At 42.9% G+C, this 144,179-nt stretch overlaps 1 protein-coding gene across 1 annotated transcript; it reads right to left on the bottom strand.

Moving 5' to 3' along the window:
- Positions 1-56,908: 56,908 nt before the first annotated feature.
- Positions 56,909-143,163, bottom strand: nox5 (NADPH oxidase, EF-hand calcium binding domain 5). The gene is made up of 16 exons (XM_072277872.1): positions 143,060-143,163; positions 130,907-131,030; positions 127,141-127,291; positions 124,547-124,757; positions 122,114-122,351; positions 116,174-116,327; positions 114,865-115,040; positions 108,146-108,328; positions 100,617-100,749; positions 98,634-98,776; positions 87,649-87,693; positions 83,907-84,031; positions 82,183-82,267; positions 69,692-69,791; positions 67,529-67,695; positions 56,909-57,043 (listed from the first exon to the last, which is right to left on the bottom strand). The coding sequence occupies exons 1-16, from the start codon at positions 143,161-143,163 to the stop codon at positions 56,909-56,911; spliced, it is 2,274 nt and encodes a 757-aa protein (XP_072133973.1).
- Between the last annotated feature and the right edge of the window lie 1,016 nt (positions 143,164-144,179).

Here is a 144,179-nt window from a genome sequence, read left to right as displayed (position 1 = left end):
CCTTTTAAATCTCTTGCCTCTGTTCTTAAATCCGTATGCTCTTGTTTTTCAGTACCCCTTCCCTGGGAAAAAGACTAAGGAACAGGGGGGCATGGGAGATCAAGAGAAAGTGGCGTCACAGGTAGATAGGGTAGTGAAGAAGGCATTTTGAATGCTGCTTTCATCGGTGACAGCACCGAGTACAGACGTTAGGAAGTTTTCCTTCAGTTATATAAAATGTTATCAAACACACACCAGAGTATTGTGCATAGCATGTTATAGGAAAGATGTTGTTGAACTAGAAGAGTGCAGAAAAGATTTTCCACATGTTGCCTGAACTTGGGGGCCTGAGTTACAAGGAAAGTTTGCATAGAGTAAGACTTTATTCCCTGGAATATAGAGATTGAGGGATGACGTAAGAGAAACATTTTTAGAACAGGAATTTTATTTCCAAAACTGCAATACCTCAAACTAAATGATGTGTAAATGTCAAGGTTGTACTGGAATGATCTGTATACGCCAATATTGGCAGGTGTGATTTGCCCGCCAGTGGGGTCGGCTGGAAGAATGGACTGACAGCCAGAGCCCCATTGCAGTTACTGTCACAAAGATGGAGCATCAACAACATTGTTAGTGGGTGACATTCATCCAGCCAGCCATTACCCAGTTTGAACCGTATTGGATCGATGGTGAGAATGTGTCTGATTGATCACGCAGTGAATCAATTGGGCCTCTTATGAGCGTAAGACCCTCACTTTTTGTGGAGGCTCTTATGAGCGTAAGACCCTCGCTTTTTGTGGAGGCTCTTATGAGCGTAAGACCCTCGCTTTTTGCGGAGGCTCTTAAGTGTGATTGTTTTTCATGTTGACAGGCCCAGTTCCTCATTCCCACACTGTAAATTGCTCCATGTGTACAGTGTCTGACATACTAACTGCCCGTTACACAGCTGGTGTTTAGGGCTGCAACGAAGGTCCTCCATCTCTGTCTGTCCTTGGCCATATACAGACATTTTATACTTTATACTTTATTGTTGCCAAACAATTGATACTAGAACGTACAATCATCACAGCGATATTTGATTCTGCGCTTCCTGCTCCCTGGATTACAAACTGATAGTAAAATATTAAAAATTTAAATTATAAATCATAAATAGAAAATAGAAAAATGGAAAGTAAGGTAGTGCAAAAAAACCGAGAGGCAGGTCTGGATATTTGGAGGGTACGGCCCAGATCCGGGTCAGGATCCGTTCAGCAGTCTATCACAGTTGGAAAGATGCTGTTCCCAAATCTGGCCGTATGAGTCTTCAAGCTCCTGAGCCTTCTCCCCGAGGGAAGAGGGATGAAAAGTGTGTTGACTGGGTGGGTCGTGTCCTTGATTATCCTGGCAGCACTGCTCCAACAGCGTGCGGTGTAAAGTGAGTCCAAGGACGGATGATTGGTTTGTGTGATGTGCTGCGCCGTGTTCACAATCTTCTGCAGATTCTTTCGGTCTTGGACAGGACAACTTCTAATATTTGTTTGACCAGTCAGGGTAGTTAGCCCTGCTGAACCTCCAAACCTGGAGAAGCAGTGGAGCAGTCAGTCTGGCCCCTACCCTTTGACCTGCTTGGCATGGGTAATCCTATCAACAGCCAAAGCATAAAGCCCTGACTTTAGCCAGCATAGACCTCCAGGTCACTGAAGCATGCAAGCCTCCAAACCATGACAAGGTCATGGTCCTCTTGGAGATGCAGCTAACATGACTGAATAAAAATGTTTAATCCTACTACTCCGTTCAAGGTCTTACTCCACGTACACTTAACACAATTGACCTATTATTTACTGTGATCTACAGTGATATGACAACATTAAAAGGATTGTCACCCTCCTTTTCAAAGCTCTCCATTCCCTTACACTCCTCTATCCTGTAACTCTGCCAGTCTAAAGTTGCCTGACAAGAGCGTAGGGATGTCATCTCAAGGACTGTAACCCCACATTGAAGCAGCAGATCAGATTATTGTGCTTGGGACTTGAACACACAGGTAGAATGATTCTTGGAAAGGAGGTTTGAAACTTGAAGAGGTGCTCAGCAAACTGGGCCTACACTGTCAAGAGACACCAAATGCTGGAAATTCTTCACTTGGGAGGGCTGTGAAGACTCGTTCGCTGAGTAACATTCAAGACAGATCAATAGACTTTTAGATATTAAGAGAATAAAACTGGGTTAGCATAGGAAAGAAACACGGAGTCATAGAGTCACAGAGCACCATGGCAACAGAAATGTGCCCTTTCACCCATCTAGTCCATGCTGATCTGTTATTCAGCCGAGTCCCATCGGCCTACACCTGGACAATAGCCCTCCATATATGTCCTGTCCATGTAAGGAAAGGAAAGGTACATCGCATCCGGAGTTTCTCCGGTTAGCGGACGATTTCCCTCCACGCCTCTCTGACGTAGTGGGGAACCGCGTACGAGGCAAGTTACAGCAGTGGTTTCCCATTGCCTTCTGCCGGGTGAGTTTCCAAAGAGATCACCAGCTCATAACCCAGCACGGATGGAAAGCATGCAGGGGAGCCGGCTGGATTCGAACTCGGGACCTTTCATCCCGAAGTCCGACACTGATGCCGCTACGCCACCACGTGTACTTCTCTAAAATGTTGCAATCAAACCCACATCCATCACTTGCACTGGCAGCTCGTTCCACACCCTCACCACCCTCTGAATAAAGAAGTTCCCCCTCCGATTCCCCTTAAATATTTCACCATTTACCCTTAACCTATGACCTCTCATTGTAGTCTCGCCCACCCTCAGTGGAAAAAGCCAGCTTGCACTTCCCCTGTGTATACCTCTACTAAATCTCTCCACATTCTCCTACACTCCAGGGAGTAAAGTCCTAATGTATTCAACGTAAACCAGGATCTTATTGATGGACAGGACAGAAATGAAGGGATGAATGGTCTCCGCCCAGTTCTTATGTTCACCTGTCCTCGGCCTTCAGATCCAACCGTAAAAATCCCATCAGCCAAACCTATGTTGGCTGTGAGATCACACAAGTAATTTCTATGTCCCAATATGCTCCTTAAATGACTTTAATGCTTCTGCTGAATTAGTGGCGATATTGAGTCGTAACTCAGGGATTTACCACTGCCGAAGCCTCCACACTTGAAAGGTAGAGAAGCTGCTGTTGTTAAGCTGGTGTGAAAATTGTCTCTGCTGTAGTTCAAAAATGATTAATTAGCCAATGTAAGGAAAAACAAACTCAGCCAGAAAAATTCCTTTCAGATCAATTTTTGGGACTGTGGATTCAGACACCAGTTCAGCTTTCAATGCACCCAGAGAAAGGCTAATAGTTCCTTTGTCGCTCTGAATGGAAATCCATCACTATCCAAGGACACAGACTTACATAAGCAGAGTCCTTAACATGCAGCATTTTTGTATTCTCAGTGTTTTCGAACGGTACGACTATGAATCTCAGAACGTGCCCTTACAGCAACAAGATGAGAGTAGCGATCTGCGTGTGTCTGAGAGAACACGACACTGTTAGTGGGAGATGAAGCTGGTCACCATGTCCTCAATCATTGATTCCCCCCCCTCACCCCCCAGATCTGGAATTACCATACTTTCTCTATCCAACCCCCTCTACTTTAAAACCTGCATTCAATGTTCTTCATACAGCCTGGTGTGAAAGTGTTATTGGGCCATAGACTGATACAGCATGGAATCAGATCCTTTGACCCAATATGTCCATGCTGATCAAGGTGCCCAATTAAGCTAGTCCCACTCGCCTGAGCTTGGCCCATATCTCAATAAAACTTTGCTATCCATGTACTTGTCCAAATATCTTTTGGATGTTGTCATTGCACACATCTCCCACTGTGTGAATATTTTTTTCTATTTATTTATAGAGGTACTGTGTGGAATAGGCCCTTCCTGCTCTTCAAGCGGCACTGCCCAGCAACCCCTCGAGTTAACCATACCCTAATCATGGGACAACGTACAATCAACTGGTTCGTCTTTGGACTGAGGGAGGAAACTGGAGCACCCGGAGGAAACCCACACAATCACGGGGAGGACATACAAGCTCCTTACAGGCAGCGGTGGGAATTGAACCCTGGTTGCCTGCACTGTAAAGCGTTGTGTTAACCAATATGCTATCATGCTGCTGTCAGTTTCCTTTTAAGTTTTTCTCCTCTTACCCTAACCTGTGCCTCTAGTTCCTGATTGCCCGACCCTGGGAAAAAGAACGTGGGCATTCACTTTATGTATGTCTCTCATGACTTTAAATCAGATCGCCCTTCATTGTCCTCCAATAAATCAAGTCCTAGCCTGCTCAACCTCTCAGCATAACTCCTCAAGCCCTGGCCCATCCTCACAAACCTCTGCACTCTTTCCAGCTCTCTATTGTCAGGTGAGTTAACCTGAATGCAATAGTACAGTTGATGTATCTGTGGGCAGGCTGGACAGATCAAATCCTTTCCTCCTCACCATTTAGTGTGCTAGAATTGGAACTGGTTTATTATTGGCACGTGTACCGAGACAGAGTAAAAAGTTTGTCTTGCGTACTGTTTACACAGGTATCATTGCACAGGGCATTGAGCTAGAATAAGGTAAAATAATAACAATGTAGAATAAAGTGTGAAAGCTATCAGGAAAAAATCAGTATAGGTCAATAATAAAGTGCAAGTTCAGAATGAGATAGATTGGGAGGCCAGGAGCCCATTGTATCATGCAAGAAACCCGTTCAATCGTCTGATAACAGTGGGATAGAAGCTGTCCTTCAGCCAGGTGCTGGTGTTTTCAAGCTTTTGTATCTTTTGCCTGTCCGGAAAGGAGAGAAGAGAATATCCCTTGCGGGTGGGGTCTTTAATCATAATAAAAATATATATTTATGAGAATAAACTGTGCAATGCCTTTTCATTCTTGGGGTATGCTGGCTGCTTTACTGAGGCAGCGAGAGGTATAGACAGAGTCCAGAGAGGGGAGGCTGGTTCTTACTTCTCTGGACTGGGGAGTGAGTGTGAAAAGTGTCAGAGTTGTCACTCTCAAACCTAATCATGCTTCGAGTCCCGTGGTAGGACTGTCATTACAAGGGCGGAGAGCAGAGTCCCACTAAGTCAAATAGTCTGTCTCCAAGCCCCGTCTAGGTTTGTATGTTGAGGGAAGTACTGGAGACCGGAGGGTGCACATGGAATTATCCCCTTAACAGCAAAAGCTTCAGCAACATTACCTGGTTCAAAGCATTAATGAAATCTTACAGCACAGCACTGGTCTAGTTAAAAACTAACAGTTAGAGAAAGCTGCCTTACTTTGATTCTAGACCTAGGACATCAATCTCTTTTCCATTACAGGGGCAAACCATCAAAGTTATTCATAGGACCAGTTTTAATTGGTGTAATTAGGATAGAAGAATGATTGGCTGCTGTGCAGTGATTATGACTGCAACAAGATGGAACTGAAAGGTTAGGTCAGCCTTGCAGTCAAAAGCAGAGAATATAAATGTTCGGATTCAGCTGACTGCTGAGATTCGATTAGCGTGTCATTCCAACTGAGGCTAAAATTGGACTGCAGGTCAGTGAGAGGATGATACCCAGCTGTGTGACAATCCCAGGCTGAAATCGTCTTTGCTCAGAGATAGTTTGTTTTGTTTTACTTTAGGTCCAAGTCTTACCTTATTTTTTGATATGTCAGTTAGTGTCTCTGAGTCTGAGGGTGTGCGGACAAGCCCCACTCTGGAGATTTTCAAACAAAATCCGCTCTGAAATTCCCAGTATAGTGTGGAGACAGTGTTCCGCTATTCTCACCACTAAGCACAACTTTCCATCCCCGCCTCTCTCTGCTTTCCACAGGGATCGCTCCCTACGCGACTCCCTTGTCCATTCGTCCCCCCCATCCCTTCACACCGATCTCCCTCCCAGCACTTATCCTTGTAAGCAGAACAAGTGCTACACATGCCCTTACACTTACTCCCTTACCACCATTCAGGGCCCCAGACAGTCCTTCCAGGTGAGGCGACACTTCACCTGTGAGTCGACTGGGGTGATATACTGCGTCCGGTGTTCCCGATGTGGCCTTTTATATATTGGCGAGATCCGACACAGGCTGGGAGACCGTTTCGCTGAACACCTACGCTCTGTCCGCCAGAGAAAGCAGGATCTCCCAGTGGCCACACATTTTAATTCCACACCCCATTCCCATTCTGACATGTCCATCCACGGCCTCCTCTACTGTAAAGATGAAGCCACACTCAGGTTGGAGGAACAACACCTTATAGTCCGTCTGGGTAGCCTCCAACCTGATGGCATGAACATTGACTTCTCTAACTTCCGCTAGGCCCCACCTCCCCCTCGTACCTCATCTGTTATTTATTTATTATTATTATTATTATTAATTTTTTTCTTTCTCTCCCTCTCCTTTTTCTCCCTCTGTCCCTCTCACTATACCCCTTGCCCATCCTCTGGCCTTCCCCCCTCCCCCTTTCTTTCTCCCTAGGCCTCCCGTCCCATGATCCTCTCATATCCCCTTTGCCAATCACCTGTCCAACTTTTGGCTCCATCCCTCCCCCTCCTGTCTTCTCCTGTCATTTCAGATCTCCCTCTCCCCCTCCCACTTTCAAATCTCTTACTAGCTCTTCCTTCAGTTAGTCCTGACGAAGGGTCTCTGCCCGAAACGTCGACTGCACTTCTTCCTAGAGATGCTGCCTGGCCTGCTGCGTTCACCAGCAACTTTGATGTGTGTTGCTTGAATTTCCAGCATCTGCAGAATTCCTTGTGTTTGCCAAAACATCAAGAATCCCTTTGCCTGCATAGAGATTTAACCATGAGGGCAACATTTTCACCCAGAGGGCAGTCTATATATGGAATGAACTGCCTGAGGAAATGGCTGAGGCAAAACTCAAATTTCAAAGTAAAATTTATTATTAAAGTACATATGGTATATGTTACCATATGCTACCTTGAGATTCATTTACAACTGTTCAATCCAACCTGTTTACACAGTCTGCACACAATGAGTGAGGTAATATGCCCCAGATCATTATGGAGAAGGAGACAAAGTTAACAAGTTATTTTGTCAGTCAGCAGTGCACTCTGGAGACCAGTGTGAAGCGAGACAAAAGCTACCCAGTTATATTTAACCCACACTAAAGTGGTGGCGCAGACTTGATGTGCCTAATTCTGCTCCATACTTACAGCCTCGTGACTGAAAAGGACAAACAGTATTAATAACAGGGAAAATATAATTATTTGTCGCAATTAGATTGTATAAATTATATAAGGTATTATATGCCTTAAGTGACACAAACAGAATCAAATTATAAGTACTGCATGACCCCGTGCTCAGCCAGGATCAGCTGCAGGGCTGGGTAGTTTCACCAGCAGTTGAGCCACATGGATTTGAGATAATGCAAGCTCCTAACACATAAATGTTCGTGCTTGTAAGGAGCCCTCACTCCCTATTCCCAATTTCACAGTTTCTAACACCAGATTCATTTCAATTGTTCTCTTTTCATACAGTCCTTGCTTTTATTGTTCCTCTCTCTCTGCTTCTTTTCCCTCGTCATTCCTTTCTGTTCTTCCCTACTTCCCTCTTTCTCCCAAATCGGATCACTGCTGTCTCATCTTTCTTCTGTTTCTCCCCATTGTCACCGCCCTTTCAGTGTCCTCTCTTAATCTGTTTTCCATCTATCCGTCTTCCTCTTTCATTGTCTGTAATCTCCCTTGCTCCTTTTATCCTTTATTGCTCCTCAGTCCTCGCGTCTCTCTCAGTTGGAAAGATCCCACCTACCCCAGACAATCTCTCTTCTCTTCCATCGGGCAGATGACACAAAAGCCTGAAAGCACATGTCACCAGGCTGAAGGATAGCTTATATGAAATGGTTCCTTGTCTGATAACAGGGAATTTTGACCTCACAATCTACTTCATTATGGTCTTGGTGGTGGGGTGAAGATACATCTCTACCAAAGGAGGTATAAGGTGCTCCTTCCCTCTGCTAGCCTGCAGGTCACCTTTGGGCAAGGTGTAGCACCTGCTTAGCCCCCAATCAGGGTCATGTAAAGCCATGGGAGCAGGTGGTGGATGGTCATATGAGCAACTGGTGCACATCACAAGTCCTGGTTATGCAAATACTGATATCAGACAGCCTCTGAAGAGTATTGATAATGGCTGGGGTCACTCATGTTGTAAAGACACTGGCAGAAGAAGGCAATGGCAAACCACTTCTGTAGAAAAATTTGCCAAGAACAATCATAGTCACGATTGCTCGTGGCACATAATGATGGCTATGAATATCTTGCACCTTATCGCTTATCTTCACTGCACTTTCTCTGTAGCTCTTGCACATTATTCTGCATTGTTATTGTTTTACCTTGTTTTACCTCAATGCACTCTGTAATGATTTGATTTGTATGCGCAGTATGCAGGACAAGCTTTTAAATGTACGTATGGCAGTAATAAGCCAACATAAATTCCAGTTCTAAATAAAAGGAGAACGTACGGAGGAACCACACACGGTCACGGGTAGAGCGTGCAAACTCCACACAGACAACAACAGACACCAAGGAAAAGGCAGGTCGGTGGAGCTGTGTCAGCTGTGAGCTTATTGAACAGCAGAGCAGGATTGATGGGCCAGATGGACAACTCCTGCTCCTATTTCTTATAGCCTGCCAGTAGCGCACTATACTGTAAAATATCAAGATGATCATGTGTCCCATAAGACCATAAGACATAGGAGCAGTATTTGGCCATTCGGCCCATCGTATGCTCAACCATTCCGTCATGATTGATTTATTATCCCTCTCAACCCCTTTCTTCCTGCTTTCTCCCCAAAACCTTTGACACCCTTACTAATACAGAACATGTCAACCACCACTTTAAGTATACCCAATGACTTAACCTCACAGCCACCTGCGGCAATGATGCCCACAGATTTACCGCTAAAGAAATTCCTCCTCATCTCTGTTCTAAAGGGACTCCTTCTATCCTGAGACTGTGCCCTCCGGTCCTAGGCTCCCTCACTATAGGTGACATCCTCTCCACATCCACCCTGTCTAAGCCTTTCAATACTCATTAGGTTTCAACGAGATTCCCCCTCATTCTTTTAAACTCCAGCAAGTACATGCCCAGAGTAATAAAATGCCTCCCTTACGATAATCCTTTCAATCCAGGGATCATTCTCAAGAGCCTCTGCAGGAGACACTTTCCTACGCCAGCACATCCTTTCTAAGATAAGTGGCTCAAAAACTGCTTACAGAACTCGAAGTGCAGTCTGATCAATACCTTATAATGAAGACGCCATGAGTTAACATGGCAGTGTGTACTATCTATGCTGCTGGGATACTAATGGAGGTAGAATCGCAAAACAATTATAAATTGTCTTAAGTTCAAAGTTCAAAAGTCCAAAGTCAAAGTTTATTATCAGAGTACATACAATCACCACATGCAATCCGGCGGTTCCTTTTGTACAGGCATACTTAGTAAACTTATAGAATGGTAACTGTAAACAAGATCTGTAAACTGTAAACATCAGGAACTGTAAACTATAAATAAACTGCGCAAATGCAGGTAATAAATAAATGGCAATAAATAATGTGCGTGAAATAACAAGATAAAAGAGTTCTTAAGTGAGTGTAGCTATCCCCTTTTGTTCAAGAGCCTGATGGTTGAGGGGTAGTAACTGTCCTTGAACCTAGTGGTGCGAGTCCTGAGGCTCTTGTACCTTCTACGTGATGGCAATAGTGAGAAAAGAGTGGTGAGGATCTTTGATGATGGTTGCTGCTTTTCTACGGATAGGTTTCATGTCGATGTGTTCAATGGTTGGGAGGGTTTTACCCATGATGTACTGTGCTGAATCCATTACATTTTTGTAGGATTTTCCGCTCAGAGGCATTGCTGTTGCCATACCAGGCCATAATGCAGCCAGTCAGCACACTTTACACCATGTATCTATAGACATTTGCCAAGGTTTTCGATGACATGTCAGATCTCCGCAGACTCCTGAGGAATTAGAGATGCTGGCATGCTTTCTCCACAACTATATTTATATGATGGGTCCAGGACAGGTCTTCTGAGATAGTGACACCCAGGAATTTAAAGTTACTGACCCTCGCCACCTCTGATGGTTACTGAGTTATGAACCTCTGGTTTCCCTCTCCTGAAGTCTACAATCAGTCCCTGGTCTTATTGACATTGTGTGAGAGGTTGTTGTTATGACATCACTCAGCCAAATTGTTAATCTCCCTCTCCTGTATGCTGAATCACTATCATCTTTGATACAGCCCACAACAGTGGTGTCATCAACAAACTTGTATATGGTAGTGGAGCCATCCTTAGCCATTCAGTCACAGGTGTAAAGTGAGTAGAGCAGGGGGCTAAGTACACGTCCCTGTGGTGTTCCTGTGCTGATGGAGATTGTGGAGGAGGTGTTGTTGCCAATCCGAACTGACTGCCGTCTACAAGTGAGGAAATCCAGGATCCAATTGCACAAGTGGGTATTGAGGCCCAGGTCTTGGAGTTTACTGATTAGTTTTGAGGGGATGATGGTGTTAAATGCCAAGCTGTAACGTTGTGGTCCTCCTTCATGTCCATAGTGTACCATATGTCTGCAATTCTTAAATCCCCTGATCGGTGTGTGCGGGTTGGGTGGTGCATCGTTCTCAGGTACAGAGACATCCATTCCCTGTGGCAATAATGTGACTCATACCATGGGCGGGTGGCTTCTGGGATAGTCCAGGAGCAGGAGGGAGAAGCAGTGATGGATGCTTCAATCTGTGCTTGATCCTAAAACTGAGTGACTAAATCGGGAAGTGTTTCATTCCCCAGCAGTTATGTCCTCACTAGAAGGCACACAAAATTAAAGAAGGTTAAAATCAACAATCTTACACATATTCTGCTCATTTGACTGGGGTAGAGTGTGGCTACCCATTATCAAGGATCAAGCATCATCTTCACTCACCATTTACATTTTCCATTTATAAAGAATTTACCGCGGCGTGTGAGCATGACGTGCAATAGAATCAATAACGTTCAATAATTATATAAAAATAAAATACAGATATGGAATAAACTGTGCATAAATATATAGATGTCAGCAAGTAATTACAATGCAATCAGCTAAATATTTACAATACAGTCAATGAGGTAACAGATAGAGGGGGTTGAGGAGGATATCTCAGATGGGTGATCAGATTAACTGCCTGGGGGAAGAAACTTTTAACACGGCATGACTTTTTGTTATAAGAGCCCCGGAGTACTTTCCAGATGGGAGCTTTTGGAAAAGGCCGTTTGCAGAATGCAGTGTCTGCAATGACTTTTTCCTGTCCACTTCTTAATTCTGGACAGAATAAAGTCCTGCAGTGATGGTAGACCACAGGGACTGATCTCTTCTGCTGACTTGACAGTTCACTGTATATTCCGAGGGGGTGCTGCACCAACCCAGACAGTAGTGGCCGATGTGAGGACGCAGTGCAGAATTGCTCCAGTATGTTCTGGGGAAAATGGAATTTTAAGCAACTGGCACAAGGAGAACACCCTTTAACCAAGCGATTTTGTTAATGAAAGAATATGGTTCTCCCTCATGAGGTCTTGCAAAATATTGGTGCCCAGGAACCTGAATCTTGAAAGAGTGCTAATTGGGGAGTTGTTGATGAGTGGGATATATTCCACACAATATTTAGTTCCATTGTCATTTGGAAATCAGAGTTTAACCTTATTATTTCAATGATGACTTGCATCATGACATGCTTTTCATGTAGGAGTCTGAAAACAAATTCTGGTACTGAGTTACTGAAGGATTAGAGTCCAAAAGCTTGATTGGTTTCAAGAAGGAAGGTAGCGGAATGGAGAAAGGCATGGAATTAAAGGAGAGAATTCCGGAGATCAGGGACAAGATGGCTACAATGTGAGTATGTGCAATTACACAGAGTTAGAGGGACCCAGATTTCACCTTCTTCTTCTTAGGCTCATCACCCCTGCTGGGGTATGGGTTACCAACAGCAGTCTGCTGGAGTTCTCTATCCTGGCAGTCTTTCAAATTGTCCCCTTCTTCAAAGATCCTTCCTCTCCCAGAGGTGGGGGCTTTGGAGCTTCTTTTGGCATTTCTGTCACACTGGGTTTTTAATGGGATGAGATTGCTATACCCATGCCCAAACTTTCGCGGCCGGGCTTGGGACTGTCCATGTGGAGTTAAAGATTCTACCAAGTTGCTATGTTTTTCTTATAATATCTCAGGAAGGTTTTGGAAAGCAAGGCTCGCAGAGTTAATATGGTATGGTGAAATATGAAGCAACGTTATTTATAGTGAGTAATGTAAGCAAACACTCACTGAACTTTTATAGAAGTCAGTGACTTTTCTAGGCTTAGCAACTTGGTGAGATGCAATAGGAAAGCAACTTCATTCTGCAGCACTGGCGTGACTCATGGCTATCCCACACTGAATAGAAAATAATCTTCACACTTCCTCTAATAATCAAACACAATTCATCACCTCTCAACTCTCTTACAGGCTTAGCTTTGTCTCTATAATATTACAGAATGTACGGCAAGCTTGCTGGTTTAATCTTCTTTTTCATTGAGAGCCTTCATCAAAAATACTATGAAATAAAGAAATAGCCTGCTTAAAGTGTATGATCTCCAACAGTTCAGCTTTTTGATTACAAACCTAGCCAGTTTTCTGTTCCCTTGCAAACACTGGGTTTGATTTTCTTTCTTCCCTTTGAATCTGAAGGTGCTGCATTCAAAGAACACTCCAGAGGGGTACAGATAAGGTCATTCCATGCAGGTTTTTTTCCCACTGAGGTTGGGTAAGACTAGAACTAGAGGTCATGGGTTAAGGGTGAAAGGTGAAATACTTAAGGGGAACAAGAGAAAAGGTCTTTACTCAGAAGGTGGAACAAGCTGTCAGCTGATACGGTTGATGTGGGTTTGATTTAAGAGAGGTTAGGATAAGTACATGGATGGCAGAAATCTGAGTGTGTTATGGGGGGAGAAGTGAGTATAGTTACTATTACCAAAGAGAAGGTGCTTGGGAAGCTAAAAGATCTGAAGGGTAAATAAGTTACCTGGACCAGATTGACTACACCTCAGAGTTCTAAAAGAAGTAGCTGAAGAGGTTGTGAAGGCATTAATAATGATTTTTCAAGAATTGCTCAATTCCAGAATGGTTCCAGGGGACTGGAAATCTGCAAATGTCACTCCATTCTTTAAGAAAGGAGGAAGACAGAAGAAAGAGAATTATAAGCCAATTAGCCTGACTTCAGTGGTAAGGAAGATGTTGGAGTCCATTACTAAGGATGAGATTTCGTGGTACCTGGAGTCACATAGTAAAATAGGCCAATGGCAGCATGGTTTCCTTAAGGGGAAATGTTGCCTGACAAATCTGCTGGAATTCTTTGAAGAGATACAGGCAGGAGAGACAAAGGGGATGTTTACTTGGATTTTCAGAAGGTCTTTGACAAGATGCCACACATGATACTGCTCAATAAGATAAGAGCCCATGGTATTACAGTAAGGATACTAGCATGGAGGGAAGATTGGCTGACTGGCAGGAGGCAAAGATTGGGAATAAAAGGGGCCTTTTCTGCTTGCTGCCGGTGACTAGTGGCGTTCTGCAAAGGTCGGTGTTGAGGACGATTCTTTCCACGTTATGTCAATGATTTGAACGATGGAACTGGTGGCTTTGTAGCCAGATTTGCCGACGATACAAAGAAAGGTAGAAGGGCAAGTAGCGTTGAGAAAGCAGGGAGTCTGCAGGAGGACATAGACAGTTGGTAGAGGGGGCAGAGAAGTGGCAGATGGAATATCGTGTCGGGAAATGTACGGTCATAAACTTTGTTTGGAGGAATAAAAGCATAGACTATCTCCAAAATGGGGATAAAATTCAAAAATGAGAGGTGCAAAGGGACCTAGGAGTCCTTGTGCAGGATTCCCTAAAAGCTAACTTGCAGGTTGAGTTGTTGGTAAGGAAGACAAATGCAATGTTACATTCACTTTGAGAGGAACTGGGCCTGTACTTGTGTTGGCGCGTGGCCAAGCGGTTAAGGTGTCGGTCTAGTGATCTGAGGGTAGCTGGTTCGAGCCTTGGCTGAGGCAGCGTGTTGTGTCCTTGAGCAAGGTACTTAACCACACATTACCCTGCAACGACACTGGTGCCAAGCTGTATCGGCCCTCGTGCCCTTCCCTTGGACAACATCAGTGTCATGGAGAGGGGAGACTTGCAGCATGGGCAACTGCCGGTCCTCCATACAACCTTGCCCAGGCCTGCGCCCTGGAAACCTTCCAAGATGCAAATCCATGGTCTCATGGGACCAATGGATACCTATATAAGGGCCTGTACTTGCTGGAGTTTAGAGGAATGAGGGGAATCTCAGTGATAACTATCAAATATAGAAAAACCTAGATAGAGTGGATGTGGAAATGATGAGTCCTATAGTGGGGAGTCTAGGCCCAAAGTGCACAGCCTCAGAATGGGGGGACATCCATGTAGAACAGAGATGAGGAGGATTTTTTATTTTAGCCAGTGGGACGTGAATTTGTGAAATTTATTGCTACAGATGGCTGCAGAGGCCAAATCATTGAATATATTTAAAGTGGAGGTTTATAGGTTCTTGATTAGTCAGGGTAATCAAAGGTTATGGTGAGATGGCAGGAGAATGGGGTTGAGAGGGGTAATAAATCTGCCATGAAAGAATGGTGGTGAAGACTCAATGGGCCGAATGGCTTAATTCTGCCCTCATGTCTTATGGTCTTATGGGAGTGTTATTGTGGGTTATGGTCCAGGTGCAGGTCAATGGGACTGGACAGAATAATAACTTGGCACAGATTAGTTGTGCCAAAGGACCTGTTTCTCTGCGGTAGTACTCTGCTCTGTGACTTTCAGACCTGCACAAATAATCTCGGCTGTTATTCTTGTATGAAATAATGCTATACTGTTGTAAGTCTCATTGAGGTGAGACTTTACAGTGAGGGCTTTTTAAATTTACTTAATGATAGAGATACAGCACAGTAACATGCCTTTCCTGATGAACAAGCCTCCACTGCACAAATACATCCATGTGAAATTAACCCCTTGACCGACACGTCTTTGGAATGTGGGAGGAAACCAGAGCACCTAGAGGAAACCCACACAGTCATGTGGAGAATGTGCAAATTCTTTACTGGCAGCGGTGGAATTGAACCCCATTTGCTGGCACTGTGATAGCATTAGACCAACTGCTACATTACTATACCACCCCCACCCAAGGTTGTATGTGCAATTCAACCCCATAAATTCAATTAAAGTTCAATTTCAATTCAATTCAAGTTTAATTGTCATTTAACTACACATAAATACTCATTAATACAACCAAACAAGACAGTGCTACTATGGGATCAAAATTATTTTGATACACAGAAAGGAAATTCTCGTTAATGTGATGGTGAATATTAGTCTTCTCCAAAATAAATGTTGCCCTTGGAATCTTGCTGTTAGTAAACATATTTACATATCACCTGTGGAACCAGAGGAGCCAACACACTTGATCACTGTTATACCACCATCAAGAACACTTACCGTGCCATCCCACGCCCACACTTTGGAAAGTCCGATCACCAGGCTCTACTTCTACTTCCAGCGTAAAGGCAGAGGCTAAAGACCGCAGCAGCAGTGGTGAGGATGAAGAAGTTTTGGCTAAGGGAGATAGAGGAGTGCTTACAGGGCTGCTTTGAGTCGTTGGACTAAACGATATTCAGGGATTCATCTTCGGATCTGAATGACTATGTGACAGTTGTCACTGACTTCATCACAATCGGTGTGAATGAGTGGGTGCCTTCGGGAAAATGCTGTACATGACCAAACCAAAAGCTGCGTATGAAGCAGGAGCTTCATAGTCTGCTGAGGGCTAGAGCTGTGGCACTCAAGACCAGTGATCCAGAACTATATAAGGAGCCCAGGTACAACCTACAGAAGGCGAATTTAAGATAGAAAAATCAATTCTGATTGAGGTTAGAGGCAGAATTGGATGCACGTGGGCTATGGCAGGTTTTACAGGCCATTACTTCCTACAAAGCAAAACCTAACATCATGAATGGTTGTGATGATTCACTCCCAGGTGAGCTCAACGCCTTTTATGCACGCTTTGAAAGGGAGAATAAAATTATACCTGTGCAGATCCCTGCAGCATCCAGTGACCTGTGACCTCTGTCTCAGAGACTGATATCAGAACACTTATCAAGAAGGTGAACCCTCACAAGGCGTCAATCACTGATGGTGTACGTGATAGGGCCCTGGAAACCTTTGTCAACTGGCTGGCGGGAGAGCTTAAAGGCACCTTCAACCTCTCACTGCCACAGTCAGAGGTTCCCACTTCAAATAGGCGACAATCATACCAGTGCCCAAGAAGAGCAGAGCGACTATCATACCAGTGCCCAAGAAGAGCAGAGCGAGCTGCCTCAATGACTGTCGCTGAGCGGCACTCACACCTACTGTGATGAAGTGCCTTGAGGGGTTGGTCAGGGCTAGAATCAACTCCTGCTTAAGCAAGAACCTAGAACTGCTGCAATCTGCCTATCACCACAATACATCTACAGTGGATGCAAACTCACTGGCTCTCCACTCGGCCTTGGGTCACCTGGACAATACTAACACTAACCTCAGGCTGGTGTTTATTGACTACAGCTCAGTGTTTAACACAATCATTCCTACAGTTCTGATCAAAAAGCTCCTAAACCTGGGCCTCTGTACCTCCCTCTGCAGCCAGATCCTTGACTTCCTCACCGGAAGACCACAATCTGTGAGGATTTGAAATAACAACTCCATCTCACTAATCAACACTGGTGCACCTCAAGGGTGTGTGCTTAGCCCACTGGACTACTCTCTCTATCCCCATGCCTGCGTGGCTAAGCACAGCTCAAATGCCATCTATAAATTTGCTGATGACACAAGTTTTGTTGGCAGAATTTCAGATGGTGATGAAGAGGCATTCAGGAGAGAGATAGATCAGTTAGTTGAGTGGTGTCACAGCAAAAACCTTGCAGTGAAACAGAGACACCTCATTCTCCCTTATTAGGGAGAGAAAGAGCCTGTGGTTTATCAAATTACCGGGTGAACAAGTAGTCTTTGGGGTACTGCAAGTCTGTGTCTTTGCAGTTGCTTTGCTGCACGCTTGAGTGCTCAGTGGTGGGTGCCAATGCTTTTTTGCTGCTGGGGGGAGGGGGGATTGGTGCTTTGCTGCTGCTTACACGCAGGAGGGAGGGGAGCTGAGGGGGATTTGGGTTCTAACATTTAACTGTCTTTCATTCTTTGGTAGGACTCCTCTGTTTTCGTGGATGTTTGCAAAGGAAAAGCATTTCAGGATGTACGTTTGTATATTGTATACATTTCTCTGAGATCAAATGCACCTTTGAAACTTTTGAATGTCAGTAAAACCTTTGATTGTGGACTTTAGGAAAGGGAAGTCAAAGGGACACTCAACAGTCAGATCAAAGGATCGGAAGTGGAACGGGTAAACAGTTTCAAGGTCCTGCGTGTCAATATCTCCGAGGACCTATCCTGGTTCCAACATATTGATGCAATTACAAATAAGGCATGACAGTGGCTGCACTTCGTTAGTGTCATCAAAGACACACACAAAATTCTACAGCTGTACCATGGAGAGCATTCTAACTGGTTGCATCCCCATCTGGTATGGAGGGGCCACTGCACAGGATCAGAAAGAAAGCAGCAGGAAGTTGTAAACTCAGCCAGCTCCATCGTGGGCACTAGTCTCCCCAGTATCCAGGACACCTTCAAAGGGCAATGCCTCCAGAAGCCAGCATCTATCATTAAGGACCCCCATCACCAAAGACATGCCCTCTTCTCATTGCTACCATCAAGGAGGAGGTACAGGAGCCTGAAGACACACACTTAATGTTTCAGGGACAGCTTCTTCCCCTCGACCATCAGATTTCTGAATGGACACTGAACCCATTAATGCTACTTCGCTACTTTTCCCTCTCTTTATGTTCTATTTATTTAATTTATTATTTTTGTATGTACCTATTGTAATTTAGTTTTCATTATTATTCAAAGATTCAAAGTATATTTATTATGAAAGACTATATAAATTACACAACCTTGAGATTTTTCTGCTTGCAGGCAACCACAAAGCAAGGAAACCGAAAGAACCCAATTGAAAAAAAAATCTAGACCAATACCCGACGTGTAGAGAAAGAGCAGGAAACACAAGTCATGCAAAGAATGGGAGCGAGCAACGGCATTTGAAATCAAATTGAGTAATAGACCCTGAGAGTCACAGAAAGAGGAGTGAACATCACAGGAGAGCCAGACCCTTGCCTCCAGTCCCCACACCCTGCCTTTCCAGTCTATCTGGACCGGCATCTAAATTGTCAAAACCAGTGGATTGTGCCTCGCATTAGGAGCTTTGCCCCACCATGTTGCAATGTACTGCTGCTGCAGGGCAACAAATTTCATAGCAAATGCCAGTGATATTACACCTAATTCTGATACGTCATAATAAAACACTTAAAGAGAGTATGCAGTTGTATAGGTTGTTGGTGAGGCCACACTTGGAGCACTGAGTAAGTTTTGGTTATCCTTTTATAGGGGAGAGGTGGTTAAATTGGAAAGAATGCTGAGAAGACTAATGAGAGTGTCACCTGCACTGGAGGACCTGAGTTAGAAAGATACGTCGGCCAGGCTAGGCCCTTAACCCTTGGAATGTTGGAGAACATAAGGTTGTTTAAAATATGAGAGGTATAAATAAGGTGGGTGTAATAGTCTTTTTTCCCCAGTGTTGGGGTCTCAAAAACAAAGTGGCACAGCAGGGGAAGAATTTAAAAAGGGGAATGAGAGATAACCTTTTCACACAGAGGATATGGGGTGAGCTGGCTGAAGCAGGTGCACAGATGATATCTAAGAAGCACTCAGATAGACAAGTGGAGGAGTGGAGGTTAGAGGGATACAGGCCGAATGCAAAAAACTGGGGCTATCGAGGTGGACACAATGGTCAGCACGAACTGGTGGGGCTGAAGGACCTGTATCTTGCTGTATTGTAGCTACACTCAGTGGCCACTTTATTAGGTACACCTGCTCATTAATGCAAATGTCTGCTCAGCCAATCATGTGGCAGCAACTCAATGACAAAAAAGCATGCGGACACGGTCAGTTATTGTCCAGACCAAACAACAGATTGGGAAAAAATGTGACCCAAGCCATGGAATCATTGTTGTTGCCAGATGGGGTGGTTTGAATATCCCAGAAACTGCCGCTATCCTGGGATTTTGCCGCGCAACAGTCCCTAAGAGTTTTCAGAGAATGGTGCGAAAAACAAATAAGATCCAGTGAGCAGCAGTTCTGTGGGCAAAAAAACACCTTGTTAATGAGAGAGGTCAGAGAAGAATGGCCGGACTGGTTCAAGCTGACTGGAAAGCAGCAGTGACTCAAATAACTGTTACAACTGTTGATCACAAAAGAGCATCTCCGAATGCACAGCATGTCGAAGAAGACCACACCAAGTTCCACTCCTGTACCTAATAAAGTGGCCACTGAGTGTATGTTATTAACCATAAAATGCCTCGATAATGATTTGATGGTGTGAAAACTCTATTGAAGTAAAATCTCTCAATCCAGTCTCTCTATAACACCTCAAGCTGCACGAAGTCCTGGAGATGTAGAAACTCATTGATGGGAATGCTGTACAAGTAGGCATGATGCTTGACTCTCCATCATCTTCGATGTTTGGCAGCCTTCCAAGTTTCTGCATATTGACAGATCCCAATACACTTATGGCCTTATGCAATATCATTATCAGCCAAAACAAGCCACTGTCTCAATGTCTTTAACTCACTATCAATTCAGGCAGCATTCTCTTCATGATTAGATAATGAAAGTGGCAGGAGTCTTTGTAGGAAAGCTCAGCCCATGCCAAGCAACTTTGTGAAGGACCGAAGACTCAGTGCGTCTGTCTGGCGTGTCACTGCAAGCAAAGTGGTCTGCCAGCCATGGCGTTGCAGATGGCTTGGCACAGCATGCAGAGGGCTCGACCTCCGGAGCAGAGCTTGGCTCTGCTCCTTTGGCACCAGGCCAACGCTGACAACAACAGTTGGGTAATGGGTGCAGGAAATATAAACCAGTTGCTTCAGCGTAGCATCGCTGCCTGTGAAGTAGCACTTGGAAAGCCTGTTATATAATGTGCCGTGAGTCTTCAGAACTAAGGGGGCACTTGAGAGGAATGTCAGCATTTCTCAATCTGGGCACGTTTAGGCTCTGACAACTGTTGTAGCTCTTCAGACAGATGCAGAGTTGAAGCAGGAAGCCAGGGATGAATTATCATCAGAAGCTGCAGCATACTCCTTTCTTTGTGGTCAGTACATACAGTGCGTTACATAATAAATTACTTAGTCTTCTGGGAGTCATGTACTAGAGGGCAGAGAGAGAGAGCATTCTTTCCATGGCTGTTGCCAGAGCTGAGGTCCAGTTTTAGTGATAGTTCAGACAACTTATCATGTGACTGCATGGCAGTGTGTCGGTTAGCATAATACTTTAGAGAGCCGGTGATCTGAGCTCAATTCTCGCCACTATCCGTAAGTAATTTGTACATTCTCCCCTGTCACCGCATTACTTTCCTCCAGGTCCTCCGGTTTCTCCCCACATTCCAAAAGACATTTAGTTAGTTCAAAATTCAAAGTAAATTTATTATCAAAGTATGTACATGTCACCATATACAAGCCTGAGATTCGTTTTCTTGTGGGCATTCCCAGCAGATTCACAAAGAAACACAACAAAATCAATGAAAAAGCTGCACACAAACAAAAACAATGGCAAAAGAATATAAACTGCAAATACTAAATAAAAATAATAATTTACTGAATTACCAAATAGTAATTATTAATTACAAATCACTCTCTAATTTACTAAATCATATGAAAATAGGTATTAAATCACAGACAATCAAATGAATTATACCTTGACACACCTTCTATACATAGACGATTGAAATTATACACTCCTTCATTACAAAAGCTAAAGGAGTGAATCAAACAGTAGAACTATATTTTAGAGATATAAACATGAACTTTGAACAAGGCAACTGCAGAATGTTAAACATAAAGGAAAGTGCAATAGAGTTGGTAGAATATAAAACAGAGCAGCAGGATACAACACAACCGATGAATGAATATGAAGCATACAAATATCTGGGATATCAACAAGCAAAGAAAGTAGATCATAGTGTGATAAAGAGAAACCTTTTGACAGAATTTATTTCAGGGCATAAGGAAATATGCCAAACGGAGCTTGACAGTAAAAATATAGCAAAGGCAATGAACACTTTTTCTATACCCATACTAACATATTCTTTTGGCATAATATCTTGGTCGAAAACTAATCTGGAAAATCTACAAAGAAAAATAGAATTGAACTGACAAATTTTAGGAAAGACTATGTATATTCAAACATACTTAGATGAGCACTACCTAGGATAGGAGGAGGAACAGCAATGATGGACATAAAACATTTGCACAACAGTCACATAAAACTTAGACCATAAGACAAGATGACATAGTGGCAGAATTGAGACAATTGGGCCATCAAGTCTTCTCTGTCACTTGACTGTGGCTGATCCATTTCCCTCTCAACTCCATTCTCCTGCCTTCTCCCTGTAACCTTTCACGCCCCGACTTAACAAGAACCTATTAACCTCCACGTTAAATACGCCCAATGACCTGGCATCTACAGACTGGCTAAAGAAATCCCTCCTCATCTTCATTCTAAATGGACATCCCTGTATTTTGAGTTTGTGCCCTCTGGTTCTAGACTCCCTGACTATAGGAAACCTTCTCTCCACATCCATGCTATCTAGGCCATTCAACATCCGATAAGTTTCAATGAGATCCCCTTCATTCCTCTGCATTCCAGTGAGTACAGGCCCAGAACCATCAAACATTCCTCATATGATAAGCCTTGCGTTCCTGGAATCACTTTTGTGAACCTCCCTGGAACCTTCTCTTAGGTCAGCACATCCTTTAGGATAAGGGGCCCAAAACTGATCACAATTCTCCAATTGAGGCCTCACCAGTGCCTTAGAAAGCCTCAGCATTACATTCCTGTTTTCATATTCTAGTCCTCACAAAATGAATGCAAACATCACATTTGACGCAACCTGCAAGTTAGCCTTTAGGGAATCCTGCACAAGAACTCCCAAGTCCCTTTGCACCTCAGACTTTTGAATGTTCTTCCCTTTTAGAAAATAGTATATGCTTTTATTCTTTCTACCAAAGTGCAAGACCATACACTTCCCAACATTGTATTCCATCTGCTACTTCTTTGCCCATTCTCCTAATCTGTATACATCCTTCTGCAGCCTCCCTGCTTCCTCAACACTATCTGCACCCACCCCGCCATCTATCTTTGTATCATCTGCAAACTTGGCCACAAAGCCATCAATTCCATCATCCAAATAACATCAAAAGAAGCAGTCCCAACACCGATCACCGTGGCACACCTCTGGTCGGTCACCAGCAGCCAATCAGAAAAGGCCGCTTTAATCCCACTCTGCCTCCTGCCAATCAGACAATGCTTTATCCATGCTAGAATCTCTCCTGTAATACTATGGGCTCTTAAGTTGTTTAGCAGCCTCATGTGCAGCACCATGTCAAAGGCCTTCTGAATATCTAAGTACACAACATCAGCCAATTCTCCTTTGTCTATCCAGCTTGTAATTTCCTCAAAGAATTCCAACAGACTTGTCAAGCAAGATTTTCCCTTAAGGAAACCATGCTGGTTTTGGTCTATTTTACCATGTGCCTCCAAGAACCCTGAAACCTCATCCTTAACAAGCAGCTCCAACATCTTCCCAACCATTGAGGTCAGGCTAACTGACCGATAATTTCCTCCCTTCTGCCTCTCCCTTCTTGAGGAGTAGAGTGACTTTGCAATTTTCCAGTCCTCCGGAACCATACCATAATCTAGTGATTATTGAAAGATCATTACTAATGCCTCCACAATCTCTTCATTTACCTCATTCAAAACCCTGGGGTGTAGTCCATCTTGTCCAGGTGACTCTCCTGCCTTCAGAACTTTCAGTTTCCCTAGCACCTTCTCCCTGTTAACAACAACTGTACTCACTTCCTCCCTCTGACACTTCAAACTTCTGGCACACGGCTGGTGTCTTCCACAGTAAAAACTGATACAAAATACGTATTCAGTTTGTCAGCCAATTCTTTGTTCCCCAATACTACCTCTCAAGCATCACTTTCCAGTGGTCTGATATCCCTCTGTCCCTCTGACTATACCCCTTGCCCATCCTCTGTTCCCCTCCTCCGTCTTTCTCCCCGGACCTCCTGTCCCATGATCCTCTCATATCCCCTTTGCCAATCACCTGTCCAGCTCTTGGCTCCATCCCTCCCCCTCCTGTCTTCTCCTATCATTTTGGATCACCCCCTCCCCCTCCCACTTTCAAATCTCTTACTAGCTCTTCCTTCAGTTAGTCCTGACGAAGGGTCTCGGCCTGAAACGTCGACTGCACCTCTTCCTAGAGATGCTGCCTGGCCTGCTGCGTTCACCAGCAACTTTGGTGTGTGTTGTCTGATATCTACTCTTGCTTCTCTTTTACTCTTCTAAGGATTTGATTTCATTTTTTCCCAAGAGAGCCACATCACCCCCTCTGTCTACCTGTCTGTTCTTTTGATACAAAGTGTATCCTTAGATGTTAAGGTCCCAACCATTATCTTCTTTCAGCCACAATTCAGTGATGCCAACCACCTCAGAGTTGCCAATCTCTCACTGTGCAACAAGATCATCTACTTTATTCCGTACACTGAGTGCATTCAAATATAATACCTGCAGTCCTTATTCATTACCCTTTTGATTTTGTCCCGCTGTTACTCTGCAAGTCAGCCCTATCATCTGTCCTTTCTGACAGTCTCACTACATGTTGCCTCTGCTTAGTTACCAACTGCCCCATCCTCAGCCAAGTTTCCAACCCTCTGCCAAGGTAGTTTAAGCCCTCCCCAAAGGTTCTAACAAACCAGCACACAAGAATATTGATTTCTCTTGAGTTCAGGTACAACCTATCGCTTTTGTACAGATCATACCTTCTCCAGAAGAGATCTCAATGGCCTAGAGATTTGAAACCCTGCCCTTGCAATTGTTCCTCAGCCACACGTTCATCTGCCAAATCATCCTATTCTTACCCTCATTGGCTCATGGCACAGGCAACAATCCAGATGTCATTGCCCTGGAAGTCCTGCTTTTCAGCTTTCTACCTAGCCCCCTAAATTCTCCCTTCAGCAGTTCCTCCCTTTTCGTACCTACGTTATTGGAGCCAATATGTGCCAAGACCTCTGGCTATTCACCCTCCCCCTTTAAAATGTTGTGAACCTGATCCGAGACATCCCTGACCCTGGCACCTGGGAGGCAACAGACCATCGAGGTGTCTCTATCTCTTCCACAGAATCTAGTACCTACTCGTCTGACTATGGAATCCTTATCGCTACCGCAGTCTTCTTCCCCCCTCACTCTTCCCCTCTGAGTCACACTGCTAGGCTCAATGCCAAATATGTAATTGCTGTGGCTTCTCACTGGTAGGTTGTTTCCCACCCCTCCGGTGGTAACCAACGTGGTCTACTTATTACTGAGGGGAATGGTCACAGGGGTACTCTGCACTGGCTGTCCATTTCTCTTTCCTCTCCTAACACTCACCCAGATACCTGCCTCCTGCATTTTAGGGGTGACCACCTCCCTGTAGCTCCTATCTACCCCCTCCTCAGATTCCCAGATGAACCAAAGATCAACAAGCTGCAGCTCCATTTCCTTTACACGTTATCCAAGGAGGTTCAGCTTGGCTCATCTGCTGCAGATGTGATTATTTGGTACACTGGAGGTCTCCCTGAAATCCGACATCTCACAGAAAGAATGGAACACAGTCCATGGACCCGTCCTCACTGCTCTGTGTACTAACAGATGAAGAATGAAGATGAAGAAACTTACCAGATACTTACCCCACCCAAGCCTGTTCTCACCAAAGCCAGATGAGCCAAAGCCTCCCCACTCTAACACTGGTCCACTCCAAAAATGGTTGCTCCACTTGTCCCTGTCTTATTTTGATTTGCCCTTGGTAATGAGTAATGAATCGCTAATTGATTGGGCCACAGAAAAACAACAAACTCTCCTTTTTAAAGTCTCACTCACACATCCATGAGTTGCCTCCTCTCTTTCTCCCGAGGTGATTGGGTCACCAGAAAATCTTCTGAGGATATGTTTTCATCAATGAAAACAGGTTTCAGCTCTCCACACAAAGATTTGCAATTCTGATAAGTACACGTACTAAACTTAAAAGAAAGCACAACCCAAAAAAAATGAAGAAATGATCACTACAGAAGGAAAAGCTAACTAATGGAAGAGCTCAGCCCTCCATGGAAGATATCCCCATGATCTGAGCAGACTAGATGTTGACAAGGAACTGTTAAAACTCCTACCTCAGGTTTGGAGACCTCTTTCTATGTGGTTAGCAAAGGGGTTCATTGAATGGGGGGCAGAGGAGAAGATGGCGACGCGATGCAGCGCGCGCGGCCTCTCCGGTGAATGATACCGGTATCAGTCAAGTAGGATGCCATGCACGATCCTGATTTGATGGAGACAGACGTGAGAAGCATGGAGGAACATCTGAAGAAACTTCTGAAATGCCCGCTTCGCTGCCGCTGCTACTGTGCGATCGAGAATCTCCGGAGGGAAGGCCCCAAATCCTCGGCCCTGCCTGTTGCTGGTGGCCGGGGCTGGGGTCAAAGCGCTCGGCAGAGATGGTGCTCGGTGCTCGGTGTCAGAGGGCTGGTTGGAGGCTCAAAGTTTTCGGATGGACTCAAGAGTCAGCTGTGGTTGGGTGCTTCCAGGGTGCTGCATCGGCAAGTTTGCGGCACTGGAGGTTCATGGCCGGGAGAGTTTTCTTCCTTCTTCTACCATCCACCTGAGATGATGGGACTTTCGAAACTTTGAGACTTTTTTTTTACCGTGCCCATGGTCTATTCTTTATCAAATTATGGTATTGTTTTGCACTGTTGTAATTATATGTTATAATTATGTGGTTTTTGTCAGTTTTTTAGTCTTGGTCTATCTTGTGTTTCTGTGATATCTACTGGAGGAACATTGTATCATTTCTTAATGCATGCATTACTAAATGACAATAAACGAGGACTGCATGTCCTCATAATCTAATCTAAATTGTGGCAATACAGGACCAGGTGGTTAACACAAAAAAAATTTTAAAAATACATAATAAAAGACCAACTAATTCAAGATGATAAATGCAGAAAAAGCCAACAGAAACCAGAAACAATCCAACACAATACAGGATCATGGAGCAGTTTTACTCAATCTGATTACTTACACAGGCACAATCAATGGTAAACATCATTCACCAAAATCTTGTTTTAAAATCATACTCTTAAAAGACAACAAGCCTTATTATAAGTGCAAGTCTGATCTAGTTTTAGAGTCAGAGTCCTACAAATTATATTACAACTGATTCATTATTACAAATAGGACAATCCATAACTGTCCGGATATATTACTACAGGATAAACAAGCAAGAACAACTTACTTAATAGATATTGTATAGCCATTCCAAACACACATATAGAAATTAATAAGTAAAAAACACCAGAAATTTACTGAATTAAAAGAGGAAATTGAAAGACTGTGGAACATGAACAGAGTATATATTGTCCCAAGAGTAATACCTACAACTAGTATCATCCCAAAGTCACTGTACAATAGCATTAAACAATTATACTGATACAGCAATATTGATGTAAATCTCCAGAAAGCTGTAGTACTAACCTACACTAGAATATTCCAAAACTTCCAAGCAATTGAGAAATGAGTGTGCTTGAATATGCCCTTAGCACAGGTTTTACCTGCTTGACTTCAGAAAATAATAAAATATATACAGGTGCACATTCATTTATCCGAAATTCTGAAATCCAAAAAAGCTCCGAAAACCAAAGTTTTTTTTGCCAACAGCTGGCGTCACTCAGGTGTGACGTGGCAGCACTAGCAGAGGCCGCCAGACGTCAGTTGTGGCTCAGCGCTCGTACTGGTTACACGTGCATTTGCTGTTTGCTGATATTTTGTGTTCACTGTTGACTTTGTGCTTAATTTCACTGTGAAAATGTCAAAAAGAGCTGCAGATACCCCTATGGGTAACAATGAGAAAAAGAGAAGGAAGCATCTATCATTATCAATAACGCAGAAAGTGGAGTTATTGCAGAAGCTTGATCGTGGTGTGTCTGTGCGGCATTTTACTGAAGAAAATAGTGTCGGAACTACCACTGTATATGATTTAAATAAACAGAAAGACAAGTTACTGAAGTTTTATAGTGACAGTGACAGTGACGTTCTACAATTATTCCAATAAGTCACTTACCATGTGTTTGATTTGGTTGTTTGAAGCTGTATATTTTTATGTTTTATTAAATGTTTTTGTCGAAAATAAATTTTTTTCTTGTCATTATTCCCTAAACAATACAGTATAACAACTACTTATATTGCACTTACATTATACTAAGTATTATAAGTAATCTAGAGATGATTTAAAGTATACAGGAGGATGTGCATAGGTTTGGTGTGCCGCCGGGTCCTAAAGTCCACTGCACTGCGCCAGATTAAATAAGGGACTTGAGCATACGTGTTTTTTGGTATCCGGGGGACGGGGGGGGTGGGGGTCTGAAATCCGAAAAATTCTGAATTTCGAAATGCAACTGGCCCCAAGGATTTCAGATAAGGGATTGTGGACCTGTAATAATAAGAAGAAGAAGAAATAAGTTAGGGTTGATGAGTTGTAGAGATGTTATACTGGAGTCGGAAGCACACAGCAATGCTGGCAGGCTGCTCCCAGCATGGTACCTTAGCAATCAGTGTGATGCTATTACAGTTCGGGGCATCCTGGAGTTCAATTCCAGTGCCATCTGTAAGGACTTTGTACCTGTTCCTGTGAAATGTGTGGATTTTCCTCGGGCGTTCTGGTTTCCTCCCAAAGTCTAAGGATATCGGGTTCATTGCTCATTGTAAATTGCCCCATGATTAGCTTGGGGTTAATAGCGTTTGTTGGGGGTTGTTGGATTGAAGGGGTGGGAGTGTCTACTTCACAGTGAATCGCTAAACACCTTAAATGCCTTAAATCCTTGGGTGTGTCGGTTCTAATGCAAACAATGTATTTCACTGTTTGTTTCCATGTGCAATGTGATAAGTAAATCTGAATCTGGATCTGAATTTCGAATAGCGGGTACCATACCTCTATTTGTCCCTTAGCCAACAGAATACAGGCTAGGCACAGTCAGGATCTTACCCTGTTTAACTCAGCTGCTATATTACACAACGATTGTAAAGGAAATAACTGGTGTCATACAAATGCAAGTTTTTGTTTTCAATAACAAACGTGTTCTTGCCCCAGGCTCCTGCTCCTAAAGGTTTTGATTTCTTGATGTTTCACTATAAATGTTAGAGTTACATGCCATTACGAACCTTCAATAACTCCTGTGGTGCTAACACCGTCTGCCTTCAAACAAGGTGTGAAAAAATACATCTCTTTTTTGACTACTAAATTCACTTCATTGATCTGTCCTCAATTAGGATGATTGCACTGACTTTGCTCAGCTGTGTACTGTTTGCAACACGCTCAGTCCGAAGCCAATCGCTTCAGTCCATAAACACAAGAGGTTCTGCAGACGCTGGGAATCCAGAGCAACACACACAAAATGCTGGAGGAACTCAGCAGGTCAGGCAACATCTATGGAGAGGAATAAACAGTTGATGTTTCCGGCTGAGACCCTTCTACTACTACTACTATGTCGACTCAGGCCTAGGGGGCCGGCGTCGGACATGATGACGGACCCTCCACTTCTCCCTCTCCCTCATCAGTGTCTTCAGTTCATCTACATTAGCCGCGCCGTTGTCTTCTAGGAGCGTGTTGACCATAGTCTTGGGAGGGCGCCCAGGGTTCACCCTCCCGTGCTTGGGCTCCCATATGATGACTAGGCTGGCAGGTAGCTCAGGGTGGCAGAGACAGTGCCCCGCTAGTTGCAATCTTCTCGCCTCGATTTTAGTGGTGAGCATCGGTAGGTCGTCGTAGAGCTCGACGTCCGTCATGTGCTGTTGCCAACTCACGTCAAGAGCCATCCGCAGACCCTTTAGTCCTAATGAACGTATGAGGTGTGAGGAGTGTTTGATGGCTATAGGCCTGTACTCACTGGAGTTTGGATGAACAAGGAAATATCTCATCAAAACCTGTTAAATATTGAAAGACCTAGATAGGGTGGACATGGAGAGGATGTTTCTACAGTGGTGGAGTCTAGGACCAAAGGGCACAGCCTCAGAATACAAGAATGTCCCTTTAGATCAGAGTCATTGGGTATATTTAAAGCGGAGGTTGATATGTTCTAGGTTAATCACGGTGTCAAAGGTTATGGGGATACTCCTATCTCATATGCTCTTATGGCTCTGAAATGTCACTGTTTATTCCTCTCTGTCGATTCTGTCTGACCTGGTGAGTTTCTCCAACATTTCAAGTGTGACACTTCAGTCTATAATCGCTCCTTGCTGATCAGTGAGGAGGGGTGAAGGCAGATCTATTCAGATGAATGGACTCTATTGGCTGCTTTATTTCTTCAGATTCCCCATTTTAACTCCATCGGGGAATAGAGTGGTATAGATAGGGTAAAAGCAAACAGGCTTGTTCCTCTGAGGCCAGGTGAGGCTAGAACTAGAGGCCGCAGGTTAAGGGTGAATGGGGAAATGTTTAAGGGAACCTGAGGGGGAAGTTCTTGACTCAGGGGGTGCAAGTGTGGAACAAGCTGCCAGCTGAAGTGGTGGATGCGAGTTCGATTGTAATGCTGTAGAGAAGCTTGGATAAGCGCATGGATGGCAGAGGTAGGGAGGGCAATGGGCAGGTGTGGGTCGATGGAACTAGGCAGGATAACATAAACACACAAAAAATACAAGATCAATGAAGTGAATTCAAGAGAAACTCAAGACAGAATAACAGTTCAGTATGGACTAGGTGGGCCTAGGTATTGTTCAATGCTGGGTGACGGGGTGGAGGTAAGTCTCCATCACCAGAGGTATAAGGTGCTCCTTCCCTCCGCTAGCCTGAAGGCCCCCCTTGGGCAAGGTGTAGCACTTGCTGAGCACCCCCCCCCCCACCCCAATCAGGGTCACGTGAAGCCATGGGAGCAGGTGGTGGATGGTCGTATGAGCAGCTGGTGCATATCACAAGTCCTGGTGATGCGACCACTGACACCAGGAAGACAATCTTTGAAGAGTACTGACAATGGCTGGGGTCACCTGTCTTGTAAAGACACTGCCCAGAAGAAGGCAATGGCGAGCCACTTCTGTAGGAAAAAATTGCCAAGAATAATCATGGTCATGGAAAGACCACGATGGCCCACGTGATATGACACGGCACGTAATGATGATGATGATGAATGATTGCTCAGTGACCCTATGAATGAGAACCATGTTTGCAGGCTGCTATGGTACCATTCTATCAGTGAGATCCTTTGAGTGTTCAAAAGTAGGTTCCTCAGAAACTGGAGTGACACACAGAAAATGCTGGAGGAACTCAGCAGGTCAGGCAGCATTTATGAAGGGCAATAAACAGCTGACGTTTCGGGCTGAGACCTTTGACCAGGACTCCTCAAAATATGAACTAGAGTAGCCTTGTAAACAATCCGGCTACAAGAGTTTGAAGTTCAATCCTGGTGTCCTCTGTAAGGAGCTTGTACATCCTCCCCATGGAATGTGTGGGTTTCCTCCGGGTGCTCCGGTTTCCTCCCACAGTCCGAATACATACCACTTAGCAGGTTAATTGGAGACTGTAAATTGTCCCATGATTAGGCTAACTGGGGTTTGCTGGTGGCATGGCTCCAAGTGCCAGAGGGGCCTATCTGCACTATATTTCTAAATAAATAAATAGATACAATCTATTGCTAGTTCTACAGCTTCACTGGGTCAAGATCATGGAACTCTCTCCCCTGTGGGTACCTGCCCCACCTACAGCGGTTTGAAAGATAGCTTGCCTCGACCACCTCAGGGCAAGTAGGGATGGACAATTATTATGCTCAGCTAATGAGCCCACTTCCCTGCAATGAATGAGCAATGTCAATACCCAGGCTCTGCAACCCCAGCACCTAAGCACAAGATGCTGGTGAAACTCCTCTTCAAAAATACACCACCCCCAACTCCAATCCCCTTCTTTCAATGTTTGTGAGAAGGGTCTAGATCTCCAGTCATTGTTTCCCCATCTCCTCCTCCACTGCGTTCCCCTCGCCAGCTACCTCTCTCTCCCCCCCAGTAGGTGATCTCCCATTAGAGGAGGGGTTCCACACTTGGGGTCAATGGACACCTTGCTTAGTGGTATTGGTCAATAGCATTAAAAAGGTCTGGAACCTCTGATTTAGAGGGATATGGACCATTTTCAGGTAAATTTGGATTCACATAGATGGACACCTTGGCCGGCAAAGACAGATTGAGCTGTCAAACTCTCTGAATCTATGTGTCTCTCTCCTCCAGTAGGTGATCATCCATTTGAAGCTGTTTTTTATTTATTTAAAGACACATCACTGTAACAGGCCCTTCCGGCCCAGCGACCCTGCGCTGTTCAATTACACCCATGTGACCAACTGACCAACTAACCCACTAACCCATATATCTTTGGAACATGGGAGGAAACCAGAGCACCCGGAGAAAACCCACGCGGTGACGGGGAGAATGTACAAACCCCTTACAGATAGTGGTGGGAATTGAACCCCAGTTGCTGATATTGTTATAGCGTTCCACTAACAGTAAGGTTGGAGTTGAAACAGTGTGCTGGCATAACAGATTGCAGACACTTCGTACAGTCTCAAACTGAACCAAACCTTTGAGAGCAGGACTCCCTCTGTACAACCTTTTCTGAGTGTGGAGCTTCAGTAAGACGACAGTGAAGATGACAGACTGACAGAGACAGTATGCAGACATAGTGCAGTCACCCGGCTGAACACAACCATTGAAAGCCCCACTCTCCATTCCACAGCCTTTCCATTCAAGCCTGGAAATCAAGGTCACCAAGACAAGAACAAGATGTAAACAAAGTATTCTAGGTCAAACTTACTACCGGACAGTTATTTTACGAACTCCCAAGTCTTATTGGCCATTAACATGTAGATTTAATTTGTTATTAACACCCGAAATACGTATTTTGATTAGTATTTAAATATGCAAATTCTGGTGGGATTTAGAAGTGAACAAAAGTATCTATTAGAGCAATATCTGTATCCAACTAGTCAATTTCTGTATACAAATCCATTTCTTTATTTGGATTTTAGAACAGTTTAATGACAGGGGCTGAACTGCACCCGTTGCATGCAAGTACTTTACTGTGCAAATGTCTTAGGCACGAGTGTGTGTATGTGTGCATATATATAGCTAGGGTGCCTGAGACTTTTGCACAGTACTGGAGTAATTTTATTTATTGCACTGTACTGCTACCACAATGAAAAATTAATTTCATGACATAGTGACTGATGATACACCTGATTCTGATATGGGTCTTTATTGTGGACTGAGAATAGGAAGGGGGCAGGGAGAGGGGAACCATGGTTGGGAAAAGAGGAATGGAGAGGGGAGGAAGTAGGAAGGATCAGAGAGACATTCTATAATGATCAATAGAGCAATTGTTTGGAATCAAATGACGTGGCCTGGTGTCTCAGGGCTGGGTGTGTCCGCACATGCACCACCCCACCCCTCACCTGCCCTGGCACTCCTTTTCTGCCACCTGTCTCACATCCCCTCCCGCGGCACCCCACCCTCACCATTCCCAACGTGCTTTGCTTCCGCCTTATTTACAAACTCGCTCTCCACTCCACGTTGAAAAATACAATACTGTGGAAAGTCTTCGGCATCCTAGCTATATATATGTGTGCGCCTAAGACTACTGCACAGTACTGTACCTAAAATGTGATTGAGAAACAAGTGTGAGTTGTCAGCGTCCGGTTACTTGGTGCCAACACCTACTGGATTCCTGCCAAAGACTATCCCCGATGGGTTAACCTTGGAGACAGCTTAGCAGGTATTAAATAATTGGAAGTGAATGTCAGGCGTTTGGACATTGGATGGCCAGAGCTCTCATTTGGATTTCTGTCCAAGACCTCTTTCAGAGTCGATGCCTCCAGAAGACACGGTACATCGTTAAAGACCCCTCACACCCTCTCCATGAACTGTTTGTTCTTCTGCCATCAGGCAAACGTTACAAGAGCATCAAAACTAAAACCACAAGGCTACTAAACAGCTTCCTCCCACAGGCAGTCAGACTGCTAAATAGCTGCTCTACCTGACTCTGCTTTGGACACTTTTAACTTGCACTGGACACTTATAACTTGATTTTAACTGACATGTGGCTGTTGTGTTTTACTATTTATTGTTACGTTTATTATTTAGTGTTGCATTTGTTATGTAATGATTGCACTGCTCCTGGGAAACGCTGTCTCATTCTGCCCTGCAGAGCTGATGTACGGTTAGAATGACAATAAAGTTTTTTGAACCTTGAATCTTGAATCTTGAATATATTCACATCTTCCTATTTCTGCTTAGTCTCAGAGCACTACAGCACAGAAAAGGCTCTTCTGCCGGTCTAGTCTGTGCTGAACTGTTAACATGTCTAGTTCCATTGGCCTGCACCTGGACCTCAGCTCATCATCGTCCTGCTCTGCACTTACTTCTCCAAATTTCTCTTAAATGTTGCAATTGAACCCGCATCCACCACTCCCACTGGCAGCTCATTCCACACTCACACCACAATCTGAGTGAAGAAGTTCCCCTTTAGGTTCCCCTTAAATATTTCACCTTTCACCCTTAACCCATGGTTTTAGTCTCACCCAACCTCAGTGGAAAAAGCCTACTTGCATTTGCCCAATCTATACCCCTGATAACTTTGTATACCTCTACCAAATCTCCCAATATTCACCTACACTCCAGGAAATAAAGTTGTAACCTATTCAATCTTTCCCTATAACTCAAGTCCTGGTTTGTAAAATGTTCTCTGTTTGAATCTCATTGATATCTTTCCTGTGACCAGAACCACATATAACGCTCCAAGTTTGGCCTCACCTACGTCATATACAATTTCAACATAATATCCCTACTCCTGTACTCAATACTCTGATTTATGAAGGCCAATGTGCCAAATGGGTGGTGGGTGGAGATACGTCTCTACCAAATGGAGGTGCAAGGCGCTCCTTCTCTCCACTAGCCTGCAAGTCACCCTTAGACAAGGCGTAGCACCTGCTTAGACCCCCAGCCCCCACACCACCCAATCAGGGTCACGTGAAGCCATGGGAGCAGGTGGTGGATGGTCATATGAGCAGCTGGTGCATATCACAAGTCCTGGTTATGCAGCCACTGATACCATAAGGACAATCTCTGAAGAGTATTGATTATGGCTGGGGTCACCCGTCTGGTAAAGACACTGCCTAGGAATTCACTTCTATAGAAAAATTTGCCAAAAACAATCACGGTTAAAAGATCACGATTGCCCACGTTATAAGATATGACGCATAATGATAATGATGATGAATATGCCAAAAATTCTATGTACACCCTATCAACCTGTAATGACACTTCCAAGGAATTATGGATTTTTATCCCCACATCGCTCTCTTCTCCTTATCTCGTAGATCTTTCCCTTGCTGGTAGTTTCTTGCCACCCTCTGAGTATCCAGCACAGTTTCTCCATTTGCTTAGATAACTGAAACCATCACTTGACCAGCAAAACAATGATCAGAACCTGCCCTTCACACACTGCCAGCTCAGTTCCCTCCATCGACCATCAGAGATGCTGGACGAATTTCTGCACTCGAATCGCCAATGTTACTGCAGTGAGCACACTCCATTAGCACTTCACCGCCTGTGAATTGCTTTGCAATGTCCTGAAGATGCAAAAGGCAACACAGAAATGCCCGGCTGTCTGCTGACACTGAGACTGTAGCTGTAGGATAATTAGGCAGAAGGGCCTGTGATGTGATGGCTCCTGTAGTCACATAGCTCAGCAACAGTCAGCTCTTTTGTAAATGAGCTGAATGAAAATTGACAAAGGAAGTATGTGCAGTGATATATTTGAAAGGCGTTGATTTGGAGGATGTCATGTACTGAGTCTGAAACGTTAGCATTATCGTAACTCACTGAAATCCACTGTAAGACTTAAATTGCTGCAAAGCGGGTCACGAGCCTATGAATTTCTTATAGACGGTGCAAAAATTAAATTCAGACAGTGTACACCGTCCTGAATTGCTAATGGGGGACTACAGCAAAAGCAAATTATGCCTACATCCTGAATGGGACTGCAATAGTAATGTTGTACATTAATGAGCCGTTATTTGCTCATGTTTGACAGAAACCTTTTAAAGATTTTCAAGGTCAAATTAACAAGAATTTTCTCACTTGCAAATCAAGCCCATTGGGACATCAGCGACCAATGGGTGGAAACCGTATTCATTTGGAATTTACACCTGCCGATTTACCCCGTTCTTAGCATGCAGAATTCAGTCTGCCTTTGGGAATTGCTGTGAATTTGCAAGTAATTCCAAAATTTACATGCCTGTCATTAATGAACGGTCCGCTTTGGGAAAACTGTTATATCGACAGTGCACCCAAGTCATTTTGGTTTAAAGAAGGTTTGATAATATGTCCCTATTGTGTAAACAGAGCCAATGGCAGTGGTGGGGGAGAGTGGGAGGGGTACGGTCAGGGTTACTGACCCCGTAAACTGAAATTAGGTTTGATAAACCCTCACAACGGTCTAAAAATACACACACACAATTTGGAATGCGGGAGAAAACCTGGAAGAAAATTGCGAACATGGGGAGAATATACCAACTTCTTACAGAGAGGACAAGGTTGAACCGAGGTGGCTGGCGCTGTAATAACCGGTATGCTATCATGCTGCCCTAGGTTCTTCAATGTTTCTTAATATCATGAGAGACATCACACTATAGATACTGATCTTTTGAGAATGCAATAGCCAGCTCCCAGCATCCCAATGGACAGCCAGATCTTTTTAAAGGTACCACAGAGGACAGAAGTAATGCCATCTGAAAGTGTGAGACTAAACTCCTGAAACGGGCTCAGGGTTCTTCCTCCTAATTCCCCAACACAAGGTCACAATCCTAGGTGTTCAGAGTTCAAAGTAAATTTATTATCAAAGTACATATATGTCACCACGTACAACCCTGAGATTCATTTTCCTACAGACATTCTTGATAAATCCAATAACCATAATAGAATCACTGAAAGGCTGCACAACCAGTGAGCAAAAGACAATACATTGTACAAATACAAAAAAAAGAAGATATAATAAATAAATAAATAAGCAATAAGTATCGAGAACATGAGATGAAGTGCCCTAGAAAGTGAGTCCATAGGTTGTGGGAACATTTCATTGACGAGGCAAGTAAATTTGAGTGAAGTTATCCCCTCCAGTTCAAGTGCCTGATGGCTGAGGGGTTATATATATTCCTGAATGGGGTGATGCGAGTCCTGAGGCTCCTGTACCTTTTTCCTGAAGGCAGCAGTGAGAAGAGAGCATAACCTGGGTGGTAGAAGTCTTTGATGATGGATGCTGCTTTCCTGTGACAATGCTCAATGCTCAATGGTGGGGAGGGCTTTACCTGTGATGGACTGGGCCATATCCACTACTTTTTTGTAGGATTTTCCATTCAAGGGCATTGGTGTTTCCATACCAGGCTGTGATGCAACCAGCCAATATTCTCTCCACCACACATCTATCAAGATGTCATGCCGAATCTTCTCAGAGGTAGAGGTAGAGGTGCCACCGTGCTTTCTTCATAATTGCACCTATGTGTCGAGCCCAGGACAGGTCCTCTGAAATAATAATATCAAGGAATTTAAAGTTGCTGAAACCTGTCCACCTTTGATCCCCTAAGGAGAACTGGCTCATGAACTTCTGGTTTTTCCCTCCTGAAGTCAATAATCAGCTCCTTGGTCTTGCTGACGTTGATTAACAGGGTGTTGTTGTGGCACTCCTCCACCAGATTTTCACTCTCCCTCCTGTATCCTGATTCATCACCAACTTTGATATGGCCTACAACAGTTGTGTCATCAGCAAACTTGAATATGGCATTCGAGCTGTGCTTATCCACACAGGCATAAGTGTAAATCGAATACAGCAGGGGGCTAAGTACACAGCTTTGTAGTGCATCTGTGCTGAGGGAGATTGTGGAGGAGAAGTTGATTCCAATCTGTGCTGACTGCGGTCTGCAAATGAGGAAATTGAAGATCCAATTGCACAAGGAGGTATTGAAACCAAGGTCTTGAAGCTTATTAATTAGTTTGAGGAGATGATGATATTGAATGCCAAGCTGTGGTCGATAGAGAGCATCCTGATGTATGCAATTTTACTGTGCAGATGTTCTAGGGTCAAGTGAGAGGCTAGCGCGATAGCATCTGCTGTGGACTGGTTTTGCTGGTAAGCAAATTGGAGCAGATCCAAGTCACTTCTCAGGCAGGAGTTGATATGTTTCACTACCAACTTCTCAAAACACTTCATCACAGTGGATGTACAGTAAGTGCTACTGGACGATAGTCATTGAGGCAGATTACCACGTTCTTCTTAGGCACCAAAATAATTGAAGCCTCCTTGAAGTAATTGGGTACCTCAGACTGCCAAAGCAAAAGGCTAACGATCTTAGTGAACACTCCAGCCAGTTAATCAGCACAGGTTTTTAGTACTTGGGCAGGTACCCAATCTAATTTTTTTTGTTGAAGCACCCATGAAGCTGTTGTACTGGGGCATCAGTGAGGACCCATGAGTTGGGTCCTTTCCCAAAGTACTTTACTTTATACTTTACTTTATACTTTATTGTCACCAAACAATTGATGCTAGAACGTACAATCATCGCAGCGATATTTGATTCTGCGCTTCCCGCTCCCTGGATTACAAATCGATAGTAAATATTAAAAATTTTAATTATAAATCATAAATAGAAAATAGAAAAAGGAAAAGTAAGGTAGTGCAAAAAAACCGAGTGGCAGGTCTGGATATTTGGAGGGTACAGCCCAGATCTGGGTTAGGATCCGTTCAGCAGTCTTATCATAGTTGGAAAGAAGCTGTTCCCAAATCTGGCCGTACGAGTCTTCAAGCTCCTGAGCCTTCTCCCGGAGGGAAGAGGGACGAAACATGTGTTGGCTGGGTGGGTCGTGTCCTTGATTATACATGGTTTGGATCAACACAGATCTCACAGTGAAAAACCTCAGCGGCGCTGGTTAACTCTGATGTTACTGTGGTCACCAAGTGGAACAGCTGAGATCATTCAATTCATTTGCTACTCAATCAATAGAACGGTGGGAAGTCTATTGTACAGGACAGGTAACAATCAGAATTGGGCTCAGCAGACACAACTTTCCAGTATATGGGCGGGTGGGGGGGGGGGAGATATTTGAGTTAAGTTCATTTTTACAGAGAGAGTGCTGGGTGCGTGGTACACCCTGCCAGGTGGTGGTAGAGGTAGATACATTAAGCAGCACAGTAACATAGTGGTTAGCACAATGCATTACAGTACCAGTGACCCAGGTTCAATTCCTGCTGCTGTCTGTAAGGAGTTTGTACATTCTCCCCATAACCATGCAGGTTTCCCCTGGGTGCTCCAGTTTCTTCCCACTGTCCAAGAACGTTCCGGTTGGTAGGTTCATTGGTCATTGTAAAATTGTCCTGTGATTAGGCAAGGGTTAAATCGGGGGTTGCTGAGTGCTGCAGCTTGAGGTATCGAAAGGACCTACACCTTACTCTCTCATCTCTCTCATTAAAACATTAGGGACATTTAAGAATCTCTTAGACACATGGATGATAGAAAAATGGAGGGCCATATTACAGGGAAAGGTTAGATTCATTTTAGAGCATGAGATCATAAGACATGGGAGCAGAATTAAGCCACTTGGCCCATTGAGTCTGCTCCACCATTCCTTCATGGCTGATTTATTATTCCTCTTAACCCCTTTCTCCTGATTTCTCCCCATAACCTTTGACACCCTTACTAATCAAAAGCTTATCAACCTCCACTTTAAATACACCCAATGACTTGGCCTCTACAGCTGTCCATGGCAATGGATTCCACAAATTCACTGCTCTCTGGCAAAGGTGCTTTAGAGTAGGATCTTAGAGTGGGTTTAAAGGTCAGTACAACATTGTGGGCTGAAGAGCTTGTACTGTGCTGTAATGTTCTATGTTCTTTCCAATCCTTTTACGGCCTCCCCCTTTGCTATTCTTGTAATCCACTCCAGCTCTCAATATCCCTGTATTCCTCTGGCTTCTTACTCATCCCTGAGTTTGGCTACTCCATCACCAGTGGCTGTGTCTTCAGCCAATGAGGCTAAACCTTCAGAATGCCCTTTCTAAAGTTCTTCACTTCTCCTTCCTCCTTAAGCTGCTCTTCAAACCTCTCTCACTGAGGAAGCTTCAGGTCTCCTGTCCCAATATCTTATGCAGACAGCGTCAAGTTTAATTTGCTGGAACACCTTGACATGCTCTGAGCTGTTATATAAAAACTTATTCTGTATTTGAAACAAACAATGCAATATTTCACACACAAACGTTGACCATAATGACTTGATAACCTGCCTCAACTTGATCTTGACTGGAATAATTGATTTAATTGCGTGTTTACTTCCTGAGCACTAATTGATTGACTCCATCATTAACTAACAGTAAAAACACACACAAGAGTCCAGTCAACACCAGAATCAACAAATTCTTACAGACACTTTAAGTAGGCAGTAAACCTGTTGTAAATTATATCGTCTCAATGTTTTTGTTTAGATAGAGGGAAGGAAAAAATGAACTGTGAGAGTAAGTCGAATTTAATTGAACAGGCAGTGTCCTTCATGGTCATGGGGTTTTTGGAAGAACTGGTAGGACAGTGTTTCCCTCTCCTGGTCCAAATCTGAACTACACTAACAACGCCTACAATGATGGATGGTTATTGATCTAAAACATTTAGCTCTCATCCTCTCTCTACGGATGCCACCTGACCTGCAGGCTAGGAATTTTCTGGGGGTGTTTTTTCATTTAATTTCCAGCCTTAGTAATTTTCTGATTTGGCATTAATCCCCTTATTCTTCCTGAATGTCTTTATAACCCTGTTCGAGCTCTTAGGTCTTCTTCTGCTGGTGATTTAAATTTAAACCATTTCCTTCAAAAGATAATTGGCAGGTCACCTTTCTTGAACTACGTTCCTAAACTATTGAGTTCAATACCGAAAGTTATAAAGGATGCAGATCAGATGACAATTTCAAATGCCAGCTCAAAACCTATTTATTTCACCTTGCTTTTAACTAGCATCTTTTTATCTATCATGTTTGTATATTTTTTATTTTACTTTCATATTTGCACCTTATCCTATTGTAAAGCACTTTGAACTACATAATCTGAATGAAAAGTGCTCCATAAATAAGTTATGATTATTATCATCATTACCACCAAGTATAGTTTGAAGAAAGATAACTTTCTAAAAGTTCTAAAAGGAATTGAGGGGTTCTTCTGCTGGACTCCCTAGAGGTTAACTTGTAGGTTGAGTTGGTGGTACGAAAGGCAAAGACAATGTTAGCATTGATCTTGAGAGGTTTAGAATATAAAAGCAAGGAAGTAATGCTGAGGGTTTATAAGGCATTGGGCAGACTGCACTTGGAGTATTGTGAACCGATTTGGGGCCATTATCTAAGAAAGGATATTCAGGAATTGGAGAGGGTCCACAGAAGATTCATGAGAATGATCCCAGAATGAAAAGGATGACATATGAGGATCATTTGATGACTCTGGGCTTGTACTCACTGGTCCAGAGAATGGGGATGGGGCAGATCTCATTTAAACCTATCGAATATTGAAAAACCTAGATAGAGTAGACATGGAGAGTCTGTTTGCTTTAGAGGAGGAGTCTAGGACCAGCGAGCACAGCCTAAGAATATAAGGTCATCCCTTTAAAACAGAGATGAGAAGGAATTTCTTTAACCAGAGGATGGTGAACCTATGGCTGTGGAGGCCAGGTCATTGTGTATATTTAAAGCAGGGACTGATAGGTTTCTTATTAGTAAGGACTTCAAAGGTTATGGGAAGAAGGCAGGAGAATGAGGTTGAGAGGGATCATAAATCAATCATTATGGAATGGTGGAGCAGTCTCAATGGGCTTAATAGTCTAATTATGCTCCTGTCTTTTGATATTAGTGTCATAGCACCAAACAGCATGGAAGTCAGTCCTACGGTTCACCCATTTCCCATCAATCATCAGACACTCATTGACACTAATCCTGCACTCATCCTATCTTATTCTCTCAGTTCCTCCCCGCCCCCCCCCAACATTCAGCCTCTTACCAACACAAGAGGAGCAACTTACACTGCCCGGTTAACTGGTTTGCATATTTTTGGATATGGAAGAACACTCACACAGTCACAAGGAAGAAGTGTGAAATCCACACGGACAGCACCAGAAGTCAAGTTTGAACTTGGGTCGCTGGAGCAGGGAGGTAGCAGCTCTGCTGGCTCTGTCACTCTGCCTCCAATTATCCACACGTCATTTGAAATTACATGGAATAATTTGGTCCAGCATATCTAATAATATTCAGCAGTTCAATAATTTCCTTTTACTGTCTGATACTTACCTCATTGCCTTCAGATGCCCGTACCAAAGCATCTTTCCTCTTTTGAGATTCTCCAAACCTGAGGTTTAAATGACTCAATTTAATATCAGAGAATGTATACAACCTGAAATTCTTACTCTTCACAGGGACATCCATGAAACAAGAAAGCCCAAAGGATGAACGATAGTAATATCAGAACCCCAAAGCCCCCCGCCGCTCCCATGCACAAGCAGCAGCAAAAACATCGACCCTCCCCCTCCCCTTCGCCCACCCCCGCACCAGCAAAAGCACCCCCCACCAGCAAGCAAGAAATAGCAAAGCCCCCAAAGAGACTTTAATCCAGAGCCAATTGAAAACTACAATCCACAACCGGTACTTTGGTATCTCGGACAGGTTGTGTTGCACCAGTGAGGGAGAGAGAGGAGAGAGATCGCTCCTGCAATGAGAGAGGCAGACCAGCAGCTTACTGTTCCAATGTTACAATCTTCCACGTCGCTTCTCCAAGCCCCCTGACTCAGGGACCGACAGGCTCTCACCCTCCATCAAGAGAGAGAGGTATCTCTTGCATGCAGGGGTCATCCTAAACTTGGACCAAAGATATGAGGAGGGGTTGGACAAACTTGGGTTGTTTTCTATGATTATCTGTGGGAAGCTTATTAGAAATATATAAAATTATGAGAGATATAGATAAAGTAGACAGATATCTTCTTCCCAAGGTTAAACTAGAGTCATAGAACAGTACAACAAACAAACAGATCCTTCAGCCCATGTAGTCCATGCAGACCCATTTTTCTGCCTAGTACTATCTATCTAAACTCAGACCATAGCTCTCCACACCACTTTCATCCAAACTTCTCTTAAATTTTGTTATTGTATCGGCATCGATCACTTCAGCTAGCAACTCGGTCCACACTCACATCACCCTCTGAGTTAAGAATTTCCCCCTCAGGATCCCTTTAATATTTCACCTTTCACCCTAAACCTATGACCTCTCATTCTAGTCTCATCCAACCATAGTGGAAAAGTCTACATGTATTTGCCCTATCTTTACCCCTCATAATTTTGTACATTTCTGTCAAATTTCACCTCATTCTCTTCTGCTCCAGGGAGTTAAGTCCTGCAATATTCAACCTTTCCCTATAACTCTGGTCCTCGTCCAGAAAATCCTTGTAAATTTTCCCTGTACTCTTTCAATATTATTGATATATTTCCCGTAGGTGACCAAAGCTGCACACAATACTCCAAGTTCAGCCTTACAAACGTCTTGCCCAAACACAAGAAAATCTGCAGATGCTGGAAATCTAAAGCAACACACATAAAATGCTGGAGGAACTAAGCAGGCCAGGTAGCATCTATAGACAAGAGTAAGCAGTCGATGTTTTGGGACAAGACCCTTCATCAGGCCTGGAAAAAAAAGGTAAGAAGCATATTTTAGATGAGAAGCATGCAGTTAGATATTCTCATCTTTTTTTTCCAGTCCTGATAAAGAGCCTCAGCCCAAAATGTTGACTGTTTACTCTTTTCCATTGATGCTGCCTGGCCTGCTGAGTTTCTCCAACATTTTGTGTGTGATCTTGTACAACTTGAACATAACATCCCAACTCCTGTACTCAGTTCTTTGGTATATGAAGGCCAATGTGCCTAAAGCTCTCTTTACCACGTTATCTATCTTTGACAGTAATTTCAAGGAATTGTGAATCTATATTCTAGATCACTTTGTTCCACCGCACACCTCATGGCCTTACCATTCGACGTGTCAACCAATTCTCTGTTTGTCCTGCCAAAGTGTCCTCACACTTGTGTACGTTAAGATCCATTATTCCATTTGCCATTTTTCAGCCCAGTTTCTCAGTCAAGCTTTATCATTGTCCACTGCCCCCCCACCCCGTCTTAGTGTCTTCTGAAAATTTGCTGATCCAGTTTATTATCACCTAATTCACCTAAGCAAGAAGGGATCCACCACCAATCCCTGTGGCCCTCTACTAGTCTCAGGTCTCCAGTCAGAGAGACAACCATCTACTACCACTCTGCCAATGTTGAATCTAATTTACTACCTCATCCTGAATATCACGTGGCTTAACTTTCTAGGCCATCCTCCCATGCAGGAATTTGTCAAAATCCTTGCTAAAGTCCTTGTAGATGATGTCCACTGCTTTTTCTTCATCAACCTTCCTTGTAACCTCCTCAAAAAATTCTGCAATATTGTTTAGACATGACTTACCATGCACAAAGCCATGTTAATTGCCCCTAATTAGGCCCTGTCTATCCAAATGTTTATATATCCCATCCTTTATAATATCTTTCAGTAATTTACTCATGACTGATATCAGGCTCACTGACCTAAAATTTCTTGGGTTATTGTTAGAACTATTTTTGCTGTTCTTAGGATTTGGAATCCTCTAGTCCTCTGCTACCTCATCTGTGGCTAACGATGTTTTAAATATCTCTGCAAAGGCCCCTGTAATTTTTGCACTAGCCTCCTGCAAGGTCAAAGGGAACACCTTGTCCAGCCCTGGGGACTTATCCACCTTAATTTGCCTCAAGACAGCAACACTTCCTCTTCTGTAATCCAGATACGGTCCATAAACCTCACTACTCCTTTGCCTCAGTTCTATAGACACTATGTCTGTCTCCAAGCAAATACAGGTGCATAATATTCATTTACGATCTCCCCCATCTCTTTCAGCTCCGTGCTCAGGTGACCATGCTGATCTTCAAGAGGACCAATTTTGTTCCTTGTTATCCTTTCACTATTAATATATCTATAGAAGTCCTTGGGATTCTCTTTTCCCTTGTCCGCCAGATCAACCTCATGTCTTCTTTTAGCCCTACTTATTTCCTTCTTAAATGTTTTCTTACATCTCTTATACTCTTCAAGCACCTCATTTGATTCTAAGTACCTCCTCCTTTTTAATCAGAACCTCAATATCCCCAGAAAACCAAAGCTCCCTGAACCTGTTCGCCCTGGCTTTTGTTCTAACAGGAACATTCAAGATCTGCCTTTATAAGAGAGCGAATATGTTTGAGGTAAGTGGGAAAGTTTAAAGAAGTGCGGGGCATGGCTTTTATCAGAGAGTGTCAGGTGCCCAGAACTGGTTGCCGGGGAGAGTGCTGAAAGCAGATACATTTAAAAGGATGTTGGTTGAATTTACGGCGCCAGTGATCAGCAATTGGGCTCAATTCCTGCTGGTACTTATAAGGAGCTTGTATGTTCCCCCCATGGGTTTCCTCCAGGTGTTCCAGTTTCCTCTTACATTCCAAAGATGTAGGGGTTGGGGTTAGTAAGTTGTGGGCTTGCTATGTTGGTGCTAGAAGTCTGGCAATATTTGCCCTGCTGTCCCCAGCATACCTTGGACTGGCAGTGGCCATTGACACAAACAACACATTTCACTGTGTACTTCAGTGTTTCAGCATACAGGTGACAAATAAAGCTAATCTTTAAAAATTTAAACCGGAGGTTCCCAACCTTTTTTATGCCATGGGCCCCAACTATTAACCAAGGAGTCAGTGGACCCCTGGTTTGGAACACCTATCTTCAATGAAGGGAATAGAGGGATATGGATCAAGTGCAGGTTGAAGTGATTTAGTTTAATTTGGCGAAGTACTCTGAACAGACATTGTGGGATGAAGGGCCTGTTCCTCTGAAGTATTGCTTTATGTTCAATGTTGCATGTTCCATGTTGTAGCCACTAACAACGGCTCATTCTCTCCTCCTCCAGAGCTGAAACAATATTGTTTGCAGCCATCTGTCTCAGCACAGACTGCTCAGATCAAATTCTTGACCTTTTATCTGTCTGATGGTTGCCATAGTAAAAGGTATCAGTAGTACTTTGGATTAAGCACCTTGCTCTCTGCTGTACTGAACAGATGGGAAAGCAAAGCTGAACAGCATCACTCCAGGCCAAATGCAAGATTTGTGGATTTATGAATGGTTACCCAGATTTATGAATGGTTTCAAACCAAAAAAAGTAATTCTGGATTCAGAAGCCAGATGTCACAGACTGAGCACAGACAAAGGGAACTAATGAGATCCATCTCACAAAACAGGAACACAATTACCCCAGGCACAAGTGAAGACTTCATCAAAATATGTTGGCATTAGATATTTCTTTCCCTGCAAATACAAAGCATAACAAATGAAAAAAAAGGTTGCAAGACCTATGGTAAGGCAGTCTTAGAATGGAATATTAAACAGAGACTCAGGGTTTAATAGTCAAATATTATATGCACAGTAGATCCAATCATGCCTATGTTTTTTAAACTTTCGGTCAGTATACAGAAAAAAAAAAATAAATTTTAACTGCAAGTGGTCTAAGTGCTACACCTGCCCATACACCCTCTCCCTCACCTCCATTCAGGGCCCCAAACAGTCCTTCCAAGTGAGGCATCACTTCACCTGCGAATCGGCCGGGGTCATCAATTGTGGCTGGTGCTCCCAATGTGGCCTCCTCTACATCAGTGAGGCCCATCGGAAATTGAGGGACCACTTCGTCAAGTGTCACTGCTCTATCCACCACAAGTGGGACTTCCCAGTGGCCAAACATTTGAAATCTGATTCCCATTCCTGTTCCAACATGTTGATCCATGGCCTCCACTTGTGCCATGATGAGACCACTCTCCGGGTGGAGGAGGAACACCTTATCTTCCGTGTGGGTACCCTCCAACCTGAAGGTATGAATATTGATTTTACCTTCTGGTAAACAATTTCCATCCACCTCCCACCCCCATTCCCCACTTTTACTTCTTCACATCTGCCTATTACTTCCCCAGGGTCCCCTCCTCCTTCCGTTTCTCCTGTGGTCCACTCTCCTCTCCTATCAGATTCTTTCTTCTCCAGCCCTTGACCTTTCCCACTCACCTGGCTCCACCTATCACCTCCCATCTAGTCTCTTTCCTTTCCCCCCACCTTATTATTCTGGCATCCTCCCCCTTCATTCTCAGTCCAGAACAGTCATGGCCCGAAACATCGAATGTTTATTCACTTCCATAGACGCTGCCTGACCTGCTGAGTTTTTCCAACATTTTGTATGTGTTGCATTGGATTTCAAGCATCTGAAGACTTCTCATGTTTGAAATTTTAATTTTCGTTCTCTGGTGATTTCAACTTTATCATGACATGCAATGGGCCACCATAGTAGTGCAACACTTATCAGGGTTTAATTCCCACCGCTGTCTGTAAGGAGTTTGACCACGTGGGTTTCCTTCCACATTCCAAAGACGTACGGGTTAGGGTTAGTAAGCTGTAGGCATGCTATTTTGGTGTCGGAAGCATGCTGACACTTACAGGCTGTTCCTTAGACTATGTTGTCCGTTGATGCAAACAACGCGTTTCACTGTATTTTTCAATGTACGTGTGACAAATAAAGCTAATCTAAATTGATTTCTTCCATTTTTCTCTCAGCCTCATGATGTGTGAGGGTTGTGGAATTCAAGCCTTATGCTGCTTTGTTAACTTGACAGATCTGATTGATATTTCAGTTCAATTATAAATTGCATTAAAGATCAACCTATATTTTTTATGAGATACAAAAGCCAGAAGCAAGAGAAATGAGACTGAGGCACGAGGCTGCCAAAGTTTTAAGCAAGTCCTGGGTTGAAGTTATCCTGGACATCATTCATTATTTTCATTTCCTTGTCTCTTACACCACAATCTAAAAGGAAAAGATTGTCAATGCTGGAGATCTAAAACAAAAACAGAAAATACTGAAAAAACTCAGCAGGTCAGGCTGCGTCCAAGCTGAGAGAAACAAAGTTCACATTTCAGGTTGAAGACCTGATATCAGACATAAGAAAAGTCAGAAATCAAATGTGTTTCTAAGTTGCAAAAGGAGAGGGAAGGAAGAAGAGAACAAGAAGGCTTGAGATAGGAGAGAGTGAATGGGACACAGTCCGAGGAGTAAAGCCACAACAAAAATATACTGGGATAATTGATACAGAATGGGTTTGCTGCAAATCTAAAAAAAAACGTGCAATAATCCATTAAAGTTCAAAGTAAATTTATTATCAAAGCACATATATGTCACCATATACAACCCCCAGATTCATTTTCTTGTGGGCATACTCAATAAATCCATAATAGAATAATTACCATGATAGAATCAATGAAGGACCACATCAACTTGGGTGATCAACCACAGTGCAAAAGACAACAAACTGCAAGTTCAAAAAGAAATAAATAATAATAAATATATAAGCAATAAATATCAAGAGCATGAGAAGAGTCCTTGAAAGTGAAACCATTGGTCACTGGAAAACTTCAATGAAACAATGGAACAAGTGAAAATAAGTGAAGTTATTCTCTCTGGTTCAGGAGCCTGATGGTTGAGGGGTAATAACTGTCACTAAACCTGGTGATGTGAGTCCTGAGGCTCCTGTACCGCCTTCCTGATGGCAGCTGTGAGTAGACAGCATGACCTAGCTGCTGGGAGTCCTGATGATAGATGCTGCTTTCCTGCAACAACACTTTGTGTAGATGTGCCTTTGAGGTTTTGAACTCTGCCATGGATGGCATGGTAACGCAGCAATTAGTGCAACACTTTATAGTGCTAGCAATCAGGGTTCAATTCACACCACTATCTGTAAGAAATTTGTACGTTCTTCCCATGATGCATGGGTTTCTTCTGGGTGCTCCTGTTTTCTCCCACATTCCAAAGGTGTACGTGTTACTAAATGTGGGCGTGCAATGTTGACGCCAGAATGATGGCGGCTCTTGGGGGCTGCACCCAGCGCATCATCAATGCAAACGGTGCCTTTTGCTGTATGTTTTAATATTTCACGTACATGTGAGAAATAAACCTAATAAAGCTAATCTATTTAGACAGTGTTGGGGGGAATAGTGGAATTACTATCACAGAGGGGGTAACCTTACAGGAGAACTGGCCACTTCCGATACAAACGGGAAAAGCAAGTCACCAGGTTCAGAACCAGTGTGGGATGTTCAGTAGCCACTCGAATCCCATGGAAAAAATATATTTTTAAAGAGTAACAAGAGTAACACACACAAAATGCTGGAAGGACTCAGCAGGTCTGTCAGCACCTATGGAAAGGAATAAAGAGTCAACATTTCAGGCTGAGCCCCTTCATCATCAACTCTTTACTCCTTTCCATAAATGCTGCTTGACCTGCTGAATTCCTCCAGCATGCCATGTGTGCTGCTCTGGATTTCAAGTATTTGCAGAATCTCTAGTATTTATATTTTAAAAGAATTGTTTCATGAAGGTCATGTTATCTTCCATTTTATAATCTCTATTCTGTGCTTGATTTCATCTTCCACTAGAAACAAAATTCCTCAGTTTCCCTCATTTCTTGGGGCAGGTATGGAGTGGAATCCAGAAGGCAGCACAAAGTTGTATCAGTTGCTCATCATTTAGGGTACGGAACCCAATGGAACCGCCCTTTTAAGATGGTGTGAACATTAACCGTCTGGGGGAAGAAACTTTTAAAGTGATGTGAAGTTTTGGTTTTAATAGCTTATCGGGATATTAAAACAAAAGCTTCATTGCATTGTAGAAGTTTCTTCCCCCAGGCATTTAACCTGATCAGCTATTCTAGTTAGCTCCCCAACCCCCTCTATTATCCCTGTCACTGTACTGCACTGTAAGCACTTTAATCCACTTTTTATAACATTGTTTACATTGAAAATACATGCTGATATTTAATTATTTATGCACATTTTATTCCACATTCATACTTTAGTTTATATAATTTTGTTCTTTATAATTGTTGAATATTGTTTTGTTTTTGTTGCATGTCACACACTGACCAACACACCACAGCAAATTCTTAAAACCTGAAAGCAAGTGGTGACTAAAGTTGATCCTTGACCCTGTTCCTGAGTTAGGGACATCCAGCTGATTGCAATGGAGAATTTAAAAAGTCATTGTTTAAGATAGCACTAGATGTTTCAGACCTTGGAGTAAATTAGTATAATTGAATAATTTTAAATGCATTTCACTGTTTTAGTAATAATAAAGACTTTACTAGTTTGTTTTTACATAGTTGGAACATGTCAGGAACTGGCAATGTTCTTGCTGGTTTATGCTGGTGTCACTGAGCCGGGTGTGAAAGTCTCTTATGGCAGTTAGTGAGCAGGGCTTATTGGAGCGTCATACCAGCTGCCTTCAGCAAATTCCTGCTGTGGGAAGTAAATAAGGCAAGTTCAAACTTACAACAGAGATTCGCAAACTGTGTGTGCTTGTCTCACACAAAATCCTGGCCATTGTATGTCTTCTGCACAGATGCTTTGCTTTTTCCCCAAGTGTTTCTGGCATTATCTGCTTGTCCTTTCCCCAGATTTCCAGCACCCATCAGTTTGCATTTTACTCCGGGCGTTGCCCCATTCCTGGTTCATGTGCAGGAGAGATTTTGCCTGATTGCCAATGAGGGATTTCCTCATTGCTGGGCTTGGTGGCTGCCGTAACCTTCAGGTAGGCAACGGCAGACTGATGAGTGGCCAAATTTAGCCTGAAACACACTGGGCGTCAAAGCAATGTTGGCAATGTGATAAATTCCCAGGGCCCACTTCTGAAATAAACAGCCTTTCTACATGCTGAGCCTGACATGTTGTCACATGGGGTTGGTTGCATTTGGGAAAAACATGATGATATATGGCTAACGAACGAATCCTTAGACTGACTGCGACTAATGAGAAAGGTTATACTTGTGAATGCGAAATCTGGAGCACTGCGGACACTCCTCCTGACTTCTCATTCAAACCACACTAAGTGCTTTTGAAAGTCGCCTATCAAACTCTGATCCCAAGATTCCCTCCCCTCTGCCACCACCATCCATTCCCCAACCTCTGACACCAAGATGAAGCATTAGTCTCTTGTAGCCTGAAAGAAGGAGGGGAAGGAAGACTCTATGAAAGATAAAACTCATATATAAAAGAGCAGGAATTCCAGGGAAGAGAATTTAAGCTCTTGTTAAGCTGACAAAAGGCAAGGATCTGGAGTGCCACTGTTGCTCCTCCCTCCCTCCTTTCTCCCATAGTCCACTTTCCTCTCCTATCAGATTCTTTTTCTTCACCCCTTCCACCTATCAACTCCTGGATCCTCCCTCCCCCACCCATCCACCCTCCCTTCTCACCTCTCTCCTTCTAGCTTATACTCCTTCCTCTCCCCCAACTTTCTTATTCTGGCTTCTTCCCTCTTCCTTTCCAGTCTTGATGAAGGGTCTCGGCCTGAAACGTCAACTGTTTACTTTTCTTCAAAGATGCTGCCTAACCTGCTGAGTTGCTCCAGAGGGTGGGTGGGTGGGTGTGTGTGGGTGTGTGTGTGTCTGCCTGTCTCTGGAGCATCTGCACAAAGAACCAAAGTAGCTTTACTCTCTGCATTTTGCAAGAAACACTCTATGGCCATTTGCAGTTAAATATGTTAGATAGCAAGGCAACTCTGCTGAAATAAATTCTCACTGTACAGTTCAGAAAAGAAGACCTGGGATGGGGGAAAGCCGATGAATGAGGAACGGAGCATGTTATCGCACAGGCACTAACTTGGGATATGGCACCATAATGGTTAAGTATGTGACACCATTACAATCCCCAGCAATCAGTGGGAACTCCCGTCCATTCTCAGAGAGGTTTCTACGGAGTGCTGGGTTGGAGTGTGGGCTCAGGAATGTGAGCAGGTATACAAGGTTCTTGAAAGAAAGTATAGGGGAGATGACTGACGTAGTTTTTTTTCCCACAGAGAGAGTGGTGGTGGAGGCAGATAGATACATTAGGGACATTTAAGAGACTCTTAGATAGGCATATCTACATGAGAAGGAAGAGTTAAACAGATCTTAAGAGAACATTAAGAAGCTTTTCACAACAGTGTGTGCTGAAGGGCCCTTTCTATTTTCTACAGACTGTATCCAGACAGAGTCTGCAATGGGCGAGTCTGCAATGGGCAAGTCTGCACAAAGGAGACTGTAAGGCCTTGAGGGAGCGGGGAGAAGTCAACAAGATGCAGAAGAGCAGAGTTGAGTGGCAGAGGTGCCTAATCATGCTTCTGTTTTCTTGTATTCATATCCTCTGTAATAATGGGAATTATGGCAGGGTGTAAACAGGGACATAATTCCGTAGTGTGGAGGCAGAGGACTCAGTTTCTGCTACACATAATGATTTTGTGGAACTTGTTACAAGCTGCACCGACCAAGTTATTGTTATTCAAAGAAACATGAATCAGTTATATTACTCTTTAAAACACATAGAAACATAGAAATCTACAGCACATTACAGGCCCTTTGGCCCACAACGTTGTGCCAACTATGTAATCTACTCTACAAGCTGACTAGAATTTCCCTACTGCATAGCCTTCTATTTTTCTAAGCTCCATGTACCTATCTAAGAGTCTCTTAAAAGACCCTATTATATCTGCCTCTACAACCTTCGCTGGCAGTGCATTCCATTCATTAAAAGTACTCATGATACAGCCACAAAGATGGCCAGTGACATGTACTGCTGCTGTTATTTCTGTAGATGCCAAAACACATTAGAAAAAATGGACAAGTGCAGACATGAACTGGATTATGAGCTCCCCAATTGTCATTGGGATTGCTTATTGCAAGTACCTGGGATTTCCTCTGTTAAGATGCATATATTTAATGACTTGATTCCATCCACTATAAGACAGAGAATGTTAACAAAATATAAAAAAGCAAAACATCAGTGAATTAATCCATTAATTTTAAATCACTTTCCCCATTTGTTTTGCAACATGTTGGAATCAACATCATTTGTTATGTGCCATGTCTAAAAACGTAGGTGATCATGGTCTATGGCCATGATTGTTCTTGGCTAATTTTTCAACACAAATGGTTTGCCATCGCCTTCTTCTGGGTGTGTCTTTATAAAACAGGTGACCCAGCCCTTCTGCTTAATTATCTTGCAACTATATTCTCAGTGTCAGTAGACAGCCAGGCATTTCTGCGTCGCCTTTTGCATCTTTAGTACGTCGCTAAACGATTCACAGGCGGTGAAGCACTAACGGGAGTGTGCTCACTGCAGTAACGTTGGCCAATTGAGTGCAGAAATTCATCTAGCATCTCTGATGGTTGATGGAGGGAACTGAGCTGGCAGTGTGTGAAGGGCAGGTTCTGATCATTGCTTTGCTGGTCAAGTGATGGTTTCAGTTATCTAAGCAAATGGAGAAACTGTGCTGGAGAGACAGAAGATGGCAAGAAACTACCAGCAAGGGAAAGATCTCGGGCTAAAGAGAAGAGAGGGAAATGGGAATACAGATCTATAATTCTTTGAAAGTGGTGTCACAGGTGGATAGGTGCATAAATAGAACTTCTGGCATTCTCATCATCATTACCATTATGTGCCGTGATCTTTTGACTATGGTTGTTCTTGGCAAATTTTCCACAGAAGAAGTTAGATATTGCCTTCTTCTGAGCAGTGTCTTTGCCAGACCGCTGACCCCAGCCATTATTAATACTCTTCAGAGACTGTCTGCCACGCAACAGTGGTCACATCAGGACTTGTGATATGCACCAGCTTCTTCCATGGCTTGCATGACCCTGATGAGGGAACTGAGCCTAAGGGCGACGTGCAGGCTAGCAGAGGGGAAGAGTCCCTTACACCTCCCTTTGGTAAAGATGTATCTCCACCCCACCACCCAAACATGTCAAATATCCATTTCCCAACCTCACGGACAATGTGCAGATTTCAGAGGAGGAGGTGTTTACTGTCTTGGGGCAAATTAGGGTGAATAAATCCAAGGGCCTGACAAGGTAATCACTTGGACCTTGTGGGAGGCTGGTGCAGAAATTACAGGGGCTCCAGCAGAGATATTTAAAACACCCTTAGCCATGTTGAAAAGGAGGATAGCTAATGTTCCATTGTTTAAGAAAGGCTCTAAAAATAAGACTGGAAATTATAGGCTAGTGAATCTGACGTCAGTACTGGAAGCTATTCTAAGGGACCGGATATACAGGTTGAGTACTCCTTACCTGAAATTCCAAAATCTGAAAACCTTTGAAATCTGAAATGTTTTTGAGCACTGACATGACGTCACTAATGGAAAATTTCACAAGGTACTGGGAAGGTTCCCAAGTGATGCACAGGTCTTTGTGCACCACAGACAGTTCAGAGAAGTGACATCAGATAGGTAATGAACAGAAGCTCATGAAAAATAGAAAACCACTGCATAAAGTGAAAAAATGAAGATCTCAGTTGTGTATTGAAGAGTGGATTCATCAGTGGAGTGACTATATGTCACTTAACAGTATGCTGATCATGAAACAATCAAAGATCAATTGAGATGAACTGAAAATTGAAGGTATTCAGCAGGCTGGTTGCAGAAATTTGAGAAAAGGTACAGCATTAATTTTTTAAAGATCTGTGGTGATAAAGCACCTGCTGATCACGGAGCAGCAGGGAAATTCATTGATCAGTTCGCCAAGATCATCCCTGGTGAAAATCTAACATACTGAATGGTTGTTTTAGTACCTGTGTGCGATGAACTGCTGTAGAACAAAAACTGCTTAATGGTAGCATGTAAATTCACATACAGGAATGATGGTGATCCCAAGATATCTCATTATATATTCCAAAATCCAAAAAAAATTTGAAATCCAAAACACTTCCAGTTCCAAGCATTTCAGATAAGGGGTACTCTATCTGCATAAGTATTTGGATAGACAGAGGCTGATTGGGGATAGTCAACATGGCTTTGTGCGTGGTAAGTCATGTCTCACCAATCTTATGGAGTTTTGAGGAAGTTATCAAGAAAGTTGATGAAGGCAAGGCCATGAATGTTGTCTACATGGACGTTAGCAAGGCCCTTGGCAAGGTCCCACGTGGGACGTTGGTCGAGAAGGTTCAGCTGCTAGGCATTCAGGATGAGGTAGTAAATTAGATTATATATTGGCTTCGAGGGAGAACACTGGGGGCAGTACCGACTCCAGCATGGACGCCTCACCACACCACCTCTGGTGGAGCGCACCAACCCCAACATCTCTCTCCTGGGTAGCTGTAAATAGGACCGAGGACAAGCTGCCCTCCCGTCGTCTGCCCCTGCCGTCCGCCAATGAATCAGTGAATCGGACTTGCAGCATTCAGCATTAACAATGTCCAACAGAGACTTGAGGTCATAAGGAAAGCAATTAAAACAATCACTTGCTGTTAGACTGCAACTCCTCAGATGCCTCTCTGATACAGGCAGCAGTGAGATCTGTATCAAGTCCAGCTCCTTCAATTTCTCCACCAACAAGCAACTCGCTAAGGGGGGTAAAACTGCTGTACCCTAAGCTCTTAAAATCCAGCAGGGTCTTGTGATCATAACAAATACATTTTAAAAAAAGACATTTGCAGCTTTGGTTGGCCCCGTAGAAGCCACTGTGATCAAATATGCCACCATTTACCAGAATCTACAGTAAAGTTCACTAAAAATGGAGAATCAGTGCTGTTTTATTGTGGGGGGAGCTTTCTCTGTACCAACTAGTTGCTGTGTTTCTTATTTTATAGGCTGCACGGCAGTCTGAGATATCTGGAAATTGTGAAAGGTACAGCCGAAATACAAGCCTCTCTCTGTATCCTTCTGATTATCAGCAAAGATACTCCTCTGATAAAGCTCAGACAAGGTTTCTCTTCGCTAGCCTGCTCAATCTCCTCTATCAGACATTAATCAGACTTGTGGACAAAAATAGTTCAACATTGGGCTTTGTTACTGTCCTATATTCCTGTGTCTAGGCTATTTCTGTACCAAGCCTCCACAGAAAAACTTGGATCACTCTGTCACCAGCAACTTCCTATCATCATCATCATTATATGCTATGTCGTATTGCATGGGCGACTGTGGTCTTCCATCTGTCTTTATCTATCCATGACCATGACTAAACTTAGCAAATTGTTCTACAGAAGTGGTTTGCCATTGTCTTATTCAGTGTCTTTACAAGATGGGTGACCCCAGACAGGGTGGCAGAGTGGAGATACATCTCTGCCAAAGGAGGTGTAAGGCGCTCCCTTCCCTTCGCTGGTCTGCAGGTCACCATTGGGCAAGGTATAGCACCTTCTTAGCCCCACTTGCCCCACCCACCCCTCACTGATCAGGGTCACGTGAAGCCATGTGCACTGGTGATGGATGGTCATATGAGCAGCTGGTGCATATCACAAGTTCTGGTTATTGACCACAGACACCAGGAAGGCAATCTCTGAAGAGAAACCCCTGCAAAATCTTTTCCATAAGGCTGATTAGTGAAGGTTTCAGTGTTTTTTTTTTTGAAGATTTTATGTGGGTCCAAAAATTGATGCAATTAACAGAAGGTACATCAGCAGCGATATTTATTAGGAGTTTGAAAAGATTCGGTATGTCACCAAAGACATTAGCAAATTTCTACAGATGGACCGTGGAAAGCATTCTAACTAGTTGCATCACCATCAGAATCAGAAAAGGCTGAAGAGGGGCTGCAATTCAGCCAGGAGCCTCCCAAGCGTTGAGGACATCTTCAAAAGTGCATCCATCAGTAAGTACCTCCATTACCAAAGACATTCCTTCTTCTCATTGCCACCATCAGCTAGGAGGTACAGGAACCTGAAGATACACACTCGCTGTTTTAGAAACAACTTCACCCCCTCCACCATCAACTTTCTGAATGGACAATGAACCAACCCATGACAAGTACCTCACTATTTTTGCTCTCCCTTTGCACCGCTTGTTTAATATTTACATTCTTTTTCTAATTGCAAAGAGTTCAAAGGAGGCTCACTGAAGTGATTCCGGGATTGAAAGGCTTATCATATGAGGAGCATTTGATGGCTCTGGGCCTGTATTCACTGGACTTCAGAAGAATGAAGGCGAATCTAATTTAAAACTATTGAGTGCTGAAAGGCCTCAATAGAGTGGATGTGGAGTGGTTGTTTCCTAAGGTGGGGGAGTCTAGGACCAGAGGGTACAGCCTCAGAATAAAGGGATGTCCATTCAGAATGGTAATGAGGAAGAAATTCTTTAGCCAGAGGGTGGTGAATCTGTAGAATTCATTGCCACCTGCAGCTACGGAGGCCAAATCTTTACATATATTTAAGGTAGAAGTTAGTAGATTATTGATTAGTCAGGGTATGAAGCGATATGGGGAAAAAGCAGGAGATTGGAGCTGAGAGGTAAATGGATCAGCCATGATGAAATGGCAGAGCAGACTCGATGGGCCAAATGGCCCAATTCTGCTCCTATATCTTATGGTCTTATGGTAATTTGTAGCTTTTTATGTATTGCACTGTACTGCTGCCACATATGAACATATCTCATATCAGTGATATTAAACCTTATTCTGATTCTGCTACACAGTACATGGTACCAGAGGAAAGCCTATTTTGATGCACGACCATAACATGTCACTGGAAGTTTTCTTTGTAGAACTTGAAGCCAAAATGCTCACACTGGGCCTTGATTGTTTTAGCCAGAACTGGAGAGCCACAGAAAAAAACATGGACCTTTCCTTTCTTCTCTTCTGCAACCCTTTGGAAAACCTGGAAGTCAAAAGCAAAATGTCAATTAGTGCACAGACAAATCATAAACACAAGAGATTCTCCAGAGCAACACACACAAATTGTTGGAGGAACTCAGCAGGTCAGGCAGCATCTATGGAAATGAATAAACAGTCAACATTTCAGGCTGAGACCTCTCATCAGAACTGGAAAGGAAGGGGGAAAATGTCAGAATAAAAAGGTGGGGGGGGGGTGGAGGGGAAGGAGAACTAGCTAGAAGTTGATAGGAAAAACCGGGTGGGTGGGAAAGGTAAAGGGCTAGAGATGAAGGAATCTGATAGGGGAGGAGAGTGGACCATGGGAGAAAGGGAAGAAGGAGGGGCACCAGGGGAGGCAATAGGCAGGTGAGGAGAAGAGGTAAGAGACCAGAGTGGGAAATAGAAGAGGGAAGAGCGAGGAGAAAAAAAATCACCAGAAGGAGATATCAATGTTCATACCATCAGATTGGAGGCGACTCAGACGTTATTTGAGGTGTTGCTCCTCCATCCTGAGAGTGGCCTCATCATGGCAAAAGAAAAGGCCATGGACCAACATGTCAAAACGGGAATGCAAATCAGAATTAAAACATTTGGCCATGGGGAAATTCTGCTTTTGATGGATGGAGTGGAGGTTCTCAACAAAGCATTGTCCCATTTTTGTCAGGTCTAACCAATGTAGAGGAGGCTGCATCGGGATACAAGAGACAATCCCACCAGATTTGCAAGTGAAGTGCTGCCTCACCTTGAAGAACTGTTTGTGGTCCTGTATGGAGGTGATGGAGGAGGTGAATGGGCAGGTGTAGCATTTCTGTCGCTTGCAGGAATATGGGCCGGCAGGGCGATTGGTGTGGACAGATGAATGGACAAGAGAATCACGGACGGAGCGACCACTGTAGAAAGCAGAGAGTGGGGGGAGGTAAAGATGCATTTGGTGGTAGGATCCTGTTGAAGATGAGGGGAGTTATGGAGAATGATGTGTTGGATGTGGAGGGCCATGGGATGGTAGGTGAGGACAAGAGGAACTCTAATCCTGTTAAGGCAGTGGGAAGATGGGGTGAGTCTTTCTGCCTCTTGTCCTTCTAGTTGTTTGAAGTGGTGTTGTCTAAGGAGTCTTGGTGAGTTGTTGCAGTGCACTCTATAGATGGTACAAATTTCTGCCACTGTGTGTTGTTGGCTGAAGTCAATAAATGTGGATGGGTTGTTTATCAGGTGGGCTGCTGTGTCCTGTATGGTGCAAGCTTCCTGAACATTGGTGAAGTGGCACTCATCCAGGCTAGCGGAGAGTGTTCCATCAAATTCCTGACATGAGCTTTGGTGGACGGGTTTAGGGAATTAGGTGGTGAGTTTCTCACCAAAGCTTTCCTAGTGGGGCAATCATCAAAATACTTTTCAGGTGCCAGTGATCAGGGTTCTATTCCTGCTGCTGTCTGTAGGGAGTTTGTACGTTCTCTCTGGGACTGTCTGTAAGGAGTTTGTACGTCTTCCTGGGGCTGTCTGTAAGGAATTTGTACATCTCCCTGGGGCTGTCTGTAAGGAGTTTGTACATTCTCCCTGGGGCTGTCTGTAAGGAGTTTGTACGTTCTCCCTGGGACTGTCTGTAAGGAGTTTGTACGTTCTCTTTGGGACTGTCTGTAAGGAGTTTGTACATTCTCCCCATGACTCTCTGTAAGGAGTTTGTACTTTCTCCCTGGGGCTGTCTGTAAGGAGTTTGTACGTTCTCCCTGGGACTACGTGGGTTTCCTCCTGATATTCTGGTTTCCTCCCACATTCCAAAGACCTATGGTTTAGGTTTAGGGGCGCTATGTTGTGGACACGGTATGTTGGTGCTGGAAGCATGGCGACACTTACGGGCTACCCTCAGCGCATTCTCAGACTATGTTGGTCAATGGCACAAAACAACGCATTTTACTGCATGCTTTGATGTACCTGACAAATACAGCTAATCTTTAGACAAATCGTGGACTGCCTTAATGACTACAGTCCAATAGCACTTACATCTATTGTGATGAAGAGTTTTTGAGAGGTTGATGATGAAACATTATCTCCTGGCTGAGAAGCAACTTGGATCCACTCCAACTTGGAGCAACAGGTCCACAGCAGATGCCATTTCACTGGCTCTTCCCTTAACCCTGGAACATCTGGACAGTGAAGGTGCATACATCAGGATGCTCTTAATTGACTACAGCTCGGCATTCAATACTATAATTCCCTCAAAGCTCATCAGTAAGCTTTAAAACCTCGGTCTCCTTATGCAATTGGATCCTCAATTTCTTCACTTGCAGGCCCCAGTCAGTTCAGATTGGCAACAACATCTCCTCCACAATCTGCTTCAGCACAGGTGCACCACAAGGCTGTGTGTTTAGCCCCTTGCTCTAATCATTTTATTATGACTATGAAGCTAAGCACAACTCCAATGTCGTATTTAAGTTTGCTGATGACACCACTGTCACTGGCCGAAAACAAAGCTGGTGGTGAATCAGCATACAGGAGGGAGACTGCAAGTCTTTCTGAGTGGTGGCACAACAGCAACTTCTCACTCAATGTCAGTAAGACTAAGGAGCTGATTATTGACTCCAGGAAGAGGAAACCAGAAGTCTATGAGCCAGTCCTCATCAGAGGATCAGAGGTGGAGTGAGTCAGCAACTTTAAGTTCCTTGGTGTTATCCTCTCAGGAGTTCTGTCCTTGGTCATTATAAGAAAGAACAGCAGTGCGTCTGCTTCCTTAGAGGTTTACAAAGATTCACCATAACATCTAAATCTTTGACAAACTTCTATAGATGTGTGATGGACAGTTTATTGACTTGTTATAGTTTATGGAATCACCAATGCCCTTGAATGGAAACGGCTACAAAAAGTAGTGGACACAGTTAGTCCATCACAGGCAAAGCTCTCCCTGAAATTGAGCCTATCTACACAGAGCACTGTTGCAGGAGAAAAGCATTTATCACCAAGGACCCCCACCATCCAGGCCATACTCTCTTCTCACTGCTGCCATCAGGAAGAAGGTCCAGGAAACTTTGGACTCACACCACCAGGTTCATAAACAATATTAGCACTCAACAATCAGGCTCTTGAACCAAAGGAGATAACTTCACTCAACTTCCCTTGCCCCATCACTGAACTGTTCCCACAACCTGTAGACTCACCCTCAAGAACTCTTCAGCCCGTGATCTCAATGTTTATTGCTTATTTATTTATTATTTTGATTGTATTTAGATCATTTGTTGTCTTTCGCGAGTTGGTTGTTTGTTCATCCTGTTGGGTGTGGCCTTTCAATGATTCTATTACAGTTCTTGGATTTACTCTGTATGCCCACAAATAAATTAATCCCAGGGTTGTATATGGTGACATACAGGTACTTTGAACTTTCAATACTTTCAGTTCCGAAAGAATTTTCTTTGAATTCTTTTTGAATTCTCCAAGGATCTCACTGACATCCTGCCAGCTTTGTCCACAGTAACCCAATTCTCTGCCTGGTTCCACACATTTCATTGAACAACTGGTAAGAATCCAAGGTGCTGTCAAGATATCAGCAGTGCAGTGTAAAATTGCAGAGCTTGCTTCAGAGCTTTCTGATGTGTCATTTCCATGCCCTGATCTAAACTATTGTCAACAATGTACATACCTTGACCCATAAAGATTCAAGTTCATTTATGACACGTGCATCAAAATAAGCACGGAAATGCATCTTTTTTTGTTAACAACCAACACACCAAAGGGTGTGCTGGGGGCAGCCCACAAGTGTTGCCACAAGTTCTGGTGCCAAAGAGCTGGAATACTCTTATACATAAACGAGGTGCAACATGAATCTTGTACCCACTCAGATCTGCAAAATCCTGGGAACAATTTTAGTACAAAGACTCCATTAGCATCAAGTCCTGCACAATCAGAGGGAAGATACACATTAAAAATAACATTTGCTTGCAGCATCTGTTTCTCTTCTGTTTACTGATGTTTAGTCCATAAATATGAATGTTTACAGGGACAGCAGAAGCCAAAGACAGATGGCAGAAAAGCAGTGGAGCAGAGATCAGGAGCGAGGGCATCAATTTAGAACTACTTGGGATGCAATTTCCAAAAATTCCACTCCAAGTAGAGGTGTCATGGTCACATAGCAGTCTGCGTAATGCGATTACTGTGCCAGCTGTAAGATTGGGGTTTGATTCCCACTCATGTCTGTAAGGAGCTTGTGCATTGACCATGTGGGTTTCCTACGGCTGTTCCGGTTTCCTCTCCCATTCCAAAGACGTACACTTAGGGTTAGAGAGTTATAGACATGCTGTGTTGGTGCTGGAAGCATAGAGACACTTGCAGCCTGCCCAGCACAGTCGTTCTGATTTGATTTGACACAAACAACACATTTCACTGTATGTTTTGATGTACATGTGATGCATAAATCTGAATCTATGTTGCGTCAAAAGCATGGTGAGGCTTGTAGTCTAACCCCAGCACATCCTCTAAAAAATCCTGGAATCCCATTCAATCAAAAGAGGATTTGATTCTGTGCCTGTGGACATAATTTTAAACTGAATGTAACACAAAATGGAAATCAAAATATCAGTGGGAATTTTTAGTAACAGTAAACCTGCAGCGCTAATCAAAGGGGTTTGGAAGATATAGGAAGGGATGAAACATGGGGGACATAGATAGGATAAATGCAAACAGGCTTTTTCCAGAGGTTGGGTGAGACTGGAATTAAGGGTGAGAGGTGGAATATTTAAGGGGAATGTGAGGGGGAACTTCTTCACTCAGAAGGTGGTGCAAGTGTGGAATGAGCAGCCTGCGGAAGTGTTGGATTCAGGTTCAATTTCAACAGATGAGAAGTTTAGATAAGCACAGGGATATGGAGGGATATGATTCTGATGGAACCAGGCAGGATAATAGTTCAACACTGACTAGATTGGCTCCTGAAGGTTGTTATAGACAGGGGTGGTAATGAGGACAAGCTCCCACTGCCTATTGAATGCTCCCAATGGCGTGCACCTCAAATAGCCTCTGACAACCAAGTCCAGCTTCTGGCCTTCACGTGTGGCTTAGCTAGTAAGCCTGGTAGAACTGTTTCTACTGGCAGGAGAAGGGGCAAAGGTGGGTTACTGGCGGCTTAAGACCAGTCACTTCGGGCAGATAGGGTGCGTAGATGGATGCTGAGGTGAAGTAGGATGGACGAAGGTTCACACTGAGCACAAATACTAACAGTGACGAAGTAGGATGAATGAGCAGTTTCTAGGGGCATTTCACTGTGATTTAACGTGATGTAGGGTAAACTCTGAGGTCCTAATGGGCTACTCCTGCCTCAATGTTACTGTGCAAGGCTCATGACATGAGAATTCAGCAGCAAAGGTTTGGTCTGTTTCTCTGTTGAACCACCTACTGCCCAGGCTTGAACTCTAGCTGGGCTGAAGCAGACACTTACTAATGCCCAGTTCTTCAAGGACCCAAGTTTGAAGATAAAAATTGTACTTTCTTCAAAACAAACCAAACGAAATTCCTATCAGTTCCTTCTTAGTTCCATAGGATGTGTGGTTAGCCACTAACCACAATGAGGAAAAGTCTAAGTGGGAATTATTAAATATGCATACACCACTAATAGAATTGCCACAGAGACCCCCATGGGAAGTTAAAAGGCAAGGTTACTGCCTTTGGTATTGAACAACTGAGGGTTTTACAACATATTATTAAAATATCTCTTAGCATAACTTTTTCTTTGTAATTCATTAGAGGTTGTTACTGTAAAACATGCATCATTAGATTAAATTGCTCCTGAAGCGTTTGATACACCTTTCACATCCACATAATGGCTGACTGAAATCGATAGCACAAAAGGAAGGTAGGTGGGAATGAAAATCAATTGATTTACGGCTCAACAAGAGCACAATCAATGTGTCACTCTGTCATAATCTAAAAGCTCTTTTTACAGTTGTTCTGTAATTTAAGAAGCCGTGTAAAGTGTCTGTGTTATAAATTATTTCTGATGTGTCTGTTCAACACTTTGCCTTTTGAATGCAAAGAACTGTCCAATACATTAAATTCCCAGAGGTAACAATTACCATCTTATATAACCAAAATTAGTATTCTCTTCCTGTCCCCTCCTTCTCCTTAATATCGCTCCTCTGTAACAGAGAGATACAAACTGAAGGTGGGGCTTGGATGTTGATGCTGTAACCACTTTACAAACACAGTGAACCCCACTCTCTCCAACCCACATACTACAGGCTAGCAGCTTTAAAAGGCAGTCTTCAAAAGGCAAAGATTCAAAAAGGTGGCATCCATCATTAAGGACCCAGCCACACATGTCCACTTCTCACTACTGCCATCAGGGAGGAGGCGCCTGAACCTGAAAATACACAGTCAGCGTTCCAGTAACAGCCTCGTCCCCTCCACTAACAGGTTCCTGAATAGACCTTGAACCCCTGAATACAACCTTGCTATTTTTGCATATATATAGTATATATTGTATTGTAATGTACAGTATATTTTATGTATTGCACTGTACTGCTAAAAGACAACACAATTCACAACATATGTCAGTGATAATAAACTTGATTCTGATTCTAAACAATAGCCAACAGCAGCAAAGTCAACTCTATTAGAGACACTTTTGCCTTACTTTGTCTCCTAAATTATCTTTTCCTTGTTGCACGGCTAAAATAATATTTTCATCAAGTTATGGAAAGAAACATTAAAGAAATTAGAGGTGGCGCAGTAGAACCACCAGACGGCTCAGGCGACTCAAGTTCAATTCCCGATCTTGGGTGCTTTTGGTGTGGGGTTCAGGTATCTTCCCCATGACCATGTGGGTTGCCTCCAGGTGCTCTGGTTTCCTCCCACATTCCAAAGATGTACAGGTTAACGTAGCCACGTGGGTGTAATTGAGCAGCGCATTGGGCTGGAAGGGCCTGTTACAGCTCTAAATAAGTAAAGAAATAACATAAAATAAAATTGTCCCTGCTAGTAGAACCAGTTGAAGTGATTTTCATTCGTGGCACTGCACCACAAGGATTCCTCGTAGCAAATGCTGCTGCTGATCGGCCACAATGTTGGACAAGGGTGGGAACACCAGCCACTTATTCTTCTCCCTGATTGCCCCCAACTGAAGAGGCAGCTATAAGGCAACATTGTTTGGATGTTATTGGTAAGATCAGTACCTGTCTTGTTACATAAATGAACTTGAAGTTCAGAACATAGATAGCCTCTGCTTCTACAGAACTGATCCCAATTCACGCTCTGATGAAAAGTCACCAAGTTTGGAATTGGAATTGCGATTAGAATATTATTGTCACATGTACTGAGATACAGTGATAAGCTTGTCTTGAATACCGTTCATATAGATCAGATCATTACACATTGCATTGAGGTAGAACAACGTAAAACAATAACAATGCAGAATAAAGTGTAATGGCTACAGGAAAAGTGCAGTACAGGTAAACAATAAAATACAGGATTATAATCAGATATATTGTAAGGTCAAGAGTTCATCTGATCACACTGGTGAGCTATTTAAGGCTTTTAACAGTAGGGTAGAAGCTGTCCTTCAGTCTGCTGGTATGTAATTTCAGGCTTTTACATCTTTTGACCAATGGGAGTGGAGAAGTGAGAATATCCGGGTTGGGTGCAATGATGGGTCTTTATAAAGCACTCACTTGGGGTACTGAGAGCAGTTTTGGGTCCCTTTTCTTAGAAAGGACGTGTTGACACTGGAGAGGGTTCAAAGGAAGTTCGCAAAAATGATTCCAATATTGAACGATGTTTCATATGAAGAGAGTTTGATGGCTCTAGGCCTGTATTCACTGGAATTCAGAAGAATGAGGGGTGATCTAATTGAAACCTGTCGAGTGTTGGAAGGCCTCAATAGCATAGATGTAGAGAAGATGTCTCCTATGGTGGAAGTCTAGGACCAGAGGACACCACCTCAAAATAGAGGGGCATCCTTTTAGAACAGAGATGAGGAGGAATTTCTTCAGCTAGAGAGTGGGGATCTGCGGAATTCATTGCCACAGGCAACTGTGGAGGCCAAGTTTTTACATACTGTATATTTAAGGCAGAGGCTGACAGATTCTTGATTGGTCAGGGCATGAAGGGATACAGAGAGAAGGCAAGAGATTGGAGCTGAGAGCGAAAATTGAACAACCATGATGATGAAACGGCAGAGTATCCGCACAAACTACCCTTCTCCCTTTAGAACGGAGAATTTCTTTAGCCAGAGCATGGTGAACCCGTGGAATTCATTGCCATGGATGGCTGTGGAGGCCATGTCATTGGGTACATTTAAAGCAAAGGTTGATAGGTTCTTGATAAGTAAGTGTCAAAAGCAGGCAAGAGTAAGGGGTTGAAGGGATAATAATGGAATGGTGGAGCTGACTAAATGGGCCAAGTGGCCTAATTCTGATCCTATATCTTATGGTCTCTTCCAGGAGGACCACAACATTGCCATAAGGTTTGGATGCCTCAACGACCCAGAGAGCTATGTTGGCTGGAGTCAGGGTCCTGTGTTTTGGCTCCTGGTAGGGCTACCCATGCCAAATAGGTCAAAAGGTAGAGGCCAGACTGAGAGTGGTCCACCACTCCTCCAGGTTCAGGGGTTCAACTCAGAGCTAACAACCCTGACTGATAAAGAAAATTGTACGGAAACAGCAATGAGGAATCCTGTTTGAGAAGGTATGGACAGATTGATGGAGGACCTTCATTGCTGTCCTAAATGTCAGTGGCATAATGGGCAATAAGTAAGGAAGTCTTATGGTCTAAACTTCCAACAGACCCCCACCACTTTGACAGATTCCTCTGCTCTTGGACAAAGAAGGGGAGGTGGAACAGAACATGGGATTAAAGAGATATTTGAGAGAGAGCTGAGAATCATACTGGAGGACAGTGTAAGCAGTATCCAGTCTGCAATGCAACGAAATGCACTGCATACAGTGACTGCGGCAAACCAGATTAGAGAATTGTAAGTTGCTATTCCCCTCAGAAGTGTTTGGAGTTCTGAATGACTGGATGGAGGTCCAATAGAAAATCCATTTTCTCTGTTAGCAAGAGAGATCCCCACTGATGACACTATTTTCTATCACCAAGGCTATTTGGCTCTTTGTTGCTACCTTTGTTCACTGGTTAATTATTGTCACGTGTACCACCATGTATGGGGTGTCCAGGAAGGGGAAGCACCTCTGGTGAAGGGGCCTGTCATGCCCATTCCGGGATAGCTCACTCACCTTTAGTCCCCACCGGACACTCAGTTCTCACCTGTGGCTCCAAGGACCTACTTGCATGCAACAGCCAATCTAGTTCAAGCCAAAACCATTTAAACTGCTTATTCCCATTGACCTACACCAGGACCATACCCCTCCATACACCTACTTTTCTTTGGACGCAATGGACAACCACAGCGCTACAGTGAAAATCTTGTCTTGCATACGGTGACTGAGATCAAATCATTACACAGTGCATTGCGGCAATATAATCTAAAACAATGCAGTATAAGGTGTAGCATCTACAAAGAAAGTACAGTGCGGGTAGATAGCAAAGGGCAAGATCACAACAATTTAGATTTGTGAGGTCAAGTTCAGCTTATCACACAAGTGGTCCATTCAAGAGTCCGATGACAATGGGACAGAAACTGCCCTTGAGCCTCGTAGAATCTGCTTTCAGGCTTTTGTACTTTCTCCCTAATGGGAGCGGAAATGTCCGATTATGCTGGCTGCTTTAATGAGGTAGTGAGAAGTATAAACAGAATGATGGGAATGGTGGCATTCCATCTTTATAAAACACTGGCTCAGTCTCCACTGTGTTTCATCTGGGTGCCACATTTTAGGAAGGAAATGGGGCCGGGGTCCCAGACAGGGTGTGGAAAAGATCTACTGGAAGGATTGCAGAGATGAGAGATTTCATCTACAAGGTTAGCGAAGAGAAAGGTGGATTGTCCTTCTTAGGGCAGATAGGTTGGAGGAGATTTAGCTGAGGCATATATGTTTATGACAAGTTTAGAGAGGGTAAACATAGTAAACCTTGTTTCATTAGCCCATGGTTTAAGAACTGGGGGCACAGAGTTAAAGCATCTGACCAAAATAACACCAGGGAATTTTTAATCTTTTTTTTACACATTCAAATGATTTAAAGTATCAAATCTTCATAAAAATAAGAAGGTAAGCTAAAAATCCTGAGATTTAAAAACACATAAGCATTTAAAAATGTTGAAATAATTAAGGAGAATCTAACCAGGGACTCGCTGCATGGAAGGGTGCTGGAAATAGAACCAGACTTCCAAAAGAGATCTGGACAGGAACAAGGAAAAATAATAGTACAGAGTACAGATGGGAAAGAACAGAAAGTGGAATTACGTCACAGGGAGCCCGCATGATATCGATGAGCGGAATGGCCTTATCCCTTACAGTGAAGATTATACCTGTCACCAGTGGAATTGATTTATTTAAAAACCCAGGCTATCAGAGAGGAAAGGTTTACAATTATATTCATTCTCTGTCTCTGCACGGACAGTTACCTTGCTCCAATCTGGTCGACCTGGTTGTGTTCTGGTGCGCAAGCCTGTAATAGAGTCGCGTTTCTCCTTCTTGGCCAGTAGATCCAGAGCCATTTGTAGACCTAAAGCCTTCATGTCATTTTTACTGAGAGCAGAGGTCATATACATATGCATCTCCAAAAATCTGCCTGCACATTTGGAAAAAAAATTAACAATTTAGTGTTTGTTTGTCAATGTGCGTATGTATTTGATAATGTTTCATAAGGAAAATAGCAACTAAGCCAGTAAACAATCTGCTGGAGGAAATCAGTGGGTCAAGCAGCATTGGTGGGGGGGGGGGAGGGGGGGAGGGAACTGTTGACATTTCAGGTCAAAAACCTGTATTAGGACTGAGAGTGGAGAGGCGAGATGGCTAGTATGAAAAGTTTCCTCTGGGTGCTCTGGTTTCCTCCTACATTCCAAAGACTTCCAGGTTCCTATCACAAACAAGAGAAAATCTGCAGATGCTGGAAATCCCAGCAACACATACAAAATGCTGGAGGAACTCAGCAGGCCAAGCAGCATCTATGGGAAAGAGAACAGTCGACATTTTGGGCCGAGGCCCTTCATCAGGAGAAATAAAGTCCTTTTTTTCAGCAAAACAATATTCTTGGAACTGTTAAAGCCATCAAACTTTTTGAACAATTAGAAACATTCAAATTATTAAAACTATCAAAACCTTCTGAAAGAAGAACCTAAATTAAAAATCCTGAAACTTAAAACAACACATAGCATTTCAAGTGCTGAAATAATTATGGAAAATCTAAACTACTAATTCTTAACTTAGAACTTAGTCCTTCAAAACTATGTGAGTCCACTGCAAGGGATGGGGAAGGACTACTGTCATCAGATTCCATCTAGATGTTGAGCGAGTTCCACATCATAATCAAATTGAGTCTTGCCTATGATTTAGGTTCACATTGCGTGGTAATAACTAAACTGTACTGTGCATCCATGTATCATTGTTTGTTTTGATAGAACTTTGCATGGAATAAGAGGATGATTCTTTGGATTGGCAACAACTTCTCCTCCATAATCTCCATCACAACGATGTGTGCTTAGCCCCCTACTCTTATCACTTTACACTTATCACTGACTGGCTAAGCACAGCTCTAAGCCATACTTAAGTTTGTTGATGACACCACTGCCGTAGGCCGAAACAAAGGTGGTGACGAATCAGCACGTAGAAGGGAGACTGAAAATCTGGATGAGTGGTGCTCAACAACAACCACTCACTCAAATTCAGCAAGAACAAGGAGATGATTATTGACTTTATGAGGAGGAAATTGGAGATGCATGAGCCACTTTTCATCAGGGTGCATTTTCATCCTGGTGGAAAAGTCAGCAACTTTAAGTTCCTCGGTGCTATCATTTCAGAGGAGCTGAGCTGGGGTCAGCGCCTAAGTGTAATTATGAAGAAAGCACGGCAGTGCCTCTGCTTCCTTAGGAGTTGGTGAAATTTCAGCATGACACCTAAAACGTTGACAGACTTCTGTAGATGTGTGTATATTGAGTGGCTGCATCAGGCTTCTGTTTGGAAACACCAATGCCCTTGAACAGAAAATCCTACAAAAAGTAAAAGATACTGTCCAGTCCATCACAGGTAAAGCCCACCCCACCATTGAGCAGATCTACATGAGACACCGTTGCAGGAAAGCAGCGTCCATCAAGAGAAACCGCAATCCCCCAGAATATGCTCTCTTTTCAATGCTGCCATCAGGAAGGAGGTACAGGAGTCTCAGGACTCACACCACCAAATTCAGGAACAGTTATTACCCCTCGGCCATCAGGCTCTTGAACCAAAGGGGGTAACTTCATTCAACTTCACTTGCCACACCACTGACCTGTTCCCACAACTTATGGTCTCACTTCTTAGAACTCTTCATCTCATATTCTTGATACTTATTTCTTATTTATTATTATTATTACTGCTGTTTCTTTCTTTTTGTACTTGCACTCTTTGTTATCTTTTGCACACTGGTCGTCTGCCCTGCTGGTGTGGTCTTTCATTGATTCGATTATGGTTATAGGATTTATTGAATATGCCACAGGAAAATTAATCTCAGGGTTGTACATGGCGACATGCAGCCTTTGTACTTTGATAATAAACTTATGTTGAAATTTGAAGATATGTTAGGAACCTACCTTGAGGTTCCTCATCTGCCTGGTCCATCTCTAGTTTAGTCAGGAGGCTAACAAACCACTCAAATGACTTCTGGTCTCTGTTGATCCAGATAAAGTCAACCTGCAACCACAAACAGCCTTAAGTCTCTCACTGAAAACCAGTTTCAATGCATAATCCGCACTCTATTCAAGGTTATATCTCCAATCTAAAATTTATTATTTCTTTTATCTTCAGCATTAGATCAGCAGACACGGCAAAGAAATATTTCTGGTTGCCAACAAAACCCTGATCGTTCCATACAAACACTGATATATGTTTTTAAATGCAAGTTGTAAGTTGGCTGTGATCCAGAGAAGGACTATGAAGGCTCGTTCAACTTAAGTAAAGTTAACTCAAGAAAATATACCTTCCTTTGTCACTCTGTTAAAGATCATTATTTATGTTGCAAAGAAAGATTAAAAGGTGTAGGATAAACACATGCTCTGTGCAATTTTGAGATCCTTTATAATTTAGCCACAAGGATGTCACCCTTCTCCAGAGAGAATTGGTAAACCGGGTGAGCTTAACAACAATTTAGCAGTTCCTTGGTCCTCACTATAACTTCCTTTATAATTCCAGAACTGGTCATTAGATTTCTTAACACCCAGCCGCCAACCAGCATACAGTACATGTACACCCTGTCTGAATGCCCAGCCACCCCCATTCCTCTATCTGCCCATACTGGCAATTGAATTGTATCTTTTTGTATCCTTCTACACTATTGACAATGCCACCAATCTTTGTAGGTTTTGTGAACTTACTGGTCCAAGTTTTCATCCAAAATATCACAAACAGAAGTTGTCCCAGTATGGATCCGTTTGAAACACCATAAGTCACAAGCTTTATTAATAAACCTAAATTTGTTGCGCAGCTGCCATGGTGGTACATGAGCATATCAGGGGGTCATAATCTAGACTTCTGGTTTACCATCTCAAAGATTAGCTTTATTTGTTACGTGTGCATTGAAACATACAGTGAGATGCATTGTTTATATCAAATCAAATTGGCAAGGACTGTGCTAGACAGCCCACAAATATCACCATGATTCCAGAGTCATTGCAGCATGATTACAAGCCACCAACTCTAACTCCTACGTCTTTGGAATGTGGGAGGAAACTGGAGCACCCAGAGGAGATGCACACAGTTATGGGGAGAAAGTACAATTTCCTTACAGATAGCAGCAGGAATCGAACCCCGATCTCATAGTTGGCACCTAAAGAGATGCGCTAACCGCTACCATGCCATCCTCAGTTAGATAGAGGCAAACCTCCATCCCTGTTTACCAAATTCAAGGAATTATGCTTGATTCAATAATTCATGCTTGCAATGAATTTCTTTTACAAACTGGATAAGGGAAATTTCGCTTCAGTTTTGGTAAACTGCCCCTCCATTTTACGCCAATGAACCCAAGTAAACTTCAATTTCTCAATGATCACAGACCAGCAAGGAATACGGCAGGACAAACTGAATTCCTTCAGCTTGCTCCTGGGAGCCAACAGGCAAAAAGTTGATGAAGAGGAGAAAAGTATTAGCTACAAAAGTGAATAGTTTTACTTGATCATTTGCTGATGAAAGTGACTGAGAATTTCATTATAGATTAAATCTCAGCAAAACTGAGTGTGTTTCACACACAAAGTGCTGGAGGAACTCAGCAGGCCAGGACTGAAAGGTGTCTGCCCAGAACATTAACTGTTTATTCCCCTACATAGGTGCTGCCTGACCTGCTGAGTTCCTCCAGCATTTTGTGTGTGAAGCACACTCAACTCAAATCAGAGAGGATTTCAGGATTCAGGACTAAATAGTCTCGGTCCAACAGGTTAACTATTTACTTCTTTCCATAGATGCTGCCTGACCTGCTGAGTTCTTCCAAAGTATTGTAGGTGTTGCTCTGGATTTCCAGCATCTGCAGAAACTCTTTGATGTGTTTGGATGCTCACGTCCCATTCAAACCTCCTCACACCCTTCCTCATTTAATCCTTTCATTATAACCCTCTATACTTCCAACCATCCCAAGTGCTAATCTGATCTCCCCACAGATGCTCCACTTTGATCAACCCATCTGGGAACCGTTCCAAATTATCTCTGGTTACAGACATTCCACTCAACTATTTAAACTGACATCCTCTATTTTCTTCCTTTTATTTAATGCTTTCTTTAAAAAAAAATCTAGCAATACAACCAGAAGTTTTGTTTTGTTTCAGTGTACCAGATGCAGGGACTTCGCAGAGGGTTAAAATGAACTTTCTCAGGCTTATCAACCAGCAATCGGATTACACACAAAAATTCACGGGGCTTAGCTGCTCAGAGCCTGCGTTGTTTGAGCACGGTTCTTCAAAGCATGGGAGAATAAATGTGCACTGTAATTAGAAGACATTCATTGCTGGATGAAAAGGTTGTGCTGAAACAGCTTGTTGCCCGTGAACAAAAGTCCCACAAGTTCGAACATGGACTGAAGGTAAGGCGTTAAAAGAATAAAGTGGTATTATCTCTCCCTACCTTGCAGCCAAATGATGAACCAATTATGCCAGCACCCTTACACGAGTTGTTGTGAAATTCTGAAGAATAAACATAGCTAGTATGAGGGGACATAATTTTAAGGTGATCGGAGGAAAGTATGGAGGGTGTGTCAGAGGTGATTTTTAATACAGATGGAGTGGTGGGTACATGGAACACACTGCCAGGGGTGTGGTAGAGGCACAAACATTTAAGGGACTCTCAGATAAACACATGGATGAAAGAAAGATGGAGGGTTATGTGGGAGGGGAGGGCTAGATTGATCTTATAGTCGGTTCATCTGATTTGATGGAGACGAACGTGAGAGTACGGAGGAACACCTGGAAAACTTCTGAAATGCCCGCTTCGCTGCCACTGCTACTGTGTGGTAACCGGAATCTCCACAGCAGAAGGCCCCGAAATCCTTGGCTTTGCGTGTTTCAGCGGCCGGGGTGAGGTCGAAGGCGCTCGGGAGGCTGTATCGGAGAGGCTGGTCGGAAGCTCGAAGTTTTCAGTCGGATGGACTGTGTCGGCTGTGTTTGGCTGCTTCCAAGGCATCGGCAAGTTGACGGTGCCTGGAGGTTTATGGCAGGGAGTTTCTCCCTTTTGCCGCCTGCTATCGGGGACTCGGGAGTCGATTAACTCGGGGACTTTTGAGTCTTTATTTACCGTGCCCATGGTTTGTTCTTCATCAAATTATGGTATTGCTTTGCACTGCTGTAACTATATGTTACTGTTGTAACTATATATTACAGCAGTTATAATGGGTGACTTCAATCTACATATAGATTGGGTGAACCAAATTGGTAAGGGTGCTGAGGAAGAGGATTTCTTGGAATGTATGCGGGATGGTTTTCTGAACCAACATGTTGAGGAACCAGCTAAAGAGCAGGCTGGGTCTAGACTGGGTATTGAGCAATGAGGAAGGGTTAATTAGCAATCATGTCGTGAAAGGCCCCTTGGGTAAGAGTGACCATAATATGGTGGAATTCTTCATTAAGATGGAGAGTGATATAGTTAATTCAGAAACAAAGGTTCTGAACTTAAAGAAGGGTAACTTTGAAGGTATGAGACGTGAATTAGCTAAGATAGACTGGCAAATGATACTTCAAGGGTTGACGGTGGATATGCAATGGCAAGCATTTAAAGATCTCATGGATGAACTACAACAATTGTTCATCCCAGTTTGGCAAAAGAATAAACCAGGGAAGGTAGTGCACCTGTGGCTGACATGGGAAATTAGGGATAGTATCAATTCCAAAGAAGAAACACACAAATTAGCCAGAAAAAGTGGCTCACCTGAGGACTGGGAGAAATTCAGAGTCCAGCAGAGGAGGACAAAGGGCTTAATTAGGAAAGGGTAAAAAGATTATGAGAGAAAACTGGCAGGGAACATAAAAACTGACTGTAAAAGCTTTTATAGATACGTGAAAAGAAAAAGATTGGTTAAGACAAATGTAGGTCCCTTACAGTCAGAAACAGGTGAATTGATCATGGGGAACAAGGACGTGGCAGACCAGTTGAATAACTACTTTGGTTCTGTCTTCACTAAGGAGGACATAATTAATCTTCCGGAAATAGTAGGGGGCCGAGGGTCTAGTGAGATGGAGGAACTGAGGGAAATACATGTTAGTAGGGAAGTGGTGTTAGGTAAATTGAAGGGATTAAAGGCAGATAAGTCCCCAGGGCCAGATGGTCTGCATCCCAGAGTGCTTAAGGAAGTAGCCCAAGAAATAGTGGATGCATTAGTGATAATTTTTCAAAACTCTTTAGATTCTGGACTAGTTCCTGAGGATTGGAGGGTGGTTAATGTAACCCCACTTTTTAAAAAAGGAGGGAGAGAGAAACCTGGGAATTATAGACCAGTTAGCTTAACATTGGTGGGGGGGGGGGGATGCTAGAGTCAGATATCAAAGATGTGATAACAGCACATTTGGAAAGCGGTGAAATCATCGGACAAAGTCAGCATGGATTTGTGAAAGGAAAATCATGTCTGATGAATCTCATAGAATTTTTTGAGGATATAACTAGTAGAGTGGATAGGGGAGAACCAGTGGATGTGGTATATTTGGATTTTCAAAAGGCTTTTGACAAGGTCCTGCACAGGAGATTAGTGTGCAAACATAAAGCACACGATATTGGGGGTATGGTATTGATGTGGATAGAGAACTGGTTGGCAGACAGGAAGCAAAGAGTGGGAATAAACGGGACCTTTTCAGAATGGCAGGCAGTGACTAGTGGGGTACCGCAAGGCTCAGTGCTGGGATCCCCAGTTGTTTACAATATATATTAATGACTTAGGTGAGGGAATTAAATGCAGCATCTCCAAGTTTGCAGATGACACGAAGCTGGGCGGCAGTGTTAGCTGTGAAGAGGATGCTAAGAGGATGCAGGGTGACTTGGATAGGTTAGGTGAGTGGGCAAATTCATGGCAGATGCAATTTAATGTGGATAAATGTGAGGTTATCCACTTTGGTGGCAAAAATAGGAAAACAGATTATTATCTGAATGGTGGCCGATTAGGAAAAGGGCAGGTGCAATGAGACCTGGGTGTCATTATACACCAGTCATTGAAAGTGGGCGTGCAGGTACAGCAAGCGGTGAAAAAGGCGAATGGTATGCTGGCACTCATAGCAACAGGATTCAAGTACAGGAGCAGGGAGGTACTACTGCAGTTGTACAAGGCCCTGTTGAGACTACATTTGGAGTATTGTGTGCAGTTTTGGTCCCCTAATCTGAGGAAAGACATTCTTGCCATAGAGGGTGTACAAAGGAGGTTCACCAGATTGATTCTTGGGATGGCAGGACTTTCATATGATGAAAGACTGGATCGACTAGGCTTATACTCACTGGAATTTAGAAGATTGAGGAGGGATCTTATTGAAACATATATAATTCTAAAGGGATTGGACAGGCTAGATGCAGAAAGATTGTTCCCGATGTTGGGGAAGTCCAGAACAAGGGGTCACAGTTTAAGAATAAAGGGGAAGCCTTTTAGGACCGAGATGAGGAAAAACTTCTTCACACAGAGAGTGGTGAATCTGTGGAATTCTCTGTCACAGGAAACAGTTGAGGCCAGTTCATTGGCTATATTTAAGAGGGAGTTAGATATGGCCCTTGTGGCTAAAGGGATCAGGGGGTATGGAGAGAAGGCAGGTACAGGGTTCTGAGTTGGATGGTCAGCCACGATCATACTGAATGGTGGTGCAGGCTCGAAGGGCCGAATGGCCTACTGCTGCACCTATTTTCTATGTTTCTATAATTATGTGGTTCTGTCAGTGTTAGTCTTTGGTTTGGACTGTTTTCTGTGATAGCACTCCGGAGAAACATTGTATCATTTCTTAATGCATGTATACATTTCTAAATGACAATAAAAGAGGACTGAGTGTTCTCATAATCTAATATGTCGTGGGCTGAAGAACCTGAAGGATAAACATGGCTAATATGAGGAGGCGTAATTTTAAGGTGATTGGAGAGCAAATTCAAAATACGAGGTGCAAAGGGACTTGGGAGTCTTCGTGCAGGATTCCCTAAAGGTTAACTTGCAGGTTAAGTCAGAGGTATGGAAGGAAAATGTAATATTAACGCTCATTTCAAGAGGACTAGTACATGAAAGCAAGGATGTAATGCTGAGGCTTAATAAAGCATTGGTGAGGCCTCACTTGGATTATGTTGAACAGTTTTGGGCCCCTTTTCTAAGAAAGGATGTTCTAGCATTGGAAAGGATCCAGAGGAGGTTCATGAGAATTATCCTGAGAATGAAAGGTTTAACGTATGAGGAGCATTTGATGGCTCTGGATCTATATTCACTAGAGTTTAGAAGAATGGGCAAGAAACTCATTGGAACCTATTGAATATTGAAAGGCCTAAATAGAGTGGATGTGGACAAGATGTTTCCTTTAGTGGGTGAGTCTAGGGCCAGAGGACATGGTATCAGAATACAAGGATGCCCCTTTAGAACAGAGATCAGGAGGAATTTCTTGAGTCAGAGAGTGATGAGTCTGTGGAATTTATTGCCACAGTCATCTGTGGAGGCGAAGTCATTGAGTATACTTAAAGCAGAGATTGACAGATTCTTTATTAGTAAGGGTGTCAAAGGTTATGGGGAGAAGGCAGGAGAATGGGGATGAAAGTGATAATAAATCAGCCACGATGGAATGGCAGAGTACATACGATGGGCCAAATGGCCTAAATCTGCACCTATGTCTTATGGTTGTATGATCCATATCTCTCCATTCCTTACACATCCACGTGTCTATCCATAAACAGCCTTTTAAGCACTATCGTGGTCATGTTAAGACAATGATCGCCTATGTCGTACAACACAGCACGTAACAAATGAACGATAGAGAGGCTCTTGATAGTCAGCATGGGCATATTGAGCTGAAAAACCTTATACAATACACTTTGTACCTATGAAATAAACAGCTGTGGCTCATTTTAAAAGTGGCAAAATTAAAAGATTCAGAAAGTTAGTTAAACTGCACTTCAGAATGACTCTGCAGGGTCACAGGAGAAGAGTAAGACAACAGGACTTACTGAATCATTCTACAAACACCCAGTATAGACTCAGTGGGCTGTAATAATTCTCTGATCCTTGCCAAAGGAGAAGATAGGAGAAAGGAATTTACCAGAATGAAATCAGACCTTTGAGTTCAGAGGTTCAAAGGTTCATTTATTATCAAAGATTACAACTCTGAAATTCCTCTTCTCCAGATAGCCACAAAACCAGGAAAGAAAAGAATAGCAGCACAATCATCAACCCCAAATCCCCCTCCCCTATACAAAAAAAACGAACAAAAACGGAACAGGCATATCAACCCCCAAATCCCCCTCGCCCGCACAAAAGGAAATCATGCACATCGGGAAAGCCTGAACAAGTTAAGGATCTTCAGGAAAAGGAAGACTGGGAGACGACAAACGTCTTTCAAATTATAAAAGGTTTTGATCAGTAAGATCAGGGAAAATGTTTCCACTTGTAAACAAGACCAGCAAAAGGGCCCAGTAATATGGGAATGTCACAAAAAAATCTGAAAGGATAGTCAGGAAAAATGACTTTTAAAGGCAAAAAGCACAAACGTGTTTTAGATCTGTGCATCACAGATCTATGACGCTTTACAGCACCAGTGATCAGGGTTTGATTCCCAGCACTGCCTGTAAACAGTTTGTACATTCTCCCCATGACTGCATGAGTTTCCTGTGGTTTCCTCCCATATTTCAAAAATTTACGGGTTAGAGTTAGTAAGCTGTGGACACGCTATGCTGGCCCCTGAAGTATGGTGACACTTGCGGGCTGCCCCCAGCATATTCTCAGACTATGTTGCCCGTTCACACAAACAACACATGTCACTGTACATTTTGGGATGAGGAAAAGAATGACTGGGTCCCACCTGGCTGTTGAGAGGAACTGTAAGCTCTATCTATCTATGTAGATTCAGGGGCAGGATAGGAGAGGGGATGTGGATAATGACAGAATTAGGAGTGACGATGCTGCTTTTCTTATAGATAACTATTTCCAGTTTTTAAAAGATCCTTCCCCCCCTCCGCTCTTCTTCTACTGTCCACTATGGCCTCTTACCTCTTCTCACCTCCCCCTGGCTCCCCTTCTCCTGTGATCCACTCTCCTCTCCTAACAGATTCCTTCTTCTCCCTTTATCTTTCCCACCCACCTGACTTCACCTATCACCTTCCAGCTATCCTCCTTTCCCAACCCCTGCCTTTTTATTCTGACATCTTCCCCTTTCTTTTTCAGTTCAGAAGAAGGGTCCTGGCCCAAAACCTCGACTGTTTGTTCATTTCCATAGATGCTGCCTGACCTGCTGAGTTCCTCCAGCATTTTGTGCGTGTTGCTTTTCTTCTAGATGATCAGCCAGATTTAACATAATGAGCTAAATATGCAATGATTAGCTCGTTAGGTTAAATATCCAGAACAAATCTCAAAGAGAGGACTGGTGGCCAATTGCCCATTGGATAAGAATCTCAAGGACCGGAAAGAAAACCAGCCTATTTTAAATACAAACCACATGCATTTCTTTCTTATAGTTTCTGACATGCAGCTGGGATTTGTCCCTTAGATTATGACCTCCCAATTATTTCCTTACCCCTGTTAATCTCCACCCACGTCTGTTACCGTCAGAAAATACGTTCATATTTCATAACATTAAGCAATTAGCATTTGTAATTGAAGGAAAAGACTTCTGAATGATATTGGCCTACTGTGAAGAATGTCCTATTTCCACTCACTTTGACAGAAAAGACCATTGACAGGCGTACAGTTTTAATCTTCAGGGATCACAGCGTGGTCCCTAACTTTTTCATAAGCTGATGCCAACTCAATTAGTGATTTCACACAGCATGTTAATGCCTCATACAGCATGAGGCAGACCCAGCCTACGGATAGAATAGGTAACTGTTGTGCGCTGTGTTGCAAAGGGCTGATGCTACTGTAGCTGTATTGTGCTCAGTACAGTTTCATGCAAGAGCATCTCAGACAAAGGGCTGGTGTCCAGTTATCCATTGGGTATAGCAGTATTTTTAATCAAAATAAACAATTAAATATAAATCAATCAAAACCTTTTCAGCCTGGATTTGAGTCGTAATTTAAGTACCTGACAAGAATATTAAAGGTTGAAGTTTCGAGAAGAATACTTACCACCAAAGGACACCACACTCCGATCAAATTTCAACATTTGTGAGAGACGTTAAGCGGTTTGTAAATGTTTAAATATTGGCATCTGACGAACTCTTTTGGTTCCTGACCTGACTTTGAAGCCACGATGGTCAAGACACAAGCAGCATGGCCCATGCAAAGTGATTCATTGAGTCAAGCTGCTGCCTGACATCACCAGAGATCCCAGTTCGATCCCGATGGAGTTTGCACATTTTCATTCTGACGCACAGGTTTCTCCCGGAGAACACGGAATACTGTGGCACATTTCAGGTCCCTCAGCCCATGATGTTGCGCAGGCAAATATAAACCTACTCCATGATCAATCTAACACTTACTCACCTCCTACTCTGCCCATAACCTCCATTTTTCTTATATCCATCTGCCTATTGAATGGCACTATTGTATCTGCCTCTACCACATTACCGTAGTGAATCCCAGAACTTAATCCTACTTACCAAGGACTCACTATTTCCCTTTCTGGCTCCCCAAATTCCTTCTTAAGCTCCTTCCTGTTTGCCTTCATCATCATCATCATCATGTGTCATCCTGTATGATGTGGGTGATCATGGTCTATTGGCCATGATTGTTTTTGGCAATTTTTCTTTTCTATGGAACTGGTTTGTCAGTGCCTTCTTTGGGGCAGTGCCTTTACAAGACGGGCGACCCCAGCCATTATCAATACTCTTCAGAGATTGTCTGCCTGGCGTCAGTGGTTGCATAACCAGGACTTCTGATGTGCACCTGCTGCTCATACGACCATCCACCACCTGGTCCCATGGCTTCACGTGACCCTGATCGGGAGGCGAAGCAGATGCTACACCTTGCCCAAGGGTGACCTCCAGACTAGTGGAGGGAAGGAGCGCATTACATCTCCTTTGATTTAGACATATCTCCACCCTGCTGCCCAACCTGTTTACCTTATAATTCTCAAAAGCTCTGAATGATTATTGCTTCCCAAGCCTTTTGTTTTCCTTCTTCCTTTTGACTGTGTTTCACCTCTCTTAACAACCATCGTCTCTTCACCCTACCATCCATTCCCTGGTTCTGTGGGACAAATCTGTCCAGAACCCCACGCAAGTGATACCTAAACAAACCCCATATTTCCACAGAACATTTGTTCCTCCCACATCCCAAGGATCCAGGGTGGTATTGTAATTTGCTCCTTGTGTGTAGGTGAGCATAGAGAGCCTCAGGCACGGTAGTGTAGTGGTTAGCAATAACGCTTTACAGTACAGGCGACTAGGGTTCAATTCCCACTGTGGCCTGTAAGGAGTTTGACCGTTTTCCCAGTGACTGCGTGGGTTTTCCCCCACAGTCCAGAAGATATACCAGTTGGAAGGTTAATTGGTCATTGTAAATTTTCCCATGATTAGGCTAGAATTACATCAGAAGATTGCTGGGCAGTGCAGCTTTAAGGGCCAGATGGGCCTATTCAGTGCTGTATCTCAATTAATAAATAAAAATGAATAGAGTTGACAAAAATTCTGAAGAGAATAAAAAAAATGTAACTACTGTAGGATTAATGTGATTGTCAGTGCAGATTTGATTGGCCAAAGATTTAGTTCCTGCTCAGTAATTTTCTTTGACTCACTACAGTTTAGAAGAATGAGGGGGATCCCCATTGAAACCTGTCAAATATTGTAAGGCCTCGCCAGAGTGGATGTAGAGAGAATGTTTCCAATAGTGGGAGAGTCTAGGACCAGAACGAACAGCCTCTGAATACAAGGACGTCCCTTTAGAACAGAGATGCGAAGGAATTTCTTTAGTCAGAGGGTGATGAATCTGTGGAATTCTTTGCCACAGGAGGCTGTGGAGGCCAAGGCATCGAATATATTTAATGTGGAGGTTTAAAGGTTCTTGATTAGTAAAAGCATGAAAAGTTATGGAGAGAAGGCAAGAGAATGGGGTTGAGAGGGATAATAAATCAATGATAAAATGGCAGAGCAGACTCAGTGGGCTGAATGGCCTAATTCTGGTCACATGTATTATGGCCTTGTAACTCTAAAGCTTGCACTGAAGGCAAGAAATCCACCAGTAGCATTTCTTCAGTTGCCACAGGGAGAAGGACCCTGCCTCTGCCCAGCCCTCCTGGCATTTGTCCCTTCCTTCTGGAACCTGGTCCTTCCTGAACCACTAGGGTTGCCAACTTTCTCACTCTCAAATAAGGGACAAAGTAGCAGTCAAATACGGGACACTTGTGCTTATCCTGAGAGAGACTACCGTGACCATGAAGCCTTGCGCGGGCACCTGTGCACGCATGCGTGTGCGTGCCGATTTTTTTCTACAAACGGGTTTTGGCTTAATCTTCCCGATTCTGTTATGTGAAACTACACTGTACATACATTATTTCTACTTTATATAGGCTGTGTATTTATCATATCATTCCTGCCTTTACTATATGTTAGTGTTATTTTCGGCTTTATGTATTATTTGGTATGATTTGGCAGGTTATTTTTTGGGTCTGGGAACGCTCAAAAATTTTTCCCATATAAATTGATGGTAATTGCTTTTTCACTTTTCGCCATTTCGGCTTACAAACGGTTTCATAGGAACGCTCTACCTTAGCGGGGGAAATACGGGACAAGGGCGGTCCCGTATGGGACAAATCAATTTAGCCCAATATACGGGATGTGCCGGCTAATATCGGTCAGTTGGCAACCCTATGAACCACCGATCTTAGTGACAGGAATCATTCCCTTAGTTCTTTGATGGATAGGACACACATACCTTGTATTCATCAAAGTATCCCCAAATGCTCATCATATTTTTGTAAATAATACAATTTTTATATGGAATTAAATAAGGACCCAGAATAGGCTCTGGGCCCAAACCACCTATGACTGTTTTGAAGAGAGGGCGGAGTCCAGTGGATGGGTGGGGAGTCAGCAACAAGTTTAAGGGCAAGGGTGATGGTTGGGTTGGTGATCAACACTGGGGTCAGTGCTAGTGGGATAGGAAAAGCTACCCATTTCAGGACTGGGAGCCTTGAGAAGGTGGGTTGTCGGGGGGGGATCATTAGTGGGTGAGTAGTTCAAAGGACGGACCCAAAAGGATCCCAAGTGTGTGCGCGCATGCGCGCACACAGGACAGAGAACGATGTCATTAAATTCAAATCCAACAATGAAACCATCTCATGTTGGGAAATTCTGGACTGAAAGTGACTCTGAAATGTTGTTTGTTATATTCCCACTCGGTCTGCAATTTAATTTCTTGGCTATAATCACTACCATGGCTTCTGTGTGTACCATCTACAGAGAGCACCCAGATTGTTGGTAACTCGAGGCAATCACCTCCTGCGAGTCTAATTACCTTTCTCAAACTCATCTCATTATCCTTGACGCTTTCACACCAGGAGTAGTTACAATTAGGACAATTCTGTTTTCTCATGCGATACCTGCGATAAACAAGAGGCAACAGATTACCACGGTGAGGGGATCAGTTTTATATGTTGAAACACTCAAGGTAGTTGCAGGCAATAGTAAGTCCTTTTAGAGGCTGGTCATGGCCAGAAGCCAAAAGACACACACTCAATGTCTTAGGAACAGCTTCTCTCCCAATGCCATAAAATTTCTGAGTGGACAATGGACTACCTCAGTATTTTTTTGCATGATTTATTTAATTTTTATATATGTATATATATATATATATCTTGTGAGCTCCATCCACCCATTCAATGTGCAGTCCTATTACATATCAGGGCTGCCACCTGATGATGTAACAAGCCTTTAGAGGAGACACTCACCTTTCACATAATACATGCATGAATGTTATTACTGATCATGAAGTCTTTGCTCATTCAATTCCACCAGCTTCATTAGAACCAAATGTGGAGAGATGAACATTCAAGGTCCAGTATTCTTGTTCATACTTAGTCCAATGATCAAAGACAAATTTCTCCCTGGGACGAAGTTCAATTACAGCATTACTAGATAAAACCTCTCCTAATGTTATCCCATAGAGACGGATTAAATGATTGTGTCCAAGCTCTTTACCCTCTACTTGGGGTGTAAATTCAGATCCTGAACATGGGCGTACAGCTCGAAGTCGCTGCTGATTCGGAATCTTCAACGTGAAACTGGAGGCTACGGACTATGGGAATTAGGAACCTTTCCCCTGGTGCAGTGGGAAACACTCACTTGGGATTGAACCTGGTGATTTGTGTTGGGCAGAGTTAAGGCAGCTCTGTTCTGCTTTCTGCTGGAATTTACCAGGTGGTTTCCAGATGAACACTTCAACCAAGGGGCTGAGGAGGTTGTTAGGGTATCCCATGACACCATTCGTAGAGGAGCAGGGGACTTCTTCCCTCTCCCTTTCCAGTTAATACTGGTGCAGCAGATTATCCAGACATTACTACTTTGCTGTGTGTAGGACCTCCCTACCTACAAGCTGGCTGCCTTGACTACAGCTTAAAAGTATTTGACATTAATTTCTCCCCACTTCCCCTTCTCTTTTTTTCCATTCCCTATCCTGCATCCCCTCTCACCTCTTCTCTGATCATCTGCCCATCACCTCCTTCTGGTTCCCTTTCTCCTTCCTTTTCACCCATGGTCTACTCTCCTATCCTATCAGAGTTCTTCTTCTTCAACCCTTTACCTCTTCCACCTATCACCTCCCAGCTTCTTACTTCATCCCCCCTCCCCCACGCATCCACTTTATCCTCACCTAGTCTCACCTATCACCTTCCAGTTTCTACTCCTTCCCGTCTCTCACCTTATTCTGGCTTCTTTCCCCTTCCTCTCCAGTTTCAGCCTGAAAAATTGACCGACTTTTCCTCTCCATTGATGCTGCCTGACCTGCTGAGCACTTCCAGCATTTCGTGCGTGTTGCTCTGGATTTTCAGCATCTGCAGAATATCCTGCATCATGAGTTTTGGGATGCCCTAAATACCTTCCTTTAGTTCTCCATTTCACCTGAGAGTGTTTAATGTTGACACTGCTTGGCTAAAATAGAAGGTGAACCCATTCTGGAGAAAAGGGAGATGGAATCTGGTGCCGTAATTACTGTTAATATTATTGCTGGTGATAGAAACCCACCTGTACATAATGCTTTGCAAAATTGAGGCAAATGGGGTGATACCTATGCCAGCTCCAATCAGCACGGCGTGTTCGGAGGTAAAGATGGACCGAGTCGGAGTTCCATACGGGCCGTCAATGTAGCACTGGCAGGGAGCACAGAACATTCATTAACGTACACACTTGCAGATGAAAGTATTGACTAAATCTGTACCATTCCCTGTAAAGAGATACAAAGGACAGTGAAATTTCTTGCCCAATACAAATGTTTCTTGTTGTATTTTTAAAATGATGAACTTCAATAAAAAAATTACAAAAAAAATCTCTGATAAATATAACAGGTAGCAGGGTGGAGGTACACCTCTACCAAAGGAGGTGTAAGGCTCTCCTTCCCTCCGCTAGCCTGCAGGTCACCCTCGGGCAAGGTGTAGCACCTGCTTAGCCCCCAACCAGGGTCACGTGAAGTCATGGGAGCAGGTGGTGGATGATTGTATGAGCAACTGGTGCACATCACAAGTCTTGGTTATGTAACCAATGATGTCAGGCAGATAATCGCTAAAGTTTTGCTCGGAAGAAGGCAACGGCAAACCACTTCTGTAGAAATACTTGCCTAGACATTCATGGTCACGAGACCATGAGAAGGTTAATTGGTTCGCGATTCATAAGCGTGTCAAAGGTTATGGAGAGAAGGCAGGAGAATGGAGTTGAGAAGGAAAATAAATTAGCCATGATGGAATGGCGGAGCAGACTCAAAGGGCTGAATCCTGCTCCTATGTCTTATGGTCTAACAAGACTCCTTCCAGGAGTAGCATAGTTATGCACCAGCCTGCAACTTCAACATCTCTTTCTATCTTTTACCAGCATAAAGTGTTGGACTGAAGAAATCTTGTGAGGTTGCAGGAGGAAGGAAATAAGAAATAAATAAATTTACTTTGTCAAAATACTGTTTTATTATAAGCTACATCTGGAAAAGAAGACAGGATAAATAAAGGTTGAGGGGAGGGGAATGTCTACAACCTAGGTGAGGGGCAAGGTGGATGGGTGGGGGAGCTTTCTTCATCCGATTTGTTAATTTGATGGACGCCTTATCTTCTTGTTACTGCCATCAGGGAGAAGGCACAGGAACCTGAAATTCCACATGTAGTGATTCATAAAGAGCTTCATCCGCTACACCATCAGATTTCTGATGGTCCACGAACAACACCTCATTATTCCCTTTTATGCACTAGCTATTTATTTTGTAATTTATTTCAATTTTATGCCTTTGCACTGTACTGCTGATGGAAAACAATAAATTTCATGTCAAATGAGACAGTGCCACATATTTATCTCTCCCACCTATCACCTCCCAGCTTCTCAATTCATCTCCCTTCCCCCACCAGCCACCTGGTTTCACCTGTCACCTGCCAGCTTTTACCTTCCCCTCCTCTTTACTATCCTGGTTTCTCCCCTCTTCATTTCCAGTACTAATGAAGGGTCTTAGCCAAAATGTCTACTATTTATTCCCCTCCATAGATGCTACCCAGCTTGCTGAGTTCTTCCATCATTTTGTGTGTGTTGCTCTGGATTTTCAGCATCCGGAGAATTTCGTGTACATAGCAAATCTGAATCTGATTCTTCACGTGCACCATTATTTAATTTTATGTTCATGCTTCATTAAACTGGTTATTGGCTAAAGTATCTTGCGCAGAGCACAAGACAAATTCACACAAGCCAGAATTATTCTCTCAAAGATCAGGCTAATTCAAGAATCTTTGAATGAATGAGTGTGGCCACTACAAAGAAGGCACGACAGCGGCTATATTTCATTTGGAGTTTGAGAAGATTTGGTATGTCTCCAAAAACACTCAAAAATTTTGACAGATGTACTATGGAGAGCGTTTTAACTGGCTGCATCACTACCTGGTATGAAGGGGGGCACACTGCACAGGATCGATGAGAGCTGCAGAGGGTTGTAAACTCAGTCAGCCCCATCATGGGCACTAGCTGCCATAGTATCCAAGACATCTTCAAGGAACGATGCCTCAGAAAGGCAGCATCCATCATTAAGGATCCACATTCCCCAGGTCATGCCTTGTTGTCATTGCTACCATCAGGCAGGAGGTACAGAAGCCTAAAGGCACACACTCAACAGTTCAGGAACAGCTTCTTCCCCTCTGCCATCCGATTTCTGAATGGACATTGGAACCATGAACACTACCTCACTACTCTCTTATTTCTACTTCCACTATTTATTTAAGTAGTCAATATATTTAATACTTACTGTATTGCAGAGCTTTTTTCCTTTCTCTATTATTATGCATTGCATTGCACTGCTGCCACGAAATCAACAAATTTCACTGCATGTGGCAGTGATATTAAACCTGATTCTGATTCTCATTTTGAAGCCACTGGCTTCAAACCTTAGCATCACTTTAGTATCTCAATGCCATTGAAGTTAGAATGGTGCAAAATTGAAGCAATGTTGTTTTGACAGGTACCATTGAAATTTTAAGTAGATATGAAACATAAGAAATAGGAACAGCAGTAGGCTATATGGCCCCTGAAGCGGTTTCTTCATTCAAATCCTATTAACAATTAACTCCACCAGTTAACTTGTTAAACTGAATCTTCACCTAGCTTTCTGATAGCTCTGTTAAATACTAATGTTCCTGCTATCACCCCACAAAGAACAGCAAATTCTCCTGGTATCCTGGTGAGTGTTATTTCTTTAACCTAATCAAAACCATTTCAAAAAGGTGGCTTCCATCATTAAGGACTCCATCATCCTGGATAAACCCTCTTCTTATTGCTACCATCACGGAGGAGGTACAGGAGCCTGAAGGCAAACTCTCAATATCACCTTCTTTCTCTCTGCCATCAGATTTCTGAATAGACATTAAACTAATGAATACTACCTCACTATTTTTGCTTTCTATTAACACCACTTATTGGATTTAATTTAATTTTTTATATATATAGTACTGTGCAAAAGTCTTAGGCATGTATTAATAGCTAAGGAGCCTAAGACTTTTGCTCAGTACTGTAATAATGTAATGTACAGCACTGTGAGGTTGTCACAAAAAAAACTAATTTCCCGACATTTGTGAGTTATGGTAAGCCTGATTCTGATATGAGTCTCTATTGTGGACTGAGAGTGGGAAGGGAACAGGGAGAGGGGGATCATGGTTGGGAAAAGGGGAAGGGAGCAGGGAGGAGGGGAAAGCACCAGAGGGACATTCTGTAACAACCAGTAAAGCAATTATTGGAATCAAATGACCTTACCCAGTGTCTCAGGGCTGGGTGTGTCCGCACCCGTGTCACTCCCCCACCCCGGCACTCCTTTGCCACCTGTCCCACACCCCTCCCATGGCACTCCACCCACACCATTTCCAACATCACTTGCTCCTGCCAGATTTACAAACTCACTCTCTGCTCCATGTTGACAAATACAATACCGTGCAAACGTCTTAGGCACCCTAGCTAAAAATATATATATATACACACACTCAAGTACTGTATTTCTTAATGCAATTTATAGTTTATTTTTATGTACTGCTGCTGCAGAACAACAAATTTCACGACATATGTCAGTGATACCAAACCTGATTCTGATTCTGCTCACACACCTTGGTTGAGTCAAAAATTAGCCCATGTTTGTATATATGAAATAATGACACTTGTTTAAGGTAATGCATTGTGCATCAGAAACACTTCCATTTCCTTTAAAGATGTGCTAATGTGACAGAGAATCTGACTTGAACGTTAGAAAGTTTTTCTTTACCTTAATGTTGCAGTATTGATGATTCTCACCCAGTTTTGTAGAGACCTTAAAAACAAGAGTAGTCATGGCTGAATTGGTGATACTGAAAGACTCCGCAGATTCAACAAGACCTCTTTGCCTTCTTTTTGCTCTTTCTTTCTGAGGCTATTCATCCTGAGGGAAAGATGATTTTGCAGATGCCTATTGCATTTCTGTATTTCTAGAAAATGGGCATGCTTTGTTGGTGAGTCTGGAATACACTAGAGCCCATGTTAACTCCAGCTGTGCCTTAATCCCTCATGTGTACTTCTGCTAACAATGACCAAGTTCAACATTCAAAGTACATTTATTATCACAGTATGCATAAATTATACAACCTTGAGATTCGTCTCCTTACAGGCAGCCACAAAACAAGAAACCCTAATGAAGCTATTAAAAGAAGACTAACAAACACCCAAAGCGCAGAGAGGGAAAAACAAACACAAAACAAACATAAAGGCAAGCAACAGCATTCAGAATGAAAGTGAGTCCATAGTCACGATATGCTAAGCGCCATCTTAAAACAGAAGGTCGGGGTATAGGATAGTGATGCGATTTGTCCGTTTTCTTCTCATTACTTTTGACAAATTTGATCAGCTTTGATACCATGAGAAATAGAACCAGACTAGGCCATTCAGCCACTACCTATCATACTCCCTAACATCCAAAGACCTATAGACCTCTGTCTTGAATATACTCTGCAAGTGAGCTCCCACAGCACTAAGGGAGAGATGTTTAAAGATTCACCACACTTTCATGAAGAAATTTCTTCTCATCTCAGCCCGGAATGGCCGACTTCTTATGCTGAGATGGTGATTTCTAGCACTAGTCAGTCCAGCCTGGGGATACATTATTCCTGCATCTGCCCTGTAAAACCCTGTACACAGAGTTTTATACCCTTCAAAGAAATCATTCTTCATTTTTAGAAATTCTAGAAAGTGTGGACTCAGTCTGCTTAAGTGCTTTTTTAAAGGACAATTCCTTCCTCCACCCCTCAATTCTATATATATCCTTCCTTTGGTAGGAAAATCAGACTTATACTCAATGTTCCAAAGATAGTCTTGTCAACACCTAACATAATTGTAATAACTATAGTGTGCTAAAACAACACAATCTAGACTTTGAAGCTACGTTTACTCTTGGGTGAGTTGGGTTTTGCAGTTGGTAGTTCGGTTGGTGGAGTTGGTAATGGGTTCTTGTGGTTGGGATTGGCTTTATGGAGCAGGGCTGGGTTTGTGGAGTCGGGAATGGGCGTCTGGAGTTTGGGCTGACTTCTGGAGTTGGGTTTATTTATTTTATTTGGAATTACGGTATGAACTAGGCCCTTCGAGCTGCACGACCTCTGGCAAACCCAATTGACCCTAACCTAACCACAGAACAATTTACAAGGACCAATTAACCGACCTGGTACATCTTTGGACTGTGGGAGGAAATCTGAGCACTCAGGAAAAACCGGCGTGGTCACGGGGAGAATGTACAAGCTCTTTACAGACAACGGCGGGAAGAAATTGGGCTTTGAGGTTGTGGTAGTCACCTCTCCCAGCTACATTCTTGTGAGTCCTCCTAACTTCCACTATCTAGCCATCAAAATATTTCTTTTTACTTTATGTTTTTATAACTAACGAACCACATTAAAAAAAAATAAGGAGATGTTCTGTTTGCTCAGAAAATCTCTAGGGGTATTTCAGAGTCCTGCCAACATGGTCATCACTGATACTGATGACAGATGATCTGATCAAGAACACACTGTTAGTTCTGTTCTGTTACCCAGTACTTTCAACTCAAAAGCCCTCATTGGCGTAACATTCATTAAGACATTCTGAAAGGGACAAGAAAGACACTATAGGGACCAGGCTAGTTTTGTGTGCCACCTTGTGGACGACTTCAGGATGTAAGAATCGAAGAGATGGCACATAGCTAACGAAAGCAGAAGTAAAGGGGAGGAAATTACATTAAAGTACAACAAAGCAAAGAACGATGATTAAAATACAGACATGAAAGCATCTCCTCCTGGCAATATAGACAAGAACTGTGTACAACGGGAGATAAAGTTACTTTGCTGCAGATCTAACAAACAGCAGGAAATCTAATTCTTTGATGAACAACTGCCTCAGGCATTTCTAATTCATTAGTTTTGGTTTTGTTCCTGTATTGTTTGTAAACTACTATATTAAAGAAATAAAAATGGTTTGGTGAGATTCTTGAAATTCCCCCTTCCCCTTCTCTCTTTTCCTGTTCCATTTCCCATTCTGGCTCCCCTCTTACCCACTTCTCCTCAGCTGCCCATCACCTCCCTCTGTTGTCTTTCCTCCTTCCCTTCTTCTCTTGGTCCACGCTGCCCTCTGTTCCTTCTTCAGCCCTTCATCCATATTTACTAACTTACTTATCTATTACTATTATTATTAGCATTTTTTGTATTTGTGCAATGTGCCTTCTTTTGCAAATTGGTTGTTTCTCAGCCACTTTTATTCTACTTTTTATTCTACTGTGAGTGCCTGCAAGAAAATTAATCTCAGGGTAGTATATGGTAACAATACATACTTTGATAATAAGTTTACTTTTAACTTTCTTTCCAGTCCTGATGAAGGGTCTCAGTCTGAAATGTTGATTCTTTATTCCTCTCTACTGCCTGACCCTCTGAGTTCCTCCAGCATTTTGTGTTATCCTTAAAATATCCTTTTTCTAAATATACTAACATCGATCTATGTACATTTCCAGAATCTTCTAGCAATTCAGATATATGTGTTTCTCCTCCTTCCCCCACCCTCACCGCTCCCACCCACTTTCATTTTAAGGTACTTAAAAAAGACAGTGTTTCAGCAACACCCAAAATGCTGGAGGAACTCAGCAGGTCAGGCAGCATCAATGGAAATAAATAAACAGTCAACGTTTCGGGCTGAGACCCCGTCTTCAGGACTGCTACTTGACCTGCGGAGTTCCCCCAGGATATTGTGCGTGTTGCTTTGGACTTCCAGCATCTGCAGAACTCTCATGTTTCAGTAACCTTGGATTTGACAACAGGCTCAGTCTGCAGAGGAGAAACAGCCTAGGTTTCTGCATTCCAGTCGCTGGAGTGGGATTTGAGCCTGCAAGCCTTATGATTCAAAATTATGAATTAATAAACAAACCTACTGTCAGCTGAAAAGCTCAGAAAACATTAGTTATATAAATAATACCAACCCAGCTCGGCGTGCAGTGTATACAACAGCTGCTAACTGGAGACTGCTAACAGAAGGTAGCACGTTCAAGACCACCCCAGAGCACAAACTTTTCAGCTTATGCCCCCACACAGTACTGAGGGATCGCTGCACTATTGACGGTGTGCTTTCTTTTGAATAACCCATTAATGTGGTCGACGTATAGAATTAAAAGATGTGGGATTGCAGGGTAATCTACTGACATGGACAGAGAACTGTTTGGCAGACAAAAGAAAAACAAAAAGGACAGAATAAATGTGTCTTCTTCCAAGAGGCAGGCTGTGAGCAGTGGAAATAACACAGGATACAGTGACTGGATGATAGCTACTCAGGATATATATTAACGACTCAGGTGAATGTACTAAACATAGTAGCTTCAGGTTTGCAGACAGCACAAAGCTGGGTATGAGTGTCAGCATTGCAGAAGATGCAGAGGTTCCATTGCAAGTTGCATAGATGAAAGGAGCCAACAAATGCAATATAATGTGGCTAATATGAGACTATCCACCTTGGTGCACAACCAGCAATGCTAATTTTTGCCTGGAGCAACACAGGTAGAATGCTGGAGCAGCTCAGCAAATCAGGCAGCATCAATGAAGGGAAGTAAACAGTCCTTGGCTCAGGCTGAGACCCTTCATCAGGACTTCTGTTTATAAATTGTGTTGACAGATTGGGAACTGGGGAGGGTGCGATGAGTCCCAGAAGTCATGTACACCAGTCAATGGTTCTGCAAGTAAAAAGCTTTTGAGAAAACAAATGGTATGTGGGCCTTCATAGAAAATAAATACACACAAAATTCAGAGAGTGCGTTCGCCTTAGGAATATTTATATTCCAATTGATATAATGAAACTAGGTCTTATGAGTGTGGGATCCTGCTGTGCACAGGTTGGTTGTTCCTTTTACGAACCCAGTGTGATTTCAAATCCATTAGAAGATTGAACAGTGCTAAGAAAAAAACTGTACATATTTCCTTAACACAAGAGATTCTGCAAATGCTGGAAGTCCAGAGTATCACACACAAGCCCCTTCTTTTCCAGTCCTGATGAAGGATCTCAGCCCGAAACATTGACTCCTTAGTCCTTTCCAGAGATGCTGCATCACCTGCTGGGTTACTCTAGTATTTTGAGTAATTTTTTCTTGTTAATTAGTACTACAAAATTATATATTTGTCTTTACTTTTTAAAAAAGTTTTGTAATGATTATTTAAACATTATTGAAATGTTCCATACTAGCAGCAGAATCAATTTTACACAGAACAAGTACTTTCACTGAGATAGAAGGTGTTGGGTATTTAATATTTACGTAATATTTGAGTAATTGCTTGATATATATATATATATATATACACACACACACACACACATATATATATATATATATATATATATATATAAATAATTATGGATTAAGTGTATAAATATGTGAATTGCACACATCATCGTGCTACCATTTGATACGTGCACTCCTTGCTTAAAAATAAACTCAAGGTTAGATCCTTATTTTGGACTCCTGTGTCTTCCTTTGAGTTAGTTTAAGGTTTTAAAGATACAAAGCATAACATTGGTGACAAGGATGGGCTTTTTTAAAACAAACCTGAGATGGCCTGTTCAAACTAATTACTCAAACACTACTTGTACTAAATACACAACAGTAGATACAACCAGGATGATAAGCAGGCGTTCAAGTGTTCAAGGAGTTGGACCTTACTGGGTGTTCTACTTCTGCATTGATGATACTTCCTCAGGAATACACTGAAGTATGACAGAAGGACAAGAATGATTTGATAACTTAGTAATAAAGTGCTTACGTGTACAGTTTTAGAACATAGTACACTACTGGGCTTGTGATGTTATACTGATCTTTTAACCTATTCTAAGATCAATCTAATCCTTTCCTCCTATATAATCCTCCATTTTTCTACCAATTTTGGTCCCCTTTTTTTAGGAAACCTAACAGAGTGCAGAAAAGATTGACCAGGTTGTTGCCTGGTCTTGGGGGTCTGAATTATAGGGAGATGTGGCCGTGTAGGAGATTGAAGGGTTATGTGATGGAGGTATCAAAGATGATGGGAGACATAGACAGGGTGAAAGCACAGTCAAAGGAGGTGCTAAAAACAAAACAGCATACTGTAGGTTTATAATCAGAGATGAGAGACTTAAAATGGACATCAAGGGCAGCTTCTTCAGACAAAGAAAGGTGCATATTTGGAATATGGTAGTTGAAGAAAGCATTTTAGCAAAACTTAAAGAGCTATACAGATAGTTACATGGATAAGTTGACTATGGGCTAAATGTGGGCAGATGGGACTTGCCTGCTGGGCAACACCGTCGGCGTGGTCCAGTTGAGCCAAAAGGCCCATTTCCATTTTGTTTGACTCTAATAGCATAGTATTTATACACCATTCAGCCCAACAATTGCACCCTGCTCTTCTCATCCCAACTATGCATCCTTTTCTACCCTAGTCCATCTCATACCTCCTTGGGTTGAGGTCCATCTGTATCATCCATCTTGATGGTGATCTCCAAGGGTTCACTCTGGCAAGACAAGCCTTGTTTATATGATGTCAGCTCCACTCTATCATCCTTGTTCGTAGCGACTGAATCAATCGAGGCAGCTGAGTTTATCAGGTGTTCCTAGAAAGTGTAATACACAGGCGGATCATGTCCAATGCTGTAGGAAGGAATAAGCATGAACTGCAATGATGGCAGCTAACTAGGACTGTACTGGATCCAGGCCAGCAATGCAGCTGCTACAATATAGACACAAGACAATCTGCCAATGCTGGCAATCTTGAGCAAGGGGGCATAACTTTAAGGTGAATAGAGGCAAGTTTCTTCCACAGAGAATGGTGACTGTGTGGAATTTCCTACCTGGGGTGGTGTTAGAGGCAGATATATTAGGGACATATAAGAAACTCTTAGATAGGCACATGGATGGTAGAAAAATGGTTATGTTGGAGGGAATGGTTAGACTGATCTCAGAGTAGGTTAAAAGGTCAGCACAACATCATTGGCCAAAGGGCCTGTAACTGTGCTGTAATGTTCTATTTTCTAAGTTATCACAAAATGCTGGAGGAACTCAGCAAGTCAAGTAGCATCTATGTCGTTATCATTATGTGCCATGCTGTATGATGAGGGCAGTCATGGTCTTTCCACGATCCTGATTGTTCTTGGCAAATTTTTCTACAGAAGAGGTTTGCCATTGCCTTCTTCTGGGCAGTGTCTTTTCAGATGGGTGACTCCACCCATTTTCAATGCTCTTCAGAGATTGTCTACGTGGCACCTGTGGTTGCATTACCTGGTCTTGTGATATGCACCGGCTGCTCATACGACCGTCCACCACCTGCTCCCATGGCTTCACGTGCCCCTGATTTGGCGGGGGGTGGGGGGGTAAGCAGATGCACTCTTACACTTTGCCTAAGAGTGATCTGCAGGCTAGTGGAAGGAAGGAGTACCATTCACCTCCTTTGGTAGAGTTGTATCTCCACCCTGACATCCATGGAGGAGAATAAATAGTCAGTATGGGCTAAAAGAGGACACATGAAGGGTCTCAGCTTGACACGACAGCTGCTTACTCTCCTCCATAGATGCTCCCTGATCCGCCGAGTTCCGCCAGCAGATTCAGATTTAGATTCATTAACTTGTCACATGTACATTGAAACATACAGTCAAACACATTGCTTGTGCATTTGTCCGTGTAGTTACAAAAACATAATAGCAACCACATGCTGAGCAGATGCCACAGATTTCAATAGATCTTGACTCATTGCAACAGCATAAAACAGTTGCTACAACTCTCCTGAATTTTATTTCCATTAAAATCCATTGAAAGTAGATAGCTACCTCAATCTCAGCCATTTTATATCATTGCACAGTGCTAGAATTATCTCTCCGGAGGCTGAAGCTGGTCATTCATCAGTGTCGCCTGAATTTCTCAATATGCTGCTGCCTAGGGACACACAGGAAGCAGTAATATCTGCAAACTTAACATCACTTGACGTTATTGATAGGTCTACAGGGACATCGCTCAGGAACTCCAGATGGCAGACTCCCACATCTCATTCATGAAAGCTGACCAGAAGTAACGCGAACAGAAGGCGCCAAACATCATTTGCTCCAGGAGAAGTTAGCGCATCACATAAGCTCAGTAAGAGTGAGGAGGAAGAGTGATATCGATATGTGTAACTAGGGGTGCCGTGCACAATCCGGATTTGATGGAGACAGCCATGTGAACATCTGGAGTAACTTCTGAAACGTCTGCTTCACTGCTGTTGCTACTGTGTGACCGAGAATCTCCAGAGACGAAGGCACCAAATCCTCGGCTTTGCGTATCGCCTGTTGCCGGGGCCGGGGTCAAAGCGCTCTGCAGAGGTGGTGCTCGGTGCTCGGTGTCGGGAGGTGGTCAGAAGCTCGGAGTTTTTCGGATGGACTCGGAGTCGGACTGTGGTCGGATGCTTCTGGGATGCTGCACCGGCAAGTTGGCAGCGCTGGAGGTTTACCGTCTGCGTGAGATGATGGGACTTCCGAGAGACTTTGTGACTTTTACTGTGCCATGGTCTGTTCTTATCAAATTACGGTATTGCTTTGCACTGTTGTAACTATACATTATAATTATGTGGTTTTTGTTAGTTTTTAAGTCGGTTTGTAATGTGTTTTCGTGATATCATTCTGGAAAAATATTTTATCATTTCTTAATGCATGCATTACTAAATGACAATAAAAGGGGACTGCGTGTCCTCATAATCATAATCATAATAAATTATTTTGTTACCTATTGTCCAGTGGTAGCGCATGGTAGCACATGGTTAGCACAACACTTTACAGTGCCAGTTGGGACTTGATTCCCGCCGCTGCCTGTAAGGAGCTTGTACATTCTCCCCGTGACCGTGTGGGTTTCTATATTCCCATATTCCAAAGACATATGGTTAGGGTTAGTGAGCTGTGGGCATACTATAGTGGCACCAGAAGAAAATCTACTCTTGCAGGCTGCCCAGGATAATCCTCACTGATCTAATTGGATGCAAACAATGCGCTTCTCTGTACGTTTCAATGTATATGTGGCAAATAAAGCTAACCTTCATCTTTCGAGTCTTGTATTTTTTTCCTCCTCTTTTTCAGTGATTTTTCACTTTTGCTATCTGGCCTGGAATGCAAAGGAAATTGAGAAGGGGTCTTACATTAGGCAAGGGGACAGGGAAATAACTGGCTCAGGAATAAGGTTGATGTTCCAATCAGTTTGCATATGTCCCCTCTTGCAGGATACACATGACTATTTCTTACAGCCATAACACTAACTGCCAAATACACCCAGATAGGAATGGGAATGTCAGTAACTGGTAGAGATGAGTCGGAGTTCTACAGTCACACAACACAGGAACAGGTTCTTCAGCCAACCAAGATGTCTGTCCAAGCTAGTCCCATTTGTCTGTGTTTGGCTCATATCCCTCTAAACCAGGGGTTCACAACCTAGAGTCCATGGCATAAAAAAGGTTGTGAGCCCCTTCTCTAAACCTTTCCTATCCATGTACCTGTCCAAATGTCTTTTAAATGTTCTTGTACCTGCCTATGCCTGTTCCCCTGGCTTTCCAGCGTAACAGACAAAATATGTTGGAGGAACTCAGATCAGGCAACATCTTTGGAAGGAATATGGAGTTGACATTTCAGGCCAGGACCTTTCATCAGCACCCTGGTTTTCCATATACTCACAACCTTCTATGTTAACTCTACAAAGTTCAAAGTACATTCATTATGAAAGTATGCATATATTACACAACCTTGAGTTTCGTCTCCTTACAGGCAGCCATAAAAGCCAGTGATGTTGTGGGGATGGAACTGGACTCTCTCACTGTGGTGTCTGAAAAGAGGATGCTGTCCAAGTTGCATGCCATCTTGGTCAATGTCTCCCATCCACTACATAATGTACTGGGTGGGCACAGGAGTACATTCAGTCAGAGACTCATTCCACCGAGATGCAGCACAGAACGTCATAGGAAGTCATTCCTGCCTGTGGCCATCAAACTTTACAACTCCTCCCTTGGAGGGTCAGACACCCTGAGCAAATAGGCTGGTCCTGGACTTATTTCATAATTTACTAGCATAATTTACATATTACTATTTAACTATTTATGGTTCTATTACTATTTGTTATTTATGGTACAACTGTAATGAAAACCAATTTCCCCCGGGATCAATAAAGTATGACTATGACTATGACTAAAACCAAAGAAACACAAAAGAACCCATAAGTGAAAAGAAGCTTGTCAAACACTCAACGTGCAGAGAGAGAAAAAAAACCAAATCGTGCAATCAATACAAGTAAGCAAATAGCATGTAGAATGAAAATGAGTCCTTAGACATGAAGCCTGGAGCAGGCCACGGCCACAGCCTCGGTTCAGTGTACAGCAGAGTAAACATTGCAAAGCCTGAAGACACGGAGCCCAGAGCAGGCCAGAGCCTCAGCCTCAGTGCAGCAAAGAGCCGACTAAATGTCATGGAGCAGTGCGCAGAACCAGCCCAGCAGCCGCCTCTGTTGCCGACACCTTGCCTTTTCAATCCATCTGGCCTGGCGTTTAAATTGTCTAAACGTCCAGTCGTTCTTTGCTGTCTAAGACCTGGGCCCTGTGGCATTGATATGCTCTGGTCTTGGAGCCCACCTCCACGTTTCAGCCCATTCCTGACCTTTCCAAATCAGCCCAGCGTTTAGATCGATCAAACCTCCCTTCTGGTTTAAGTTGATGGGTCTGGAATCGGCTTCTCTGCCGCTCTGACTTTACTCAGCTTTGCTCCACTTACCCCGAATTTTTCTAGAAGGTGGCTCGAGCCCACCTCGCACCCACACCCATCAACCACTGACTCAGCCTCACCTTCACTCGCCCCTTCATTGTTTGCAGTGATCATTTACCATAGTTTTTTCCAGATGAAATATTATTAGTACGGTATCTAGTTGTATTCCTTGTTTTGGTAACCATCAGTAAGTAGTCACTCACTTCCAGTGGCGCCATTCTAAACCTGAAGACAACTCATGTTCTCAGTATTATTCATTCATTATTTGATTTTTTTTATTTGCACAGTTTGTCTTCTTTTGTACTTTGGCTGTTTGACAGTCTTTGTGTGTAGTTTTTTTTACTGACTGTAAATGCCTTCAAGAGAATGAATCGCCAGGTAGTGCTTGGTGGCATATACATACTTTGATAATAAACTTACTTTGAACTTTGATCAACACACATCAAAGTTGCTGGTGAATGCAGCAGGCCAGACAGCATCTCTAGGAAGAGGTACAGTCCTTCAGTTAGTCCTGACGAAGGGTCTCGGCCTGAAGCGTCGACTGTACCTCGTGTGTTGCTTGAATTCCCAGCATCTGCAGAATTCCTGTTGTTTGAACTTTGATGTCTTCTAATTTCAGATCACCTTAAATCTGTGCCCTCTGGACCTGATCAGCTTAAAGTTGTGTCGTCGGGTTTCAGACTGAGTGTGACGGGATAGGAATGTTGACCTCTCACTCACTGGCCTGGATGTTGAAAACTACATCATACTGTATAACGGAACAAAGGAGGACAAGGACCAACTCTTGAAAGATGCTATTGACAAACACTGCTCACCTTTCAGAGTTAAATCTTAGCACAAAATTCACCCAGTAAGAACTAAAATAGGAATGAATTAATTACAATCATATAATAGATGGGAAATTGCTTTGGAAAACAGTATGAACCTGTCAGCTAAAGTTAAAGCTTTGACAAGGAACTGGAAAACAACACACAGAGCGGAGCGGACCTGGATACATTTCTGATGCTTTTTGTTCCTCAGGTTTTTGGTCAACCTCTTTGGCTCGTTGCCCGATTTTCCAGAGAGGCGGAAGTATTCGTACAGTTGATTGGTCCACTGGCCAAGTGATCTGATGTGAAGCCAAATGGTGTCTGTGGATTAAAGTAAATGCAGACATCACAAATATCATCTCTCTCCCCTTTCATACAAACTGCTATGAGTCAAAGTCATAAAAACCTGCCACTAGATGCTGCTCATTACACATGGTTTGAAATGAAGTCAGCAAAAATATATCACCAACAGACTCTTCTGGGAAGTATTAATGCCATCTCTAACACTGGTAAATGAGACAGTTGTTTGGTCACATTTTTCAACGTTATAGTTATTTTGAGACCAATTGCAGATTGCATATGCAGAGCTCCTTCACCCCCTCATCAGAGAAGTTTAGAGACACTCTGTAACCATGTTGACCTCACCCAAGCGGTAAGAGAGCTGGTATGGCAGCACAGCAGTTAGTTTAAAGCTATTATCGTACCACCAAGCTGGGTTCAGTTCCGCCGCTCCCTGTAAGGAGTTTGTATGTTCTCCCCATGACTGCATAGAATTCCTCCAGGTGCTCCAGTTTCTTCCAACATTCCAAAAGACATACTGGTGAGCCGGTTAATTGGTCACATGGGTGTAATTGGGCAGTGCAGGCTCATTGGGCTATAATGGCCTGTTACAGTTGCTGCATGTCTAAGAAAAAAAAATGTTTTCTCTTACTTTTCTTCACTCTCTCCCTCTCACACTTTCTCTATTTCCCTCTCTCCCTCTCCCTCACACTTTTCTCTATCTCCCTCTCTGTCTCTCAGTTTCTCTCTATTTATACTCTATTCTTGGTTGGTGCAACTGTAACGAAACCTAATTTCCCTCAGGATCAATAAAGTATGTCTATCTATCTATCTACCTATGTATCTCTCTCTCCCTCTCACACACCTTCTCTCTCTCTTTCTCTCCCTACTGTCACACTTTCTATCTCTCTCTCCCCACCCCACCCCAACACTTTCTCTCCCTTTCTCCCTCCATTAATTTTCCTTGGAACCTGGTCCAATGTCTGTTCCATGTTGGTGTTTGTTTGTCATCCTTTGGGTAAGAATTTCCATCTGCCAAACAACACAGGTACATTTTTCTGTTATCAATCAAGAAATCCCTTGCATGAGTTACTATTCGAAACTTTTTTTTGTGTATAACCCCAAAAAATGACAGACAGAAGAGAGACTACTGTTGCTGGAAATCTGAAGCAACACACACAAAATGCTGGAGGAGCTCAGCAGGTCAGGCAGCATCTAGGGAGGGAAATAAGCAGTCAACATTTCGGGTCGAGACGCTTCATCAGGAAGAAGTAGGGTAAAATGATCAATATGAAAAGGTAAGGGGAATGAGTGAATCAATTGCCTGAAAATGGCTGTTTGGCCGCAACAAAGCCTCTTTTACTTAGGTTAGCCTATCCCAATTTACTTCATCTACCATCGATCTTCAATGGAAGAAGAACAGATACGGAATATGCCTAAATAGCCAGGACATAGAGAGAATGTTTCCAATAATGGGAGAGTCTAGGACCAGAGGGCACCCCGTCAGATATTCCATTAGAACAGAAATTAGGAGGATTTTTTTCAGCCAGAGGGTGGTGGATCTCTGAAATTCACTGCCACAGACGGCTCTGGATGTCAAGTCATGGGGGATATTTCTTGATTAGTAAGGGTGTTGAATGTTATGGGAAGAGGGCAGGAGAATAGGGTTGAGAAGGACATAAATCAGCCATGATTGAATGGCACAGCCAATTCAATGGCCTGAATGACCCAATTCTGCTCTTTTGTCTTATGGTCTAAGAGCATATTCTCACTCCACAACAATAACATAGAGTGCTGGAAATGTTCAGCAGGTCAGGCAGCATCTATGGAAGGAGAAACGGTCAACACTTAGACTCTGAGACCCTTCATCAGAACTCCATACCTTGTTGTTCTGGAGCACTGCTGATCGTGAATGGATGCCACTCGTACTTGGCAATCTCTGGGATGTTGAGGTATACATAGTCTCCCGGCTTGTAATGGAAGAATGCTGATCGCTTGATAACTAGATGGGTTACCTACATATCAAAAAAACATTAAGAATTATATTCTTATGAAAGTGTCCTACACAATAATTTTCCCTCCAGTCATAAGCACAACAGATCGATTCTGCAGATGCTGGAAATCCAGAATAACACATACAAAATGCTGGAGGAACTCAGCAGGTCAGGCAGCATCTATGGAGAGGAATAAAGTGTCAATATTTCGGACTGAGACCCTTCTTCAAGAATTTCCCCCAATTTCCCCTCCAGTACTTACTTGTGATGTCCATCACACCTCAGGATGGGGTGGGGCATGGGTGGGTAGATTTTTTTATGCTGTTGTTTTATTGTGTTAATGTGGGCTATATACTTTGTTCCTTAAGGTTGTTATAACCGGGGATGGTAATGGGGCAGGCTCTTGCTACCAATTAAATGTTCCCAATGACATACCAATAGCCTCTGACAACCAAGTTTAGCTCCTGACCTTCACGTGTGGCTTAGCTACTAAGCCCAGCGGGAACACTTCTACTGACAGTTGAAAGGGAAAAGGCAGGTTACTGGAGCCTTAAAACCAGCCGCTTCGGGCAGATGAGACACATCAGCCATGGTTGGCAGCTCACTGAGAAGGAAAACTCTGATTTCAAACTTCCGCTGCCTTGCCGCTATACCCATTCGTGGGGAAGGCTTTGGGAATAAACCCCGAGGGGGAAGTCCAGAGCTGGAGACCTAAGGCAGTGCAACACTGAGTTCAAAGCTGACTAGTAACTCCTGCAGTGTATTGGTCTCTGCCGCTTCTTTCAGTTCATCAGATGCATGGAGAAGGGGAGCTTGCTACATGGGCAACAGCTTGCTTTCCATATTGTACTGCCCAGGCTTGTGTACCTAGACACCTAGGGAGCAACATCCATAGTCAACTCTGACTAAGGGAGGCCTTGAGAGATGTATATTTGACTAATCTCTACCCAAAGCATTTCCTATGTTCAGCATTATTTACAGCTTGTCTCTGCAGACATGCAATGCCTGGACATGGGTATTGCTTGAGTTATGGCTTATGGGAGCCAAGTGGCACACAGGAATCAGAAAGAATGCAGCATTAAGGAGGTCTGGTAAAACTAAAGTCAATGTGAATCGGGGGATCATAGAACAGGGACAGTAAAGACAGATTATCTAATTATAGACTAACTTCATTTGTCACATGTACATCAAAACATAGAGTGAAATGCATTGTTTGTGTCAAATAAAATCAGTGAGGATTGTGCTGGGTAGCCCGCAGGTGTCACCAAGCTTCCAGTACCAATGTAGCATGCATGCTCACGACTTACTAAACTTAACCCGTACACCTATGGAATTATTGATGAAGTGCCTGAAGAATGTGGGCGAGAACACTGTCCCATCGAGTTCCTACAATGATTACTTGTAGCTGGGTGATCCACGTCCAATGACCAAAAACACTTTGCTTTGACCTCGGTACAACTAAGCTTTGCCTCCCTGGTACCTGGAAGGCACTGACAGGGGTGATAGTAGGGGCATTTAATAGCCTCTTATATAGGTACATGGATGAAAGAAAAATGGAGGGCTATGTGGGGTGAAGGGTTAGATTGATTGTGGAGTAGGTTAAAAGATCAACACAACTTTGCAAACTGAAGGGCCCAAAATGTACTGTACCATGGCACAGTAGCATAATGGTTAGCTTTTAAGTTGGAGTTTGATTTGCATGCTGTCTGTTAGGAATTTGTACATTCTCCCCATGACCACGTTTCCTCTGGCTTCTCTGGTTTCCTCCCACATTTCAAAGACATGCAGGTTAGGGTTAGTAAGTTATGGGCATGGTATAAGAGCATAAGAAATAGGAGCAGGAGTAGGCCATCCGGCCCATCGAGCCTGCCCCACCATTCAAAAAGATCATGGCTGATCTGCCCGTAAACTCAGCTCCATCTACCTGCCTTTTCCCCATAACCCTTAATTCCCCTACTATGTAAAAGTCTATCTAACTGTATCTTAAATATATTTAGTGAAGAAGCCTCAACTTCTTCCCTGGGCAGAGAATTCCACATTCACCACTCTCCAGGAAAAACAGTTTCTCCTCATCTCCATCCTAAATCTTCTCCCCTGAATCTTGAGGCAATGTTCCCTAGTTCTAGTCTCACCTACCAATGGAAACAACTCTCCTACTTCTACCTTATCTATCCCTTTCAAAATGTTGTATGTTTCTATAAGATCCCCTCTCATTCTTCTGAATTCCAGAGAGTATAGTCCCAGGCAACTCAATCTCTCCTCATTGGTTAACCCCTTCATCCCTGGAATCAACCTGGTGAACCTCCTCGGCACTGCCTCCAAAACCAGTATAACCTTCCTCAAGTATGGAGACCAGAACTGCACACAGCACTCCAGGTGCAGCCTCACCATTACCCTGTGTAGTTGCAGCGTGACCTCCCTGCTCTTGAATTCAATCCCTCTAGCAATGAAGGCCAACATTCCGTTTGCCTTCGTAATAACCTGCTGTACCTGCAAGCCAACTTTTTGCAATTCATGCACAAGCACTCCCAAGTCCCTCTGCACAACAGCATGCTGCAATCTTTCACCATTTAAATAATAATCTGCTCTTCTGTTATTCCTTCCAAAGTGGATGATCTCGCATTTACCAATGTTGTATTCCATCTGCCAGACCTTGGCCCACTCACTTAACCTATCTATATCCCTCTGCAGACTCTCCACATCCTCTGTGCAATTTACTTTTCCACTCAGTTTAGTGTCATTAGCAAATTTTGCTATGCTACACTCAGTCCCCTCTTCCAAATCATCAATGTATGATGGTGCCAGAAGCATGGCGACACTTGTGGGCTGCCTGGCACAATCCTCGCTTATTTGATTTGATGCAAGTGACAAATTTTACTGTATGCTTTTAAGTACATGTGACAAATAAAGCTAATTCTTATCTTTACCTTTATCATTGTTGTAATGTGCATGATCTACGCAGTTCAATACCTCGTCACATCAAGGGTTCTTTGGTTGTATCTCCCAAACCCACCCAGAAGAACAAGAGCAGCAGACTCATAGGAATACAGCTGGCAGGGTTCTCCTCCAAGGCATATCATCCTGATCTGGAAATAAATCTCATTTCCTTTACGATTGCTGGTCACAATGCTGGGATGCCTTAGCTATCAGCACAAAGAATTATCTTCACCAGAAGAACTTCATACAGCTCAGGAGAGCAGCCCATCACCACCATCTAGGGGCAATCAGGAATAGAACAGAGCACAGTCCAGGCCCTTCAGCCTATGATATTTAACCTACTCCCTTCCCTCCCACATAGCCTTCCATTTTTCATTCATCCATGTGCCTATCTAACAATCTCTTAAATCTCCCTAATGTATCTGCCTTTACCAGCACCCATGGCAGCATGTTCCACGAACCCACCACTCTCTGTGTAAAAGAAAAACTTACCTCTGTACTTTCTTCCAAACACCTTAAAATTGTGGTCCCTCATATTAACAATTTCTGCCCTGGGAAAAGTATTTGGGCGTCCACTCGATCTATGCTGTTTATCATCTTGTACTCCTCTATCAAATCACCTCTCATCCTCCTTCACTTCAACTGAACAAAAATAAATACTGCCTCTGCTGATGACATCACTTCTTTTGAAGGGAAAACGTAAAGAAACTGTGTCATATATCGGCCAACTCTTCAACCTCACATTTCAGGGACAAACAAGATCCATGAGAGTGATTTTAGGAATGAAAGTGTTAATTTATGCCGAGTGTTTAATGGCTCTGGATCTGTTCTTGCTGGAACTTAGAAGGACAAGGGGGATCTCAGTGAACCCTATCAAATATTGAAAGGTCTAGATAGAGTGGATATGGAGAAGATGCTTCCAATAATGGAAGGGACTAGGGCCAGAGGGCGTAGAAGGACGCCTCTTTACAACAGAGATGAAGAGGAATTTCTTTAGCCAGAAGGTGATGAATTTGTGGAATTAATTGCCATGGACAGCTATAGAGGCCAAGTCATTGGGTATATTTAAAGCAGATATTAATAGCTTTTTGATTAGTAAGGGTTTCTAAGGTTATGGGGAGAAGGCAGGAGAATGGGGTTGAGAGTGATAATAAATCAGACATGATTGAATGGCAGAGCAGACTCGACAGGGGGATGGTCTAATTCTACTCCTATGTCTTATGGATAAAGAAACTAGGCTACAAAAGATTCTGAATGCAAGGCAAGACCTTTAAAATGGACATGTTGGCAGACTAGGACTAAGCATATAATGATGAATAGGATTTAGTATGAGTTAGAATATTGTGAAGCAGATTTTTTGGATAAAGTTCAGTTCTTCCATAATCATGCACATTCTGGAAAAGTTCAAGTAAAGAGTACTTATGAGCAGAAACATTCTTAGATTTTGCCTCCATTTAATAATAGAGATTCCAACATCCTGCAGGGGTTAAGCTTTAAGTCATTAGGCATAGACAAGGGTGAAGACAGAATCAGAATCAGGATCAAGTTTAATGTCGGTGGCATATATCATGAAATATTGTACAGAGTATTGTAGATGGTAGTAATGAGAGGAGGGCATGCACTAGGTGATGGGGTCCTGAATGATGGATGCGTCCTTTTTCGATTTATCTTTAGGAGTTGTCCTTGATGCTGGGGTGGCTAATGTGATGATGGAGCTAGCTAAGCTTACAGCCCTCTGCAACTTTTTCTGTTCCTCTGCAATGGTCCTCTGTAGATTGTTCAGGTCTGTGCCATGCAACAAGGTATATTTATACATGGAACAAACATGGGAAATGAGGAAATTTGGGATGACTGCCATCATTGGCTGTGGTATACAATACAAGAGCATGGATATCATGCTACAGCTCTAAAAAGTAGTGGTTAGTCCAAACCTGAAGTATTGTGTCACTACACTCTGGGAAGTATGTGAAGGCTAAAGGGCTGGGGAGACTGGTTTACGCACGTAATGCTCATGAACTTCCTACCATGCTGCATCACTGTGTGATACCGACCTGCACTGCCACAGACAGGAGGGCTCCACAATGAGTAGTTAAAACTGTCCAACGCATCTCTGGCACCAGCCTAACTGCCATCAAGGATATATGCAGAAAGGCCAGCAATATCATGAACCACCCACTCTGCTCATGGACTATTTGTCCCACTCCCATCAGGGAACAGGCTATGTAGCATCCACGCAAGGACCACCAGACTCAAAAACAGTTACTTCCCCCAAACTTTCAGGATGATCAACATCTCCACCCACTAAGCCACCTTTTCACATTCCCCCACCACCACCACTTTATCATTTCCTGTCAGTCACCTTATGTACAGACACTCTGGTACCAAGTGTCACTTTTACGTACATGCAATCATTTTGTACACTTACTTCTGGGGACTCTATGGTTTGAGTTTAATGCTTTGTGCGTTATTTGTTCGCTTTAAGCTGTTTACGTGATTTGTTCTTTTTTTCCACAAGTTTGATGGTCTTGTGTGGGAGTTTTCTTTAAACAGGTTCTACGCTGTTTCTTTGTTTTGTGGCTGTCTGCAAGAAGACAAATCTCAAGGCTGTATACTGTATACGTACTTTGATAATAAATGTACTTTGAATCTTTGAATGCAAATAAGCTAATGCTATGTGTTTACATTTATTGCATTTCTTTCTGTGTTCTTTATGTTTGTTGTGTTTTTTTTATGCTGTATCAGATCTGCAGAACAATCATTTCACTCTCCTGTACATTTGTATACTGAAGAATGACAACAAACAATCTTGAATGTTGAATGTGACCATAATGGAACGGGTGCAGAGAAGATTGAAGGACAAGTCCTGGATTGGAGCATAACAGTTGAAAGGAGAGGCTGTACTTGTTTTCTTTGGAACAGAGGAGGCTGACATGCTAGTGGTGTACAAAATGATAGGAGACATAGGTGGGATAAAGAGATTTTTTTCCTCCATTGTGGGGATATTAAAAACAAGAGGGTATATGCTTAAGATGAGAGATAGGTTCCGAGGAGATCTGAGATGGATTTTTTTTTACAGAGTGGATGTCTGAAATCCTGAATGTACTGCCTGAAAATATAAGAATCATCTTGACACTTAGACCATAAGGCCATAAGACATAGGAGCAGAATTTGGCCCATCAAATCTGCTCCACCATTCCATCATGTCCGACTTATTACCGCTCTCAGCTCCTGCCTCTTCCCCATAACCTTTGACACCCTGACTAATCAAAAACCTATCAACCTCCCCTTTAAATATACGCAATGATTTGGCCTCCACAACCATCTGTGGCAATGAATTCCACAGATTCACTACTCTCTGGGTGAAGAAATTCCTCCTCATCTCTGTTATAAGTGGATGTCCCACTATTCTGAGTGTGTATTCTAGTCCTAGCTTCCGCCATTATAGGAAACATCCACTCCATCTAATTCTTTCAATATTTCATAGGTTTCAATGAGATCCCTACTCATTCTTCTAAACTTCAGCAAGTACAGTCCCAGAGCCATCAAACGCTCCTCATACATTAAGCCTTTCATTTTAGGGTCATTCTTGTGAACTCTTTCTGGACCTCCTCCACTGCCAACACACCATTTCTTAGATCGGGGCCCAAAGCTGCTCACAATACTCCAAGAAGCATCTAGACATGTGCTTGCATCACCAAGGCATAGAAGACTATGGATCTAATGCAGGTAATTGGGACTAGACCAGGGATTCCACAGACTCCTCAGTCAATGGTAAAGGTCCATGGCATAAAGAAGGTTGGGAACCCCTGGACTAGACACAGACAATGGGTGGTAGAGTTATGATGGACTGAAGGAACTGTATGTGTTCTATAATTCTAAGCTATAAAGCAGCAGAACAAAATAAGAAGTCCAGTTCTCCCGATCATATATTATGGTATTTCCTCGGCCAACATTTTTTTTTATAAATCTCAGGTTTATCATTCTGATAAAAACACAAACCCCTGAATTTGCAAAACTTCATAGCAGTGAATCAGTGAGAATTCACTGCAGTATGTCAATACACACCAGATGTGTGTGTTATCAATTATTTCTTTTCATGGTAGGAAAATGCCACAAGGTGACCTACTTGGCATTCAAATCCAAATACTTATTAAAGGAAGGTGGTGGAAGAGGTTCCTACTAGACACGATCAAATAGCCCTCAGTTTCAAGAAAAAAAACATGCAAATTGCTGACTCATTTCTCCCAAAGTTGGCCCAACACTCTACTGCTCTGATCTATTCCTCCATCTTCTTCAGAGACAGATGAGTGTTGAGGTCCACTTGTACAAAGTACTAGGTGAGATGAAGATGAGTAGGTGATGAGATTAATGTAACAGAGTTTCCATGCACTATTTCAATATACTGATCTATGATCCAGCCTATCCATCTATCCCCATATTTTCATTGAGAAACATGAAGAAACAGCAAAGAGTTGCTCACCTTGGATGGTAGCAAGTTGACCTCCACAATCTGTGTCCCGCCAATACGTGAGACTGTGATTCCGACTATTTTTTCCATGAGAAACAAGAAGCCCGCAGCCACAAACCATTTCCAGAAGTTAGGGCAGTGAACAATTAGCAGACCCCAGACCCAAATATAGCACAAATGAGTCCAATAAAACAGCTGGAGGGAAGACCAAACAGTTAGGGCTGAGTGACATGAGATTCAAACATACAGAACTGATTCAGCTTTTAATTTCATGTCTTTAAGAGAATTGAAAGAAAAAATACTTGCTCTTTACACAATGGCTTTTACAGTACTTTGAGAGTTCCCAAAGGTTTTACTGCTACTATCCCACTACCATAAGAAACAAGTTGGCCAAGTTTATAATTAAAGGGATTAGTTTTATTAGCAACATGTACATTGAAACATATAGTGAAATGTGTTGCTTGCATCAATGACCAACACATCCAAGGATGTGCTAGGGCAGGCCACACATGTCACCATGCTTCTGGTGCCAAAATAGTAAGTCCACAATTCACCAACCCTAACCCATACATCTTTAGATTGTGGGAGGATACCTGGATACCCAGAGGAAACCCACATGGTCCTGTAGAGAATGTACAAATTGCTTACAAACAGCAGAGGGAATTGAAATGCGATCGATTTTACAGCTGCCGCTGTAAAGAGTTGCACAAACCGCTGAACTACTGTGCCTCTTTGCAATAATAGCAAGATAATCTTCTTGAGTCAAAATGATTAAGGGATGAATATTTGGCAGTGTAGCAGGGATACCTTCACTAAAATAGTGCCATAGATCTTCTGCTTCCACTCAAGAGTTCATGGTTTAACATACCATCACATAAACAACATCACTACCAGTACTGCTCCAAAGTGCCTTAATTTCTATGCTTAATTCTTGAACCCACCACCATCTAACTCAACGATGAAGGTCTTTCCAAGAGGACAACAGTTGACCATTAGTGTCACAGGGAGGACAAGTTAATACATGGGCATGAGACAAGCTGATTCGCCTTCACCTGCAGCTAACCCAGTGCGAGATGAGGAACTGCTGCATGCTTGTTCTTACAGAAACGTGGCTCTGGGTCAACATACCATGCATCATCACCTTTGGGCCATGCTACTTAAGGACTTGTGCGAATATTATTTTGTGACTGTATGTGCCATCGTAACTACATGTGCTGTGTGTGACTATATGTACTGTGTTCTGTGTTCCCAGAGGAATGATGTTTCCTTTAGCTGTACGGTTGAATGTCAATTGAACTTGAACTGCTGATCAAAAACAATCACAGTGTGTGTTTATAGAGTCAGTTGTTCAGTGCTATCAGGCTCTCCACTAAAATGGTTCAAAGCTTGCATTGTTCTATACAATCTGGTAGAAAGCTGGCAATGTAACAAAGTTAGTATTTTATGACTTGTAAAACACAATCAGCATCTCTCACAGACAACAGCAGTCATTTGACACAACCTTTTTGAATTATCTACCCAGTTGCACAGTTTAATGCCTGATCAGCTGGGTTATTAATGTTAGGGAGTTACTCATGAAATATCTACATATTCCACACAACTCAAACTGCTGTCCTCTCTTTGTAGGGTTGCTTAAATATCCCTAGAAACCTCTGCTTGTTGCTCAGTAATACAATGAGATAAACAGTGCAAGAAGCTGAATACCACATCAGTTCTGGTTACGTTAAGATGCCTAAATAGTCACTAAACTGGTAAGTCAATGTTCAGGTTTTGGCATTACCACTGGCTACTTGCAATCACCGTGATGGTGCCGTAGCAGTTAACGCAGCGCTTCCTAGTGCCAGCAATCTGCAACCAGGGTTCAATTCCCGCTTGTTGTCTGTAAGGAGTTGTATGTTCACCTCAAGACCATGTGGGTTTCCTCCCACACTTGGGGTAGAGTTGGTAAGATGTGAGTACTCTACATCAGCGCTGGGAGCACTGCACCCAGGACATCCTTGGAATGCATTGGTTGTTGATGTAAATAGGACCATAAGACGTAGAAGCGGAAATAGGTAATTCAGCCCATCGGATCTGCTCCGCTATTTCATCATGGCTGATCAAGTTCCCTCTCAACTCCATTCTCCTGCCTTCTCCCTGTAACTTTTCAAGCCCTGACTAATTAAGAATCGATCAAACTCCACCTTAAACACCTTCCCAATCACAGAAGTCAGGTTAACTGGCCTATAATTTTCTTTCTTCGGCCTCCCTTCTTAACGAGTGAAGTGACATTTACAATTTTCCAGTTCTTTGGAACCATGCCAGAATCAATTGATTCTTGAAAGATCATTACTAATGCCTCCACAATCTCTTCAGCTACCTCATTCGGAACCCTGGGGTGTAGTTTATCAGGTCCAGGTTACTTATCTATCTTCAGAACTTTCAGCTTCCCAAGTAACTTTTCCCTAGCAACTGCATTCATTTCTGTCCCCTGACACTCTCAATCTTCCAACATACTGCTGGTATCTTCTACGGTGAAGACTGATGCAAAATATATGTTCAGTCCGTCCGCCATTTCCTTTTTCCCTGTTACGATCTCTGCAGCATCATTTTCCAGGAGTCCAATATCTACTCTTGCCTCTTTTACTCATTACATATCTGAAAAAACTTGTGGTATGCTCTTTGATATTATTGGCTAGCTTACCTTCATATTTCATCTTTTCCCTATTGGTTTTTAAAAGCTTCCCAATCCTCGAACTTCCCACTAACTTTTATTATATTATTGTTTGCTTTTATATTGGCTTTGACTTCCCTTGTCAGACAAGGCTGCATCATCCTGCCTTTCAAATACTACTTCTTTGGGATCTAACTATCCTGCACCTTCCACATTGCTCACAGAAACTCCAACCATTGCTGCTCTACCATCATCCCTGCTAGTGTCTCCTTCCACTCAACATTGGCCAGCTCCTCACTCATGTCTCTGCAATTCCCTTTACTCTACTGTAATGCTGATACATCTGATTTTAGCTTCAATATCTCAAACTGCAGGGTAAATTCTATCATATTATGATCACTGCCTGCTAAGGGTTCCTTTATGTTCAACTCCCTAATCAAATCTGATTCATTACCCAATACCCAACCCAGAATGACTGATCCCCTAGAGGGCTCAACCACAAGCTGCTCTAAAGTTATCTCACAGGGATTCTACAAATTCCATCTCTTTGTATCCAGCACCAACCTGATTTTCTCAATCTATCTGCATATTGAAATCTCCCATGACCAATGTAACATTGCCCTTTTGACATGCCTCATCTTTCTCCAGTTGTAATTTGTACCCATATCCTGGCTACTTTTCAGAGGCACGAATATAACTTCAATCAGAATATTTTTACCATTGCAGTTTCTTAACTCTACCCAGTTCTTAATTCTACAACTGTTCTTAATTCTACAACTTCCAATCCTGTGTTACCTTTTTCAAAGGATTTAATTTCCTATTTTATCAACAGAGCTGCCCCACCCCCTCTGCCCTCCTGCCTGCCGATATGATATTGATACAGTGTGTTTCCTTGGACGTTTAGCTCCCAACTATAATCCTCATTCAGCCACGACTCAGTGACGCCCACAATGTCATACCTGTGCTGCAAGATCATTTATCTTATTCCGTATATTACGTGCATTTAACACCTTCAGTCCTGTATTCATCACCCTTTTCAATTTTGTCCCCCTGTTGCATTGCAACCCATCCCACTGACGATAATTTTGCCCTATTATCTGCCTTTCCTTCCTGACAGTCTGGACACTGCACACTGCCTCTGTTTGTATACCAACTAACCCATCCTCAGTCCTATCACTCTGGTTCCCAGCCCGCTGCCAAATTAGTTTAAACCCTCTAGAACAGTTCTAGCAAACCTGCCCACAAGGATATTGATCCCCCTCAGGTTCAGGTGTAACCTGTCCTTTTTGTATAAGTCATACCTTCCCCAGAAGAGATCTCAGTGATCCACACATCTGAAGTCCTGCCCCCTGCACCAGCTCCTCAGCCATGCATTCAGCTGCCAAATCATCCTATTCTTACCCTCACTGGCACATAGCAGGGGCAGCATTCCAAAGATTACTACCTTGGAGGTTCTGCTTTTCAGCTTTCTACCTAGCTCTCTAAATCCTCCCTTTTCCTACCTAAATTATTGGTGCCAATTCTAATGCACCAAGACTTCTAGCTGCTCTCCTTCCTCCTTTAGAATGCTGTGGACCTGATCCGAAATGTCGCTGGGAGACAACATAGCAGGATTTTTGTCTTGGAACATCAACAATTCCTTCCCACCCACAGATGCTACTCAATCTGCTGAGTTCCTCCACCAGACTATTCATTGCTCGAGATTCCTGCATCTGCAGTCTCTCGGGTCTCTAGCTGATAATTTGCATTCAGTAAATTAAACAGACATTGTCTAACTTGAAAGACTATTTTGGAACTATTGGGTTATTGAACGAAATCCATCTAGGTCACCAAGTATGCTTAAGGGAGGAATTCATCTGGCTGCATGCAAATGCAAATCCATCCAATGCCATCTGAAATCAGTTAACAAGCTGACCACAGGTGTTTTAGCTCTGACTATGTAACTTTCTACAATCTCAGATGGTACAGGGCTAAAGCGATTCTGCAATCTCTCCACTACTACTTCAAACAGAATAACATGCCCAGCAGGAGGTTCCGGACTCTGTGCCTGAGGGCTCCGCAACGTTTAGTCAGCTCTGTGCTGAACTGAGGCTGAGGCTGCGGCTGCTCCGGGCTTCGTGTCTGTGGACTCACTTTTGTTCTGAATGCTATTTGCTTATTTTTATTGTTTGCACGATATTTTTTCTCTCTGCACATTGGGTGTTTGATGATCAACTTTTTTTTAATGGGTTCTTTTGGGATTCTTTGTTTTGTGGCTGCCTGCAAGGAGACAAATCTCAAGGTTGTATAAAGTATACATACTTTGATAATAAATGTACTTTGAACTTTGATAAAGTGACATACTCATCAAGTCTGCGTAGAATAAGTGCTTTTCTCTCTCTCAACTAGCACCGATGTCCTTATGTTTACTTTATCATGCAAAGTATTTATTTATGTTAAGTTTACGTCAACTTTTCTTTCTCATCTTTGTAATGTGGCGGTACAGCAGTGTAGCCGCTTGAGCATTGCTTTACAGCACAAGTAATCACCCATCAGGGTTCATTTCCTGCTGTCGTGTGCATGGAAACCCATGACTGCGCTGGTCTCCACCAGGTGCTCCAGTTTCCTCTCACATTCCAAAGATGTACAGGTTCAGCGGTACTGAGTTCTGGGCATGCTCTGTTGGTGCTGGAAGCATGGCGACACTCGAAGACTGCTAATCACAATCTTCGCTGATTTGATTTAAGACAAAATGATGCATTTTGCTGTGTGCTTCGATGAAAATGTGACAAATAAAGCTAATCTTTAGTCTCTTTAATGCACTGTGCTGCTGTTGTTTACAAAAGAGAAACTTCATGGCATTTATACCCTGTTGATATACAGGTATGTTTATAACAATAAACTTGGACTTAAGCTGCTCTTGGCTGACCAGGCCTATCTCCACTCTTATCTTCAGTTTCAACAATATTGATTGTTCTCAAGTACAGAGTCATGGAGAACTACAGCACAGAAATAGGCCATTCAATCCATCTTGCCCGTGCTGAGCTGCTACACTGCCTAGTCCCATCAACCTGTACCTGGACCATAGCCCTCCATATCCCTAATCTCCATTCTTTTGAGATAAGAACTAAGGGAATATCCATCATTAAGGATCCCCACCATCCAGGTAGATGCCTCTTCTCATTGTTCCCATCAGAGACGAGGTACAGGAGTCTGAAGACACACTCAACGTTTCAGGGGCAGCTTCTCACCCTCTGCCATCAGATTTATGAACAAAAATGAATACATGAACACAATTGCACTATTGTTTGCCCTCTTTTTGCACAACATTTAATTTTTTTATAAAGATATTTATAATAATTTATAATATATTTTATGTATTACACTGTTCTGCTGTTGCAAAACAACAAATTTCATGACAAATATCAGTGATTCTGATTCACGTGTACTGCCTCCTACTTCTCATCTGAGCTCCAGCCCCAAAGTTTCAAAGGATTCAAAGAATTTATTATCAAAGTATGCGTGCAGTATACAACTCTGAGATTCGTCTTCTTCACAGACAGCCATGAAACAAAGCAAAACAAGAAAGAAAACCATGGGAACCCATTCAAAGAAAAAACATCAACACCCCCGCCACATGCAAGAAGAACAAATCATGCAAGTGGCAACAAGAAAGAACGTGGCTGCTGTGACTAATCGCGAATTGTCTGACTCATCCAACCATCACAAGTATACAGTCACTTAAATGCAATGAATTACTTTGCTGTTGGTGGCTTTTTATCATTGGTGTAACACATATGCTCCTCTGGGCTCTTAGTCATTAGTGGTAAAGTATAGGGTGAGCAGAGGAACACGTGGGAAACAAGGAGAATTCCAAGAAAGGTGAGTCTGGATTGTTAAGCTGATTCTCAGGATTGCACTCAGGCGCTCAGTGATAAACACACCAATGCATCATACAGACTTGGCAAGTTTGCTTACATGCACAGCCTGAAACTCTCCTGGTCGAGCACTTTCTCTGATCTAGCACTGGTCAAGTCCCAAGGACGCTGACTGGAGAGTTTCAACCTGTACTAACATACTGATCTACAGTTGCTTGTACCTCAAAGTGTCCACTCCTACGGATAAACGTGCTCGAGCAGATCAACATCAACATGATTAAGAACTGCAAGATTATTCCAGTAATGGATGCCAATCCATAGATCCATCCAATCCCTGGCCTTGTGGAGAAGAGGTATTCCCACAACTGGTAGCTTCCATCGCTGTGAGTCATTTTCACTGAAGAAGAAAGAAGCAAACTTCAGTAAATCATCCCCAGTGTTTGTGGCAAATGACACGGACACAGTTAGGGAACAGAGGCAAAAGTGAGCCAAACGGCCTAGGGAACACAGGCAGCAAGGCCACTATAGACTAATGGCCCACTTCTCTTCTATAATGTGGGTGGCACAATAGCCTAGGAGTTAGCACCACACTTTATCCCACCAGTGATTACCAACTGGGTTTCAATTTCTGCTACAGTCTGTAAATAATTTGTACGTTCTCCCTGTGACTAACATTCCAAATACATACGGTTAAGGTTGGCAAGTCGTGGGCATGTTAGGTTGACGCTGGAAGTGTAGCGACACTTGCAGGCTCCCTGGCACATCCTCACACTGTGTTGGTCATTGACACAAATGTCAAGTCTCACTGTATGTTTCAATGTACTAATGTAAGTGCCACAAATAAAGCTAACTTTATCCTAAATGTAAGTGATGAAATGAACTTTTCCCTTTATACCACCTGTTTTGGAATGATCTGTATAGAAACACTATGGTCCACCTTTAGCACAACCATGGACTTGTAACTGATGGTAGCTTTGCTTTTGTTATGTACTGTCAATTGTTTCAGTGTGTGGTTTGGGTTTCATGTAGAATTTCAGTATAATTTCAGCTCTGTATCAATATCCCCGTGATGCTGCTGTCAGCAAGCTTTCCACTGTACCTGTATCTCACTGCACCTGCGCACGTGACAATAAAGTTCAAAGTAAAGTTATCAAATTTATTAAAGTATATATGTCACCATGTATTACCCTGAGATTCATTTTCTGCAGCATTCACAGTAGAACAGAGAAACACAATAGAATCAATGAAAAACTACCCACAAAGACTGACAAAATAACCAATGTGCAAAACAAGGCAAACTGTGAAAAGAATAGACAGACAGACCCAGGGAGACAGGCAGAGACAGAGAGACAGAGAGAGAATACGAAGAATAAGAGTTGTAGAGCTTTTGAAAGTGAGTCATAGGTTGTGGAATCAATTCAGGGTTAAGGTGTCGTTAGAGTTCTACAGCTTTCTTAGTGATTGCGAGACTTTACTTGGTGGTGTTTAGTATCTAAGCAATATTGGTTGAGACGGTTTCTGAGCACTTACCAAAGTTCACAACGTGAGCGGCAGTATGAACGACACTCAATCCAAATATGGCAAATCCCACCAACTGATGCAGGAGAACGTGCTGGTCCAGTGGCAAGACACGCACTACCCAGGTTGCTCTCAACCATGTCAGACACCGGCGCAGCATGAGCACCTTTAAGAAATCAGAGTCAGAATCAGGTTTATTATTATAATTATGATTATGAGGACACGTAGTCCCCTTTTATTGTCATTTAGTAATGCATGCATTAAGAAATGATAAAAATGTTTTTCCAGAATGATATCACAAAAACACATGACAAATTGACTTAAAAACTAACAAAAACCACATAATTATAACATACAGTTACAACAGTGCAAAGCAATACCGTAATTTGATAAGAACAACCATGGCACAGTAAAAGTCTCAGAGTCGCTTGAAAGTCCCATCATCTCAAGCAGATGGTAAACCTCCAGCGCCGCCAACTTGCCGATGCAGCATCCCGGAAGCATCCGACCACAGTCAGACCAAGTCCGTCCGAAAAACTCTGAGCTTCCGACCACCTATTCAACACCAAGCACCGAGCACCATCTCCGCCGAGCGTTTCAACCCTGGCCCCGGCAACAGGGGATATGCAAAGCTGAGGATTTGGGGCCTTCGTCTCCGGAGATTCTCAATCACACAGTAGCAGCGGCAGCGAAATAGGCATTTCAGAAGTTTATCCAGATGTTCCTCTGCGCTTTCTCATGGCTGTCCCCATCAAATCTGGATTGTGCACAGCACCCCTAGTTACACATATCGAGATTCATTCGGAACAGCCGCGCGCGCTGTGTCGCGTCGCTATCTTCTCCTCCCTCCTTTCTTATTATATTCACAGTTCAGAATTAATTTTATTTTCAAAATACATATACAACCCTGAGATTCATTTTCTTGCAGGGATTCACAGTAGACAGAAAGAAACACCATAGAATCAATGAAAAACCACACACAAGATGGACAAACAACCAATGCACAAAAGACAACAAACTTTGCAAATACAATCTTGCCTTTAGGTCCTCAATCTTTTTTTTCCAGATTCTGTACATTTGCTAACAAGATGCTGGTTAGAGGAAGCTTCATTCTCCAAAGTTGACGTATGTCATGAAATTTGCTATTTGTGATAGATGTAAAACTGAGACAGCTATACTGATGCACATGCTTTGGTCCTGTTCTATACTGGAACAGTTCTGGATGTCAGTTTTTTCTACAATTTCTAAAGCGCTTAAAATTAATTTACAACCCAACAAATTAACTGTGCTTTTTGGAATAATTCCTCAAAATATCCGTGGTAGCTCTTTGTCTGACCAACATGTTATTGCATTTGTTACATTGATAGCTAGGAGGGCCATTTTGTTGAAGTGGAAGGATACATCGGTTCCCATTTTGTCACAAGTGATGCTATGTCTTAGTTTGGAGAAAATTAGAAGTTTAACCTTTGAACCTATGTTTGATTTTGAGAAAAGATGGGGTTCATTTGCTCGTTACTATCATTTGAGTTAATTGATAGATTTCTTGAATGATCTAATTGTAAGTTTTTGGTACATTTTTTTTTCTTGCTGGCAGTTTGATGTTTATCTTTAGAAGCTTTTTGTATGACACATGGCTCCGGGCTTGAACACCTAATGGGTTTTTTTCTCACTTTTCCTTGCTTAGTAGGGTTTTTTCTCTTTTTTTTGTCACCAAAATTTTTTCAATCTTTAAAACAATGTTTTTTTTCTTGAGACATTGTAAGTGTTGCCTACTTCAATGTACTTGTGTTAATTTTGGATAATAATAATAAAAAGACTTGAAAAGAAAGAAATTTGCTATTTGTGTCAGCAGTACAAGACAAGAATGTAAAGAAAGTAATCCGTAAGTTACAATTTTTAAAAAATAGAGCAGAAGAGGAATAAAGAGGTAGTGTTCATGGACCGTCAGAAGTCTGTTAGCAAAAAGGAAAATGCAGAAGGTGTGTCTTCGGGCTCCTGAACCCTTGTCCTTGATGGTAGTAATGAGAAGAGGGCATGTCTGGGTGGTGAGGTTCCATAATGATGGATGCCACCTTCTTAAGGCACCGCCTTTTGAAGACGTCCTCAATGGTGGGGAGATTTATGTCTGTGATGGAGATGGCAGAGTCTGCAACCTCTTGGGATCCCATGCATTGGAGTCTGAAGCATCCAGTCAGAATGATCTCCACGGAACATCTGTAGAAATTTGATGAAGTCTTTGGTGACATACTAAATCTCCTCAAATTCCCACCAAAAAACAGCTGCTGGTGTGCTTTCTTTGTGATCGTATCAGTGGGTTGGGCCTAGTGTAGATCCTCTGAGATGCTAAAGTCAGGAACTTGAAGCTGCTCATCCTTTCCACTGCTGACCCCTTCCTTAAACCTGGCTAAAATAATCTGAATTACAGATCGTAACTGATACAGGGATCAGCTCGCACAAATCTTGTGTAATGCTGATTTGAAATACAAGTAGAGCATCAGGATTAGCTTTCTTTGTCAAACGTACATCTACATATATAGTGAAATATGTCATTTGCGTCAACTCGAATCAGCAAGGATTGCACTAGGGGCAGCCCAGAAGTGCCATCATGTTTCCAGTGTCAACATAGCATGCCCACAACTTACCAACCCTAACTCATTCATCTCTGGGATGGAGGAGGAAACTGGTGTGCTCTGGGAGAACGTACAATCTCCTTATAGAAAGTGACAGGAATTGAACCCTGATCATTGACAGCAGGCACTGTAAAGCAATTGCACTAACTGCTACGCTGCCAGGCTGCCCTACACATGATCATGCTCCTCCATGGGGGTACAGGTGGTGAAATGCTATGGCTGAAGGAAGGCAGTTTCCAAGGCAAAAGGATTCTACTTCTTTGAGAACACACCTGAACCTCTGGACAATCAAAGAGTGAAACCAGACATGAGTTTACCCTTACACAAGAAAATTACTGAATCACAATGCCTGACACACCCAGTAGACAGCCGATGAGAAGTACCAGCAGATACCTTGTGGCTCTTGGCTCAGGAGAGTGGGGAACCTGTGAAGTTTCTCACCATAGAAGACAGTGCAGAACAAATCTATGGACACACTTTAGTTCTGAATGCTATTGGTTACTTTCATTGTTTGTACGATGTGTGATTTTTTTTTCCTTCTCAATGTGCCTGTAGTGTGGGTTAGACCTTTTTTTAAAGATGTAACGCTCAGCTATATCGGCTCGTATATGTCTAGGGGAAATCCCGCCCAGCACCTGCCTGAACGCTTCCCACGGAGTCGGTTGCTGCACCACTGCCGCCCGAATCAATCCCAAACATCAGTCATCAGCCAGCACACCCAGTACGTTTTACCAAGTACACTTTATAGATATTACTAAGTCTATGAAATTAATATAAGTTCGATACAGAAAAGGAAGTAATGGGGGGATAAAAGGCGCCAGACTTATCAAAGTCCAAGTTCTTCCTGCACAACCGTTGGAGCTCAGAAATTCCTGGCGACCACCCGGATCCTGTCGACTCACGGCTCGGGACCACCCGGAGTGATCGACCGGAGCCTCTCCGCACGTCCTCTGTCCTCCTCGTCTCTCCTCCGACTCCCCGTCTCTCCACCGTCCTCCCCGTCTCTCCACTATCCTCCCTGTCTCTCCTCCGACTCCCTGTCTCTCTACCATCCTCCCCGTCTCTCCTCCGACTCCCCCCCAAAAACCCCCGCACGTCCGCCGTCCTCCCCGTCTCTCCTCCGACTCCCCACCAAAACCCCGTTCCCAGTCATATGAGACAGCATTATCACCCGAAGAAATGATAACATGAACACCCATTGGTTAATAGCACCCTGCTGTCTGTATTAACCCAAGCAAATGTCCAGCTAGAGACTTTCTCAGCATTTAACACAACAAAGAAGCCATTTTAAATTTAACATACAAAGAAAAGACCCCGTACAAAGGGTTCTTTCAGGTTTCTTGTTTTGTGGGTGCCTGTATGGAGATGAATCTCAGGGTTGTATAATTTATACATACTTCGATAATGAATGTAGTTTGAACTTTAGAATGTGGTTATTCAGTCAGTGGCCACTTTATACAATACACCTGCAGTAGTAGGCAGCCATCAATCCCAGTGGATCATGGGTTTGTGCCTCTGGTGTCTACAAGAAGGGTCAGAGCCATCTCTATTTCCTGAGGAGACTGAGGTTCTTTAACATCTGCCGGACGATGCTGAGGATGTGAGTCTGTGGTGGCCAGTGCTATCATGTTTGCTGTTGTGTGCTGGGGCAGCAGGCTGAGGGTAGCAGACACCAACAGAATCAACAAACTCATTCGTAAGGCCAATGATGTTGTGGGGATGGAACTGGACTCTCTCACGGTGGTGTCTGAAAAGAGGATGCTGTCTAAGTTGCATGCCATCTTGGACAATGTCTCCCATCCACTACATAATGTACTGGGTGGGCACAGGAGTACATTCAGCCGAAGACGCATTCCACCGAGATGCAGCACAGAGCGTCATAGGAAGTCATTCCTGCCTGTGGCCATCAAACTTTACAACTCCTCCCTTGGAGGGTCAGACACCCTGAGCCAATAGGCTGGTCCTGGACATTTCATAATTTACTGGCATAATTTACATATTACTATTTAACTATTTATGGTTCTATTACTATTTATTATTTATGGTGCAACTGTAACGAAAACCAATTTCCCCCGGGATCAATAAAGTATGACTATGACTATATGGTGGACTGTGTCCTTTCGAGGGCGCAAGCCTGGGTGGGAAGATTTGAAGAACCGTCTGTTGCCCATGCAGCGGATCCCCCTCTCCACGTCACTGATGTAGTCCAAGGGAAGGGTAAGCGCTGATACAGCTTGGCACCAGTGTCATTGCAGAGGTTGCCAGAGAGAAGTTGTAAACAACATCAAACGGCCTTGGGGACCCCGGCTCTGGATTTTTTCCTTGGGGTTTACTCCTGAAGCCTTTCCCATGGGTGGGTCTGGCCACAAGGCAGCAGAGGTTTAAAATCAGAGTTTTCCTTGTCCTAGGCGGGCTGTCGTCCAAGGCTGATGAACCCCAACTGCTTGAAGATACACCTGTACACCTGATCATTAATGCAAATATTTAATCAGCCAAACATGTGGCAGCAACTCAATGCATAAAAACACGCAGGCATGTATGGTCAAGAGGATCAGTTGCTGTTCAGACCCAACCATTAGAATGGAGGTACCTAATAAAGTGGCCACTGGGTGTATTTCTTTTCTTAATGATAAAGAGATGAAGGGATCAGAGGAGAACAGGGTACAGGAGGATGACCCGCCACAATCATTGAATGGTGGAGTAGACGTGAAGGGTTCCTAGCTTCTATGCTTTCCAGGCAGTTAGCATAATTCTATTACAGCACCAGCTATAAAATCGAAGTTCAATTCCCACTGCTGTCTGTAAGTTGGCATGTTTGCCCTGTGACCGCGTGGATTTCCTCCGGATGCTCTGGTTTCTTCCCACATTCCAAAACTATATGAGCTAGGGTTAGTAAGTTGTGGGCGTGCTATGTTGGTGCTGGAAGCATGGCGACATGGTTTTTGGTTAGTAAGGGTGTCAAGGGTTATGGGGAGAAGGCAGGAAAATGGAGTTGAGAAGGATAATAAATCGGCCATGATGGAATAGCAGAGCAGACTCGATGGCCCCATGGCCTAATTCTGCTCCCACGTCTTATGGTCTTATGGTCTTATGGACACTTACGAGGTGTTCAGAACAATCCTCACTGATTTGACTTGACCCAAACAAAGAATTTTGCTGTATGTCTTGATGTGCATGGGACAACTAAATCTAATCATCCAATCTAAACTCTACTTAAGTACCACACAGAATGGAACATTAAGGCCTTGAGCCAGTATGAAAGTCCACCCAACTTTCTTCCCTGAATGGATGACTTTAAATGGAAATGTACGTCATCACTCACCACGACGAAGGTACAGTTGAAGTTCAGGCACTGACCACAGCCCCTTGCCAGCATAAACCATTCACCAGAGCGGCTGTAATTCATAGCCGCAAATGTGAAGAGCAAGATGTTGACCAGGATGTAGCCACACATGAAGAGCAGCTTGCGAATGTTATTCTGCCAGTAGGCTGGTGTCAGGTACCGCGGGGGTTTCCTTGCGTATTTCTCTGCAGTTGGTGGCTTTAGCCAGTTGGCAGCACTAGAAGAGAGTGAACATAGTACCAAATTAGCTACTGTCCTTTGGAGATATCCTCAAGTCCTTAAGTGCATAAGACAAAGGAGCTGAATTAGGCCATTCTGCCCATTGAGTCTTCTCTGCCATTCTATCATCATTGATTTAGGATCTCTCTAAATCCCATTCTCCTGCCTTCTTCCAATAACCTTTGACACCCTTAATCATCAAGAACTTATCAACCTCCACTTTAAATATACTCAATGACTTGGCCTCCACAGCCACTTGGAATTGCAAAGATTCACCACCCTCTAACTAAAGAAATTCCTCCTCATCTCTTTTCTAAAGGGACATCCTTTTATTCTGAGGCTGTGCCCTCTGGTTCTAGACTCCTCCACTATAGAAACATCCTCTCCATGTAAACTGTACCTAGACCTTTCAATATTTGTTAAGTTTCAATGAGATCCCCCCTCATTCTTCTAAACTCTAGTGAATACAGGCTGGAGATCTTCAACACTGGACTGCAGTGTCAATATGGATTCTATGTTTCATCCTCTACAGAGGGATCTAAATCCAAAATATTTGATTCAGGAACATAAAACCGAGATACAGACAACATTTTTGTTCACTGAAACATTCAGCATTTAGCTTAAGTGCAATCTGATTCTTTTCAAGGAATAGAAGATTATACTGACAAGAAATGGGATCAGAGAAGATTTAAACAGGAACAACTAACTCTTTCTCAATTGAATGATTACAGCACAGAAGAAAAACATTCATTCCTTTGTATCTGCTAGGTCTTTGCTAAAGCAGCTTATGAGTAATTTTTCATCCCTGTTCACCTCTACTATGAGATCTGCTGTTTAACACAAATTCAATTGATACTGAGCTGAATCAGATAGTTCCCAATTCCAACAAATGAAAAGTTGCTGTGAGCACAATAAACCGTTCTGATACTGTGAAATGGCAATATACACTGAGTGGCCACATTATTAGGTACGTCCTGTCTCTAATAAAGTGACCACTGACTACCTTCGTGGTCTGCTCTTGTAGCCCTTGCTCTGCTTCACACCACTGTTGAAACGGGTTATTGTCAACTTCCTGACAGCTTGTACCAGTCTGACCATTTTCCTGCGACCTCTCTTATTAACAAGGCATTTTCACCCACAGAACTGCCATTCACTAGATGCTTGTATTTTCCACACCATTCTCTGTAAACTCTAGAGCAGGGGTTCCCAACCTTTTTCCCACCATGGACCAATACCATTAAGCAAGGGGGTCTGTGGACCCCAGATTAAGAACCCCTGCTCTAGAGACCATTGTGCGTAAAAATCCCAGGAGATCAGCAGTTTCTCAGATACTCAAACCACCCTATCTGGCACAAATAATCATTCCATGGTCAGAGTTACTTCCCCTTTCTGATGTTTGGTCTAAACAACAACAGAACCTCTTGAAAATGTCTGCATGCTTTTTCTGCATTCTATTGCTGCCACATGATTGGCTGATTATATATTTGCATTAATGAGCAGGTGTATAGGTGTACCTAATAAAGTGCCCACTGTGTGTATATTAGCAATATAAAGGCACTTGAAAGGGTATGGAAAAGATTTGCAAAAGTGTTATAGATCTTACAGCAATCAGGAAAGATTAAACAGGCTGAAGTTAATTTCTTTTTCAAAAAAAGAAAATTATGAGTGTCTGAAAGAGTTTGGTGGAGGAATACCACTTTGATCGATACCACAACAAGAGGCATTAGATACAAGATAGTCACATCAAATTCTAATGGGAAAATGTCTTTTCTCATGGAATGATAACATTTAGCCTAAACATATCAAGGAAATGATGGAGAAATATATGAAAGAGTAAGGAATAAATGATTATGTAAAGAATAAATGATAAGAAATGGGAATAAAGAAGATTTAAAACACCACAGGGCAAATGACAAACATAAGGGATTCTGCAGATGCTGGAAATCCAGGGAACACACACAAAATGCTGGAGGAGCTCGCAGGTCAGGCAGCACCTATGGAGAGGAATAAACAGTTGACACTTTGGGCTGAGTCTCTTCATCAGAATCTTATCTGAACTGTTTGCAAAACACTGTATCTTGACCAATTCCAATTCCAAGACAGAAAATATCGTGCCAGTTAGGACAACGGCAGGAGTAACTTTGGCACAGACAGGCACAGGTTAAGAAACTGAATTCAATCCAGAGTGCCTACCTGATTGTTAAGTTCTCCATTACTTCTGGGAAGCTCTCTAGCTCCTCCTTGAGCTCCTCAAAGGTAATGGTGCCACTGTTGTCTTTGTCAGCAGATTCAAAGAGAGCGAGAGTGAGGTCGTCCAGCTTCTCCTCGGGCAATGAGATGGCACTTTCACGCAAGCAGGACTTGAGGACTGTGCGTAACTCATCAGGGTCAATGGAGCCACTGCCTAGAAACAAAGAAAGTATAGAAGAGCAGCAAGCCCTTTGGTCCACGATGTGTGTGCCCAGCGAGATACCAAACTAAACTAATACCTTTACCTGCACAGGGTCCACATTCCTCCACTCACTGCATATTTACCTGTCTATCCAAAAGCCCCTTGAATGCAACTATCATTTCTGCTTCTACTTTCTATGTAAAAATAACTTGCCCCACACATCCTCTTTGAATTAAGTTAAATTTTATCCCTCTCACCTTAAAGCTATGCCCTCGACAATTTGACATTTCTATACTGGGAGATTACGCTAAATTCAAGTTTGAAGTGACACTGAGATTCTTATTATATACTTTATTGCCGCCAAACAATTGATACTAGAATGTACAATCATCACAGTGATATTTGATTCTGCGCTTCCCGCTCCCTGGATTACAAACCAATAATAAATATTAAAAATTTAAATTATAAATCATAAATAGAAAATAGAAAAATGGAAAGTAAGGTAGTGCAAAAAAAACCGAGAGGCAGGTCTGGATATTTGGAGGGTACGGCCCAGATCCGGGTCAGGATCTGTTCAGCAGTCTTATCACAGTTGGAAAGAAGCTGTTCCCAAATCTGGCCATACAAGTCTTCAAGCTCCTGAGCCTTCTCCCGGAAGGGAAGAGGGACGAAAAGTTTGCTGGCTGGGTGGGTCGTGTCCTTGATTACCCTGGCAGCACTGCTCCGACAGCGTGCGGTGTAAAGTGAGTCCAAGGACGGAAGATTGGTTTGTGTGATGTGCTGCGCCGTGTTTACGATCTTCTGCAGCTTCCTCCGGTCTTGGACAGTGTCTAGTATAAAACCTATCAAAATTTCTCCTCCTACTGCATTTTCTATTGACTTCACCATGATTCTCCATATTCCTCATTTACTCTCACTCATCCTTAATGACCTTCCTTGTGATGGAAATCAGTCCCACTTTGTCCATCAATAAAACAGAAGTCAGTTTTTCTTTGTGGTGTGAGAACAGCAACTGAACATTGGAAGCAAAAGCCAGAGTAGATCATCTTGTTCATTACGCCTGCTTCACGTGGGTTGACCTAACTCCCAGCCATAATCTCTGTGCCTTAAAGTGTCTCAGCCACTGTCTTGAACATATTCATTCACAGCTAAAGAATTCCAAATATTTACAACAAATCAAGATATTTCTTTTCATCACAATCTCAAGAGGCCAATTTGTGAACCTGAGACCATGTTCCTAGTTCTCAGCTCTCCAGCTAGAGAAATTATTCTTTTTGCCATCTACCCTGACAATCTGTCTCAGAATCTTATACATCTTTAATTTTTCTAAAAAGTGAAGGCAACTTTCCAGGCCCTGTCTGCAGCGTTGAAACATAAAAACATAGAAAGATAGAAAATCTACAGCACATTATTTTTCTAAATTCCATGTACCTATCTAAGAGTGTCTTAAAAGACCCTATTGTATCCAAAAGTTCATAATATATGTAATGCCCTAGTGAAGATTTCGATTGCTACGCTGTAGGCATTTCATTTTAGCAGTTTTCCGCAAAAAACAGTGTGTCCTGCAGGTAGACAGTTTCGGCTTTGGCTAAAGATGAGAAGACCTGCTGTTCAACTTAAGAATGTTGTGGCAACCAATCAGGATTGTGGGATCTGGAGAAAGCTCTAAAGAGAGTGGGACGGAGAGGGAGTGGGATGGACAGTAGTCTAGTTTGGGGATGTTTTGGCGGGACCTGCGGAGTGGAACAGAAGGGAAGATGCTGCAGAATGCCGTGGGGAGGACAGCCCCCTTTGCAAGAAGTGCTTTCTGCGGATGAATGGCTCCAAAGTGGAGAGCCAATACTCCTGAGAAAGAGTCAGTTTGTTCAAGATGGACCTCAAGGGAAGTTCAGACTGTGGCAGGTGCTTTCACGCAGACCGTGGATTTATACCCAGCTTTGGAAGAGACGAGTTCCAAGGGTCATGTGCACATTTAGACTGGTTTAACTGTAATAGGCCCGTTTATTTATTTTTCTTTCTTTTCTTTCTTTTAATTACTGTTTGATAAAGCTGAAATTGGTAAATATACTTATTTTATAATTTTATGCAGTGTGTGATCTGTTATTTCTTGCCAATCTATAATTGCATATGAGCAGTATTTACAGAGCATTCGCTCAAATTTGAGGTTTCTCTGATTGCAACATCATGGTGTTCCTGTTTGGTTGAGCCCCAAATCATACCAACCATAGATGTAGAGTGTTTCTGAAAGTGGCCTTCTCACCACAGCTTTTAGCAGAGCTAGCTAATGACCAGAGTTTGCATATGAGCCCGGTGAGAGGGTTACATATAAAACTTAATTTTTTTGGTAACCACAAGGTCTTGCTAATCAACAGATGCAATGGAATGAAAATATTACCATCTACATCATAGACTTGGAAAAGGAATCGTAGCTTGTCTGTTTCACTCCCATGTGTGAGGAGATTCAGAGCCTTCAACAATTCATCCAGGCTTATGCTGCCACTCCCGTCAGAGTCAAACAAAGCGAAAAACCTCTCTGCAAAGAAAGACTGAGGAAAGAGACAATAAAATGAAAAAAAAGAGGACTAAATGAATTGAACTGAATTGAATTGACTTTATTTCTTACATCCTTCACATACGTAAGGAGTAAAAATCTTTACGTTACATCCCGATCTAAATGTGCAATGTGCAATCGTAGTAATTTATAATAAATAGCACAGTCAATGTAATACAGAGTACGCTCAAGTCAGCGTGAGTTCATCAGTCTGGTGGCCTGGTGGAAGAAGCTGTCCCAGAGACTGTTGGTCCTGGCTTTTATGCTGTGGTACCGTTTCCCAGATGGTAGCAGCTGGAGTAGATTGTGGTTGGGATGGCTTGGGTCCCCAGTGATCCTACGGGCCCTCTTTACACACCTGTCTTTGTAAATGTCCTGAATCATGGGAAGTTCACAACTACAGATGCACTGGGCTGTCCACACCACTCTCTGCAGAGTCCTGCGGTTAAGGGAGGTACAGCTCCCATACCAGGCAGTCATGCAGCCAGTCAGGATGCTCTCAATTGTGGCTCTGTAGGAAGTTTTTACAATTTGGGGGCCCATGCCAAACTTCCTCAACCACCTGAGGTGAAAGAGGCGCTGTTGTGCCTTTTTCACCACACAGCTGGTGTGTACGGACCACGAGGTCCTCAGTGATATGGATGCCGAGGAACTTGAAGCTGTTTACCCTCTCAACTCCAGATCCATTGATGTCTCCTTTCCTCCCATAATCCACAACCAGCTCCTTTGTTTTTGTGACATTGAGGGAGAGGTTGTTTTCCTGACACCACTGTGTCAAAGAGATAAATTCTTCCCTGTAGGCCACCTTGTTATTGTTTGATTTAAGGCCAATCAATGTAGTGTCACCGGCAAATTTAATTAGCAGATTGGAGTTGTAGGTGGCGATACAGTCATGGGTATACAGGGAGTAAAGGAGAGGACTGAGCACACAGACCTGAGGGGCTCCTGTATTGAGAGTCAGAGGGGTGGAGGCGAGGGAGCTCAATCTTACCACCTGCCGGCAATCTGACAGGAAGTCCAGGATCCAGCTGCACAAGGTAGGGTCAAGGCCAAAGTCTTTGAGGTTCTTGTCGAGCCTGGATGGAACTATGGTGTTGAATGCTGAACTGTAGTCCAAGAACTGCATTCTCACATAAGCATCCTTCTTCTCCACATGTGTAAGGACGGTGTGTAGAGCTGTGGCTATTGCGTCGTCTGTCGATCGGTTGTGTCAGTAGGCGAACTGTAGGGGGTCCATTTTGGGTGGTAGCAAGCTGAAGATGTAAACCTTGACCAGCCTCTCAAAGCATTTGCTTATTATTGAGAGTCAGAGGGTTGGAGGTGAGGGAGCCCACTCTTACAATGTGTATCCACTTCCACATTGATTCTTGGAATCAATGTGCAAGTAGATGTCACCAGCCCATCCTAGAATCGCAGGAGTGTTTCATCATGGAAGAAGATTGAGTAGAATGCTAGATCCATTTAACAGTAATCTAGCTAACCCCATTCCCAAAATTCTGTATATCCTTTCCACACAGTAGCATAGCAGTTAACGTAACAATTAATAGCACCCACAACCCAGGTTCAATTCCCACCACAATTGCCTGACCTGCTGAGTTCCTCCAGTGTGTTGTGAGTGTTGCTTTGACTCCACCATCTGCAGATTATTTTCTGTTTTTTTCACCTGGTACCTACCAGCCTTCTTCCCACCCCCCTCCCCACCTTCTTTATAGGGTCTCTGCCCCTTCCCTCTTCAGTCCTGACGAAGGGTTCCGGCCTGAAACATTGTCTGTTCTTTTCCACAGATGCTGCCCGACCTGCTGAGTTCCTCCAGCGTGTTGTGAGTGTCAATTCCCGCCACTCTCCTTGGCCGTGTGGATTTCCTCCAAGTGGTTTCCTCCCAGTTCCAAAGACATACAGGTTAGGGTTCCTACATTGTGGGGCGGAGGCATGGTGACATTTGCAAGCAGCCTCCAGCACATCCTCGAATTGTGTTAGCCATTGACACAAATGACACATTTCGATGTTCATGTGACAAATGAAGCTAATCTTTAACCTTCAATCTTTTCCTTTTGATCATCACAATAAATCCATTTCAAGTATTACATTCAGCCAGACATTCCAGACCCTAATCTCTCATACTATAAAAAATAATTGACAAAAGAACCTTTCATTCTTTTGTCAACCACTTCATTCTGTGTCTGTTCCAAAAATCTTCTTTTTGCCTTTCTGTTCTGCTGGGGCTTATCACAGTGCAAGTGTCAGTCCTTTGAAAGGGCTTGTACGTTTAATATTTCAGTAATATTTGAGTAAGCATTCATATTCATTTAAATAATTCATTGCAGGTTATACGTTTAAATAGGTGAATTGCATATATCATCACGCCACCACGTGATACGTGCGTGCCTCTCTTAAACACGAAGTTAGACCCGCACTTCGGACTCCCATGTCTTCCTTTGAATTAGTTTAATGTTTTGAAGTTGCAATACATAACTGAACCATTCAATTAGGCTTATTTGCCTGTTCGTTGCCAAAAAGCTTGTAAATAACCAAATTTCAATTTCTTATCTGTACCTCTTTTTTTTAAGTGATGTTTTAACCTGCCTCCAGAAATGGCATTACTGATTGTAACAATGGTCAGGACTTCTCTGATCAACATAACATCCTCTGTTAAAAAATGTTCTCATTTTCCACGGTTTGTCTTTTTGGGGTGGGGGGAGGAATCATGATGAAATGTGAGCTTCAAGGGGGTAGACAGGTAGTTGGTGAGGTGGAATGAAACAAAAATCGCTGCTGGGGGTTGGATGCTGAAATGAGAGCCGTCATGACAGGTCAGTACATATCCAAGTGTGACTGATTCCCTAAGCTGGACACATCAGTCAGGGATCCACACCACAGCCGGAGAGACACTGTAGGTAACATAAAAGCTGACCCCTCACTAGTTTTGTAAAGGCCAACTCTCTGCACATGTAACCTGCCCTGTCTGTGATCCAAAGTCATAGTGATGGCATTCATGTGTTCATCAGATGCCTCTGTACATCTCTGTACTCCTCTATACTTGAACACTTCAGAAAGGAGAGTCTTCAATTTAACAACAGACACAAAATGCTGAGGGAACTCAGCAGGCCAGGCAGCATCTATGGAGGGATGAGACCCTTCATCGGGACTGGAAAGGAAGGAGGAAGAGATAAGAAGGTGGAGGGAGGGGAAGGAGTACAATCTAGCAGGTGATAGCTAAGACCAGATGAGGGTGAAGGTGGGTTGATAGGGGAGGAGGAGACGAAGTAAGAAGCTGGAAGGTGATAGGTAGAAGAGAATAAGGGCTGAAGAAGGGGGATCTGATAGGACAGGAGAGTGGACCATGGGAGAAAGAGAAGGAGGAGGGGCACTAGAGGGAGAACTGGTGAGGAGAAGAGAAGTGTCTTCACCTGGAAGGCCTGTTTGAATCTTCAGGTTATCTCTGCAACCTCACTAAAGTTAAATCACACAGCACTTAAAAGCACGGGGTGTTGCAAATCAGTTGTCCATCTACAGTGTTAGCTCACTTTCTCTGGTTAAAATCAGCAATCTTTAACTACTGAGGTATAAAGTAGACATGGAATATTCTCTTTGTGCATGAATAAATGCTTGCCTCTTTCACTTTGAGTGCTGTCTTGAATTCTTCCAAATCAATCTCCTTATCCTCACCAGCAATGTTTTCGAACTGCTTAGTTACCCATTCCAACCATTTGGCATCATCATCCATGGTCACAGTGCTGTAACAGGCAAGGGATGATAAAACAACCGATCAGTACTTGGAGACAGTAAATATCATTGCTTTCAACATTTCAGTCCCTCTCCGCTTTCTCCCCAAAGTTCTCAACCATTTCTCTAAAACCCCACAACTTTTTTTCTCATTAGTCATAGTCATACTTTATTGATCCCGGGGGAAATTGGTTTTCAATACAGTTGCACCATAAGTAATAAATAGTAATAAAACCATAAATAGTTAAATAGTAATATGTAAATTATGCCAGGAAATAAGTCCAGGACCAGCCTATTGGCTCAGGGTGTCTGACCCTCCAAGGGAGAAGCTGTAAAGTTTGATGGCCACAGGCAGGAATGACTTCCTATGATGCTCTGTGTTGCATCTCGGTGGAATGAGTCTCTGGCTGAATGTACTCCTGTGCCCAACCAGTACATTATGTATTGGATGGGAAACATTGTCCAAGATGGCATGCAACTTGGACAGCATCCTCTTTTCAGACACCACCGTGAGAGAGTCCAGTTCCATCCCCACAACATCACTGGCCTTACGAATGAGTTTGTTGATTCTGTTGGTGTCTGCTACCCTCAGCCTGCTGCCCCAGCACACAACAGCAAACATGATAGCACTGGCCACCACAGACTCATAGAACATCCTCAGCATCGTCCGGCAGATGTTAAAGGACCTCAGTCTCCTCAGGAAATAGAGACGGCTCTGACCCTTCTTGTAGACAGCCTCAGTGTTCTTTGACCAGTCCAGTTTATTGTTAATTCGTATCCCCAGGTATTTGTAATCCTCCACCATGTCCACACTGACCCCCTGGATGGAAACAGGGGTCACCGGTACCTTCGCTCTCCTCAGGTCTACCACCAGCTCCTTAGTCTTTTTCACATTAAGCTGCAGATAATTCTGCTCACACCATGTGATAAAGTTCCCTACCGTAGCCCTGTACTCAGCCTCATCTCCCTTGCTGATGTATCCAACTATGGCAGAGTCATCAGAAAACTTCTGAAGATGACAAGACTCTGTGCAGTAGTTGAAGTCTGAGGTGTAAATGGTGAAGAGAAAGGGAGACAAGACATTGAAGTCATTTATATTTTTCCTTGGAAGTCCAAGAGATATTGGTTGTAAATATTCCCCTCATTTCATTTATTAATCCCAACTTGCTTCCTGTTGCATTGAGACCTGTGATCTTAACAATGTGAAAAGTTTATTTTTCCTCCATACATTATGTATACATACGTACACCCCTAAGGTGTGTTGGTTAACACAAATTATGTATTTCACTGTATGTTTCCATGTACATGTGATAAATAAATCCGAATCTAGATTTGCATTATTCTACCTTCATCATGTTATTTTGGAGGTAATAACTGTTACAGTGTGGGCAGATATAAGCTCCCAACCTTCATGAAAGTTTTGGCGCTTTAGCAAGTGCTTTCAATGGTATGAAAACAACCTAACTCTCAACGTGGACAAGACAAAAGAGATGATTGTGGCCTTCGGGAATGTACAGGGCAACCACTCCCATTAAACATCGATGGCTTTGCAGTGCAGAGTGAAGAGCACAATGTTCCTTAGTGTCCACATAATAATGATCTAACCTGGAGACACAACACTTCCTCATTAGTCCAGAAGGCACAGCAGTGTCTGCACTTTCTGAGGAGACTGTGCCATGCAAGGCTCCCAGGCACTATTCTAATAACCTACCACGGGAACATCATCAAAGATGTCTTGTCTAGCTACATCATTGTGTGATACAAAAGCTGCAAGGCACGACAAGACCCTATAGTGGACAGCAGAAACTGCCAATAGGGTCTCCAGGTCTCCCTCCTCCCTGCTTGTGACATTTACCGGCAGCACTGAATATGAAGGGCCCAAAGCATTGTTGAGGATCCATACCACCCATCCCACAGTCTCTTTGACCCACCTAAGTTTAAGTTCAAGTTTATTATCATCTGACTGCATACACATACTGTGCATAGTACCACAAAAAGCTATTACCACAAATAAGTTAATAAAATACAACTCAAGATGCATGTGAACTGCACAGCACAGGTAAACAATAAAGAATACAGTAAACATACAAGGTAGAATGTACAGGGTAAATGGTAAGGCACTGAGGAGTGCAGTAGAACAGAGGGATCTGGGAATACAGATACAAAATTCCCTAAAAGTGGCGTCACAGAAGGTTAGGGTCGTAAAGAGAGCTTTTGGTACTTTGGCCTTTATTAATCATAGGATTGAGTATAAGAGCTGGAATGTTATGATGAGGTTGTATAAGGCATTGGTGAGGCTGAATCTCAAGTATTGTGTTCAGTTTTGGTCACCAAATAACAGGAAGGATATTAATAAGGTTGAAAGAGTGCGGAGAAGGTTTACAAGGATGTTGCCGGGACCTGAGAAACTCAGTTACAGAGAAAGGTTGAATAGGTTAGGACTTCATTCCCTGGAGCGTAGAAGAATGAAGGGAGATTTGACAGAGGTATATAAAATTATGATGTGTATAGACAGAGTGAATGCAAGCAGGCTTTTTCCACTGAGGCAAGGGGAGAAAAAAACCAGAGGACATGGATTAAGGGTGAGGGGGAAAAGTTTAAAGAGAACATTGAACATTCTTCACACAGAGAGTGGTGGGAGTATGGAATGAGCTGCCAAACGAGGTGGTAAATGCGGGTTCTCTTTTAACATTTAAGAATAAATTGGACAGATACATGGATGGGAGGTGTATGGAGGGATATGGTCCATGTGGGTCAGTAGGACTAGGCAGAAAATGGTTTGGCACAGCCAAGAAGGGCCAAAAGGCTTGTTTCTGTGCTGTAGTTTTTCTATGGTTTCTTTGGTTTCTAAACAGTAAAGAAGTATCGGAGCATCAGACCTAGAATCAGGAATGGGTAACAACTTCTTCCCCTAGAGTGTGAATACCACACAGCGAGCTGTTTACTTAATTGTTTACTGTATACCTGTGCTGTGCACTTCACATGCATTATGATTACATTTTATTAACTTATTTGTGGTAATATTTTGTCTTATATGCCATGCGTGATATATGCATTGTGGGTGCACCATAGTCCAGAGGAACATTGTTTCATTTGGTTGTATATATGTACAGTCAGATGACAATAAACTTGAACTATGGATATTGAGACAAAAAGGGAATTAAGCAATATAGAATCATTGAAAATGTTCCCTTAAAATATTAATTCATCTCTTTTATTGCTGAAGGATGGACTATAGACATACAATACAGAGCAAGGAAGGTTATTTTTCCTACAAATTAATGTTAAATATTATATATAGGTATAAAACTCATACACTGTTAGCTTAAAGGGAAACGCAACATAATCTTATGGTATTGAAACTATAAAAATCTTCAGGCTCTGTATATTGAACAGGAAACATTCAATTCAAAGTAAATTTATCAAAGTGCATATATGTCACCATATATTACTTTGAGATCCATTTTCTTCCAGGCATTTACAGGAAAATAAAGACATATTATAGATAACCAAACTATACATAAACAAAGACTGGTAAACATTCAATGTGCAAAAGAAGACAAATTGTGCAAGGAAGCAAGTAAGTAAATAAACAAATAAATAAATAAATAAATAAATAGGTAAATAGATAAATAGACAGACAATAAAAACTGAGAACATGAGCTATCTATGCTGGTTCAGGAGGAGCCTGATGGTTGTCAGGTAACAACCCTTCCCAAACCTGGTGGAGCGGGACCCAAGGCATCTCTACCTGCTACCCAATGGTAGGAGCAAGAAGAAAGCATGGCCTGGATGGCAGGGTCCCTTGTTGATGTTGCTGCTTTCTTTTGGCAGCACTCCTTGTAAATATGCTCAGTGGTGGAGACACCTTTTCCTGAGTCGGACCGGGTTGTATCCACCATTTTCTGTCGACTTTTCCATTCCTGGGCATTGGTGTTTCCATACCAGACTATGCTGCAATCAGTCAGGATACTCTCCACTATGTATCTGGCCAAGATGGTGCCTGCGAACAATGCTCCCTCAGTCAACGCCTACTAGATAGACCACGAAGCTGTTTATTTCACTTCTTTTACGTCTGTTTCTCACCTTAAATGTGTGTCTGGAAATGTGTCAGAGAAGGTGCTGCATGGCCCAGTGGGGGGGGGGGGGAGAGGAACCTCTGCGTTTATGTGGTGCTTTAGCATGTTACCAAGGTTTTACATTTATGGATTTGGGCTACGGACTACGGATTTTTTTTAGTGTTATGGTTTTCATGTTATGTGTTGTTGCCCGTTCTTTCTCATTGTCTTTTTTGTGTGGGGGAGTGGGATTTGGGGGGCGATGTTCTTGTTGCATTTTTATTAGGTTTTTTGTGTGGGGGAGGGAGATTTGGGGGCCACTTATTGTGTTTTTGTGCAGGAGAAAGGGGGTTTGTGGGGTTTATGATCATGTTGCCGTTCTTTTTTTGTGCCATGGGGGGGGGGGTCAGTTTACTGGTTCTCTTTTAACTTACTTCCATGACTTTCCTTTGTTTCCTGACTATAATTTAATGCAATATAACATTGTATAATTTATACATTCTTTGATAATAAATGTACTTCGAATCTTGAACCTGGAGAAGATGAATCTCAGAATTGTATACTGGATATGTACTTGGATAATAACTGAACCTTTGAAGTTCATCAAAGTTTTAGATGACATGCCAAATCTGTGCAAACTTCTAAGAAAGTAGAGGCACTGTCATGCCTTCTTTGTAATGGCATTTATGTGCTGGTGCTAGGATAGTATCCTGTGATATGAAAAAGTGAGGGAATTTAAAGTGCTGCCCTGTTCACCTCTGTTCCCCCTTGGCGGTCTGGCTCATGGACCTCCAGTGGTTGATATCAGCTCTTTGGTTTTGTTGATGCTAAGTGAGAGGTTACTGCTGTGGCAGCATTCAACATACATGGAATATTCTTTTGCTCTTCTGAAGAATGTTCGGCACAGACTAGATGAGCCAAAGGGCCTGTTTCTGTACAGTACTTTGCGATAACTCTATGACTCTAAGATATGTTACTTATTTTACTTTGAACACTGACTTTAACTCCTCCAAATCAATCTTCATTCAAACTGCTTCCAACATATGAGGCGCATTTGGCAGCTTTGGGCCTGTACTCACTGGAATTTAGAAGAATGCTGGGCGGAAGGGGGAATCTTATTGAAACCTACCAAATGTTGAAAGGGCTAGATACGTGCATGTGGAGAGGATGGTTCCTCTGGTGAGGGTATCCAAAACTAGAGAGGACAGCCTCAAAATTGAGGGCAACCTTTTAGAAGTAAGGAGGTTTTTTTTTTTAGCCAAAGAGTGGTGAATCTGTGGAATGCTCTGCCACAGACTGAGGTGGAGGCCAAGTCCATGGGTATATTTAAAGCAAAAGTTGATAGATTCCTGATTGGTTGGAGGGCATCAAGGGATATCCTGAGAGGGCAGGGGTAAGGGGTTGAACGGGATCAAGGATCTGCCATGATGAAATGGCAGAGGGGACTCGATGGGCTGAATGGCCTAATTATGCTCCTGTGTCTTATGGTCTTATTCCTCTGCTCTGCTTCATCTAATTTCAAATTACGAAGACTGACTCATAAAAGAATGATTTAATTGGAGATAGTGATCTAAAAGAACCTTTCCAATAATGTAATGCAAAGTCAAATAGTTTAATAAAAGGCAGAAACCCCAAGGCCGTGTGCTCAGCCCACTGCTGTTCACGTTGCTGACGCATTACGATATCGCAGCATTCAGCTCAAACTTGTGTCATCAAGTTTGCGAATGACACAACACTGGTTGGCCTCATCAACACCAATGACGAGATTGAGTGCAGAGGGGAAGTGGCGCAGTTGGTGAATTGGTAGGAGGAGAACAACCTAAACCTGAACGTGAAGAAGACCAAGTAAATCATTGTGGACTTCAGGAAGGGGCAGAAGTACCATCCCCCTCTACAAATACATTGTTCCTCCGTAGAGAGAGTTAAGTGCACCAAGTTCCAGGGAGCTCATATCACAGGTAACATCACCTGGTCCCATAATATCACCTTCCTGAACATGAAGACACAGCTGTGCCTCCACTTCCTATGGAGATTCAGATAAGTAAGGCTCTCCCAACCCATCTTATGCATTTTACAGGAGCACCATTGAGAGCATCCTGATAAGCTGCATCTCCATTTGGTTATGGGAACAGCCAAGCATCAGACTAGAAGTCCTTACAAGGGACTGTGAGAACAGCTGAGAGGATCATTAGCGTCTCCCTACCATCCATTAAGAACACTATCAGGAGCACTGCGTACACAGGGTCCTTAGTGTATTATTAAGGACCCCACCCATCCATCCAGCATCCCCCTTTGAATTTCTACCATTATGCAGTGCATAAAAACAAGAACGGTCATAATGGGAAACATTTTCTTCCCTCTGGCCATTAGGCTTCTAAACTCTTTGCCACATCATATTCGAAGTGTCATCAGTTAATCTGTTACGTGTCATACAATATTTAATTTATGCACTTTAGATTGTTATTTATGTTTGATTCATCTATAGGTTTTATCCTTACCTTCATAAGTTATTGTGCAATGTGTGTTATGTCTACTACTGTGCTTTAAACCCTAGTTCGGAGAAATGTTGTCTTATTTCTATATACATTATATGGTTATGTATGTTATGTACATGTATCTAATTAAATGACAATAAACTTGACTTGAAAGAATCTAATTTAGAAAGATAACCATTTATAAAAGGAATTTTAATTTATTCTTTGCTATACTCATTCATTGGAAAAATACCAGCAATTACTTACAGAAGGTAATGTAGATGTAGGGATAGTGAAGGAAATAAGGTTATGAAATTTAGTAAAACTTATTCCAAAGCAACTCTTCATAGTAAGTTTCAAATTCAGGGCAGTGACAGGCACAGTGGCCTCCTCTTTATTTAAAGCCCATGTTTCCATGTAATATGAGGTTTGAGGACATAAAGCTAAATTAACACCAGTTCAGCATCGATGGAGGACAAGGAGGTTGCAGAAGGATGATGAGTAAATAACGTCCTTCTCATTGAGGCATCAGAAGTGGAGGGAGTGAGTAATTTCAAGTTCCTGGGCTGTCAAGATCTCTGAGAATCTAACCTGGTCCCAACATATCAGCGCTGCTATAAAGAAGGCTTGTCACCTAAAACATTCAAAACCCTCGATAGATGTACCATGGAGAGCATTCTGACAGGCTGCATCACTGTCTGCCCAGGATGAAAAGAAGCTACAGAAAGTTGTAAAGTTAGTCAGCTCCATCTTAGGCACTAGCCTCCAAAGTATCTAAGATATCTTCAAGGAGTTGTGCCTCAGAAAGGCAGCGTCCTTTATTAAGGACCCCCATGACCTAAGACATGCCCTCTTCTCATTGTTACCATCAGGAAGAAGATACAGAAGCCTAAAGGCACACACTCCATGATGCAGGAACAGCTTTTTCCCTTCTACCATATCATTCCTAATTGGACATTGAACCCTTGAACACTACCTCCCTTTATCTGTATAATTTCTGTTTTTGCGCTATTTTTAATCTAACAATTTAATAAACATACATATATCTGCTTTAATTGATTTACTTATTTATTTTTTCTTTCTATATTATCATGTATTGCACTGTACTGCTGCTGCTAAGTTAACAAATCTGACAACACATGTTGATGATAATAAATCTGATTCTGATTCTAATATTAACATTCCAAGATCTACCCTGTGAAACCCATCAGGATTTTACATACTTCAAGATTAGCAGTTATACAGTACTGTGCAAGTATCTTAGGCACATATATAGGGTGCCTCAGACTTCTGCACAGTACTGTAATGGTCAACGTGGAGCAGAGAGCAAGTCTGTAAATCTAGCAGGAGGAAAGGATGTTGGGAATGGCGAGGGTGGAGTGCTGCGGGAGGGGTGTGGGACAAGTGACAGAGGAGTGCCGGGGTGGGAGATGACATGGGTGTAGGCACACCCAGACCTGAGACACCAGGCAAGGTCATTTGTTTCCAAAGTATTGCTTTATTGATCATTACAGAATGTCTCATTGGTGCTTCCTGCTCCCTCCCCTCTCCCTTCCCCTTTTCCCAGCCATGATTCCCCTCTCCCTGTCCCCTTCCCGCTCTCAGTACACAATAGAGACCCAGAACAGAATCAGGTTTACCATCACTCACAAATGTCATGAAATTTCTTTATTTTTTCATGGCAGCAGTACAGTACAATACACAAAATTACTACAGTATTATGTAATAGTCTTAGGCACCCCAGCTCAAAATTTGCGTCTAGGACGTTTGCACAGTACTGTACTTTAACAGAAAGTGTGTTAGTAAAAAGTTAGCTATAGAAGATACTGTGGTGTTTCTGCTATGGTCAGCAAGCCTTAAGTGAAAAGTGCTGATGAATGCAAAATACTTTGGGAAATAAAGGAGGGACCTATTTTCCAGAGGGCTCAGTGTGGACACTGATTGAAAGTAATTGGAGGAAGGATTAGAGGGGAGACAAGGGAAAATGTTTTTTTTAATCCAGTGGGTGGTAGGGGAACTCACTGTCTCTAGATTTACGATCACACTCAAAATAACAAATGCAAAAAGTCTTCCTACTGTGTCTACAATTAACCTGATACATTACAGGTCCAAATTCATTGGTTTAGTTCAACAATCAGATTCATGAGAATATATTTTTCATATGCAATGAATCTGCCCCTTAACATGGGAGATCAATTACTCCTTTAAGACCAAAGCACAAAAGATTTATGCGGATCAGTACATTTTTGTAATTTTTTGTGATAAGCAAAAATTAGCAAATTCTGGGAAAGAGAAACAAAGACTTCCTGGCAATGCAGTACCAAGAAAAGTTTGAAGTCAAACATATTGGAGCTAACATTGGGGTTGGAGAGTACAAGGGGAATGTCTGTGATAGGATGGCAATCAAGAGAGATGGAGCCTGATTGCTAAGGAAAGGGATGTGGTTGCTCTGAGATATCAACCATTGTCTTTTACCTTGTTCACCCTCAGTTGCTTCTGCTTGCCTTCATGTTTCTAATGAGAGTTGATTGAAATCACTTCCTTGGCATCTTCTCATCGTGAATGCCTCCAGCTCAGAGCTGGTTCTTCCCCCTTCCAGAGGCACCTACCAACCTTAAATGGTCCGGTCTTATGTGATTCTGGTCATTTGATTAAAAACATGACATGAGTAACTGAGTAGAGGCAAGATTCTTCTGGTGATAATAGTCACCCTCATCTTCCGTTGACCTTTTGGAGATGGCAGAGCCAAAAAACTTTCTTGAATCTTAAATTCAGGTTCAGGATTTTTATCACGGACATATGCCGTGAAATTTGTTGTTTTGCAGCAGCAGTGCAATACATAAAAAATTACAAGTTACAATAAGAAAAGTAGTGCAAAAAGAGGGGTAGTGTTCAGTTGGCAGAGGAAAAGAAGCTGTTCTTAATATGTTGAGTGTCTGCCTTCAGGCTCCTGTACCTCTTCTCTGATGGTAGCAATGTGGAGAGGGCATGTACTGGGTGATGGGGGTCATTAATGATAAATGCTGCCATTTTGAGACATTGCCAATTGAGGGTGCCCTCAGTGGTGGAGACGCTAATGCCCATGATGGAGCTGGCAGTGTTTACAACCCTCTGCAGCTCTGTCCGATCCTGTGCAGTGGGGCTTCCATACCAGATGGTGATGTAACCAGTCGGGATGCTCTCCATGGTACATCTCGAGATACTGGAGATACTGTACGTCTCTACTAAAGGAGGTGAAAAGTGGTCCTTCCCTCCGTTAGCCTGCAGGTCATCTTGGGCAAGGTATGACATCTGGTTAGCAACCCCGACCACACCAGCCCCTATCAGGGTCACTTGAAGCCACAGGGTTACAGGGAAGTAGTTACCCCTAAGCTGCAGGAGGCGAGTAGCTGGGTGGCCATTAGGAGAAATGGAAACGTGAATAGGCAGTTAGTGCAGAGCATCCCTATGGCCATTCCCCTCAATAATAAATATACCATTTTGGATACTGTTGTAGGGGATGACCTCCCAAGGGAATGTCACAGAGAATGGATTACTGGCACTGAGCATGGGTCCATGTTGCAGAAGGAAAAGAGGGAGAAGAGGGAAGTGGTAGTAATAGGGGGCTCAGTAGTCAGAGGAACAAACAGGAGATTCTGTGGATGTGAAAGGGACACCCAAATGATATGTTGCCTCCCAGGTGCCAGGGTCAGGAGCATCTCAGATCGTGTCCACAGCATTCTGGAGGGAGAGGGCGAGCAGCCAGATGTCTTGGTACATACTGGTACCAATGACATAGGAAGGAAAAGCAAAGAGGTCCTGAAAAGAGAATTTAGGAAGCTAGGCAGAAAGCTGAGAAGCAGAACCTCCAGGGTAGTAATTTCTGTATTGGTGCCTGTGCCACGAGCAAGTGAGGGTAGAAATAGGAGGATCTGACAGATTAATGCACGGCTCAGAAACTGCTGCAGGGGGCAGGGTTTCAGGTTTTTGAATCATTGGGATCTCTTCTGGGGGAGGTATGACCTGTACAAAAGTAGTGGGTTGCATCTGAACCCGAAGGGGACCAATATTCTCACAGGCAGCTTTGTTAGAGCTGTTGAGGAGGGTTTAAATTAATTTGGCAGAGGATGGGAACCAGAGTGAAGATGGATGGTAAAAAAACAAAGAAAGCATGCAGTCAGACTGTCAGGAAGGGCAGGCAGATGATGAGATAAAATTACAGCCAGCAGGCTGAGTATTAGTGCATTAGGGATGCAGAATCAAAAAGGATAGCAAAGACACTACTCAAAGTGTTATATCTCAGTGCACGGAGTATAAGAAATAAGGTGGATGATCTTGTTGCACTATTACAGATTGCCAGGCACGATGTTGTGGCCATCACTGAATTGTGGCTGAAGGATGGTTGTAATTGGGAGCAGAATGTCCAAGGTTACTTTACATTGGAGGGATAGGAAGGTAGGCAGATGGGGTGATGTGACTGCTGGTAAAGAATAACATCAAATGATTAGAAAGATGTGACATAGGATCGGAAGATGTTGAATCCTTGTGGGTTGAGTTAAGAAACTGCAAGGATAAAAGGACCCTGATGGCAGTTAATATACAGGCCCCCCAACAGTAGCTGGGATATGGACCACAGATTACAATGGGAAATAGAAAAGGCGTGTCAAAAGGGCAATGTTATAATAGTCACGGAAGATTTCAACATGCAGTGGGAATAAAAGGATCTTTTTCTGGTTGGTTGCCAGTGACTAGTGGTGTTCTGCAGGGATTGGTATTGGGACTGCTTCTTTTTATGCTGTATATCAATGAGTCAGATGATGGAATAGATGGATTTGTTGCCAAGTTTGCAGATGGTGGAGGGGCAGGTAGTGCTGAGGAAATAGGTAGGCTGCAGAAGGACTTAGACAGATTAGGAAAGTGGCAAATTAAATTCAATGTTGGAAAATGCATGGTCATGCACTTTGGTAGTAGAAATAAATGTGCAGGTTATTTTCTAAGCAGGGAGAAAATCCAAAAATCTGAGATGCAAAGGGACTTGGGAGTCCTTGTGCACAACACCCTAAAGGTTAACTTGTAGGTTGAGTTGGTGGTGAGAAAGGCAAATGCAATGTTAGCATTCATTTCAAGAAGTCTGGAATACAAGAGTGATGCTTTATAAGGCACTGCTGAGAGTTCACCTTGAGCGTTTTGAACGGTTTTGGGCTCCTCATCTAGGAAAAGATGTGCTGGCTTTGGAGAGGGTTCAGAGGAGGTTTTACAATGATTCTGGGAATGAAAGGGTTATCATACAAGGAACATTTGATGGCTCTGGGTCTGTACTCGCTGGAATTTAGAAGGGTGAGGGGTGATCTCATTGAAGTCTTTCAAATGTTGAAAGGCCTAGACTGAATAGATGTGGAAAGGATGTTTCCCGTTATGGGGGAGTGTAGGACAAGAGGGCACAGCCTCAGGATAGAGGGCATCCATTTAAAACGGAGATGTGAAGTAATTTCTTTAGCCAGAGGATGGTGAATTTGTGGAATCTGTTACCGCAGGTAGCTGTGAAGGTCAGGTCGTTGGGTGTATTCAAGGTAGAGCTTGGTAGATTCTTGACTAGACATGGCATCATAGTCACGGGGAGAAGGCTGGGGCATGGGGCTTAGGAGGGGAGAAAAGGATCAGCCATAATTGAATGACAGAGCAGACTTGATGGGCCAAATGGCCGAATTCTGCTCCTATGTCTTATGATGATGATTATGATGATGATGATGATGGTGATGGTGATGGTGATGGTGATGGTGATGGTGATGGTGATGGTGATGGTGATGATGATGATGATGATGATGGCACATCTGTAGAAATTTGCTAGAGTCTGGTGACACACCAAATCTCCTCAAACCAAATCAAATCAGTTGATCATTCCCTTGTGGTCAGAGAGCACTAGCTAGATGTCCCACATTTCACAGCCAACACTGATTAATCTCTGAACTAGCCCAGAGGCAATTAATGAAGGGCAATAAAAGTCAGCCCTGCCAGTGATGCCCAAAGCCTGGAAAAATAATAATAAACAAAACCACTTAACTATAGTTCTAGGCAATTAACGAGAACCTAATTAAAAACTGTATTTGCACCCCATAGTTGCATCTTTATTGATCATCTCTCAGGAACACCTGGGCCATGAGTTTTAATTAATTGTGCCTATTCATTGCTTCTCCTTTAAACAGAAATCCTACTTCACAGGCAGTGATACATGATTAAAATTGGTTGTCATTGCTATTGAGATGTCAGAGCCAGCTAACAGGATGCAAAACAACTTCAAGCCTCTCATCTTAACATTTAATTAAGATCCCAAATAAACACCCTCAGCCTGCCAACTTTATGCAGTTGGTTTTAAATCTGCAATAGAAAAATTATCAGGGGACATACATTTAAACAGAAACTTAACTTGAATGGATGCTTATTGATTAGCAACACACACAAAATGCTGGATGAACTCACCAGGTCAGGCAGCATCTATGGAAGTGAATAATCAGTCGACGCTTCCGGTCAAGACCCTTCTTCAGGATGGTAAAGGAAGGAGGAAGACAGATACCAGATTTAAAAAGGTGATGGGAAGGAAAGGAGGACTATCTAGAAAGTGATAGTGGAAGCCAGGTGGGTGGGAAAGGTA

The sequence above is a fragment of the Mobula birostris genome, chromosome 14 (assembly GCF_030028105.1).
Source record: "Mobula birostris isolate sMobBir1 chromosome 14, sMobBir1.hap1, whole genome shotgun sequence".
In the NCBI taxonomy this organism is placed as follows: Eukaryota; Metazoa; Chordata; class Chondrichthyes; order Myliobatiformes; family Myliobatidae; genus Mobula; species Mobula birostris.
This window is presented reverse-complemented; position numbering and strand designations above follow the sequence as displayed.

What these genes read in the sequence shown, in the direction of transcription:
- nox5 (XM_072277872.1), bottom strand. Translation starts at nt 143,163, where the DNA reads ATGCCCCAGCCTTCTCCCCGTGACTATGATGCCATGTCTAGTCAAGAA. An exon ending in TCAACTTGCTACCATCCAAG is followed by an intron (nt 100,750 to 108,145) that starts GTGAGCAACTCT and finishes TTTGATATGTAG; the next exon opens with GTAACCCATCTAGTTATCAA. An exon ending in GGCAGATGAGGAACCTCAAG is followed by an intron (nt 67,696 to 69,691) that starts GTAGGTTCCTAA and finishes CCAAATGTGCAG; the next exon opens with GCAGATTTTTGGAGATGCAT.